The sequence below is a fragment of the Poecilia mexicana genome, unplaced genomic scaffold, assembly GCF_051168715.1.
Source record: "Poecilia mexicana isolate PSO_F unplaced genomic scaffold, ASM5116871v1 scaffold_10, whole genome shotgun sequence".
Classification (NCBI taxonomy): Eukaryota; Metazoa; Chordata; class Actinopteri; order Cyprinodontiformes; family Poeciliidae; genus Poecilia; species Poecilia mexicana.
This window is the reverse complement of record NW_028263379.1, coordinates 9435268-9566238: the sequence shown is the minus strand read 5'-3', so window position 1 is coordinate 9566238 and position 130971 is coordinate 9435268. Positions and strand designations below refer to the sequence as shown.

At 37.3% G+C, this 130971-nt stretch overlaps 1 protein-coding gene across 1 annotated transcript; it reads right to left on the bottom strand.

Moving 5' to 3' along the window:
• Positions 1 to 23066: 23066 nt before the first annotated feature.
• fat2 (FAT atypical cadherin 2) lies at positions 23067 to 117302 on the bottom strand. The gene is made up of 29 exons (XM_014997806.2): positions 117083 to 117302; positions 100892 to 104155; positions 98505 to 98816; positions 87313 to 87371; positions 86114 to 86425; positions 84673 to 84883; positions 76259 to 76398; positions 75664 to 75726; positions 74471 to 74683; positions 73828 to 74038; positions 69616 to 73283; positions 68712 to 69108; positions 67123 to 67322; positions 66133 to 66286; positions 65437 to 65670; positions 61347 to 61736; positions 53468 to 53679; positions 51608 to 51745; positions 51372 to 51515; positions 47489 to 47686; positions 44573 to 45173; positions 43654 to 43854; positions 40007 to 40164; positions 34332 to 34785; positions 30244 to 30397; positions 28248 to 28347; positions 28009 to 28157; positions 27244 to 27521; positions 23067 to 25869 (listed from the first exon to the last, which is right to left on the bottom strand). Exons 2-29 carry the CDS (start codon positions 104124 to 104126, stop codon positions 25373 to 25375), a joined length of 13083 nt encoding a protein of 4360 aa, XP_014853292.2. The 5' UTR covers positions 104127 to 104155; positions 117083 to 117302; the 3' UTR covers positions 23067 to 25372.
• Between the last annotated feature and the right edge of the window lie 13669 nt (positions 117303 to 130971).

Here is a 130971-nt window from a genome sequence, read left to right as displayed (position 1 = left end):
TTAGTTGATCATCATGTTGCTCCTGAATCAAAGGAAGGAATGCTTAAGGAGGATGTTATTAGCTTTCTTTATTCATGACAGCTGTTTTAGATAGGACGCTTTATTGTTTTCATGACACATCTCATTGTGGTTTCATCTTTCCCTTTCCAGACATCCGTAATGGTCTGATGGATTCTTCATCAGAGAACGTAGCTCTACCCCAGTTATCTGAAGTCCAATCCCAGTACATCCTGCAGGATGTCAGTCTGGTTGATTTGGGCTCAACCTTACTAGCAGGAATATAAAGCAATGATGGCAACACCATGTTTCCCTGGGGTGAACCACGGCTGATCAAGAAAGAACGAGTTTAAGCACCACTTCTTTTTAAAGCAACCATTCAGCTCTTCTGTTTCAATGACGCCAGCTTTCCTCTTTTTGTAAGAGTTTTTCTGAATTAACAATGAATTCAATGAAAAAGCCCTCATTTCTTGGCAAGGCTAAAAAGCAGTGCAAATGATGTTTCTCTGGCAGCAATTTTGATTGATCTTTTAATAATTTGTATTTCTTTTGATACAAGATTTAACCTTTGATCTCAGTTTGTTTTGATACCTCTGCAGGTCATCAGAGTGGGACTTCATTTTCCATGTTTGTCAATTTTATATTCTTAAGTTCACAGGATTTTGTTTCTCCCAACTGTAGTTGTAAACACAGTTTACGCTTTTATTTCTCTAACATATTTGTGAGGAGAAAATCAAAATCCAGACTTAAGCAGCAGAGTCTTTGAGTGCCTTTTGAGATTAAAAGTATCATACATTACAAATGCTGTTAACTCACAGCCAATTGCTTCACGCACACTGGGATGAGACATTTGTCTCTTGACAGTCAGGTACTAGATGTTGTTTTTCTTTTATTTAAAGCAATTCTTCACTTTAATTGTGTTTGAAGAAACCCCAAACTGTCTTTGTTTAGTTCAATTATCCCATCTTCACGTCACTTTTTCTATTCAGTTTTTGTGCTAAACATTTGGGCAACACTTTGACGTCTTTGATTTGGTTTACATTTGATGCTGCTTAGTTTCTGAAGGTGACGCTGTTTGATCATAATAACAGAATAAAATCTCCTTCCTGTGTTGTACAAAAAAAAAAAAAAAATAGCAGACTGAACATTTGTAAAGGGAAACTTTTATGTGCTGAATAGTTTGGGTCCCAAGCTGGGATTGTGGATTTAAATAAGAAAAGTGTAAAGAAAATGTAATAATACGCTTTGACTCCCTGAAGTAGAGCCAGTGACAACCAACTCTATTACTGCTGTAAACATTGGGAGTTTGGGATCTGTAGAAGTCCAAACGTTTATGTTTGTGTGCCAAAATATCATGCCCTGATGATGGATGGTTTCTTGTCAGATCTGTCACAAACTAACTTCAGTCTTTTGCGTTTCAAAACATTTAGGGAATTTTGGCACATATGTTATTTGAAAGAATCAACTGATGAATTAATAACCAGAGTTTTAAAAGAGGGGTTTATGGAGCCCTACAGCCTGGCTTCTTTTAGTGAAAATTCTTCAGTTAGTCAAGAAAATAATTAGTAAGTAAGTAACTAAGTAAGTAAGTAAGTATTGCTACTTGCTTTCAGAAACAGCTGATTATGTTTTGACACACCTGGAAGAGTTTGTCCAGAGGATGTGTGAAAACAAAGTGCAACTGTAACCCAACATGTTATAGAAGCAATTCTCACAATTTTCTTTTCTGAGTGACTTTCTCAGGCTTGGGCTCACATTTGACTCAATAATACTTTGATATGCAGAGGAGTTCATGGTTGACTTAATGGCATCAAGGGGAGCAGGTCTGCAGCTGCAAAACAAGCCTAGGTGGGAGATGGGTTTGGCTTTCTCCAAACATGATACCGTCCATTATGTGGCTTACTTTTACCTCGGATCTCCAAAGATTGTTGTTCTGAAAATCATAAGGTTCTACTTTGTAAACCTATGTGCTATACACAGTTATATAGTTTAGACAGACAAGAAGCTCCATCCTTCAACTACTGAAAACTCTTCAGTCCTTTTCTAATTAACTTATCATCCACTTTAACATTTAACTTGTTGACTGAAGCCTGCAGCAACTGAGAGCTTTTGAGATTTTTAAAAATTCTCTACGTTTTGCATGTTTTGACACTGGGTTCAATTTGCTGGTCCATCCACTCCTGGAAAGATTAGCAGCTGTTCTGGAAATGTAAGTTTTTATTTCCTAATGGCAGTGTACTAGATGGTCCAACTGTTGAGTTTGTGGATCTTCCCTGAAGTCTCCTGTTAGCAAGACACATCTGGTGCACATTGCCAGAAATCATTATGTTCAGACTCTCGGCTTCATCTTGCCAATCAGGTTATATTGTACCTAGTACCTCTGGAGGTGGGATCCCATAGTTTTTATAGGAGTCAAGGCCTTGATTATTAAGTCCTCATATGATTTTCCTGTTCTGAATTAGTCGTGCTTTTTCCTGTAGTCTTGCTGGAAGAGCTTTAAATCCCTCTTAGTCTGACCCGTCTCCTCAGACAGGATTATCTTGAGACACCTCACCAGGAGCTACAGCCCAGGAGATATAATCATTATGCTTTTATTTTTGATCTGATATAAGACACTGAAAGTAAAGGTGTTAGATTATTGTGTGCTTTAATTAGTTGTCTAATTCACCATTTGATCTAAATTCTAAAGTGTATCATTAATTTAAGTCTGATAGATGTGCGTGGAGTTATACGTTTTAAGTCCTGGTGTCTGTTTTCCATCATCTGAGCCGGCAGTTTGTGTAACCACTTCTTTTGTCTTTGTCTTGTTTTCCCATCAGGCTCGGAGCCATCTGCTTGGCAGCTCCATTGTGCACCTTACTTTACTTTCAAACTCATTCTATCCTTGTCACAGGAAACACGCCTCATCAGCCTGTAGACTCAGAAAAGTTACATGGTCACTGTAATATGTTGACTTAATTTAGCACCTCTAGGCCTAGCAGCTCTCTCCTGTGACTTCACGTTGATTTGCAAAGTGAGCCGCACAGGGTAAGTAATCTATAAAGATACATACAGTTTGATAGATTTTAACTTGAGCTGTCAGCCGCAACAACTTCTCAAGTCGGATAGTACAATGAGGTTGGTCAACTGATAAATCTGTTGTTTGTTGATAATTTCTTGTAACCTGTTATGTATTATCATCAGATCTTAAAAGACATTTTCAGTACATCTACTGTGTTTGTTGCACACGGTAGAGCTTACCAATAGAAATAAAGTTTTCTGAGCCTCAAACAACAGTTTCCGTCTTGCTGTGGTGCAGGATTACACCGGTATTATTATTTTTATCACATTAAGCTGCATCAAAGGTTATGTGTGAAGGTTGTCTTTGTACCAAGGGCTGTGCACCACTTAGTGTGACATCCTGTGAAAAATGTTAATCTTCAGGATCATTCTGTATGCATACTTAAGCAAGTAATCACTGATCCAATATCAAAAATCTGTGTATTCCTTGTCATTGTGAGCCCCAAGATGAGATGCTCTGCAGCTTGTAAGTTCACACAACTTACTGAGTTACATTATAAACTGATTATAAATCACATTTTGTTCCTGTCCAAAACACCTGATCATGAAATAAAATACTAAGATCTTTGACAGAAACTCACTTTGTCTTTCAGTCTCCTGGACACCATCAGCACTGTGGGTGTAGTTTGGAGGTGTGTGCACCTACCCAGCAGTGAACAGCATGGCAGCAGGGATCAGTGCATACAGGTTTCTATGAGCAAAAAACCTGAGATTGTGGGCAAGAACAGCACGAATTGTTCTTTGCACCTACGTAACGAGATTGCCTCAGTTGAGGGCAATCGGTTGCTGTATGGGATGCGAACAGTAGTCGTTGAACAAGTAGTGTTATAATGTCTTACCTGGAGTGCTATAGGGTTAATGTGGACAACATAACGTTTTAGCTTAATTACACAGCTGGCATGGGAAGTTTTGCTTCAATTATTTGATGACCGAGCGTAAACCAGACCCTAGAGTTAATATGCCTTCTCTGCTGCCATTTCAGTCGCCCATAATTCATCCAGGGTCACAGACTGCTGGACCAGGATGAAAATAAGCACCACAATGTCCGTAGTGTCGTTTTTTTTTATTTTTGGATGCTAAAACTACTCTGGAAACTTTCACACTCTAATTTTGTCAGAGTGATGAATGCCACAGGCAGCTTAGTGAAGGCCTTAATTGCATTGAGTTTCTTTTGGACTTGAGATGAAATGACAGAGGTTTTGGATGATAGATGGAAAATACATTTTTTGGCCTCGTACACCTGATTCTGATGAAGAAGCATTGCTGTTATGTTTAAGACGGAGCCTCGCACTCCCAAATGATACGTGTCTTTTTGTCCCATCACACAAGACTGAAACTTATTCCCACATATAATTATCTTGTGGACACAAAGTATAAATTATTCATCTTCTTGTACACAAAGGAGCTTCCACAGTTGGCTACGAATTTTGTTTGCGGTACAAACTGTGGCTCTTGGTTGGAAACATTCATTTGTGCCGTGGGGTGTTATGTTTGCTACAAGGTGAAATTACATTTTGAAGTCTCTCCTTTCCTTCTGTCATATCATTTTATACTCCCTATAAATACAAGAATATAACTCAAAATGCTAATGAGGACTATCTAATATCTGGACAAATCCATGTAAGATGCATGGCATGTATAAAATGTTTGCCAAGATTTTTGTTTTTGTTTTTATTGGGTTGTAAAATAATCAATATATGAGAAAGTGGTGGCGCTCCATACTCCACAGCAGGTTTTCAGTAGCAAGAATCACCCAGTCCTGCTAGAAAACCTTTTAAATACCACTCCTTAACCTTGATGGAGTGACTGTGGAAGTCGACAGGTTATTTTTAAGACAGTAAAAACACTGACGTTAGTTTTGTTGAATTGCTGCAGAGGTGACACAAAGGCTGAAATCATGTTGCTATGCTGCTTCTGTTATCAAGTCAGTGGAAAATTGCAGAGCTTTTCCATTAACAATATTAGCATCTTTTCCTCTTGGTACTGTTTAACATTTCCTCTCAGAAAGTGGCAAAATAAAGATTGAAAGATAAAGAAAAAATTATTTTTGTCATGACCCGTGTTTCTGTGTATTTATTTTAAGGTTTTTCTGTGTTCAGTTTCTGTCCTGTGAGTCTCTGTTTCTGCGTGTTCCCCGTTGATTGCTTCCCAGCTGTGTCTCATTCCTGTGATTATCCTCCCGGTGTATTTAGTCCCACCTGTTGTCTGTGTTCCTTGTCAGATCCTCGTAGTTTGTTGTACGTCTAATGTCTGTTGTCGTTCGTTGAAGCTCTCCAGTTGAACTGTGAAGTCCTGGTTTGCTTAGCTCTCGTTTCAGTCTTCAGTTATCAGTTGCTATCGGTATTAGCTGTTTACTAACTCTCTGCCATGCTGCCTGTTCTGGACCTTTGAGCATCTTCATTAAACTCATCATCATCATCTTTACCTGGGTCCTCAGCGTTCATTCTCACCACCACCAACCACACCTCATGACTATTTTGACATAAGCTCATTCAGAAGCTGTGGAAAAGATCCATCCATCTGTCTGTACATCTTGTACAGTTTCTCTTAGAAACATTGAGCGGAACGTTTGGCATAAAAGCAAACTCCACCAGAATAATTTGTTTATCAAGTATGAAGTTGATAACAGGTTATAAGTTAAAGAGGGATCAGATTTGTCTGGAGAGAGTTAATGAACTTATGATATTTTCAATCAATTCAAAGCTGGAGCAGCATCATCCTCTCCTGTCCCCCAGTCAAACCTTCCATCTGACACAGCAGCTTTCCTGTCACACCATAAGTGTTTTATTATCCACCAGCTGAAGGATGCCTCTACTCCTCCAGTGGACAGACAGACATTTAACTGAGAACCAAAGAGCCTCCTTATAGTTTCTGGGATACACCAAAGCATTTGCAAGCAAGTGAAGCTTTGTTTTTCATCCCTTCTGTAAAATCTACTGAAAGCTCCTCCCTGTAGGAGGCCCAACCACCTCAGCTGGCGTCTTTTCATCCTGGAAAGCAGTGACTCTGTTCTGAAGTCCTCCATAATATCCCACAATCTGTGCCAAAGGCAAGTCTGGTCACTGTGCAGCAGAAATTCAGTCTTTTGTATTTGTGACCTCATTTTTCTTGCCTTTGCCATCAGTTTATGACTTTAAGTGAAGTTTGGTGATGACCTGACACAATCGCCTTCTTCATCCCAGATCTGCACAGCAGACAACTCCAGTGCTCCTCATGATCTAAAGACCCAGACATACTTAAAACCCCTTCAGTCAAGGCAGCCGCTCGTTCCCAACCTGAAGGAGACAATCCTCCATTTTTTTTTCAAATAATCTTTAAAAAGCATTTTTAAAGGTGCCTACATATGGATGAGAAATTAACTGGATGTTTTTTTTTCTTTTTACCTTAATGAACAAAGTATTGCCATAATCTTTTCTTAGATATGACTTTTCTATTTTTGTCTTTTGCCCAAAATCATAAAATATCATCTTGCCTCGTATCATCTGATGTTTCAAGTCAAAGGCCTTCTTGTTAATGTGCTGCATATTTTCTTCCAAATATGTAGTTTTGGATAAAAGACTGAAACCATCATAAAAGTGACATCATCTCTTTTCCTCAACTGAACCACAAATAGAACAGGAGTTTGGGAGCCCTATAAATAACACCACTGCATCTGGGATAAACATGAAGGACTAAACAAGGAGATGGATCTGGATCACTGGCAAGGGTCCAATTCAAAAAGAAGGAGGAAGGTAGAAACTGGGTGTGGAAAGACGAGTCAGAGCCCAGAGAATCTGAATGATTCATTTCCACATCAAACACAACATTCACCAAGTCGCTGGATTTTTATCTAAGCAGACCAAGAGCTCTCGTCTTTCTCATCTGACATGCACTTTGTTGATGCTTGAATCGCTCAACTCTCATCTTTTAATAATGAGTTTCAGTGTGCATAAGCATCAACACACAATCACACTTTTAAACATTCAAGAAATTGAAATGCCACTGTTTTATGGAGAATCTGCACCAAACTGTGAACTTTAATCCTGAACGAAGAAGCACATTCCTACATGAGATCAGGATGCAAACATCCATATGAAAAAAGAAAGAAAGAGAAGCAGCCACAAACCAGTTATTTGGCATTAACATATTCCATCTCTCCATGCATCCTGCATAAATAACTCCATCACATATTTCACCACACGTTCACTGTCAGCGTGTGCCTGGAGGTTTATTTAGACCCTGAGGCACTCAGGCAAAAAAAAACAGCACAGAGATGAATCTGTGGATGTGAAACTGATGCATGATGACCAGCACTGTTTGACGTGTTTAGAAAAACCGACAACCGAAAAGGTCAGGCCATTCAAGTCAATCTTTTTATTTTTTGAGGTTTGTTTTAATTAGTGTTTGGAATTTATTGTCAATAAAATCAGAAATTAATTTCATTGCAATGTGTGTATAACTTGAGGGTGAGAACAATCATGTTTCATTTATTTTTCTAAAGAATCTTCAAGATACACCAGGTAGCCTTGAGCCCTCGCTCAAGCTCAGAAATCACTTTCATATCATCAATGGCTATCTTTCAAATTTTTAGAACATGCTTGCACTTCATGCAAAATTCTCCATCAACTTGCACCACCTACATCATGTAATTTCTTCAAATCTAAAGATAAAGGTGACTGTGAGATTCCCTTCACACGCAGCACTTTTGGATGAACTTTCATGCCAGTAAGGGACAAAAATCACGTTATTGTTTCCATATAGGGAGCATTACCAACATATTACCTTCTATATAATACACACACTTAACACCAGACACTTTTTATCATGAATGCTACCCCATCACCTGACTCCTGACCTGAATATGGAGAAGGACCTTGCAGACTCCTGGGGTCTTTAAGGGCTCAGTTGGCTCCTCATTATATGTGATAATGCAGAATAGTTGCACAGTTGTTTTGAGCATGCACCAAACATCCATTGAGAGGTTGTGGATTACTATCACGGGGTAAGCATATCTTGGTTCTGGATCCATTGTTTTCCATGCATTTGCATGACTTAGTTGGCCAGAATTTGAAGCAGGACCAACCATCCTGGTCAGGGAGCACTGGAGGCTCTTAATGTAAGTTATTGTAATAGTTCTGGTGGCACAGTTGCTTGTGGATCGCATATTGAAACACTCTTTAAACTATGCTTCATTTACTTTCTTATGCAATTCAAAAAGCCATCATTTTCATCATGGTAAGCAGTAGGAATGGTGAATGTGAAAATAGGAATGAGAAATGCACTCTGTGTGTAATAAAAGCCCAGACTGGAGCGGTTCACACTTAGAAATTGCTCTGTTATGTCTGAGTTTTTGCATGGAAAAGTGGACTGCTGTCTCCACAGCAGGGTCCCATCTTTGCCTTAAGCTTGGTGGATCTTGGTGTCTTGTTCTCGAGTGATGAAAAGCATGTGAAATGAAGAGAATGATCATTGCAGACATGTCTGCCTCAAAGCCCTCAAAGAAATAAAGGTATGCAAGATAATTTTATATACTTTTTTATAAAAGATACTGACAGCTCTGAGGTGGACACGCTGCACTTGTTGAAGAGTTATTATGGCACTTTTCACATTGCCAAACACTGACAAACCAAGTCAGCTCCAATGGATTCCCAGGTGCAACTTTTGTGCAATGACTTTCCATGGCACTTAGCTGAATTTAATGCAGTAAAAATAATTTGGAACTGTTTTTTAATCCATATGGATAGATCACTTATAAAAACTGAGGCGGAGCATATGCTGTAGAAATGCAGGATAATCAAGACAATGTGGATCGTGCAGTTTTCCTCATTCTTCTGTGAAACAATGATACTTTGTCTCTGCTTCCAAGCTGCTCAAATGCACAGAATGTTGTTCTCATGATAATGATAAACACCAGCAAGCAGAAGAAGACGTGCTAGAGCACACCTCATCAAACATTGTAAAACTTGTTACTAATTAACAAAAACAAAACCAAAAAAAAAACTATTCTAAGCATCATCACCCCACAAATGAAAAAAAGCAGAAAAAAACAAAATATGCATTTATTGTTATTGGGGAGGATTTAAGCAGAGCAACAAATGTTGGTTGAACATTGAATGAACTCTGTATTGAAAAGCTTTGAGTTGGTTTTGGGCATATGATGAGGAGGCCTGACGTTGAAGAAGAAGAAGAACCTCAAGGCAGACCCAGAACACACATTGTACTCCAGAATGAGCAACAAACCATCACCGGGGAAACGGATGTCTCCCTTCTCCATTCACCCCACCAACTGTATCCATTAAGAGGATGTTAAAATGCAACACTTTATCTTCTGGTTAAAAACAAAAGTTTAAATGCAAAAAAATTTTTCTCATATCATATCTGGGGAAAAAGAAACTGACATGAATTTAATAAGTCTAGCCACTGACATGCTCATCTATCCAGACAAGATTAGGATTCAGGTGTTCTGGTATTGAAGGAACAGGCTTGCATTGGTTTCCTCCAAGGACACCGAAGCATATGGAGAACTAATTGCAACACTGTTGCGCAGAAGCACATGGTGTAAAGCTTGGGAAATTCTTGTGATTTTCTCATTTGAATGAATGAGGAGCCACTTTTTAATCCAGTTCTCCTCGAATCCAGATGGCAGTTTGGGGACAAGGAGTCAGTGTGTAATCAAGGGCCAATGAGTCATTCATTTTTCAAACTTGCTTCATCTTGTTCAGGGTCACTGGAGCCCATCAGGGAGTTGCAGGGCCCCTGGATGGGCTCCAGTCTCCTCTGACTGTCCAAGATGCTGCCAGGTGAGCGCAGGGGTGCACAGACATGGACAACCATGCACACAAATGCTTTTGAAGAAATGCAGCTGAAATGGAAACCTTCTTGCTAAACTTGCACCCCCAAAAGCCGAGAAAGAAAGTTAGAGTTTAGAGGGCTGGCTGCAAAGTTATGAGTTTCTTGCATTAAGCTTCTGTAAATTGGCTCACTGCATAGTCTTATTGATAGTATATTTTATTTAAGTCTGGCCAGATTGCTGCAGTAAATCCCCTGCTGTTTCCATTGTCTTTAGTCCCATAGTGGCAGAACAATAAGTTGCATTTTTAGACCAAAATATTCTCAAATCCCTGCACTGCACATTGACGGGTACGGAGCAGTGAAACTCTTCTTTTTCCCTACCCTGATACTTCCCTCTTTCCTCTTGGGTCATTACTGCCCACAATCATGATTGTGCTGCACTAGAATATCTGGGTTGTTTCTAAAATCCCCAATAAAGCACCGGATTGTAGCTGGCGTTTCAAATACAGTCTGGCAAACAGGTATGTGTATGCAGATACGAGCGTACTCCCACACAGCCTCTGTGTAGCTGTGTGAATTAGATCAGTGCTCTTTGGTTCACAGCAGGGAATTCTCTGATATTCAGGAATCCGTACAGTACAAGTATGTCTGTGTATGATTGTTTTAGAACATCCAACAGAGAGAACACATTTGTTCTGAGGCAAGCAGTTCAAATCTGCATATTTATGAATTGTCGTGTCATAAATTATGTATCATGTCCCTAGAGAAGTGTATTATGTTTTTTTACCTTACACTGTACACATCAGACACATATTTATATGTACTCTTCTCTAATTGAATATAAAGAAAAACCTGAATAAATGAGTATAAATGACACAGAGTAATAAATAGTTTAAAGCATATAATTAGACTTCACATTTACCTGCTACTGCAGCTCTGTGGGCACAACAGTCATCTTGTGATAGGAAGGTTGTAGGTTCGATTTCAGCTTCCTCTTAAGTTAAGTGCCTGGGCAAGGCACTTATCAACAAGTTGCCTACCAATCTGCATATTGGTGTGTGACTGTAGTGTAAAGTGTTTCGAGTGGTCAAAAATGATTGGAAAAGCGACATATAAGTCCAGTCCACTTACCTTTCTGCTGTCTAAAAAAGGTTTTGTTCCAAAAAAGGACGATGTGAAGCATTCTATGTCTAAAACATCTAATTTTGAACCAAAATAATCAAAAATCTCTCAAACTATAAAAAACAAATAAATTATGATTGTCCATATCCTGATTTTTTTGGCCAGAAATGTAATTTCAAGACACCTTTCTTTTTTTAAAATATACTTTATTTTTTGTCATTTTAGCAATTTTAGAAACATACATAAAAAGTTATACCCCCTCTAACACAAACTACAGAGCATCTACCATCAAGAGCTTTGAGTAATGATCACCAAAAAAGAGGTAATTACATTACAGTTGGTGTGAAGCTCCGATGAATGTTCCATGTCATCCAGTATTTATTGTATTTATAAGTGGCAAGTCTTAATGAAAAAGTCAGTCTCTCCATTGTGTGAATTTCCTCAATTATACATGTTATTGCATGCAAGTATTTTCACGTTCCTTCCAACCATGACATGTGTGGCGTTAGCCCGAAGTGATTCTTTTTTGGCCAAACATCAATTTGTGACAAAACTGTTTGTATACAGCCTTGCAGCGTTTAATTTGTGCCTTTCTATGAAAACAATTCCCTGTTATTCAGAAGACAAAGTCCGACCAACAACATTTCAATAGCTGCACTACTCACTTAATCACTGAACTGTTGCTATACGATAGATGAAAGAGGCTGTTTTGGTGACGTAATTGTTCTGTGATTTTCAAGTGGTCATTTAAAATTATAGCAAATGACAGGCAGGCCAGGATCACCATAGAGTGCTTTAAACCCATGAAATGAGTGCTGGTTTGTTTTTTGCTGAATTGCTCCTCCCCACTAGTCAAATCCCAAAATAAGTCTTTATTTTATCAGCTCAAATTGTGGCTTTGCACCTTTGGTTTTAGTTTATTATTGTCTTATTTAATTATGCCTAGGTTTGGTGTTTCTTATGTAAGGCCTCACTCTTTAACAATTCTTAAGCAAAAATCGATTATGTATACTTGCACAGAATCATCCCCATAAAACCCACCATGCTTCATAATATTTTATGGAGGCTGGGGATTGTGGCAGCAATCGCTCTCCATACCTACCTCCTCCAGCTCATCTGAGCAGAAGCCAAGGAAGACCCAAGCCACCAATGAAACGTGCTCTCCCTTACAAACCCAGGACTGATTTCTCTTCCTGGTGGAGGCACCCCTACATCTAAAACATTTCCTCTGGAAGGCACCCCGGCATTAGGCCTCCCCACCACATGGTGAAAGCCAGCTGTACCCGCTGCCTTTTAAAGTGACGAAGAAGCATTAAGCTCTTCAAGGGCCCATTTGGCCTTTAAGCTCATTAACATTGCAGCCACATTCTTTCAGTCTTTGTTCACTGTTTATTATGACAGGTAAGGGGTTGTAGATTTCCCTCTCTGGATCGTTCCCCATTCTGCCTCCTGATCTTCATTCAGACTGAGAGATTCTAAAGCTCCTCCATCTGTGGCAGTATCTAATTCCCAACCCCTTTTCAAGTTATACCGACCATATGGTGGTTTGTCTTTAATCAAAATTAGATCGTAAACCTCATTTATTATGATATTCATTTCAGATTTCCGTTTCCCTGAAAAAAGCAAGCCCATATTTTTGGAGGACAACCTCTTTTCCGGCAGTCATAACAGATCACCATTCCTCCAGAGTCGTATATTGTCCATCTAAGAAATGTTGAGTCTATGATATTTATTCTCTTTTAAGCTTTATTTTGTTCCCCACAGAAAACACCTGGCTTGTCAGCTGAAAAACACACCTGTTCCTCTCTAACTTCGCCTACCTGCTGTTTGGTTGTAGGGAAGTAGTGTACAGAGGGCTTTCTTTAGGAGGTTTTCTTTGAAAACAACTCCTTGCTGTTGCTGGAAATGATGGGATGCGCCCTGAGAATGAATCTAAGGTGAGGCGGCGAGTGTGGTGCTGATAATCGAGCTGAAATGTGCTTTAAAGCTCCTTGAGAGCAGCGAACATTACAAGCAATTTATGCTTAAAACTCCCTTCTCCAAGGGTAATTTCTGACTTGCTGAAAACACAAATAAATAAATATTTTAACCAAGCACTCTATTTTATGTAATTAACATAACCATAGATAAAATTTACATTTTTAATTGTGTACTAAGAGTCCTTTGAAGTCTGGATTGCACTAACATCAAAGGGTTGGTTTTGTCCTTTGTGATGCTCAGCCAAGCCTGTTTGATCAGTTTGGGGTTAGGTGATTTACCTGGTCACTTCAGGATATCCTAATTGCTTTCAATTAAAATTCTATCAGTAAATTATGGTTGTGGATGTATAGCCCTCTCAAATCAGTTTACACTCAAGCCTACATTTCTTCTGGTTTCTGTAGCTTCATTAATAAAAACATGCATGTCTGGTAAATATTGTCTGTTGGCGTCACTTAGCCCCATTTCTATACGGTAGTAGACTAGAACTGGACTAAAGTGCATTACATACTATCACAATCCTAATTTGTAACCGATTCTGATTACATATATGTGATGAAAAATACTTTCCTTATATATCCTCTAAAAGCTGAGTGTCTGTGCTGCAGTCCGATTGTTTAAAGCGATTTTAGAATTATGTGGCAGCCAAAAACATAAGAAAAGAAACAGTCAGTGGTTGAATATTAATAAAAAGTGGTTCCTGTATTTAAGGATTAATGTCTCAGTTTTATGCTGTCTTATTTTCTACACAAATAAATGGAAGCTGAAGTCATTTCCATTAACAGATGAGAGATCTCAACCAGCTCTGGTCCACAATGGGCTGCCGTATTTACCTTGCACACCGGGGAGCATGAAGCGTTCCAGGTCTGGGGTCTCAGTGGAGGAAGCCATTATTTTCTTGTTTAGTGGAAAGGCCTGATATAATTCCTCTGTGCTGTGGGTTTCCACTGTTGTCTAGAAACTGTTTCACTTGGCAACATCTTCATTCACAAGCATAAATCCTGCTGCAGCAAACATGCAGACCAGCAGCACAGGTGGATATACCACTGAACTGATTCCCAGTTCAATTAACTTCTGCACAAAATTAAAGCTAACACTGACTACCAGTTAAAATATTCTATAACTCTCTGTGGAATGCCCTCTGTGAAATGGGATAAAGTGCTGTGCAAAAGTATTTATATTCCTGGAACTTTTCAAATTACTTTAGCAAACTTTTATGTATTTCATTAAGATTTCATGTGATATAATAAGGTAAAGAAGCACATAATTGATTAGGGAAGAAAAAAAAAGATATTTTAAAGCTTATGCATATGGAAATCTAAAAAAGTGTGGCGTGCATATGTAAGTCAGGACTCTTCATTTTAATACTCCAAAATGAAATGCAATGCTAGCGACTGTTATCAGAAGTCAACAAGTGAATAAAAATTTAAGCAGAGTTAGGTTATAAAACAATTACTCAAGATTTAAACACTTTAAAAACTGCTATTAAATACTTCTGACATAAATAAATAAAAAACAATGGGACAAAAGCAAAGCTAACATGACCATCGACCACCTCCACGGTCAAATCCAGTCCTCGAACTTACAGGTTAACATAACCTACAGGTTACATTTAACAGAATGAAGCTTTGTTTGTTTGGATCCCCATTAACCGTTGCCGTAACAACGGCTACTCTTCCTGGTGTCCACATCAACCCACATTTTGATTTTACAGAAAATCTGTAAGATCAAGGAGGAATCCTAGATTCCATGAATGTTACTTATTATGTCTGTATTGTACTAGAGCATAAACTTATATGTCAAGCGTCTCACAAAAGAGACACATAACTGTGAATTGTTAATTCCAGAAAGTACAAGGTCACAAGTTGCCTCATAAAAATACTGCTTCCTGAAACTAGCTTGTCAATTCATGGGGAGTGCTCCTTCAACTTACCTTGAATGTTTTATATGAAATAAATAAATAAAATCATATACATTGAATATAATGAATTGCTACAAGGGTTCTTTACATGTGAGCTGAATAAATGTATATTTAAAAAAAGTTTTAAAAAGATACATTTCCAAAGTCAAAACTTTGTGACTGATTAAAAGTTAATTAAGACAAAGTTTTATGTTGGTAATGACTTTAATAAAGTTTTTCAAAAGAAAAAAGTCTTAAGAGGTTTTGGTCACTTTTTGCATGAATAAACTCACATTTAAAAAAAAAAACGAACTCTCAGGGATGGTTATCTCTTATCTCTGTAGCAGAAGTGACATTGTTAACTCAACCCCCTGAACACACACACACACACACACACACACACGCACACGCACACCTACACACATACACACGCACACACACACACGCACACACACACTGTCACATACAGTGCTTGTTTTAAGTGGATAATGAGGACGATACCTGAGGTGCTGAAATAATTGAAGCTGTTTGATGTCGCATCAAATACCCTTCACACAGTTTGACATGCACTGCAACACACTCATGATAACCTTTCTCTGTAATTATAACGAACATTAAAACACACACAAACCAGCAGGACCACATCAGCCGTGCGGGATACGAATGATCTGCCTTGCTTTCCAGGGACATCCAGCAGACACAGATGTAATAAGGCCTGGCAGGGCTGCATGACAATCTGTCCCTGTGTTTTCATGAAATCAGAGACTTTACAACAAAAGTGGTAGGTCTCTGTTTTAACTTACACCTTTGAACTGAGTAGATGGGAGGCAAGCGTACATAATTGCTGCAGCTGTTTGGAATTTTATTTAAAACTCAAATGACACAAATTACAGCATATTTGGATCTAAAATTCATGTAAATTGTTAAAAAATGATGAAAACTCGATTGAAAGTTGATGCAGCCAATTCTCAGTTAGAATTATGACCAAGTTTGTTTGTTGTCTCTACGGTGTCTGTCGTTTTGTTTGCTGATCAACCTTCTTTTCCCCCAAACGTTCTCCAAATCTTCCTTCCAATTTTTCAAAACAAACTCTCTTCTGATTGCAATAAATAGGGAGTAAGTGCTGGAGTGTTATCAGGCCGATAGCACTGTCTGCTAACCTTCATGCAGATGTTGACAGCATTACAATAGACTTTTGAAAGGGTTTGTATGAGTCCAAGAGGATGTTATTTAATTGTACAGATGTAAGAAAAGACTGAGTCACCAAAAACATTAAATAACTATATGGAGACAAATTAAATTGGAAAGATTTATTGAATGCAAGTGACATTTACAGCTATGAATAACCCAAAGGTAAATTTCAGAAAGATACAATGTACTTGTTTGCACTGAAAAAATCCTGTGAGTTTGATAATGTCCTAAATAAAATTTACAGCTGTTGGGCATGCCTTACACATTGAGCTGTCAGTTAATTTTTTTTTTTTTTTTTACTCTATCCCAATGACTGGTAGGAGTTTTATAAAATATACTCCTTTTTTAGTTATTTCTTGACTTTGTTTTGCTTGAATCAAAGTGCGGTTGAAGGTAATGTCTTGAAAGGTATAACTTTATTTCAATTGGCAGATGTTTCCACGGCAAGCAAGTTTTTGCCCTCAATCCAACAAAATAAAACTCATTTAGAGCTCCAAATGCTACAAGGCCTTTGCAAAAAGACAACTTGGATATTTACTATAGAAACTTTGTGGTTTTATTTCTATTTTTAGGTTTTAACACAAAGAAAAACATAAAATATTTGCTTACTCAGAATACCCTTATTTACTTTATTGTTTAAGGCAGTGAATTAAAAGTATTCCCACCCCTTTGACTTTGTCATGTCATGTATGCTCTTTAAATTCCTCAATCTTGTATCTGTGTTATTAGGATTTTATGTGATAAACCAACACAAATTAGCAAATATCTGTGAAAGGGAACAAATTATGGTTTTCAAAATATTTTACAAATACTGTACCAGGAATGTTATTATAGCTCAGTCAGTTCCTACCACCTTTCTAGAAAGCACAGCTGGATAAAAATGCATGCTGTAATAAATACCTATGTGCCCAGGAACATACATGATGCCTATTTTAAGCACCTGTAATCCCCTCTGTATGTGAATCTGCTGCACACTGTACCTGACAGAAAGTGAGCGGACGCTACCAGAGGTCACGGCCAGTTCATGCCTAAGGTTCCTCTGACTGTGAAGTCAAAAAGTGAGAATATAAAAAGAAAATGACACACGTCAGTAACTACAGTACGTCTGCATGAGAAGAAGACCATCATCCTCCCCTCTTTCACGTACGACCACACTAACCTTTACATTATCACACTTCATCATCTGTTGGCATTTAAACTTCAGCTGTTTTAAGGTATTTGAAATACCAGCCATGCTGTTTGTCTCTTGAATTAATCTGAATCTGAGCAAGGATATTTCTATTCTGTCTAAGAGGTAAGTCCTCAGCAAACAATTTAGCAGCAGAAACATGCACATTTACAGCATGTAAATCAAAAGGCTGGCAGCAATTTGGATAAAACAACCATCCTCAGATCTCTTAATCATGCAGATTAAGATATTTTGGCAACCAGGTGGGAGCAATCAGAATGGCCAACAACATTGCAGATCTGCTGCTCTGACAGTGTGCATTTAGGAAAAGCCATCTTTTTTGACGTTTTACTATAAAAATCTATCAGCAAACTGAAACTGGCTTAGCTTCTCAGTGTAGCTTCTGATAATTCTTTAATACGTACAAATGATTTAAATATCAATATAGCCAGTCATTAAGAAGATTTAGAATAATTACAAAAATGAGAAACAGCAGAAGGGCTAAGGATCGATGCAGTTATCTTTTTTCTCTATTAAAATTCCCGTACAGTAACAAGCTGATGGCTCAAATTGCAAAGCAGTGATGCCAACTACACCCACTGAAGAAAGGCACCCAAGCATTAAGTGAAGCATCTGGAAGGAATAGTTCAATTTGGAAGAAATTTGGCCAACATGAAGACCAGTGATGGGGATGTAAATTATTCGATTTGCAAAAAGCTGAGTTGTTAGGAAAAATGACAAGAAAGTGGGCTGGCATGGAGCCAGGTGCACATCGTGTAATTACCTCAGATGTGGGGCATTACAAAATGAAGCAGGGAGGCACAATGTTTGCAGGTGAACCCATTGATACCCACACTCTGCCACTATTTTAGGACATGCAACCACAGGACCCCAAAACCAAAATGTGAACCTTATTTAAATCCAGTAAATACTATGTAAAGCTATGTAATGCAATAGATGCCATCTGTCTGCTGACCTGTTTTAAATGCTGTAAATGACTGACCACCACTTATTGCCTCTGTTTTCTGGATGCAAACATGGAAACTCTTTGTAAATCAAATTATTTACCATTTATTGTTAGTCTGTAAACAAGGTCCACTCCTCCTAGGTGACTTATTGTTTAGCTGTTTTTTTAGTTTGATTCTTTCTAACCCAAAGCAATGAAATTGCTAAGACAGTTGCTAAATATTCTTCACATTTTACACTCATTAGTGAATTATTACATTATGTTCACATTCACAGTACAATTTATTTGCATCCACAAGTACATTGTAATAAGTGAAACAAAAACGAAACTCACATTGTATGGATTCACAATGCAACATAATATATTTAGATTTTTTGTAGTTTAAAGATTCTGGCTAACAGCTAATGAAAACCCAAACTCATTTTCTTAGAAGATTTAAATTTTTGATGGATTTTTTTTACAGAAATGTTGTGTTACTGTCTCAAAAGTTCATTGCTAAATATGCTTGTTGTTCATTATGTTTTGTAAAGTCTAAAGCCAGAGAAGAAATTCACCAAGACATTTTAGAGCACTTAACACTTTTCTATGCAAAACAACTTCATAGGAATGGAAATTTTTTTATCCAGCATGACTTAGTGCCTCTTTACACTTCATTTTAATGCGACTCATTGACCATCAGATCAATCTGTTCTATATCCCCCCTCGAAAAATATGTCTGCTTTTTAAGACACATAAGACCAACTATGGAGACAAAGGAAGGTTGCCATTAAAGTAACTTTGGCTTCATTAACAGTTCAGCAGAGCCACAGGCTAATCACCTTTGAGCCATTCAGTAATTAATTCAAAATGACCTCAGAGAAAGTTTAGACTGCGTATATCAGACAGAATATGGGCTGATTTTCAATAGACTGATATCTGGACACAAATCATTTTGCTTGGTTTTATGCAATGCTCTAATTTTCTGAGAAAGAAAATGCGTACAGTGTCAAAAGCGTTTGATGCTGTGGAGACTCAAACTGAAATAAACCTTAAAAATCAGCCAACATTTTAATTTGAGGTTAAAATCCTGGAGTTGGGCATATTAAAATGTGATGCTTGATACTTGTACATGCTGTGAAGTTGTTGCTAAAAAGCAATCACATAAAATTCATTACAGGAGGACTACATTAAAGACTGCCAGTGACCTCCTCACCACCTCTTTCTGCAATGTGAGCAAACTGCAGTGGATCCAATTCTGTTTGAATTGCACTAAAAATGAGAGCTACAATCATTGAGGAATTTCAGTACTTTAATCTTGGACACAGAGAGTCACTGAAACCTGCAACAGACAAGTAACCTCATGGAATTGAGGGAACTTTACAGAGATGAAGGACTTTTTCTTCCCTTCTTCGCTCCCCAGCAGGGTGGAGAAACCTGTTTCTTATCAACACGGTACCTGATTCTCACACAGTAACAAAAAGGTTGAGGATATGAAAAAAGGCTTTTTGCCTGAGGCAAGCTACTCAATTTCATTCAGACATGAATGAGAGGGAAGAAAGAGGGGAAGTTTAAATGTGTTCAGACTAACAGCATAGCGCATAGCACATGCTTTGATCATATATGGAGACAGAGAGGGAAGAGAGAATGTGGCTCTTTATGTATTCACAGAATCCTGAAAGTGACCTTCGAGTAATGAGGATTTAAACCCTTATGTAGTTTTACTGACAACTACTCAAAGTTACATAAAGTTCTCACTCACCCTACCTTAGAGTATACAGTATAGATACAGTTTAGTTGAGCCCATACTTATTCATACTTCTAGCACATTTAGGTTGAAATGAATATTTCAGTTGTACCAACTTGGAAGTGACATTAAAATTTGGAGAAATGCAGCCAAACACTCAGACATCAAACCCAACAGAGAAACTCTGGAAGGAGATAAAAAAATATAAAGGAAAGAAGAAAATTCAACCTCAACAACTTGGAGCTTCTGAGCTTTTATCAGAGTTTGACTGATGTAATTTCAGTAAATAATTTTCTTTTGATTATTAGTTACAACTACGTTTTGATATACCCCTTTTAAAATAAAATGTAAATGATAACAGAAAACAATGTTACATTGGTTTATCTTTTTATAATATAACACCTTGGTTGGCTAAAAACAGTTTCAAAATTGAATAAAGATTTATACTATTAATGAAACCGTGTCACAACACTTCTAATTTAATTCCAAAAAACATACTCAACCTTGATTGTTTCCTGACTTGCAGAATCAAGAAATCACTTGAGTTGAATTGTCTGACAACACAAGGTAGGCTAAAAGATTTAGAAAAAGCAGCACATTATGCTGTGATGTAAAGAAAAAGTTAAAAATCTGAAGTTACCAACATGAAACAGATGTAGAAAATTGTGACTTTGTGTCTTCTGTCCTTGAAATTACAGAACCTAAAGTCCTTGTATATCAGACTAGATAGGAAATCTAACTCATTATTCTGTTAATGTTCAGGTGACTGCTTTGGTTGGACATCAGTAATTAGCCTTGACTAGGCCACTAACTGGAATGAAAAAATGAACACTAAAAATATTATTTGTATGTTTTCTTTACGATATTGTCACGAATCAAGGGAAAATCAATTTACAGTTTGCCAACAGAAAATCTCTCCCTGAGTGAAAGACACAGTTAGATGCAAAACCACAAGACTCAACGACAGTAATATCATTGAATCTACTGCCTGTTATGGCTTTTAATGACGTTGAAACTATCTCTTTTCACTTCCACTCACCCTAAAGTGTCTAAAGAAGAGTTTAACAGCATAGCTGGCAGAAAATTTATTGCACCATTACAAATAAAGTGCTTTATAAAGGGGTTATGTTACCACTGCAGAAACTTAAAGCCTAGGTCTGACTTATTTGGTGCATCAGGGTCCATATACATACTCTGCTTTTATATAGAGTTTGTGTGCAAATAACATAACAGAATATTACTTTCAGATCAGTCTGACCTTATCCTCTCAGAAAACATTTATCCTTTTCTTCAGGAGAAAAACTTCTTTGCCACTTTGTCATCACTTCCAGCAGGGCCAAGTACTATACCCAAGCCATGAACTCCCTATTGATGTTGCTAGACCATCAAAGGTTTTGTTTGAATTGTGTAGAAAATACAAGATGCCTTTCTGTGTTCATGGGACAGTTTTGCACAAGCTGTGGATGAGATATCTCCTCAAATAAAGTTCTGAGTCTACACCTCCTAAGCCTTCATCAGCGAGTCATCTGCTATCCTCATATTCTCTATCTGCTCAATCCCTTTCTTCAATAAACCTTTAAATCCAGTCTAAGTCGTCCAAGAAGTCCTCTAAGAAGCGCCTTCGAAAACAGTGTTGGTGTATATTATTTTGACAAAGGTTGAAACTGTTGAGTTGAAATTATTACCCTGGTTGCTGCTTTTTATCATCTAGAATGGATGTAGCTTTCAGCCCAGCAAATTCTATTTGATAGCATGCCTACGTTATATCTGAGTGTGTATAGTGTGAAATCCTCAATTACAGTAGTAGTTTGTAAACCACATGATGCCTGTCAAAAATGCCGTGTTGTTTCAGCGCTTCGTCTCCATCCTTCTCTGACTTTACCACCTGACCGGCAGACAGCTGTGCAGGCTCACAGGTGTTTTTAAGGGTTTTCACAGTCGTTGCAGCTTTATAAAAACAGGAATCTTTATAATAACATGCAAGATCTCCTCAACATCCAATCACCTGTGAGAGCACTCTGGTCAAACAGGAAGTTTCTGAGATCAAAGTTAAAACGTGGAGGTGATCGAGCCTTTGCTCTCACGGCCCAGACTGTGGAACGCCTCACCTCTCCTTTCAGTACGGCTCAGAGCACAAAGTCATTTAAATGTCTTTTAAAAACACATCTTGTTCCCCTGGCTTTTAACTGATTGAATATGAGACGCTATATAGTTCTTTGAAATCTTAACTCCTCTGTGTTTTATTTATTTTCCTTACAGTTTTATTATGTTTGATATTTTATAATTGATGGTGTAATTGTGAAGCACTTTGGTGAGATGCTGTTTTTAAATGGACTTAGTTTGCCGCTTTGTGTTGTTTAAATATTGTTCTCAAGATTTTTGCAGCAAGTCTTCAAGTGACATTTATTAACATCTTTAAGTAATGCTTTATTATTTAGTCAGTAAACACAAACTATGCCTGTGGGTATGGTTATTATTCCCTGAAAACCTCCAGAACTTTTTTTTATTTGATGAAAGCGATGAAGAGCTGCTTCAGACTATATATTTGCATAAAGTTTGGATCCTAAGTAATGTGTTACTGCTGATTTTTCCCTTCCAATATGTCCAAATTGAAAACAATGTTTACATTGAATAATTAAAAGAATATGAAATAATTGAATGATATTCAGCTTCACAGAAATACAAGATTAATGTGAATGTATTATTATTTCTCAGGTGAGTATTTTTTGTTGAAATTAGAAATTAACATCCACCTCCTGCAAGACTCATAAGTGATTAAATTTACCAGAGAGGAGGCACCCGGATTGCTGAATTTGTTTCTAACAAAGAAATAAATGAGCAGAAATTGTTCTTTGTTGTCTTAAGATTAATATCACAATCATGTGTGCTGGAATGGCCTTTGATGAAAAAATAAACCAGAGAGAAACTAAACCAATTAGGACTCCAAGCTATTTGCTTTTGGTCAGCATTAATACATTCATGGATGACTTTTAATCTAGTTTCAGAGCCAACCTTTTTTTGTTGGCTAAGTTTGTGGCGAGTACTGATACTTTGTTTGAAAGACTTGCATTTTAGACTGGCTTGGTTTTGCTCTCATTGGAGCATAGTTTCAAAAAATTCTCCTTAACTTCCATATTCATAGGTTGTGTGCTGACTTTGTGGGATTAAAAACAACTTGAAGTTGATATCGTAGTTTCTAGAAGTTGTCTTTTTATTCACCTTTGGAAACAAAAAAGAAGTAAAGCACATTTTAATAAAATCTCTCACAGAGAAATAACAGAAACATGGGGATGCCCACATTAATACAAAAATAAACTTTGTAAATGAATTAAAAAAGAACATATGTAACACACATTCAAGCAATTTGCTTCCTGCATAACACAAAATTTGTATTAAATGTACACGTCAGTAGTTGCTTCGTTAGTTGCTCTTAACTGAATTTATTCAACTAAACTACCAGTGAAAAATAGGATGCACATCATCCAGTGTGACCATGTTAAAATGTGAACAGGACCGGAAATTCATGTTGTAGAAAACTGACTGTTAGAGGAGAATAATGATTCAAAATTTGGTACCTGAAATGTGCATAAATGAGTGTTTTGGCTTTGTAACAAGATCAAGTTCTTCTTTGTGTTTAAAATTCATAGCAATGTCTATAGCGACACCTATAACAGCAAGTTAGAAGGCTGTAGAATTTTATTCAGCTGTTCAATACAATAAAAGTAAGCCGGAAGGGTCAGTTAATTTAAACACATGCATTTTGATTAGTCCAACATTTTACAAAGAAGAAATTACCCAAGAATCCATCAGATTACCCTTGTTGAATCATAAATTTGGAAAGAAAGTGAGATTTCAGTTAAAACTCAGAAACATTGATGTGCTATCATCAGTTATTGTGCACAGATTTGATAGAATCAAATATTCATTAACTTGAATATCTTCCTCCTTTATGTGCGTATTTTCTTAAAACTTACTGCCTACTTGTATGTTATGCAAGAAGCTTTCCTTTGTGAATAAACAATAGAAGTTAGCTGTGCGTATTTATTACACTTCATGAAGAGAGTTCTTCAGAATAATAGCAGAAGTGGGCAGACAATAACTCTGAGTCATTTACAATAGGGTAGGTTTTAGCTAAGGAGAACATTTTATTTGTTCAGAGTCACTGAAATGACTTCAAATTTCTCTCTTTTGGAATGGCTATAACTTTTTAAAATATGTAAACGTTTTTAACGGTAGTGTGCATCTTGGAAATTGGAATTTTTACTTTAGAACAATCAGTTCATGTTATTGCAATTTAGATTAAATATTAAATGTTGCAATTAAAAAAAAAGAAAAACTGAAGAATACTGTTTGCTGCTAGTAACATTAACTTTACATATCTACTTAAAAAATGTGCTGCATGCAGCAAAAGTAGTTTTTGACCGAAACAGGAATTTCATTAATCAGAGTGTTGTATTTTCCAACATTAAAAATGGCTGACCAGGAGTTTCTTTGCTGCTGCAAAACTTCCACATTAAGCGTTCCTGTAACATCAAGGGTAGAAACATTGCTGAGCAGTGGGTAATTCAAAACTTTGAACCGAAATCCATTCTGCACTCATTAAAATCCAGGAGGAAATGTTCAGAGACACTAAAGCTACTGAATCGTCCCAACACTGAGGACAGTGGAACACATTTAGAAATACGACATCACAAATAACATCACCAAATCACTCGTTTAAATGAGGATCCAGCCCCCATCGGAAGAGATGTGAACATGAGTAAACAAACATTGAAATGCTCATCCTGCATTTCAAGTTCTGAATGTCTTGTTTAACACATTTAAAGTTGTTTTATTTGTATCCTTGCAATTGGGAAATGACCAGAAGCATAAATTCACCTATGATTAAAGTATAACATGATCTACTTGTTCAGTGCAGGACAGGAAGCAGGCATTAACGAATCAGTTTTGTACAGAGTGGCTGTCTTATCAGAAATGTTGATGAAATGCTTGATATTTAGCGACGCATTTTTTCCAACAGTCTTTTCTGTTGAGAGGCAGAGTCTCTCCTGCTGGTTAAAAAAAGTAGTACTTTATCTCCTTTTTATTTCCAAAGAGTGCAGGATCAAGTCAGCAACACTGTTCATATTTTCTAGGGATGGCGCTCAGCAGTTTTTCTTGAATTAAAAGATGAACTTCTGCTGAACTACTTCCGAAGAGGTAATCGAGCAGCTTTGGACTGCCTCAGTCTGGTCTGACATGGGAAGACAACATTGCCTGTTGAAGTCAAATGAATCAGAGACACCTAAACTGACATTTGCAATCTTTCTTTGATGTCCATCAGGGTGGAAAGAAAAGGAGATTGGATTGAGGAGCTCAGCTGCAGTGGACCCCCAACCAAGATGTGTACTTGTACACAAAGCTGCCTTAAAGTGGAAGTGTGATAGTAGTTCATGTATGAAGCAATATAATCTTCAGGAAAGATAGAGATGTCTGCGTGAAATGATAGATTTTGTCCTAAAACATGACTTCTTCACAGCTTCCATAATCACTCTCCACCATACTCAATCCATCATAGCCGTGGTGGTTTTGCCCCGTGGGTCGTGTTTGAGGCTGGGCGGGGTTCGGGCCCGGTGGCGGGCTGGACTGTTCAGCGTAGGAAGGCATAGCCACACTTAAGCGCATGCTGAGTCTTTTATAGCCCGAAGAGACGTTGTCGAGGCTCCGCGTGTGCTGGGTGGGATAGTAGCTGATGGCAGTGTACTCGTTCGGGCACTGAGAGCTGGGAAGAGGAAGACCGTCTGGACCCAAAAAGTCGTCTAAGTTCTGATTGCTGTAACACGGAGGCAGCGGTGCCCGACGATCGCAGCGATCCAGTGGGAATGGGAAGCCCCCAAAACGGGAATTTCTTCGAGAGTCCACAGTCGAGGTGGAGTAGGTGTCCTCCACAATGTCAAACTGAGGGAACTCCCGGACTGTTGGCCGTCCGTAATAGTCTGGGTCTGCTGGGTAGACTGGAGACAAGAGAAGGAAAACGTCACGTTTTGTCTCAAAACAATCAAATACACTGTTTGCAACACTTTCTACAGAGAGCAGAGGCTAAATTTATTTAGCTTCTAGTTTCACATTCTTACTCCAGGCCAAAGACAAACAAAATGAACAAAGAGATGTAGAAGGACGTTATTGTTTGAAGCACTCCATAAATTAAAAGCTGATACACTTTGAATTATCACTTACTATCATTAATAGATTTGTACTATAAAACCACACACGTCATTGCATGTGGTCCACATAGGTTTGACAAAATCGGGGCTAAAATACGCATGTTAAATTGTTCAAGCACAGTTCCTACGATTGGCTTTGACAGGCAGAACGGGGAGAGGGAATGTATCTAAAGAGGACTCAGCATGAAGTCCCCACATTTTACCTAAAGGCAGGCTGAACAAAAAACCTTCTAAGAAAAGCACCTGGAGAATCCTTCTCATCTTCCTTCAACATTATTACAATTCAGCTGGAAACCTGAGCATAGACACCTTCAGCTTTTTATATGAATTTCTGTCTTTTTTGATGTGGACAGGCTTTACAGAAGTCACTGCAGGCCAAGTCCGTCACCAGGAGCAACATATTTTGGGATAAAGAAAAGTTTCAGCGCGCTCCTCCAGAATATACTGCCAGCAGCACAAGTTTGAAATTGTCTTTTTTTAAACAAGAGAAGGGAGAGCTGTGCTTGAATCATACTTTAGTTATTTCCACTAAATAACCTCTTGTAGCATACGTCGACATTTTCCTCAAACACCTGCTTGGTTTCCAAGCAAGTGTTTTTTTTATACTGTTAATATGTCTGAATCTTAAGTTTTCCATAACTGTTGCTGCAGTTTTTTTTGTTTTTTTTTTTACCTCAACATATTGAAAAATAGCGATCCTGACTGACCAGCTCAAAGCTCTCAAACCTCTACAGGTCTGATGCAATTTAGATTTTCAAATGATATTTTTGTTTTTGAAGGATTGAGCGTTTTAAATCAAAATGGTTAAGATAATTCAATTCTACTTTGTGTAAGAACTAAAAGTAAGAAATGTCGCCGTATCTTGGTTTTAAGAGAATAATTTAATCTCTTCTTTATTAAATAAATTAAACCATTTTGTTTACATGATTACCATAAAGCATTTAGCAAAAGAAAAATGGGTAATCTTATAAGTTAATGAACTCTAATACTATACTGACCACATTGAATAGACCTACCATTTTATTTTATTGTGCCATGATTTCTTCTATTTATTTACAGCTTTTTATTCCCTGACTGAATTTGCTCTAAGTTAAAACGTGATTTGTTGCCCTGTCATCCAAGCCTGCTGATCTGCATGAATATTTAAAACAAACTGCTACACACCTTCGTAGTCCATGTCCCAGTGGCCCTTCCTGATGGAGTCATTGTCGGAGCTTGACGGCGGCCTGACAGGAAGGTTGGGGGCCACGCTGCACACCACCGGCCGCTGCGCCTTTGGGGATCCGCCTCCTGCGGAACCAATTTGGCTGCGGGGCCTCAGGGATCTGAATGGTGTGTGGTGGTCCAGGTTGTTGGTGGCGTTGACCAGCGAGCTCATCTCGGTGGAGTTGACGTCTTGGCATTCTGCCTTCAGGCTCTTAGCCAGACTGGGCTGGAAGTAACTGTTGGGATGAACAAAGGTGGCTTTAGTTTGACACTGTTAGCAAGTAGTTCTGTGCTGATGATTAAACATGTATTTGTTTGATGCTGGTCAAGAATTCACTTGATGAACTTTTTATGATTTAGTTTCTCTTTGCTTGGAAAAAAAGGAACATCCCTCTCCTAAAAGTTCAGTAATGTGATTCAAAAAGTGAAACTCTTACACTGTGATATATTTCCAAAATTTCAGTTTACATCTTACGAAAATCAAAAATTAATTTTCTCAAATGATTACTGTATAGTATTTTAATTTAATTTAATGGGGTTGCTTTGCAGGGCATCATCTTGTGGCACCACTTCCCCAAAGCACTTGAACGGGGTTTTCATTAACAACCATGTCACGGATGTGCTTCTTTTTATGCCCATATTTTTTTTCTTGCTTAAATTATTTAAGCAAGTGTAATATGAAATAAATCCACACCTTTCTAAGGAAAAAAAAAATATTCTCACCCATTTGAGTCCTGGACACAAACAGGTTTTCTCTTCTTCTTCTGAACATAACGTCTCCTGACGCAAACAAAGACTCCAACTAGGAGGACTATTCCCAGGACAACAGCACAGATCTGTATGATTTCCAAATAGCCAATCTCTTGAGATACCTGACACAGGATGGGAGAGGATGAGTCAGACTTACAGAGGAGGAGAAATTACAATAATTGGTTCCAAAGTGCAGTTTCCATAAAACTGACCACTGGCAGCGGGGCACAGTAGATCAAACCATCGGTGACTTTACAGTCATAAGCTCCAGGACAGGAATTAGGCTGGCAGACCTCAACCTCGTTGTGGCATCTAAACCATGAAAGGAAGATAGATTCAGTAAAAAGCAGAGAGAGGAATACAGGTTTGTATGAATCTGGAGCATGTTTACTGTACTTGTTGTTCTACATAGTGGAATAAAAAGGCTTCTGAACTTTTTTAGGGTCAGTTGTATTCAATTTAAGCATTTAAATTTACCACAGATTAGAAGACTGAAGCAACGTTATGATTTATGCAGCACCTAAATACACAAATCCTTAAATAGTCCTTACAGTTTGACTCTCCATGATATTCAGTTAGAGACATTTGGAGCAACTCAAGTTTACTTTCTTGCTATATAGGGTATTCATAGCAGAAATTTGAATCACGTCAACATTAAGATTTTTTTTCTTTTAGAATATGAACGTAATAATATATCTAACCCTGTTCTGTTTTTTTTTTTTTTTATTATTGTGAAGTATAGTTAAAAACATAGCAGGCAAGTTAATGGACCAAGAATTATTTTAATTTGTTAGTTTGCTAATAAGAAATAGCCCAAAGGCTGTTTTTAAATAAGGAATTACTCTTTTAGAATTAAACACTTAAAAAATCCCTTGATAGTAACACTCTTGTATTTTGCAAGCTTTGTGGCCAAAAACCAAGTCTTTCCTCTTTAAACTGTTCAAATATTTTAATTAAATCCAACAGCCAGGGGCCAGTGTGGCTCTGAACAAGAATGTTAAAGCAAAGAGCAGCACAAAGACTGGCACCTTGGCCAGGGAGTAAAGGTTATCCTTGGCTAATGACACTAAAAGCTTTACTGCAGCCCTTCATCTTCCTGGTCCAGGCAAGAAATACACCCCAAGGACTGTCAGCGCTCTGACTGCTGAGTGTTACTGCCTTACTACATAAACCTATCGTGTTATTTTGCATAAAACAGCCTGGTGCTTGGTTTAACACACACATTTCCCAGATGGTAAATTTACTTGATGTGATACACTAAACTGTTTCTAAGCAACTCTTTAATTAAATAAAAAGAAAACATTTATTCAGTTTATCTGCAGAGAATTTGGTTTATAAACAGGGTTTTGACGCAGTTACAGCTAGGATTTTTGTCCCTTCGGACCTTACATGGATGGACATCTGTTGTCTGTAATTTATCTTCATGTGCTGCTGACTGAGTGACTATTATTATGACATGTACCGGGTGGAATAAAAACATCTTCACAGTCAAAAAAAACCTCTCAATTACAACCCACAGTCATTTTTCACTCGTTCAGTGGAAACGTTACCTGCAACGTGGATTGCTCTCAATAACCGTGAGGCGCAAAGCAATTCCACAGACGGTCTTAATGAAAGAAATAATATGCAAATGAATCAGTAATTTTGCTTGTCGTCCGCTGGTGATGCAAAAGGAATTCAAGTATCTAGTGATGAGTGGATGTTGTTTGTGTGTTCATCAAAATTTGGAAGTCCGATTTGAACACACATAAAAAGACAAACTTTGAAGCTGTTCTTGATGATGTGGTTTGTGGGCTTTTTTCTATTTCATTATTCTCTTGGCCTTGCTGGACCCAGGCGATTACCTCTGAGTATGTAATTACAATTTTGTGTGTGAATGCTCTCTGACCACAATTCATCTGGGAGTGATGGGATTGGTGGTAATTGGTTTTATTATTTCAGCTCCTCTTGTTTATTTGTTGAGTTGCAACTATTCGTAATATGTTTTACAATGGATAGACTAAAGCAAGGTCTTCTTGGTGTGCTTTAATCTTAATCTCCTCCCGAGAGGTTGCAAACATAATCATGTCTAAATGATGATTAGTGGGGATTGAATGATTGGCTTTTACTCTAAAGCATCTTCCAGCCCTTATGTAAAATCAAAACAGTACTAATAAGCAATGTTTTCAAATAGAGAAATAAAAAAAAAAATGTGACAAGTGTGTCTACCTTGCTTCGGTGTTGTCCAGAGAGCAGTTACATATGTAACCCGGAGCCTTTGGTATGCACACCCTGCCGTTGGTACACGGTTGCGAAATGCATGGATTGACGGCCAGCTCACAGCGGTCGCCGTGGAAAATTCCTGCACATGTGCAGTGGGGCTCTGCAGAATAAATAAAATGCACTTAGACAACTGAGACAAGAGCGACTGATCAAAGCCGCATCGAGCGTCCCCAACAGGCAGGAATTAATCACAGCAAAGGTCAACGTGATCCAGCCTGATAACGCAGAAGTGTGTTTGATATGTACAAGGGAAAACACAGTAAGTCACTGGCCATTAAAATGAGGAGTTCTAAATGTTCTCAATTACAAATATTAATAGGAATAAAAATATTATCAAGTATTTTTTTTATATACATGAAGAATCAACAAAAAATAGAGGAAAACTAGAAAGAAAATCTTTAATGCTTTGAAACTTATGTAAGTTAGGTAAACCAAAAGAAACTTTAAACACATAATTATAAATTGAAGGGGTGAACTAAACACAACATGAAATCTTATGAAAAACCAGTGAAACTTCAGGACCCAAAAATACTGACTGAAGTAAAAATGGTAGCAAAACCAATGAGTCAAATCTGTCTTTGTGGAAGACATTTCCACTGAAAAGAGCAGTTTGAAATGTGATATAGAAAATGTTATGTTGCTGTCTTTTCACAGTTTCTTTCTGTGGTGGTGTGACAATCCACCATGCTAAAACTATTATGTCTCATCAGTGTACACCAATGTTATATCAGTGTCGGATAATTACTTTATGTAGTATCAATATTGCAAAAGACTGCATGGAATTGAATAATTGTTGACTCTTCATGCCACTAATACTTTAGCATGTGGGAGAGAAGGGATGAGAATGCATTTTTATTGCACCTGTAGTCATCAGTGTAATATTTAAAAATGCTGAATTTTCATAATTTCCTGTCATTATGCTCATCTATTCTGGACTTTCCTCAGCAATCTTTGCATGAGGAGTGAGCCACTACATGTACAGGCCACCAGGCTATCTGGAGACCTTCCTGCGAGGCAACCGTATGATCCCATTACCTGCCATTATATCATTTTGAAGTATTTAGCAGCCACTTGGTAACTTGTGTTGTTTTCATAACCATGACCTAAAAATGGCCTGAAGTAGGGAAACATTGACAACAATCTAATCTGTCTTTTATTTTCTTCCCAGCTGTTTTACGCAAAGAAAGCTGCAGTAAAACAAAACAAACCTTGAAGTCTGCATTGTGTTTAACATCTGTCTGACGGCATTGCCCTTACCTCGAGGCATCTTTAGGGAAATAAACACAGTTTAAGATAGTGGTTGTTTCTTACTGCAGCTCTGCTTTAGTAACTGAAGCGTGACTAAAAGATGAGTTGACACGATGGTGAATACAATCCTGAGAAAACAGTAACCTTTCATCCAGTGTCCACAGAGGCCATTTGCATATTGTAAAAGAAAACAATAAAATATAATGTAGTCATGAGCCTTTAAAAGTAACTTAAGTAAAGAAATATTATTGTGGGCGGAAGATTATTGATAACAACTGTACAGGGTTTTTGTTCACATATTTTTTCTAAAGCAAAGAAACCTGCATCAATAACAACTTTATGTTCTGTTTCATATCTAAGCTGTATAAGAAAAACTAGATGTAATGCTACAGTTTCACAGTGAAGCTCATCGGAATAATTTTTAAAAGATCCTTTTATGCTAAGTTCACTTGTGCTTATCAGCTGCTGTTTGGATAAAGAATAAATCAAGCAGCTAGAAACAGGCTGTCAGAAATGCAACCTTTCTGAGATCGAATTTATTAGTATAATCTGCCTAATTAGTGATAACGTCACAAAAAAAAGATATGTTGTATTGCACACAACATTGCAATACATTGGAGTAGTCTCTTATGCTGACAGGACAATATCTCTGACTGTGTGAAGATCCATGCTCTTTCCAGCCTGTTGACACTGCACAGCTGCTAAACTACAGAATCACATCTGCACATGTGCTGGGGAACCCAGGGTTTCACATTCATTTTAAAATAAACATGAAATCTTTTGGAAAGAAACAACGTAACTGCTCTAAACACAGCCGTCTTTCATGAAGGATGTCTTCCAAAAGGACTACAAAGTTCACACAATTGCTTGACTGCAGAACTTTTTGTACACTATAACTTATTTTGACAACACAGACCTAAGGGAAGACGTGGTGGTTTAGCAATTTACATGAATGCAGCCAAGTCTATTGCTCATTGCTGACTTGTAGGTTATAGGGCTATGCATTACATTCTCCTTTGTAGTACAATTTCTTTTTTTAGATGTGACACAAAACCCTTTTACATTGTTTTTTCAAGACACATTTTATAGGCTTCATAAATAACGAACATTAAAAGATAAAAAAAGTGTGAATCATAAAACTTCTATGCAGGAAAAATAAAAGTTTCTCTGTATAAATCTGTGTTTTGTAGTTATTTTGTTTCCTGCTCATTTGTTGATGCTCCTGGAACAACATATAGAGGTGCAAGACAGACTTTCTCTGTGGCTACTTTCAATGTTAATATAAAGCAAAGTTAAGTTGAGTAAATACAGAAAGCACTTTTCAAATAATGATTTAATTTATCAAGAAAAAAAATAAATAAAAATCTTTATCTCATTTAAGATTAGTTTTTGCAATTCCTTGCAAAAGGGATATAAAGACTACTGAATCTCACAAAAATATCCCAATAATCTTCAAGATATTTTAGAAAAATATCCTGTGAACTCACAAGACAAACATGAAACTACCTGGAAGGTGTGTGTCCTGCTAAACTAACACGGCACTGAAGTTTCATTGAAATAAATCATAGAATAGTTATTGTTAATGAAAATGATGGGGAATGTGTGACTGTTAGTTTGTGAAATAAAAGTCAATCGCACTCATGTTATGCAGCAGGACAATAATCCAAAACATACAAGCAATTGTTTACCTAGCTGCAGCCAGAAAAAAATAATAAATAAATAAATACAAGTATTAGAGAGGCCTCATTAAACTCTGGCCTTCTATCCAATTAAGATGCTGTGACATGACTGAAAAATGATTTTTGTTCTACCTTATTCTAGGTCTTCTTGCTGATCTGAAATATTTAAATCAAAAAGCAAAAATCTAAAAAATCTATAAAGGTCTAATTCTTTCAATAGCACTGTACAATTTAGCATCCCTAACTTGTTTAAGCAAAACTATTTAATGGCTGCTGGATTGTGCTCCACAGCAATTGACTTCACATTTTGTACAAAGTCTAAAAAACTAGAATAAAATATGCAGTAAAATGACCTGAAAAATATTCCAAATTAGGGAGCTCTTTGATCTTTATTACAGGTCTGACCATGATCCAGTTTCTGATGTTTGAGAACTGTTTCTAATTTATTTTTTAATGAGTAGATAAGAGTCATAGTGTTCCTGAACCATATGGATCATAGAGTAAAACATCCCTCTTACCATCTGCTGATTTGACGTATAATCCAGCTGATTATCATGGTATAAAGACGGGAAACCCTATCATTATTTGCTCATTCTGTATGTTTAAGTATTCCACTACTTTGTCTCTCTGTGATCTTTAAACTCATATGCTCATCCTTACCCTCTAATGGACTGAATGTACTGATTTTAAAGGAGGATATTGAAAGCTCATGATAACAATCATATATTTGACCTGATTTACATAACTACTTTATTGAGTTATTATGCTGATCAAATGTTGTTCAGCAAGTTGCATTTAAATCTACTTGGAATGAAACATGGCTCACGACAATCATGACAACAAACTGAAACATCTAAGAAACTCGTTTAAGTTTTTAGTTGGAAAAATGTGTTTTTTTTGAAAAGCATGTCACACTTTTTGGAATTATCAAAATGCTGTGCATGCTATTCACTCTTTATCTGTGGTCCTATCAGTGAAGAGCTATATTTGGTAAAAAAAAAAAACAAACAAAAAAAAAACAAACAAACAACAAAACAACTTTTTAGCTTATGTGTGTGATATTTACCATGGAAGTGATTTTAGGGAAAGCCAGGTTCATTTACTCACCTCCAGCAGCGTTCTCCTGGCAGACGCCTCCATTCTTACATGGTTCACTGTTACAGCCTCCTGAGTTGTTGCAGCACTGATACACCCCGTACACCCTCCTGCTTCCTGGTCCTGTCAACTCTGCTGCATCACCCTGTACAATTGGTTCCTTATTGAGCTTCAGGCCCTCCAGACAGCCAGTGAAATGATGTGGGTCCAGGCCCAAATCTTGAGCGGAGTCCTGAGGTAGAGGAGCAAACAGCAAAGCGCCATGGGAGTGCATCATTCGGCACGGCTCTGCCAGGCTGATGGAAGCTGGGTGCTGCTGGTCTAGAGTCAGTTTCAGAGAGCTGGAGTTGACCTCCAGCAGGACGCTGTGCCAGCGGCCGTCCGACACCAGATGGGATCTGACCAGCAGTGTGCCGGGGGATTTGTTTCCACATCTGTATCTGAAGTGGAGTTCCCCTTTGGTCAGCTGGGGAAGTAAAACAAACAAACAAAAAACAAAAAAAACAAATAGGATAATTAAAATTCAGGCTTCAGAAATTCATGACATTTAATAAAGAATAAAAAAATGTAAATCAGAGTTTTAGGCACAGTTTGATTATCAAGAGCTGCTAATTTTCTGTCGTTTAATGATGTAATATGTCTTAAATCAGAGAATGAATCAAAGAAGTTCATTGCTGTTTCATAATTGATAAATATGTTATGTTTTTTTATTGTACAAAGCATTTTGGACTGACTTGTTGCTCAAATGTGTCATACAGATACACTTGACTTAACTTGACTTAATACATAACTTGAGTAAATATACAATTACATTTTTGAACAGTGATTTTATTTATTAAGAGAAGAAAAGATCCAGGTCAACCGGGCTATTTGTAAAATAAATAATCATGTCCTAAACGTAATAACTGTTAGTTCCAACTTGGGTGGCAAAAGCTGCCAACACACACCCTCAACAGGTCGTCTGTCCAATAAAAGACAAAAAGACACACAGGATAAACAACCAGGACCTTCCTTCTGCCAGGAAACAGGGCTACTAACTGTGCCATGTGCAGCAATGACAGTAGACTATAATGAGCAAACATCTCTGATTTTAAAAAATGTCAAAAACATCTACTTACTTAAAAATATGTAACATTTGCAAATAAAATAAAATAGAAAACGCTTAAACAATGTGTTTTCATATTTACCCAACTTTAGAACACTTTCTACTCTTCAGATGCAATTTGGGGAAACTCTTAAAAACAACTAAGCAGTGACTCATGTTTCTGTCTTTTTTGAGTAGTCTTTTGTGTTACAAAAATAATCTTTTGCTGATGCGCTGCTCAACTCCCCTCTACTTGACACACTGCACCTAGAGTCAAACAAATATGCTCAGCATTTTATCTCCATAAACCGTGGCCTCTTAACGTTTCTGCACGCTCAGCGCGCTCAAGAAATAACTAGCCAGCAGCTTTTCCACCTCCTTTTATCTGTTCATGTTTTCTTTATGCAACAGAATCATTTTCCACATCTTCTGTATTTGAAAAATGCTATCATACACGAGAGAAGACTGTGATGCATTATTGACACCAATGCAACCGACTCTCAAAACATTAATTATCCCAATATCTGTTTTTTTTAGATCTTTCTCATACCTTTATGCAGAGTGATGCTATTTTGCCTTCAGTGACCAAAATACAGTTCGTTTCATATCCAAAACAGTAATAGATTTCCTGAGCTGAACCTGCAGAATCCCTCACATGGATGAATAAGGAGGAAAATGAGGATTGCTCTATATTTAGCTAACCAAAGGAAGATGTTCTGACTGAGGGACAGCTTAAATATGTGTGAGTTCCCTTTTAATCTATTGCACAAGCTGAGTACAACTTATTTGTGACGAAATAATTAAATAGAGAGAGCAGTTTGATGCATCAGGGATCTTACTATAACAGAAGAGCCCATCTAACATGTGTAGCCTATAAAGCCAAACTCTACTGGGACTAAAGTTCTCCAGCTCTTCATAAATCACAGTCACAAATGCTGCAAGGCTCCTGCAAGCCGCTTTAATGCTGCAGGGTAAAATTTACCAGGCCGGCACAGCAGCAACGCTTATGTTTTCAGAATGATGGTTATGCGCACAAGCAGAGGTACCGCAGAGTGCTCAAAAAATATTTTCCCACTGACATATTTGTCCAGTTTTTGCTTTTTTATTATATTTAAATAAGGTGTGCATTATATATCAGCATTAAGGTCGGTATTGGTCCAATAACTAAAACTGGGCCGATATCAACAACCAATATTTATTTCCATCTTGTTTCTGTTTGTTTCTGTGGGTGGATGGGAGATGGTTGGTCATATTTGTTTGTTCATATGATGGTGACAGTGATGCAGCGCGTTTACTTGAAGCAGAAAAGCAATGTCAGTGCTGTGGTTATTTTTTTACAATGTCAAAAATATATTTAATATCGTAAATACCCCTGTCATCCATAACAGCAGTATTAATATAGGATATCGGTGTCTTCCTACATTTTTATGAACCTGCATCCCTAAATGAAGTTTCTCAGATTATGAAACTCATTTTACTATTGGACAGAGATAGCTTGAAGGATTATAAAAATTAATAATTTAAGTTGATGACACCTTAATGAGAACAGCTGTCATTTAGAATCAGCGATATCTCACAATGATTCTTTTTCGTCACGGTGGAGGAAATTTAGCGCATTGTCTTTTTTTTTTTTATTTCAGGGGCATTGAGCATGCATGACCTGTTAAAAGTCATAAAACAGCAACTCAGTCCAAATAAAATCCAGACTTAAAAAACAGGATTGTCCAAAACCTTCATGTTGTTCCACTGAACTATCCAGATTATTTCATACTTTGCTCAGCAGCAAGACCACAAACTGATGGCTGGACCTTCTCTTTTCAGATTCTTTGGTAGAGATCAGAATTATTATTTTTAATAATTACTGCAAGCTGCAATGCTTGCAGACCATCACACTACCACCAACATGTTTGATTACAATCACAAGGTTCTTTCTTTGAAATTCAGTTAGTTTTACATCAGATTTAACAGAACACAAAGGTTCCAGTTATCTTTGTCAGTCCCCTCATTAAGAAGGAGCTCAATAAGATGTTTAATTGGTAAATTTAATGTGAGCTTATGCACTTTTTTTGGTTAGTAAGTAGGTTAAGCCTTGAAACTCTCATACTCTAGCTATTTTCACTCTCTTTCTTTTTCTTGAATGGTGATTGAATGCTGATCTTAACGAAGGCAACTGAGGCTTTCAGTGCTTTCCATGATTCTAGTTTTGATAATCAAGTCACTTCTTTAAATGTCACAAGTGCTTGAGCAAGAAACTCTTCCTGCTCACTCGTCAACATAAATGCCTGAAATAAAACAAGCCAGCTTGTATAGCAGCAGTGAGTGAGTGTTGGTCCACTGACTCCACATCAGCACATATCCACCGCCTTGTTCACTGTCGAGTGTGCTAACTGCTCTGCTGTCAGGTCTAAAGTGACAAGTCACCTTCACTTGTTCTTCACAGTTTACTGCTGCTGCTTTTGATTGAAGCCGCCCCACTTTTCCTTTCAAAGGTGCCGAATTACTCTAGAGTAAACTGTGGGATTAAATAAAACAATTCAGCAGCAGTGAAACTTAAGTTTTAAAGTTAACTTAAACCCACACACTCAAGTCCAAGGTAGTGAGAGAAGTCGAGCATGAGTTCCTCACCTTGGTTAAAAACTCTGGCTTGTAAAGACTTCCAGGAATCAGAATAAAACATATTCAGCCAGAGAGCCTCAAGAGCCTGAGAGATATCTTGCCAATAAAAAAAAATCTACACAAGAAAATACCTTATAGAACTTCAGGGACTTTAAAAAATGCATTTTATCCATTTATGGAAACATGTTTCTTAAAGAACACAACAACTCATTATTCTCCTTCACTCTGCCCGTTTAGTTTTGTACAAAAGACTTTGCACTAGAGCACAAAAATGAATCTTCCCTTCCCTTCACTGTGCCACAAAAACATATTAATAAATCTTGATGACAGTAAAGTTTTTGTTGGGACTCCCAAAACACAGTCGGTTCTCTCAGTGGGAATTTAAAGGAAAAAGGGGCCAAATGGGACCAATGAGCTCCTACACCAGAATCGCTGACATCATAAAGTAATGTGGAGCTGGACATAAGTTTAGTTTGGTACTTAAAAGATATTCTAAAAAAAGTCCTTTCACAAATATAGAAATTAAAAGTGAAAAAGAGTTAGATATTGTACCTTTTCTCCTACATGAAAAGGTACATGACCTTTTGCTTCCTTCTGATTGACATTAAAACAGACTAAACCTTTCCATATCCACACTGGTTGGGATTTTCAAAGCCTTGTGGGAAGAGCTGAAAAAGTTTGAGAACAAACCTGACATCAGTTCTGCCAGGAGGAATTAACCAAAACTCCAACAAACTATTGTGTGAAACCTTTGGAAGAAAACTCAAAACGGTTGCCCCAAGTCATACCTCTTAAAAAGCCATTCTACTAAATAAACAGGCCTTCTGAGTCTGAAGAAGGTTGAAAAGCAAGTCCAAGATGTTTTTTTTTCTTTAGCAACTAGAAATAGGTTTTGAATTCCCAACTGGTACAACAAAAGAAAGTTCAATCTGAATTAATGTGAGAAAGTGGGATAGAAAAAAAAGTTTGTTTTTTCAGATATTGGATGTAAATATTTAATTACAACTGTAATGATCTTCATGTTTAACTGGAAGAGGAGCAGAAAGAAACTCTTGACAACAGCTTTGTTTTAAAGTCTTGAGGCACAGAAATGTCTCAACCTGGTTTCTTTTATATTAAAAGAAAAAAGTTTTTCTTAACTGTAAATGCTCCTTTAAATCAGGTTGTTATAGCTGGATGTGGTGCAATACTTGAATAAACTCTCAAGAGGATAAACAGGTTACATATAAAATATTTCAGAATTGAACTTATAACTGTGAACTGTGAACTTATATAATAAGAAAATATGAAATTAGGCCAGAATATGAGAAGCTGAAGTCAAGTATTTGGGATTCTGGGCTCAAAAAAATTTGAAATCAAGCAATCCCCCCTTACTGTCTGTGTTCCCTATGGAGAACTCCCTTTGATTAAATCAGCAGCTGCTCGATTTTATCTTCCGGCCCGTAAATTAGTGTCAAACAACAACATTACACTAACAGCATCTGAAAATTAGGAAGAGATTTAATCTCTCTGCGGTGGCAAAACTGGAAGAGCAGAATAAATTACCCCCCAGCTCAGGGGAGAGCACAACAAATACATTTCAAATGAATGCAAATAATGAGCCTCTGCCTCCTTTCACTGTAATTATATTGCTTCCAGAGTGTTTCTTTTTATTTTGTCTTATTCTGCTGTTGTGACATTTTCAAACTGAAGTGGACGTCTCTTGCAGCAATAATAAACATTGACATGTTACTTATAATTCCATGACTGACACTTTTAACAGTTTAACATGAATGTTGGTGCTTAGAAAAATGAACAGAAGTTGTTGGGAACCCAAGCAAACACTTTATTCTGAAATACCACTCTATGTCTTATCTTTAAAAGCTGCTGAAGTGATGATAGGATTCTAGATTCAATTACTTCATAATAACACTAGAAAATTCACAAAAATATGAAAAGTAAGTCCTGTTTTTTGACGTTCAGTTATAAACCACGTAAGGATAAATACCTGTAAAGCCCCCCAGTCGTTTGCACCTCTAGAGGTCATGATGAGGCCTTGCTCCTGGAAAGTATTAAACCTCAGCGAGAGTCTGAAATCCTGGCTGTCCTCATCCATCCTGTGGAGATACTTCAGGTAGGATGTACTGCCAAACTTCAGAGCTGACTCTGAAACAGAAAAAGGTGAATCCAGTGAGGAAAAACACAGCATGAGGAAAAACATAACTGCTGATGATAAACTAATTGTGAATAATTAGCTGTACTTTTACAAAGTTCATCTACATTTGTGCACATTTTTCTCATTTTTGTGCCTCATTTTTCTACTTTAAAACTTGTGTAATAACTGGTGGTTTTGGCTTGTATAGATTTGAACACATTTCAAATTAGCATCTTCAAATCTGAGCTGCTAATGACCAGAAGTCCCACAATATGATAATTGATCAAGGAAACATAATAAAGAATTTCTCCACTAAAAATAAGAATTATTTCATTGCTGCTGGCATAAATATCAGGGGAGAAAGTACCAGTTAGTCTTTATGAAATGTATGCCTTGTTTCCACAGAGCGGGAGAGCACAGGTCAGCGTGTTTTTCTGCAATTAATTTTATATTTATGTATGAAATACCTTACTTCTATAATTGCCAGAACAGAACAATCGCCAACACAAGATTTTAAACAGACTCTCAAACTAAATTTACGACTGAGTTTTGCGTCTGTGGAAGATTACGTAATCCTTCAACACAAATGCCTTTACTTTATAACATTTTGGTAATTACAATTAACCAGATAATTGATCAGTTATTCATTTTTGTTCATTTTAAGCAAAGGGATCAAAGATGGTTTTGGACAGAAAAACTGGGACATTAGCAGCTTACATTGTTTCTGAAAGGTCCCGATTTTAAGCTCACAAAAGGCCACAAGGTGATCATGTGACCAAACTTTCAACACGTTTTACTCGTAGAGCTGCGCATTGAGCCAGCTGAGTTCCCCACCAAACCTCTTTTGGTCCTGCTTCATTAATGAAAACGTATCAATTGGCGGAGGTGGATGACTCAGTGTGTGATTTACGAGCAGCCAGAGGCACCATAAACTGGGAATATCACAAACTTGCTATTTAAACGAGGCAACAGAAAGCTTTGCCTGCTGAACAGACACTCATGCTCAGAAGGTACTGGTGAACAAACAGGCTGCTGCTGCTGCTTGTTCACATCTGAACTGCTGCATTAATCATTCTCATAATCCGTTATTTGAAAAGCTAGTGGCATTTCAGCCAAAAACAATAAAAAAAAAACCCCACCAGATATGTAGACAGGAAAGTATTGAGTTTATAACATAATCTATTTATTTCTCATTTGAATCTGTTTGGATTGTGACATCCTAATATCAGACCTGTTAATTCTTAATCCTGATTAAGCACTACAGAGCACTTTGCTGAGAGACTGCTGAATAATGACAGGTGTAGCGATGTTACTGCTTCCTCATCAAAGGTAAACTAATTTAGCGGATTCAATTTTCTCTGTCTAACTGGGACTAATTAGTTTTCTAATCTGTGATCCATTAGATGTAATGATAACATTAGGAAGGTTAGAATGGGGACCATGCATTTTCTGTATTTGCCCCTGGAAGCACAAAAGTCTCAGATTGCAGAAACCCCATGGTTTTTCATCAACTAATATGATGTTCTAGTTTGCTCCTTGAGCAAATGTGTTTTAGAAAGATTATTTCAGCTGAAGACACATTTCCTCTTATTAAACTCAGCATTCCCACCTCACCTGCATAATTCCACTTATATGTTAAAATAAGATGTTTACATATATTTCATAAGCTTTTTTGACTTCCATCCATGTAAATTATTTTCTCTTTTAGATTAGTTTAACAAATTGAGTTTATTTGCTAATAGGGGTGCACCAATTCACTTTCTACTTCTGATTCCAATACAGGTATTTGAGGTTTAGTATCAGTCAATACTGATGCCATACAAAAAAACTGTGCTGAATCGACTTATTTTTTTTAAACACAGACATAAAGGTAGTGGATAATGAAATGATTAGATAACTCTGCACCAGTACAGCACACTTAAATACACCAATGTTTCACAAGCTAAAAGAACAACACTGGATCAGGCTCCAATACTGGAGCCCTGTATTTGCTAGGGTTAGCGACTACAACCAAACACAACAAATTGCTGAAATCTAAATACTTGAGACCCCTCTAGAAGCTCTTTTAGGCGCCAATTGTAATATTAAATATACCTTTTGGCCTGATATGCACAGTGAAAACATAACTGCAGTAATCCTATTTGACTTAAAACAAAAAAATATAGTCTAATTCAATGCCAGGCAGTGAGTAAAAATTGTCTTTGTATACAGTGCATATCAACATCAAGTTTCAACTATTCTGTACATAGGGAAAGGATCATGTAGGGCAGCGGTTGCTGAGGTTTTGCAGCAGCCATCAAATTGAAAGAAGTGGTTAGCATCCAAGCTTCGCGTCTATGGTTCTTGTGAGCCACACTCACACTTTATTGGTGTCTGAGTGTGTGTATAATAGAAGCACAGCGCAGGCTGTTAGATTCTGTGTCAACAGAGCGCTTTACTCTGGCAGGAAAGTGTTGGCAGGGTGCAGAGGAGAGATTTCTGCCAGCATTTCATCAAAATAAACCAGCACTGACACAGCAGCCTTTTGTGTGTGTGTTTGTGTGTGGATGTGAGGACAATATCTTGGCTCAATTTTCTGATAACGAAACAATCTCTCTCTCTCCATTACCTCTGTCTCACTCTAATATTTGTTTCCCATTGTTTTATCACCAAATAAAATACATTTATCAGCAAATGAAGCTGTCAAACCTTTAAACTTGTTACAGCTCAGTGTGACAGCCAAAGAGGCTGGCAGGGAATCTATCTGACACAGCAGTACGGTGAGTATAATCCCAATACGGACCTAATCAGGTCAAACAAGGGACCACTTAAATTAAACATCTTTTGGAGGGATGGGGATGGATCTGGCTGTCTGTAAATTATGTTCAGAGATGAGAAGTCCTGCAAAATGTCTGTGTGCTTTTCAGTTTACTAAGCCTAAAATCAACAGGCTTGTTATGTTATGTTATGTTATGTTTTTTCATCACTTTTTAAACTAATGTTAACATAGCGCTGAGTAATATGGCTTACAAATAAAATCTCTGATTTTTTCATACCAGAGACTGAGCAACTCTCAGTTTTATTTTCCTGCAGTTCTAGTTACTGATCATATAATTACTTGCTTTAAAAAAAAATCTTTTAAACATGTTGTTTAATGAAAGCAAAATAATGAAAGTATTTTTTTTCTCTGCTCCATTTTCTCCATCACATTTGGATGAGTCTGAAGCTAAAAACTCTGTGCTATATGAAATTGCTGAAGCTCATGTAGAGCTCATTCTGTTATGTATGTTTCCACTGTTTTAAACTGGAACGACTATAAAAGTTTATATGAACTTTGGGGTTGCACACCCAGATATTCAGAGCGATAGACGCTCTGAATAGTTTGTGTTAGCAAACTTTAGCGTTTCCATTCCAGAACCACAACTTTCTCTGCGGTTCACACGATCTCACATCAGCACCATCTCTGATGGCTGTCTCTCTGAAGCTCAGACACACACTGACAGAGAGACAGAGTGACGCACCGTTACAGGAGCAGACGCTCTCCCAGGTGTGCTGCGGTGTGATGTAACCAGCTCTGGCTGTGGTGAAATGGCTCAGCTTCGCTCCTGACAGCAGCACGGCGTTCCTGCAGCCTCTCGCCAGACAGCTGGCTTCCACGCATCCTTCATGGCTCACCTTGGGAATTTTGAGGCCCAGGGAGTCCTCCATCTCTGCTAAAACACCTAAATCAAAGTGTTCACATTCAGACTGTACGCACTGCCATGAACACAGGTCTTAGGCTATGTTCACTCAGCAGGCAAATGCGACCCAAATCTGCCTTTATTTTGCCCATTCGCAGCCGTCTAACGGGCCAATTCCAATCTTTTTAACCCCAAAAAACACTTCCATATGTGTTACTAATTCAGATGTGTATCCAATTGTTTACACAATGTCAGCAGTCTGAATGGTCACGTCGCAGTTTATCTGGCTTTTATGTCATTAACGAGGGAAATGTATCATAATTCTGCACCTGACTTGATAAGTTAGGATGTAAACAATGGCTGAAGTTTATGATTAAAAAATTATGAAAGACATCTGTGTCACTGAAGGGCATCACATCACAATCCCACCACTCCTGACTCTGACTACACATCCACACAGAGCCTTTGCTATTAGTTGTGCTTTCATTTTATTAGCTGACTTTTTCTTGTTGCAATCTCATGACAATACTATCGACTCCTATTGAGGAATAAACCTTAAAATTGATCCATAAATGGTTCGATCCGTTATTATTTCTGTAAACAGTGATGTCAAAGTTCTGCCCATTCTGTGCATGCTGGTCACTTTAAGGATGTAAACCATGCACAAGTCTCTTTGCAGCTGGGTTTAACTAGTAGTATGAATTAAAGACTTGCTGTGTGAATGTAGCCTTATAAAGAAGTAATTGTGCTGACAGCTCACCTTCGAGTTTGCTCCCTGACAGCGACTGAACGAGTCCTCCCTCAGGCCTGCGGACCAGCAGTACCTCCAGGGCCTTGGTGTCAGGCAGCTGCTGCAGGCTGGCCAGATAGAGCTCTTGTTTGGGAAGGCTAAGAGACTGCGCCATTTTGCGCTGGAGGCCTCTCCAGTGATCTCCCAGGAACTCCTCGGGTGACATCCCGACCAGCTGCAGCGTCAGGCCAGAGTCCAGCACTCTCTGATTGGCTGCCCACATGTGAACTTTGACCTCTGCCCAGACAGTAAACTTCCCGTCGCTCACGCTGATGTTCAGCGAATACGAGCCCACCTCCAGGTTTTCATCCGCCCAGATTTTACCGTCAGTCAGGTCCACGGAGAACCTTTGGCCCTCTGGCTTTTGTGAAACCATCTTGTAGGTCAAGATGTCCTGCAGGTCCTGATCCGACGCGTGGAGTTTGCCGATGACCCGATTTGCAAATAGCCCTCCAGTGGTAGTAATGAAGACCTCGAGGGGGACAACGGTGGGAGGATACTTGCTCTGCTCAGTGACGTTGATGTTGATCACACAGATAGAAGACAGCGGAGGGTGACCACTGTCTGTTACCTGAATAAAAAAAATGCAATGGTTTCACCCTTTCCTTCACACAATTGCATTTTTTTAAAGTATGGCACTTTTAACAGATATTGTTTTCCTGCTAAACTGATTTTGTTTATTATTTTTTCTTTCCTCAAACTAATACATCACTAAAAACTAAACTCTTGCATGAAAATGACTTAAGTCTAAAGTATTTCAAAGTTTTTAAAATAATCATTACATTATATTACAGGAACTAATTCCATTTTAGTAATTCAAATAGGGAGTTAAAATCAACTAAAAACACTTATGTTTCACATGTTAAAAATTCAATTTCTTAGCAAAATTGAGCACAAAACAAGGGCTACTCAATCATAGGGAAATCTCCTGACTTGACAGCTGTCCAGCAGACACTCACTGATACTTTTCACAAACTAGAAACCCACAAAAGAGTATGTCTAAAGAAACTGACTGCTCTCAAGCTGTTTTATCTAAGCAAATAAAATGTCTGCATGTGGAAGGGGGGTGAAAGTGTCAGAAAAGAGATGAAGAAACAGCAAAGGGGATAACCACAGCCTTAAGAGGATTGTAGAGCGAAGCTCTTTCAAGAGTTTCAAGGAAATTCACGAGGCATGAGCTGCAGCTGGAGTCTGTGCTGCATGAGTCACCACACATAAATATATCCAGGACATGAGCTACATCTGTTGCATTCCTTGTTATGTCGCTCCTGAATTAAAAGCATTTACTTTAGGCTTAGGGGAAAATGGACAGGACTGTTGCTTAGTGGTCCAAAGTCCTTTTTTAAGATGAAATGAGTAACTGGAAATCAAGGCCCCAGAGTCAGGATGAAGAGCTGAGAGGCGCAGAATCAAAGATGCTTAAGGGTTCAGTGTGAATTTTCAGTCAGTGATGATTTGGGGAATCAAGTCATTTCCTGGTATTGGCCTTCATATTCAGGTCAAAGTCAGCCCAGCTTCCTGGAACACTTCATTTGTCCTTTTCCTGACATCGTTGGCAGAAATGCTGATATCATTTTCCAGGAGAATTTGGTACCTTCCCACACTCACAACATTACCACCATCTTGTTTAAAGACCACAATAACACTGGGGTTGAAATGCCAAATGGTCTGATCTTAATCCAGAGAAACTGTGGAGTTTCTAAAAGACACTCAAGGCTCTCATCTTTCTCTTGATCAAACACAACACTACAAACACTGCTATCCAAGCAAGCTGGACTTCTTCAGCAGAACCACAGGATGATCGCCTTAATGTCACACAGTATTGGTGCTGTAATTTATGCAAAAGAAGTGTTTAAGGAAACCTTTCATTCACTGCAAGATAAGATTGCCAGAATTAACAGAAACAAAATTTTAATTTTAAAATTTTAATTAAATTTAAAATTTTAATTAAAAATTTGCCACATTTTCATATTTCTAATCAAGTCAGTTTATTTGATTTAATGAACACAAATTAGGTCATTGAATACAGATGGAAGATGTTTGTTTTTCCAGCAACAGTATGTAACTTTTAGGAAAAAATTGTTTTTTAAATATTTGTTAAAAATGTCACTGTTGTGTCTGTATAAGACAGATAATTTGTGAAAAAAATTATTTACCCAGTACTTCCAGTATCAACTTCAGAAATGCACTGGTTGGTCAGACACAACCAATCAGAAACAGGAGGAGGGTCTTTGCATTCTCAATCATTCTTGTGTATGCGCTGCTCACACTTTCTCCTTGTTCTCTGCTGTGCTACGGTTTGTTCCCAACAGCAGAGCCTGTTAGCTCAGGCTCGTTAGCAAGGCCACCAATTACAGGCAGAAGAGCTTTTCTGTAACAATGAGTTGTTTCTCCACCATTAGCAAAATTTACACAAAGTTGATTGACAGCACTAAGATCTTCTTCCTGGCTCTGATCGGTTGGTTTCGACTGAGAGTGATGCATTTTTGCAGATCGGAATAGTTTTTGTCACAGATTATCTGTCTCAAAAAATACTGTCACGGCAATGTGATGCTTTCAACAAATAAGTCAAAAACAGATTTTTAAGTTATGTTATAGCTTTAAGGTTTCCCAGAGCAAACTTTTAATTTTCTGACAGCAGCTGAGGCTACAAGGTAAACTCAGCAGATTTAAACAGTAGGATCACAATTTCTTCTTTTTTTGTGGTTTTACTGACAATGTGAAAACAGAAATTTCAATGTCAGAAGTGACATGAAGACTTTGACAGAAATTGCAGTGTATTTGTTTCCAGTCCACTGGGTAAAGAGGGAGAAAGCAGCTTAGTGGAAAGAGAGGCAACAGACAGAAGTGGAAGAGGAAAAACAGAAATGTAGTGGCCCTTCTTACCTGGATCTTCAGCTGATGGTAGGGTTTGTTCTTCTTCCTGAGAGGTGCAGAGAGAGACAACAGACCACCCTGGTCGACATGGAAACGGCGGTCACTGTTGCCACTGAGGATGTGGAAGGAGAAAGGCGGGCCGTTCTTTGGAGTGTCTTTATCCGTCACAACAAGCTGAAGGATGCTGCTGCCGATGGACTCGCCCTCCTACAAGAAATTTATTTTTTATTTCAGATTTTCATTCATCTTCCAAAAGTGTGTATTGAAAATCAACAGTGCATTTATAACAATTTCTGAAAAACTTGACCAAATTAAACAAGTTTATGGGTTTCATTTTAATAACAAGTTTGCCTTTTCAATTGAATTTAATATGTTGTGCTTCACAAAAGATGCTAAGCTTTACTGAAAGAGCTCAAAACATGTTTGCTGTGATGAATTACATATTCAGTTGGAGCTTCTTTTCATTGTGTCCTAATGCTATTAGAAACCAGTGGCCCCTTACAAAACAAAGCTATCAGTCTCAGAACAGCACTCTGCCGGAGATGGATGGCAGGAAAGGAACACAAAATGTGGAATTATTGGGCTAACACATGCACCAACCCATGTGCTGTGTTAGCAATTTAAATTAAAGCATGCGTCACATTATGAGTCAGGTCTGTTAAAAGAAAGCTGCAGCAGACTGTGACCAAAACGGTCGAATGTGTTGTAAATGTTGAAAGCTGGTCTTGTACCTCAGGCTTTGCTGAACACAAGAATTACAATGTTGACACAAAAGCCTAATTAACTTAAGATAAAACAAAGTGTCAAGCAGTTTGAGCCTTTCCTCTGTCTGCATATTTGTGGTTTTATGAAGCAGCGGAGTAACACATTTTATTACCTATATGACCACACCTGCTACAATTTGCTTATAGACCAAACAGATCCACATAAAATGCAGAAGGCTTTTGTGTTCCTATTTAGGATTAGAGAAACACAGATAGGTGAATTTCATTCAAAGACCACAGATAAGCCTTTAATATCATGTTTACATCCAGACAAATCTTGAATCCCCAGGAACAGACATCCAACCATCATCGCTTCTCTAATGTACTTGATCCTAAACTTCTTTGTAGGCGTCTCAGTAGGTGCAGCAGATTAAAAATGTCACCTGGTCCATTCTGTACCTTAATACTAGGCTCACCTACAGATGAGTGCCAGGGCCCCTGATCTGCAACTTTCAGACAACTCCACTATCATTTGACAAAGTGAGTCTTGAAATAAAGAACATTTTAAAGGTAAATGTGAAGATGCACTTTACTGATCCGACAAATAGTAAGATGTTATTTTTAAAATAGTTTGAAAAAGTTAGAGGTGAATCAGACTGAGGTTTTCATAAGATCTAAATTATTTTACAAAAAGGCATGTGCTTACCATTCTGGTACAAGCTGCTATAAAATAATAGTTCATGACCAACAAGTAGAACATGAAAGAACAAAAAACTTTAAGGTATTTATTGTACTGAAAATGTTTCTTATTCTTCCCCCCTCTTTTTTCACTCAAGCTGAGAAAAATTCAAACAGCTTTTATTTTGGCCTACATTTAAATACTTTCACTTCAGGACGGTCCATTAAGGACCTGAAGTAAAAAAAAATAATATTCATCCAAAACCCCGGGGCTTCACTGAAGTTAAAATCAGACTGCAATTGAACAAAATGTTTGTCTGCAAAAGTTACTCTCTAGGAAATTATTCAGAACGAGGAATGCACGCTGATACAGAGAAAGTGGTTTATGCAAAAAGACGTAAAATTCAATTGGGATTTTAGTAAACCATAGTCCAGAATTTACCCGACTCGGCTGAATCTGCAAATAGGCTCTAAGCAGAACAATTTAATCCTGGTATATTTGAAGGTCTTCAGATTGTTTTCACTGCTCAGTGGAGACAATCTTCCTCAGCAAAGTAGAATCTCTCTTGCTTTATATCTTCTGTGGCTTCCTCTGTGGGGGTTCTGGGAACCAAAATGAATCACTTGTCAAACTGCTGGCTTTAGTGAAGATTTCAAACTCAACTCCAGCCTATAGTGGCAGCTTCACTTCCCCACACAGATGTGCCTCTCGTAAAAGCAGACGTCTGAAGGTGACAAATAGTCAAACAAAGACTGTAATTAACTGCCAAAAAGGAAACCCAGGCCGCTGTCGATCTGCAGCACCTGGCTGTAAAAATTAACAACTCCTCAGACCGTCTGCAGCCGCATCCATCTGCTCACTGCAATCAGAGCGCCTTCATCAGGCGGAGCTGGCGTTAGCACATGAGAGCATTTCAAAGACTTTGGATTCATCCACAGACGACATTTGGCAAAGTTTGGTCTCACGACCAAGCTTTCCCGTGGCTGGATGGTGTGAAGAGAGCTGGCAAACCTGCAGCAGTCAAAGTGATGAAGAGCTGGCAGATAAAACACTGTCAATGAGCAACAACCACAGCTAGCCAGGAGCAGATTTATAAACAAACATACACAGCCATGTGGAAAACTGACACATTGTGAAATACATGCGTTCCCAGGAGCTAAGGTGTAGGTAAATTGCCCGTTAAAAGTCTTTTTCCACCTCAGCAGACGTGGCTGTGTAATAAAAGGTTTAAAGCAAAAAGGTTGAACACAGTGACAATCATGATAGCTGATCCCGCTGATGTTTGAATTCAAAGTCCAGAAACAAATCTGTGTGCTCTTGTTTTGGATCAAGTCAATGATCCAAAATAAACAAAATAAGTCATTTGTAATTTCTCTTTAATTATCACTGGCTACGGTATCTCTATGTAAGCATGTCAGGGAATATTTGGGAATACTGTCTGCCCCTTTTTCTCCGTGTAAACAAAGTGACCACAGCATGAGGCACTTTGCGGGAGGCATTGCATTTTTTGCTCATCCTCTTATTCCCATTGTGCCTTTTTTTACACAGAGTCGTCAAATATCACACATGAATGCAGCTGTAGCTCTTCAGGACACTGGTGTGTATATATATATATATATATATATATATATATATATATATATATATATATATATATATATATATATATATATATATATATGTATTTTTTTTTTTTTTTTTTTGTAGGAGGCGGCGGCTTATTCCTGTGTGTTCTTGCTGGAATTCTTTATTTGTCTCCTGATGTATTGGTTCATGACAGTTTGTCAAAGCTGTGCTTTGTGTGTGCAGCAGGGTGTGCAGCCATTTTTTGTTTTTTTAAGCGACAGACGTGAAAGATATCTCTGTGCACAAAACAGTGGCTGCAACGAATCAAAACACAGTGGCAAAACCTGTTCAAACGTGCATATGGTTCCTGAAAGGGTCAAATAAAAAAAAAGTACATGAAAGACAAGCTGCTTAAAAAAAAAAGACTTATTTCTCTTTCCTTTTCAGGCCTGGAAAAGGTACATCTAAAACACTAAAACAGGACAGCAGAAATCAAGGTCATTGGTGACTTAATGAGTTAAGATGATTTGCATCAACTTAATGTGCATAATATTTTTGTGTCTTTTTTATTTCAAGCCCTTATACTTCTATAAAGCACTTCATTACTTCTCAAAACAATCCTTTTGTAGGGGAGCGCTGAATGCAAAGCGTAGGAAGAACTTGTTCTTTCATGCCAGCAGCAAAGTGGATGCATCATTTGGACAAAATGTACAGCAGCCAATATGTGGTGGCCCACGCCGAAAACAACACACACACAAAAAATTTGGAAACTGTTTTTGAAAGCATGTGGATTACTATGACATGGATGATGGAATATCTGCACAGACATATCTTTCAGGATTCAGCAATTAGCTGGATTAACATCAAATGAGCCATGTTCCACCAAAAATGTCTGCCTGCTTTCTGTGAATACGCTTAACACAAAACATTCAGGTTGTCGTACCTGCAGCACTAGATTGTGGTTGACCTGAGAGAAGACTGGTGGATTGTCGTTGACATCCATGACAGTGATGGTGACGAGGACCGCCGATGACAGAGGGGGCCTGCCCTCGTCTGCTGCCTGCACCGTCAGAGAGTAATGAGGGATCTGCAAAGCAGAAATCAGGGTTTAACAAAACACTTTTTGTTTTCACATTATTCAATGTTTTTCTTTTTTTTTTGTATTTCACACACGCTGACCTCTTCTCTGTCCAGGGCTGTGCGGACAGAAATTTCACCGCTGCGAGGGTGGATGGAGAACTGCTGCTGCAGATCTCCACTAACGATTGAGTACCGAAGCAGATTATTGATTGGACCATCCAGGTCTGAAGCCGTTACCTGATAGGAATGAAAGAATACATAATAAACATCACAGTCAAAGCAAATGTTTTTTTAAATTTTTTTTTATATTATTATATATTATTTATATATTTTCTTTGTGATGGCAGGCACAAGCTTTTCTCCATGTCTTAGAGAAATAAAAACAAGAAAACTAAAATCCATCACTTGTATTATATTTTCTACAGTACGTCACACCTAAAGCATAACATTTAAGATTTTGTCGATCTGATTTTTTTTGTATTCACTGCTGAAAACATTTACAGGAACAATCAGTATAGGGTGCACATGATGGATTCTATAAGCTGATACATTCGATTGCTTTGTTGCAAACCATTAAATCCAATTGACTTTAATTATTAATATTTTGCTACTTAATGAAAGACTTAAACATGTTTTGTTAGGATATTTTTCAAGCTTCAAAGCATTACCTACCAACCTTTTGACCAACGTGGTTGATTGTTTCAGTCCTTTATATGTTCTATAATGACCCACACTTTAATGGAAGTTGCTTTTGTTGGAGTTTATTTTAAATAAATTAGATGCAAGTTTTCCTTTAATGTAATTTCTCTTCTAGATTCTATTAATCCCCGAAAAATATCTTGAAAAAATGTTTGGTCATAAAACAGACCCAGAAGATGAAGACTTAGTTTCACCCTTCAGTTTCTCTCTGAATTTAGTTCACTTAAAAAATTTAATCCAACTTTCTGTAGTTAATTAAACCAGTGGTCCCCAACATTTTTAATACCGCGGACTGGTCAAGACTTGGAAATTTTGCTGCGGCCTCGGGGGGTTGGGGGGTGGAGAATTGGTCCACGGACCGGTACCGGTCAACGGACCGGGGATTGGGGACCACTGAATTAAACAACTGAAACAGCTGGCCATGAGACAAAAACATTGACCTGTTAGATGACAGCGTTGTAACCAGTGAGTCGCTGAGTTGTGTTATTGCCATATTATCTGCTGCCGCCCTGATGAGACGTCTGACATGTGGCTTAATCTGGTTTCTGCACCTTTCTCACCTGAATCCCTGATCAATACATAAGTTCGAACTGTTGTCAGGACTCTCTGCTCGACTCATTCGTCACCTCCTGTCATGTTGTGTATTTGTGTGAGATCACATCTGCTTGCACTGCAATTAAACATTACCTGATGAAATGTTTTATTTGGCTCACAATTATCAGTTTTGTGTGTGTATACATGTCATAAATGATCAAATCTTTGCTTCATTAACTTTTCATTGTGCAACCTGGTTTTCTACACGCTTCAGCCAAAAATTCTTCCAGATTTCTTATATGAGGTCTTTGTACATGAATTTATTTTGTCTTTCACCTTCCGCGTCTTTTTAAAATTTTAACAAGGTTTTCTTGTGTGTTTAAGGAATTATAATATATTTTTTTGAATTACATTATCTATTACTAAATTGTAAAAATGTACATCTAATAAGCTTTGACTGAAAACAATGATTTCAGTGCTTCAAATCTTCATGAAGTTCACTGTGTACCTTAAGAAAGCATTAGATTTTTTTCATGTAAGTCCAGGATTTTGTCTACAAATGATAAAAGATAGATTAGAAATGTAAAAATAATGGTTTTAAAATGTCTTCAATTTAACATAGTATGAAGAAAGCTTGTTAAATTTAGTGATAAAGCACATATGTATAAAGACAAATTATGTTTCTCCAGTTTAATTACTTTGCAATATATTGTATTTATTCCTTACTTTCATAACCAGACTCCCGGGTGTCAGATCCTCCAGTATCTCAGCGCTGTAATCGCCCTGTCTGAACACTGGTGCGTTGTCGTTCATGTCCGTCACATTGATGATAACCGTTGTGATGTCACTGAGGGAAGACTTTCCACGACTTCCCTCCACGGACAGGTAGTACTCTCGGGACACCTCGAAGTCCAGCGGAGCCATGAGGGTGAGAAGGCCTGTAAGATGACGACATAAACACTAAGTTTGATATCAGTCACTTTGAACAGCAGAACAAAAATCTGATGTCTGCTTGATGGACTGACAGAGAGCTGTCTTGCACCCTTGATGACCGCAGTTCACACCTGACTGCTATCATAAGAACAAAGAAGTGCTTAAGGGTTTCCCACATCTGTTCTGCTTTTCCCTTAATGTGATGCAATGAAACTTTTAAAGTGCAGGCTCAAAAAGTGAACAACTGGGAGGACAAAGTAAACAGTGCAGAGAAGAAAACTTTCAATCTTTAGTCTACCTCTACTTTAGACGATCTCAGGATCTTTTTTTTTTATGTTAATACTGTCATTGTTACCACAACAGCACAAGAAAGTGTAGTCTGGTGCTATTGTATTTTCAAAAAAATGTTTTCATTTATGTTTTTTTTTTAGAGTATTAAGTGAGTTCTCCTATTTATATATTAAAACTTTAAACAGCTAAAGACCTCTGTGATGCCTTTTCTACAAGTGATAGGAATACATTCAGGATAGAAATCATTAATATAAAGACTAATTTGAACTGGAGGTTTACTTGCTATACATTGCACAATACTCACATGAGAACTGCTGCATAAAGTTATGAAGACATCAATTTATTTTACATCTTCAGATATCTCAGTGACTTTCATTTTATCCGTTTCCCAAGCATTTCCTTTGTGTTGCACATCTGAACTGTCATCACAACCTCCTATGTAAACCATGCTCTGCCTGACTACACATGAGGCTGAAATGCAGAGTCAATATTATATGGAGTGACAGGCATTTTATCATCTTTAAACGAGTGTTCTCGTCGTGAGGGGAATGTGGTTTGGACGGTGATATTTTCCATAAGTGAAACACATCCTGTGTGTGGAATCATGTGGTACATCTGAGCTCAGTAAAGATGTTAGTTTAACCTTTAAGGAGACATAAATCTCCCCATAAATGCCTGCTGTCTGTGTGTTTGCTGTCATCCTCATGTGAAGCCCAACATCAGTTTATGGAAACAGCTAAAGCAGTTAAGATGTGACCAATGTGTTTGGTTTGTTAAAGAGTCAGCATCTTTACCACTGACAGTTTGAAGCCTTTTTGCATCTGACCTGCTGAATATTTGCTCAATATAAATGTTTTGTCTGAGACAAAAGGAGAAAATACGTTTTTGTTGCTAAGAGAACAAGAGCAAACCATCCTTACATTGTCAATGAGCAGTCTATGTGCTGATTGCTGTCTTAGTTTTTTAGTTTCTAATAATGACTAATGTTTAATTGGTCGCTATTAAAAGCTCACAGAAAGAGGATAGATAGTTTTATGGCAACATCCTTGATGAAATCTAATTAATTTACACAGAAAAGTTCAATTAAAATGTTTCTATGGCTATTACACTTTTAAAAGACATAATTTAAAATACTTTACACAATAACTTTGACATAAAAGACAATACAAATTTTAAACATTGGTAGCTATGTTAGTAATAAAATTGTATTTTCAGAGATCATACCTGAAACGATATTTTACATTTCTGAACTGGCAACTGACTTCCTTCATTAGCAGAAAGTGCTAGTGGGGTTTTTTGCAACACAAACTATCAAACTAACATCACAGACAAGAACATCTAGTGGATTTAATGAGATTGTAATTTGAAGGATAAAGTCTTAGCACACAACAAACTCCTAAATTCCTTATCAGTTTTAGATTTTAGTATTTCTGTTCTGTTAAAACATCTTATTTTTCCCTTTTAACCAATATGCTGTTAATGGCTATGAGAGAGAATATGAAACATCCTTGGCAAAAAAATACACCTCTCATCTTCAGAAAATAAGCAAAACATGTTTGCCTTTCTTGGAGCAGTACCAATAAATACCCGTAATCCAAAACCATACAGAAAAAAAATAAATTACAGCCCGCAGCTCTAACTCCAGAACATCCTGATCCACTCATTACAGTCCAAACCACAGATGTAAACAAAAAAACTTAACTCTGTTTAACTTTTAGTGAGATCACACAAACTCACAGTGGTTTCAGTGTTTGGAGATGGGACATGCTACAACTGTGGAGGTTATTACCTTTTTTTGTTTTTGTTACACTGAGCAAGTGTGAAGCAACAGAACGTCTCATTGTGGGCATCTTATCCCACACAGACCCGGAGCGTACCTACCTGCTGCAGCTCGTCATATCTAGCAGAGTGTGGGTGAAACACACTCCCAGTTTTGGGCTGCCAGCCAGTCTGCCAAAAGACACCTTATTAAGAGAGAACAAAAATAGGCTCCAACAACACGAAACAACCATCCACCACTCTGCTAAAGTCGAATACCTCCATGTTTCAGAGAGTAAATTATTTGTGGCCCATACAAAGAACGGGGGTCTCATTTTATTGATTTTTCTGAGATAAAGGGATTTTCTGCAGCTAGTTTTAGTCAAAATGATCCAAGGCGTGTTATTTATTCATTCGTTGTTGTTTCGATTTACAATCCAACTGTGAAAATGCAGGCTGGGATTCTGTTTTCCCTTTTGTATCAATAAAACACATCTCTCTCTTTTTTGCAGAATTCCCACTGAGAGGTCTCTGCTTGTTTATAATTTGTACTATCCCAGGGTTCCTCCACTTCTTATTCTTAAACTAAAAATTATTGGAAGAAGTGAAAATCTGTTTTCATATGTGTAAGAGACCAACAGCAGTGACATCATATATATATATATATATATATATATATATATATATATATATATATATATATATATATATATATATATATATATATATATATATATATATATATATAAGCTGATTTGATAGAAATAATGACTTCTACTTTGAAATCACTTAACTCAGTGAGACAGTAAAAGTGTGTCCATCGAGCCAAATATATTACTGGCAAGCAGTTTGAATGCATGCCACCCGAAATACAATAGCCTTCCAGATACTTCATCCACACAGTCCTTAGCATTTGTGTACATATTGTAAATTCAGTGATGATCGTGACTGAATATATTGTGCAACTCCGAGCTAAAATGATGAGAAAGAGGTTACTAGATGAAAAACCTGTTGAAATACTGAACAAATAAACTACATCACTTTAAATTAAAACAAAAATGACTTAATTACAAATAGAAGACTACACAAATATCAACTTTCAAAACCAAGATAGAAAAATCAAACCTACACATGGCACAAAATACTTTCTATAGACCAAATTCTGCATAGAGAACAAACACACAAGAGCTCAGTTTAACAATAAATCCATACTCTTCTTTCACACTTTTCTACTTTATAGTAGAGAATATATTAACTTGTGACTGACTTTCTTTTTCACATATCACTCACAAAACTGTGCCTAAAATAAGAACAATCTTGAGTAAGAGAGTTTTTGATGTTGATTGATATCAGCAAATTCCACAGTGGTGTTAGGGCTGAACTGGAATCAAAAGAGTATCAAAAACAGAAGTGGACTTAAAGCACGGCCTTGGTGGCCTCCCATGTTGGTAACTGTAAAACGGTATATGCAGTTTTTTATATCTTCCTTCTGCTGAGGATCCAGTGGCCATTAGGTGGCACTAATCTCCAGTTCCTTGAGCGTTTTTTTTTTATTTTATTTTTTTATTAAATGCTGAGCTGTGATTTATCAACCATCAAACAGGGGTAATTGCTCTTCTATGATGTAATTTAAAATAAGTCTTTATTTTAAAACTTCCCACAAAGTGAAAGAAGGAGATTTGTACTTTTGTTTATTGTTTGAAATGGCAGCTTACTGGTAGCCTGTGGAGAAAGACCATAAATGATTCAGTGAAAGGATGAGGTTTTTACACATCTGGGCCAAACCACCAGATAACACATCGGTGTTAAACATTTTCTCTTTTCCAGTGAGCTTTAGGGATCAGACTGGAAGCCACAGTTTCACAGCATGTCTCTGGGGTTTTCATGGATCCCTCTCACCGTTATCGTGAGATGTTTGTGCACGTACAGTAATTATGCTAATGTTTTTGATTGCCTGTTATAACCCTGCACTGTAGTAAGCCTTTGATATAAACATACAGCAGCAGCTTTTTCTTCCTGCTGCCAGGTTTCTATCAGTGTGGACTTGTTTCACATTTTTGCTCCGAGCAGTCTGAGTTCATTCCACACAGCGTGAAGTGACTTCCCACAAAGTAACTGAGTGAGGATTGTTTGTCATTGTCAGCTTCTACGCTTCTACTTCTCACACATTTATTGTGAACACGCTTTGAGAAGCTACAGCAAAGGCTGTTAACACCCGTAAGAAGCTGCAGGGTATTAATTTGTTATTAACTACAAACAATAAAAACCAAGTCAGCTTACTTTGCTTTCCCTGGAACACAGAGCTCAAAAAAGATTAGTACAAATCTGTCTTACATTTTTTTTTTTTAATTTAAAAATAAAATCGTGTGCTGCCATAAACAGTTGAGGATTAAGTTGTTGAAGATTGTCTAGTTGTTACCTATTTCTGTGGCGATAGTGTGTAGGTGTCGCAATAAAACAAAACTCAGGATATTGTTTTATAAGCTAAGCCTGCTTTAAACTGATTCACCATTTCCTCTGTAACCTTTGTGGTGTGTTCTTTGGTCTTCATGATGCTTTTTGTTCTGTAATTTTCTCTTAACAAACCTCAGAAGTCTTCACAGAACAGCTGCGTCTATACTGAGATTACATTACTAATCAGTTCACTTCTGAAGGCAAATGGCTGCACTCAATTATGTGCAGTGGTGCCAGAGTAAAGGACTTGAATGCTAATGCGTACCACACACTGGGATTTTTACCTGTAGATGTGTGCCTTTATTTTCCTTTCACTTCACTGTTCTTCACAGTTCTCAGTGGTGGTCTATCACCAAATCACCCAGTAGAATAACACATGGAAGATATTGGCAGTTAAAAATGTGAAACACTTCAAATGCTAAGTCGCTTTTTGCAAGATGGTGTAAAAACAGCACAGTGGAGACATTAGAAAGTACAAATTTAGGTTCATTCAGCGAACATAATATTTCCTCATATTAATTTAGATTTTTAATTCTCAGTACAGCTAAGAACATGTGGTACATTCTCCTCTTTTTAGTCAAACAGTCCTTCAATTTGTTTTAAACCTATTCATGAATTTACTGAATGTACTTTAATTTTTTCACAATTTGTTGGTTGATCAAAGCCCAATCCAACTTTCAGGCATGAAACATTTGCTCTTCATGCTGAATTGAAACAATGAAGTATTTACCTCTGGAAAACTGCAGACACGCAGAACTTTGTTGAGTTATTTCTCCCTTACTCTGCTTTTGAAGATAAACTCACCTATTTGTCACATGATTAGTTTATCTTTCCTGATGATTCAGTGAAATATTAAGCTGCCATGAGGGTTAGACCCAATCCATCTGGCTCCTGTTTCAGACAAGACAAACTGCTTGCTGTCTAATATTGGAAAAACACCTCCTGATCCACAGCCAGTGTTAGATTTACTGACCACAGACATGTCCTTTAAAGACAACTTGGAGATGCTTGCTTATCAAGCGAAGGATCCATAGTTCATTCAAAAACCATATAAATTATCTAATGTATTCTTCACCAACCAGTGATGCTTTTTTGAATGATGTTTTATCAGTTCAGCAGCAGATATTACAGTTATTTTTAGGGTCCTTAACTGTTTTCACATCTAAAAACACCTGGGAGATTCAGGGGAAATGCAGGCTGTCTGAGCGTCTGCTGCTGTTCCTGCATGCCTTTCACAGCAGGAGATTCACGCTCACAGCTGGAAGTAACACGCAGTAATATCTGGGAGGAGCGCAGAGACTGCAGGAGATGATGGAAAAATGCTCCGTGGGACTCTCAGTTTTGTTTACAGCATGCTGGCAAATGAGTCCCATTGAAAAATATTTTAGTATTTATTATGTAACATATAACATTTTAATTAGAATGAATTATTGCTGAATACGTAACAAAGGAGTAAACCACATAGGTGGACAATAAGGCCTATAAACAATTTCACAATATCTGCAGAAAAAAGGGGTTTGAACATCTGTGTGCTCTGTAATTGGATACATTCTAATGACTTGGTGTGATCTCTGCTTGTTTTTAGATTAGATTTTAATAATTTGGAAACCTGGTAAACCAGCTCATGTTACAAAATTATTCTGTGATTGTGGGTTATGTGAATCACAGAAAATAAAATACATTTTTATCTACTGTTTTTCTATTTTTTCTTGTTTTGTTTTTGTGTGCAACTGTAAGAGAGCAAAAGTTTAGTTAAAATTTGGATTTATGTCCCTTTTATAATAACAAAACATATGGCCACAACTGTAGAAATTGCACAATGTTTGGAATATTGTGAGTATGAGACAAAGAGAGCAAAAATTAGGGATTTGCCGGTATTTAAATTATTCATACTATTCAACAAAGACAAAAATGTACTTTATGCAAAATATTAACTTTTGTTCTTCTAAATTAAAAGGTTACATATCATATACTGAATATACCTCATTCGGCTCTGCAAAGATCTGTTTGTTTTCTATCAATTGTTTTGAAAGAGATTAACTGGTGAAGCCAACAGATGACGGCTTCATTCCTTCTTTGTTTCAAACTGCAATAATTACATAAAGCATCACATCAAAGGGTAAACATTTTCTGCAATGTTTCCTGTAAACAAAATGTATTCATGATGCTTTAAATTCAATAGTCGGAAATCTTAAACTATATTTCGACTTAGATATCACAGAGGTAGTTCTACATTCTCAGGAGTCTCAACAAATGTGTTTTCTTCTGTCAGGCTTGCTTGTCCTTCCTATTTAAAACATGAGAAGGGTGAATGCAGGATGTCTTTCAGACAGCCTTGAAAAAAAAACAGACGTGTTTGAGTAAAACTTTGAATGTTTCTGACTTTTAATTATACATCAGACTTTTACATTACATACCTCATTCATAACTTCCCCCCAAAGCATTTCACTCTGTTGACATCGCAGGGGAATGTTACTTATTAATTTATTTGCTAAAAGTCCTAATTGCTATATTCCGTTGACAGTTTAGTAAAAAAATATAAATAAAAAAATGATGGTGCCTCCAGCCACCTTGAAGGAAATCAAATCAAAATCTTTTTTCTCTGGATCAAAAGTTTCAGCTCCCTGGTTTGTCTTTGTTGTGCTAATACAATGCAGATGAATTATCCACACAATGAACTGCTGGCACTCCATTCATCATGGCCACAGCATATTTCAAATATTAATACACTATGGAAGAAAGTTCTCACAGTAACAAATACGCTATTGTTCCTCTCATGAAATACTCTTTGAGTTTTACAGACCGGAAACTTTCTGATTCTTTTGCGTTTAATTACACATATTTTAAGCTTTTTTTCTATTGTTCTGTTTAGAGATATTTATGTGAAAAGCTGAAATGTGTGTATTTTAAAATGAATTGGTTTATTTTGTGAAATGTCAAATCTACTTATTCCTTTTGTTCCGTATCATATCTTCTACATTTTTACTTTAATTTTAGGCTTTTTTTTTTTAGATCATATTTCATTTGAAAGTTTATGAAAATTTTGAAGACATACACAGAACAGTCCTCACAACCCAGTGAAGATACATATTTTTTGAATTCACCTCAGAAAATTAATTCAGTTTTTAAATCTGTGGACAAAAAAAAACAACAAAAAAACCATTCTGACCTGTTTGTGAGTCTAGGTGGAAGCGGCCATCCTCGTTTCCTGAGATGATGCGGTACATGATGGGATCCGGACCACCCCCGTCTCTGGTGAGCGCCGACACGCTCAACACCTCAGACCCGACCACCAACGACTCTGGAAGCTGGGCGGTGTACTCCGAGCTCAGGAACACTGGTTGATAGTCGTCCAGGGAAACCACATCCACTGTAACCGTGGCAACAGAGTACAGGTGGCGAGGCAGGCCACGGTCGGCGGCTTTGACCTTCAACTCAAATGTTGGTGGGGTGTCAGAGGTCAGAGGTCGCTCCAGCCGCAGGACTCCAGAGAACTCATCCAGAGAGAAGAACCCACGGTCTCCTGCCAGCATGGAGTACTTCACCTCGGAGTTTATGCCTGAAAAACAGAAATTTTGATGTACTTTAGCTCAAACATGAAGAATAAACAGACAAGAGAAACTCAACTAAATTTGACCTGTGCAGAAATACGTTTTTATTTAAATATTTTTCAAAAACTTCTAAATGTTTAATAAAGAGCTTATATTTTAAAATGTATTTTAAACAGAAATAAAACAAAAGATCAATAGTTTTCTGGTTTATCTGATGAGAGTGCAAAATGACGTAAATTGTCCCTTAAAAGTCTAAAACATGGTGGAAGAGACAAACAAATTAACTACCATTGAAAGTATTATTGAAAATAAGCACAGAAATGGTTGAAAGCGGTATTTTAAGGAGTAAAATACCTCTAAACAATCGTTAATCCTCAGTCGTTTACTATTATTACTGAATCACATTTTAAAGACAACTCTCATCTTTATTCCGCAGTTGCTTAAAAGTAAAAGGGGCAGAGAGAGAAAGAGTAAAACAAGCAGTAAATGCCTCAAACTGGGATTTGAATAGGATTAACATTATGCAGCCTTCATAGATGGAGCGTCTTTTCCATTTATGTTTTCACAGATATCACCATCAGTCGGTTGCAAGTTTTGGATAAATGATTTCATGGACAAGCTCCAGCTATTGCTGCCCCTCAACCAATTCAGAATGCAAGAAATTATCTGAGATTATGTGGCAAGATAAAATGTGTTGCTATTTCATACAAAGCATGTCACTCTCTTATCTGCAGCAAACCAGATAATAGATAATAACTCAACAGATGGTGGCACCAAATCCCCTTTTCAATTCATGAAAAAAGCAACAGAAAACCTGTTTGTTCAGCGACTACTCATAAGGCCTCTGAAAAAACTGACAACAGCAGCATTCTTGTGAATTAACTTGATTTTCAAGTCCGTATTTTCATCAAGTAATTTCACATAAACATTCAAACTTAAGTCACACAAGGAAGTTTAGGTGTTCTGCAGATTAACTGGACTAAAGTTTGAAAGATGATGGTTAAGCTGTTTGTCTTTCTGTTGCCATGACAGAAACACACTTCAGTGTATTCCATTCAAAAACTAAGATTTGTTCTCAAAACCGTCTCGGTCTTTAAAAGCCAGCAGCTGGATTTGAAAAGTCTGCTGATGCTCACTCATTAAGAAAATAAATCAAATCACTGAAAAAGCAAACTGATGCACCAGTAGACAGAGTAAAGCCTCAAACAGGCTGATCTTTATGTTTCATCTGTGAGAAAGCTGTGAGAGCAGGTGAAGACAAGCTGCTGCACATCTAAAGGAGTGGCTGAGCTGCCAAAGTACGCTTTCCAAAAAAAAAGTCTGTACCAGCTGGTTTATGGGCAGACACTTTGATTACTTTCTTTATATTTGCCAGTGCGTCAAAGTTTGACCATAAACCTTTCAACACTCAAACTGCAAACAGACAAACGCATCTGTGCAGACTGGGCTCTGCTGCAAGTTTTTAAAGAAGAAAACTTTTTCCTTAGGTCCCCCTGCGGTATTAACTCTATATGTGCCAAAATGGTGTCAATTATTTTTTTAGAAGCAACATAAACTATGCACATAATTCATCATCATCAACAGGAAAAGCAACATTGAGTGGCCCCCACACCACTGCAGCATAAGAAAACCCTTGAGAACACACACTGAGAGGGTGAGAGGTTCTCCTGTAATATAATCTTGGAGGGAGAGAGAGAAAAAAAGAGAGAAAGAGAGAGAGGGAGAGAGAGAGAGGAAAAATCTAGAATAAACACTATTGGCTACTTCACCCACATGCTGTGAATTGCTTCCCAAATGTGTTACTGAATTGTGAAGAGATGGTGGCCTTCCCACATCTGGATGCTGCCATCAACTTTTTTTACCTTGGTACAAATAACTGACCGGTACATGCCTCTTGGCCACATACTACTGAGAGCTTTTATTTTTGCATTTTGACCATTTGAAACTGGATATGGAAACTAAATCTAAAAATGGAAAGAAGTCTCTTAATTTCATGCAAAATAAAGCAAAAGAAAACAAAATATTTTTTCCCAAAATAAAAATAAAAATTTCAAATGTGTGACACTAAATGTGTTGTAACCATTAAACTCCAGGATATAAGAATGCTTCGCTGTTTCAAAAAGAGAGAAATGAGACTCTTGGTTTTTCAACCACTCTTTCAACTGAAACGAAAAACTGAAACTTTCTTTCACTGTTGATTAAAAACAAGCTAGTAGGTATTCGAGGTCCTTAATGTGACTCAAGGGGGAGTTTCAGCAGTTATTTCCATGACCCTTACATAATCTCCTTATCTACTCATTGTCTGTCAAAGCACCTTACAGAAGAAAATATCCTGTGAATATCGTCTTCTGGATAAGAGTGGTGATTGCAGTTTTAACATATATATGAATGATTATATCCCTGCTTTCCACTTTGTAACAAACACAATCAGTTTACACTGATGTGAAGGGATCAACCCCTAGATATTTATTCTTCAGAAGACAGTTTCTCTTTACATGGCCATATTTAGTATTTAGAGTTTAGTATAAACTCTGATAAAGTATTACTAATAAACTAAACTAATAAACTACTAAAGTATTAAGCTTTATAGTCAAATCTTTTATGTTTTTTTACAATAGCTATTTGTACTGTTTACTATAAAATAAAAAGTAGTGGGGAGCTTTCCATTTGAATGAGGCTCAAAGTGAAATAACAGTCAGAGGTTTTTCTACCTAACTGAAGATATATCAACAGTGACATTTGGTGCAGTAGCAGATGCCAATTACCTAGAAAGCAGCTGCAAGTCCAACTAAACATTTCTTTTTGGTTGACTGTAGAGCTCAAGATTCCTCTTCAAGCTGCAAATCTCAAGTGATGATTTAAACTTGTTTGTATGTTGAATTTAGCACTCAAAACAAACTATCTACCTGCCTTAAAATAAACTATCTACATATCTGCATATCTCCCCAAGCCTCTCAAAAAAAAAAGAACACACACACACACACACACGCACACGCACACACACACACACACACACACGCACACACACACACAAAATTGGGTTTATCTATAAACAACCCATAAAACACTGTTATGCATCAATATGTTTGGTTGTTACACGGGATTAAAGAGGAGGCTACACTCAGCAAGTTATGATTTTACACAGACTGAGAGTTGGTACGGAAAACACAATGAAGTGCCAGCTGACAGAAGAACACTGTTAAAAACAAACAAGGATGTAAAAATTTGTATTAAGTGATGAACTGAATTTATACAACTCAAAGCACTTTATACTAAAGCCACAGTCATCCATTTAAACTCAATAATATGCACACATTCACGCACCGACACACATCAAGAGGCAACTTAAGTGCCCAGGGGCAAGTCGACATGTGGCAGAAGGACATTTGAAAGAAACTTATAATTTCCAGATTTTCAGCTCATGAGGTTAAGTGTTAAGAGAGTTAAATCTCTGTGCAGACAGCTAGAATGACAAAGTATCAAGGGGGAGTTTCGGAAGAATTAATTCTGTTGCAAATGGATTAGCATGTCATTATGTATGGGATCAGCAAAAACATGCTTATCCACATGCATATTCTAGACTTACAAAGCCAGGCTTGTGATACCAGGCCAAATGTTTTACCTCAGCATGTTGGGACCTGAGGCACACAATACATTGTTCTCACAGAGCTGAAAATCTCCCATTTCTTAACGTCAGCAGTTGCTCACCTGTGTCCGGGTCCTTGGCGTATATAACAGCGATCGGCGTGCGAACCGTAGTGTTGTCGAACACGGTGACCTCATAGTGACTGGAGGAGAAGAGGGGCGGGTTGTCGTTCATGTCCTGGATCATCAGCAGGATGTCGGCCTGACAGGATCGACCACCGCCGTCAGTCGCCTTCGTCACCAGGTTGAACTCCGAATGCGTCTCACGGTCCAAAACGGCCAGAGTGAACAGTTCACCTGAGGGCAGGTGGATTCAGAAATAGTTCATCACCAAACAACATTTTATATGTATGTAAAAAAATATTTTATTCTTACGGATATTGAAACATGTTTATCTACAGTGGAATTGGCATTTATCATTCCAAAAGTAGTGGAAAAAGTTTGGCAACACATTTTAAAATGTAAATTTGTGACCTCCAATACATTTTCTTATTATTTTACAGTGAAAGTGATGATTGTTCTCAGAAGGACATGACAAAATGAAAACCGTCTGGTTCATTTGTAAAATCAGTATGAATTTTAAGTGAGAATAAATGTTATGGCAGAATGAAAGGAAGTGATGTCAGTGATCTGCTGGACAATAACAATTGCTTTGGCTCCTGTTAGCTCATTACAGCCGCAGATTGTTGATGTTATCACTATCCCAGACACTCACAGAGCGAGAATGCCTATTTTCACCTCAAACAGGCACCATCATACCTGTTCTCGGATCCAGATGGAACTTGTCTGCGTCTGGACCATGCAGTGTGTACGAAATCTCGCCATTTGCTCCCACATCTGGATCCGAAGCTGAAACTTTGAGAACAAACTTCCTAGGTGGTGAGTTCTCCATCACCCCCTCTGTGTACACCAGCTAGAGACAGAGGATGAGAAAAATGATCAGGTGGCACTGAGATAATGACAGTGTTTACGAGCTTCGATCATTTCAGACGTTTTCAGCAGGCAGCTGAAAAGGGATTTTTTTCAATAAATTATTCTCAGATTAAAAGTATCCTTTAAAATAAAAACTGACATATATCTATGGGGTGATGATATATATATATATATATATATATATATATATATATATATATAAGCATGCCTGATGGCACAGCGGTCAAGCCAACCGCCGTGCCATCAGGACCGAAGCAACCAACCCCACCTGAACACCTTCACTTCACCCAGAAGCTTGCTCTGTCTATATCCATGTCCTGAAGGTGTTAGCATCTTTAGGCTTCTTTGTTTCTATTAATTTTGTTATTTTCTCTCATAATAATCCGCTTCTCCAGAAAGTACTGGAGACAAATAGATATATGTGTCTCCAGTACTTTCTAAAGCACTCTATGACAGCTATATAAATATTTTTTTCTCTTACTTTCCTGTATAAGAAGAGGAAATGTACCTCACCTTGTATGAGACGACATTAAATGTAAAACAAGACTTTTTAAACATCGTTTTAAAGACTAGTTTAACGTTCAACTTTTAAATTGTCCTTGACATCTTTTATGAACATTTCGTGCAATAGCGCAAGTACTGCTGTAAAAACAGCACTCCTCCTTTGTAATCCCTTGTGAAAGAAGATCCTAACAATAAATCTGGGACTGCCTAACCATTCAGTAGATCCTAGCAGTGAAGCAAATTTGCTGAGTGGCTCAACACAGAATCTACGAAGCAACAGCGTTCTGTCAGAGATGCCGCGAAACGACTCACCTGTTCACAAACTGGACTGTTGTCGTTGCTGTCCAAAACATGAACATCAACAGTAACTGGAGCCTCAAACTTCCCATCAGTGGCAGTCACAAGTAATGTGTATCGGCCTTTGGTCTCTCGGTCCAGGCTCTCCTTCACAATCAGACCCCACTGACCTTCGTCCTCCTGGACGATGGCAAACTGGCCCAATGGGTCTCCGTCTGAAAAAAAAAGAAGCCGCATGATGCTTTTGAATCTGACGACTCCATTGTCATTGCAGCTGAAAATTATTTGTGATTCTCCGATTGTTTCATATCTGCTACTGTCCTGTTAATGTTGTTTGAGATTGATTTTTTTTCTACATTACATTTGCAATCTTAGATTCTGTAACTGATTTTGTCTGTTGCCTTGTCGGACACACCTTGTCAGACAGGTGATGTGTGCTGGCTAACGCTGAACAAAAGGTTTCTTACAAAAACAAAATGTTTAACCTTAAGAAAGAAACTGTCTCGAGCTGCCATTCAGGTATTGCACTTAAATTTAATTAAACTGCTTAGCTGTACCACAGGTTTTCTTTGGCAGAGATAAAACATTAAGTGGATTATATTCCACAAACACCAACATTAATTGCCCCCGAGTTATAATTTATGCTGATTTTAATTTATAATGTTGACATAAGACTGGAAATACCACAAATTAAGTTGACATTCTCCCAGTTTTTACGGGAACATGCATTTAGCTTCCTTTTTTTTGTTACATTTTTATGTGAAAGTTGTGTTTCTACAGCAAAATGTAGAACGTTTATTTGCCGTTGAAGCCTTAACAACAATAAAAAAAAATCAGAGCTTTAATTTAGAAAAATATCTATGTACTGTCACTACCAGATTTCCAGTTTTACATATTTGTGGCTGTTGCATGTTTTTGTGTAAATTTTGTGTAATAGCTGTTAAAAGAATGAGAATATGAGTATACAATTCACTGTTTTTGTTATAACGTAAGACATTAAGTGTTAAGACATTAACAAAGAAAAAAGTTAACTCCTTTTAGTACTATTAGTAATATTGTCTTAAGACAAAACGAAAAAACATTTGCCCTGCAAACTGGAAATCAACAGTGAAAATAACAAATTCTTATTGATTTAGAATAAGACAAACCTTAAATAAATTAACACAGTATGTGGGCGGTTTTAATATATATATATATATTTTGTGACAACTGAGACTTTGCGTAAGCTGAGCCCTTCCATTGTAAATAATTCCAGCACAAACACTCATCTCTGTGTCAGAGCTCCTTCAGAGAAGTTTAACTGTCTTGGATTTGCATTAATTCAAGGCTGTGTTTGTGTTGTTAGCTGCAGGGCATCCAGTTGGTATTCCTGTGTTGTCACACTGCTCCACTTTGGGATTAATTGGAGGTGGAATAATGTGACTCAGTTGAGGGTGATTAACACAGATTTTCATTTTGCCTTATTAATGTCTTTATAAATCCCACAGTGCAGCAGATCTTCAGAGCAAAAATGTGATTTCACTGATGAAAACATGTATGCTTGCTTGAGCAGATAACCACATCCCACAGTGCAGTAAAGCAAACTGTGAGTCAGATATACAAACCTGTGATATAACATGTCACCAAGCGGTTCTCCAGGGACACGTCAGCATCTGTGGTCGTCATTGAAACAATTGGCTCAAATGGGGTGGTATTCTCCACCACTGACCCGTGGTATACATCTTCCGTGAATTTTGGCGCGTTGTCATTCTCATCTGTCACCATCACCTCCACGAGGACGCTGGACGATAGCTTGACATCTCCTCCATGATCTGTGGCAACCACATTGAACTTGTAGACTCTGAAAGTCTCGCAGTCTGTTTCTCGTAGAGTGGTGATCCAGCCGCTTTCTCCTTCAATGGCAAACACCTCATTGATGTCAACCTCAGTGTCATCAGGCAGCATCTCCAAGCTGTAGGTAACCATGCCATTGGTGTCTGTGTCTGGATCATTGGCTGTCACCTAGAGGTCAGAGACCCATTAGCATATTTTGTGCAGAAATCTATTGTGACATGGATGGTAAAACACTTAAGTGGAGGTTAAAGTAAGTGCTAAGACCTCTAGGTGCCAGATGCTGGCACAATAAACAAGAAAAAAGACAATAACTTTCAAAGATAGCTACATTGACGGGATATCTAAACATTTAAGTAAAACACCAGAACCTACTTGAATGTCTTTTTAAAAGTTTTTTCAGGGATGCAGTTGTTTTCTAGACCTTTATTCATACCCAGTTTTCTCAACATTCCTTACAGTCTATGCAGATATCTTATAAAGAAAAGGTATATCTATGTTCAGTCCATGTATAAGCAGTAGACATGCAAATGTCTCACTGTACTAGACACCATTTTACGCTTCTCTGTTCAACAAGAACTTTGGCATTTCCTTGAACTTCAGAGGACCCTGGTCTATTAAATGCATTCAATACATTGGAAGAAGTAAACCTATAAAAGAAAGCCTGGTTTGTCTCACCTGAATAACAGTGGTTCCAGCAGGCATATTTTCTGCCAGGAAGGCTCTGTATGGGCTGGCATCAAACATGGGCTGGTTATCGTTCACGTCCTGGACCTGGATGCTGACAGAGACCAGCGATGCAACGTCTGTCCCGTTATGGTTCCCCTGAGCGATCACATCTATCTGGTACCACTTTGTCTTTTCATGGTCTATGGTCTTCTGTAGTAGCAGAGTGCCACTTTCCTGGTCCAAGCTGAAAACTTTGTCTTTATTGCTTTCCACAGTATTCCCATTGACCAGACTGTAGATGAGAGGCATGTCAGAGTCGGCCCTCACTGAACCAATTTCCGACCCGATGGGAAAATCCTCTGCAGCAGAGAAGGTGTAGAGTGGTTCTGAGAATTTTGGCAGGGGAACCTCTGGAGGAACCACCTTCAGCTGAACAGGGACAGTGGAGTTATAAAAGGGGAGGCTGCCGTCACGAGCTTTCACTTTAAAGTTAAAGATCTTGTTCTCCATTCCAACCAGACTCTCCTTCACACTGACCACTCCTGTGAAAGGGTTGATTTCAATGATGTCTTCTACAACTTCCTCAGCTTCATCCACAGTGTAGGTCACATCTGCATTTTTACCGTCATCAGCATCATAAGCCATAATCTGAATGACAGGAGAGCCTTTATTTACAGTCGACTGAATTGAAACTTGGTATTCTGATGCTTTGAATTGAGGCACATTGTCATTCTCATCTGTGAGAATAATTTTGACTGTGCAAAAGGCCACTTTTCCACCACCATCCTTTGCCATCACTTTTATTGCTATCACTTTCTGGGTGGGGTTTTCTCTGTCAAGCGGTTGAGTTGTAACAATCTGACCATCTTCGAGGATGGCAAATTTCTCATCAGCAAGTTTGTTGATGATGGTGTAGTCCACACTTCCAAATGGCCCATCATCGGGATCGATAGCTGCCAGTCGGATAACACGAGTTCCCGCTTCTGCATTTTCAGCCAGCTCTGCCTCGTAGATGCTCTTTTTGAAGTAAGGACTGTGCCTGTTTCTGTTAATCATGTCAATACTAACTGGGGCAGTTTTCTGAAACACTCCATCGGATACAGCCACAGTCAGGTTGTAGTAAGGATCTAGATTCCTCTTGCAAACATTGGAAAAGGAGATGATCCCTGAGGATTCATTGATGTTGAAGTATCGATCCTTGTTACCTGAAATTATTTTGTACTTGAGATTATTGAGGTCTTCAGAGTCAGGATCTGAAGCTTGAATTTTAATAACAATGTGGCCACATTTGGTCATTTCATCTAAAGTAGCTTCATACTGAGAACTGACAAAATCAGGAGGATTGTCATTGACATCAGTGACATTTACAAAAACCATCACCTCGCTACTAAGAGGAACAGTCCCATTGTCAGTGGCTTTGATTTTCAAATTAAACTGTTCAATGTCTTCATGATCCAGGACCTGTTTTGTGATAATCAATCCAGTTTTAGGATTGATCTCAAAGAAATCAGTTTCGTTTCCCTCAGTTTTAACGATCCGGTAGGTCAAATCTTTATTTCTGCCAGAGTCTTTGTCCGTCGCATTGAGTTGGATCACAGAGGTGCTGATTGGAAGCCCTTCGGCAATGCTCACACTGTAAGTCAGCTGTGGGAAAAGTGGTGGATTATCATTCACATCCTCCACTACAATTTCAATAGACGCCTCTGAGAACGCTCCGGTAACAGAGTCAGTAGCTCGAACTGTCAAGAAATGCATTGTCTGGCTCTCATAGTCCAGAGGATTGGTTACGGTCAGAACTCCAGTCTTAAAATCAATGTGAAAATGCTTTGAAGCATTTTCCTCCTCAAGATTGTAGATGAGCCGATATCCCTCAGGGTTTCTGGCCTGAACATGCAGAATGGTGGTGAATGGGGGAACATTTTCAGGAACTCTCAGTGGATAAAGAAGAGTCTGAAAAACTGGATTGGTTCTGTTCCTTACTTGAATAGTGAGCTGAGCAGTGGTGCTATGATTTGGCAGGCCATCATCTGACGCCACAACAGTCAACATGTATTTATTCAGGGCTTCAAAATCAAGAAGTCTTTGAAGGGATACATCACCCACATCTGGATCTATCCTGAAGAGGTCAAAATCCTCCTCCAGTGAATACATGATTGATCCATTTTCATCCAGATCTTTATCAATGGCAGTTGCTTGGTACAAAACATCTCCTGGCTCGGAGTCTTCAGAAATCATCATTGAAAAAGGCAAATTTAGAAACTGTGGAGAATTGTCATTAACATCATCTATAAAAACTTTGACTTGAGCTGTTGCTGTTCGGGGTGGGGTTCTGGTGTCTTCAACTTTTACCACTACGTTATAAATATCTTGTTCCTCTCTGTCAAAAGGAATGCCGGTGGTTTCAAGAACCCCTGACATTTGGGAAATAGTAAACCTTCCCATGGGGTTGATGACTGAATATAAAAGAGGCTCATTCAGGTAGCATCCTGAGACTTTTAGTGCTGCCAAAGTTTTCACTGTATTTAGGTTTTCTGCAATGCTTGCTGAGTAAATTTTATGCTGAAATTCTAGATCACTTGGCATCAGCTCAGTTACATTTATGTTGACAGTGGCTGAATCTTTAAAGAGGCCATCTGAAGCTCTGACAGTCAGCTGGTAAAATGACCTGAACTCGGACACGTTGCTCACAGTTATGACTCCCGCATTGGGATCAATCGAGAAGGCATTGTGAAGATTTCCCTCAGAGATGCTGTATGAGACTGCTGAATCTCCATCATGGGCCGTGACACGTACAACCTCAGTATCTCTGACGGCTGGGACAATGATAGATGACTCATACACAGAGGCGGTGAATTGTGGCGCGCAGTCATTAAGGTCCAGGACACGTACAGTGACCTTGGCAGGCTCTGCTGCATACAGTGATGGTTCCCCTGAGTCCTTCACCTGTACTGTGAGGTGATATTCAGCTTTGGCTTCAAAGTCAACTGGTGAAATTAAAGAGATGGTACCCATACTTGGGTCAATCTTGAAAACTTTCTGCGCTTCCGGTTCAAGGATCAGATATGTCAGCAGAGAATTTGAATCTCGATCTGCATCAAATGCCTGAACTACCAGCGGTGCACTTCTTTTCCCCGTCACTATGCTGTTTACAGGAGCTGATTCACTGATTTGACCCAAGTACTCCTTCTGCTGAAATACAGGAGCATTATCATTCTCATCCATCACATAGATATGGACCAGAGTCTTGGACATGGCTCCAGCTGTTGTGGAAGCTGTAACTTTGAGCTTGTAGGACTCCCTGGTTTCAAAATCAAGATATCTTTTGGTGGAAATCAAGCCAGTGTAGGGGTTGATATGAAATGTGTCATTTAAGTTTCCACTCTCTATACCATAATGCACTGCAGATGGGCTGGAGGCAGAGATGGTGACCACTGGTGTGCCGGGAGCTCTTAGTTCACTGACCTCTGTTAAATATTCATCCGCGGGGAAGATGGGTGGTGTTTGATCAGAAATGCGGATGTGGATGTGGACAGAACAGAGGTCAGAACGTTGAGGGAAACCCTGATCATTGGCTTTTACTGTTAAGTGGAATTGGTCCTGAGGCTGAAGGTCCAGGGGTTTGGAAACGCTGATGGAGCCCAGCTCAGGATCAATGGAGAAGATGTTGTCAATGTTACCTGCAGGAAGGTAAGACATACTATGTTATACATAAAAAACCTTCCTAATTTTAGTTTTTGATGATTAAGTCATTTTTATATAAAAATAGGTACAGAAAAAAAACTATTTATTTTTCACGGTGTTCAGTGATAACAGTATTATCTCATTGATTCTTCTGTTGTCTCTTAAACTTTAAAAACTGTTCTGGGAGCAGTGACATTTATCTCACACCAGTGGTCATTTTTAACTTCACAAGCATGAATCTGAGATAAGACAATTACAAAGATGGATGTCGTTTGCTGTATAAAACACTAAATCAACAATGTGTTTGATTGCAGCAGCTGGCATTGAAGCATCATTCTCTGTCTCACACATTCCCAGGATCTTTGATTACCCGTGATCCGCCATAATCCCAAACAACCCAGTGTGAAAGATTTAAAGACTGCAGATACAACGGAGACATCTCCCAGGAGCAGGTTTGTATAGCTAAATGAATGTGAAGCAGCGTTCAGGTGAAAAGAAGCAAGCGCAGATAAAATATAAAAATAAGCCTGGGCAACTCACCAGAGTGCAGCGAGTAGCTGATGTCTGCATTGCTCCCCATGTCCTTGTCTAGGGCCTTGACTCGGACAACCTCAGAGCCCGCAGGGGCCAGATTAGAGATGCTAGCTTCATAACGGGGGCTGAGGAAAGCTGGAGAGTGGTCGTTACAGTCCTCCACATGAATCACCACTTTTGCAAAATTCTTCTTCATTGGAATCTCCTGGTCACGCACCTGAAGAAGAGAGTTAATATTGCAGCGCGTGAAGAGGTAAAAGGCCTCTACATTCCCAAACCAAACACTGTAGCAAGGTTTTATTTAAAAAACAAAATAAAATTAAGAGGTTGTCATTTATTATAGCAGAAATAAAATCTTTGTTTTGCTATTTGTTTTATATTTTTATTAAGTTACATATTTTTTCAACCAAAACCTTTAGTGTTTAAATATTTCTATTTTTTTAATACCTGATATATTTTATCAAACATAAGTGTTATTTTAACAACAAACAGTTGTTGTTTTGCAACAAATATAGAAAATTTAATTATAAAAACTAAATATTAACATAATCATACATTTTACCAATTAAATCCCACCAGTCTATCATCAGTGCAAAATTCAAAAAGTCTTATTTTTAAAACTTTTTATCATTAGATAATAAATGGTTACCATAATGATGAGTGTATGAATAGAGATCTTCTCAAAGTCCAGCTTCTCCGTTATCACCAGAATGCCATTCTTTGGATCCAGGTGAAAGAACTTGGTGCTGTCCGGATGAAGGCTGCTGTGGATGGAGAACAGCAGGTTGCTGTTGGTGTCATCGTCCTTAGCGCTGATCTGCAGGATGTCCTTCCACAGGGACGTGTCTTCAGGAACCCTCACCTTAAGGACAAGAGCAGATGATCACAAAGCAGTCTGGAAACACTTACTGTGTTTTGATTCTTGATGGTTCTTATAAAGAAGTAAGGTAAGAAGGGAGTAGAGCTGAAGAGGAATATCAAGCTAAAAGAGTCAGCTCATCTGCAGACAGAGAAATAAAAGTGTTGTAAAGTTGTCAGAAAACATAGAACGTAGCTTTTTAAAATCTTTCCTTGCTGTCTCAAAGACATACCCAGGTTATTCATATTTGTTCATCTCAAATTCAAGAACCAAATGCTTTATAAGGCCTCAGTTTTCCAAATTTTGTTAAGCAATGGATGAAAGAGCACAGAAAGAAAACCTTTCTTCTTTTTCACGTGACAAAATATGGATGACAAACTGCATGACAAAAGCAGCAAATTATACACATTTAGCAAATCATGAAATATCCACAAAACATCTTTCTATGGAAGTCTAACAGGAACCTATTCAGTTTTTATACAGATGTTAGGCGAAAAGCTGCTGTACTGAATCTGCCTCTTTTTTATTTTCTGTATCAATTTTTTTTTAACCTGGAGTAAAGCATGTCTTAAACAGTGATCTATTTCAGTTGTTTATCTCTTTCTGGATCTATCCACAAAGATCCTGTACTTAAGGGCACAACTGAGAATCTAACACATTTCAGATTTCTGTAAGGAAATCCAGCAAGGCAGGTCATAGCCTTTCTGGATGAAATGTAGACAGGAATTTCAGCTAAAAATAACACTATTTACATTGAGCTTTTGAAAGAATAACACATCGTAAATCTTGGTTTTCTTTAATGTTTGCTTTTACTTATATTCTTTAGAAGTCATTTCAACATCAATGGCTGTCTAAACTTGTATTATATTCAATTTCTGCTGACGCGTCTCTGCTGGTGCTTTACATCTCAACATCCCCATTATAAGCACTCATGCATGACCTTTGGAGGATCATTCTCTGTATGATTAAATATCAACTCTCACCTCATACAGCGGTTTCAGGAAGACAGGTCGGTGTTCATTCATGTCCAACACACGGATGTTGGCCTGCAGATTGGACACAGGATTGAAAAATGAAAGAAGAAAAATCATGAAAGATCCATCACCTGCAGCACCTGATCAGCTGCTAAAGATTAATTAAATTAAGGTATCTAGACAAATTCAGCCTTTGTTTGTTAGTTTACACCACCATAACTTTAAAAATAGAGGAAAAAAACGACCTTATAAGTCATGAAAAAATGTCTCATTTGATCAAACAGACATGTCAGTTCAACTGTCTTCTGGTTACAGATGTAAGAGGAGAACGGAAAAGTTTCTGCTATGGCTTAAAACAGGCAGAGCAGACAATATAGAAAATTTCAGTTTTCATATAATACCATGCTTCAGATGTCTTTGATCCGGGCACATCAAAGCACAAAACAAAGTAAAAGTTAAAGGTTTTTTTATGGCTGCAGCTGAGAATAATAGGAACTTTCAGAGTTTTTAATTTATGTTCTGGAAATGTGTTTTTGTTTGTTTTATGTGTTAGCATTGCTTCTTGTGGTTTGCTTTATATTTTTATTGTTTTATATTTTCTAACCTGTGTGGTGGCGCTACGGTGGCCATCTGTGACTTCTATCGTCAGGTTGTAGTTGGAGCGGCGAGCAGCATTGAGTTTTCTGGCGATTGAGATCGTCCCTACGTTCCTTTGGATGTCAAAGTCTTTCTCTTCATCACCACCTAAGAAACAAGGAGAAACAACAAAACTTCAAGGCAGAGCTATCGATCCGTCCATCTGTTGGTATAAGAATGGCCATGGTTTCGTAGTGAAACACTGCTGTTCTGATGCAGGTGTTAATTTGGTCTCCGCCATGGTTTAGGCATTGGCAAGCACAACAACAGACATAAAAATGACACTGGAAGAGATATGAGATATTTTGCAGATGTAGATGCTAAATCAAGAGCAGACATGATTAAAGACAACCTCAAGACATAATATCTGACAGACTGCAGGAATAAAGCATGTCTTATCGTCCTTTAGGATCTGACAAATTGCACCATCCTCTGCAAGAGCCGTAATTAATACTGTATCTCTGTCCTTAATTTTTAAACTGCTATAACTCCTCCAACCTGAGTCTGAGTGAGTACAAACATTTAGGGATGATGCTACTGGGTTTAATTCATCTTGCAACACTGACTCATGTCAGTCGGTGGTAGTTAATAATTGTAGCCCATATTTTACTGACAGTCTTGTCCAGGTTCAGCTCCCTCTTCCCCCCAAAAAACCTGCTTAATGAGAAAGTCTCAGCAGCTGGTTTATCTTAAATACATATGTTTGAAGAAACAGAGCTGATTGACACTTTTCTACCTTTTTCTTTGCATCCTGAGGTGAAAAAACTGAAAAAAGCAACATATGCCTCACATGACTTATTACTGGTCTGCTGTTCACTTGTAAAAATTGAGTTTCATAAATGATGCATGATATTCAGAAAAGTCAGATAGTTAAAGATGCTCTGCTGTTATTTGAGGTTATGCAATTGAGTAAAGTTTTAATATCACACAAGTTAATATGATTTAGACATCTTCTCTGACGTCTAAAACTGAATTTACTCAACTTTTGGCTGAAACTTAAGACAGATGTTATGAAGAGTTCCCAGAATTAATAGTGAAACAGCTCTGACTTAAAGCAGAACTGGCTCAGACATGAGAAATAATCCAGATAGTCTAGTTTATGCACAGATTAAAGTTTATCAGATGCCTAAGCAGTCTCAAACGGTTGATATGCTTTATCTTATCTGCTGAAGCATGTGTGAGTAAAAGCATGCTAAATGAGGGATCTGTTTGAACACGGAAACAGTTTGTCTCGTCTTTGCAGTTTCTGCAAGCCATAAAAACCTAATCACATAATAAACACTTAAATACGTGTTCAGACATATTACAAGCAGTTCTACTTCGGTGAAAAGGGATTTGAATGCAGCTGTTTTTAGTCTCAGCTTAACAATGTTGCTGCATTATGTATTATTTTGAGGTTAACAAATATTAATTTGATAAACAACCTTCAAGGTTTATTCAGCAAGTTTAAGAGTAATAATCCCTGCAGGTTTGTAGCTGCAGGGACTGTCGTGATGTGAGTTTGAGGTTGTACCAGTATTATATTAAAAAATGTTTAATGAAAAAATTATAGGGAAAAAAATAGAAAAATCACAAGCAGCACAATAGGTCAGAGCAGAACCATAAAAAATAATCACAGGAACCAGGCACCACAGGGAAGTAACAGGATTATACAGGAGGAACCAGGAAGGAGGAACTGAGAATGAGTTGTATATAACAGGGCAACACAGAGACACAGGACCAACAATGATGCAAATACTCACAACTAAAGACAATTTAGACAGACCAGTTATCCTAACAGTCATGATTTTGGAATGTGGGAGGAAGCCAGAGTATCCAGAGAGGCCCACTCAAAATATTATTACTCTTAAACTTGCTACCATCTAACTGAACACTCACAGTCTAGTGGTAGTGTACAGTATAGTGTCCTTTTTAAATCAATGGCAAAATTACATCTCTATAGGTCAATTTGTGCTTTTAAAGCATTAAAGTGCTGATCAAATTGTAACACCATGTGGAATTGAAATAAATTCTTGTCTGGTAGTTTTGGTTGAACTGACCAAGGTAAAACAATGCTTTAGAAACCCAAATCGAAATTTTTTTGTTGACAAAAAATTATGCAATGCGGTGTAAATCAAAAATCTTCTCTTTGTTTATTGCCTGGCTTAGAAAAGTTTGATCCTCCCTTGTTTCCACCACTTTAATCTCCATCATGTGTATAAATGTGTTATTTTTGTAATTTGCATCACAGTATTCACAGTTTACTTTTAATCCCGGATGTATCCTGATTTATCTGCGAGTTGGCTTGTTTTCTTTGTCACAAATCTCTTAATAATCTAACATACTGTGATTTTAATCTCCAGTTTTTCTGACTCACTCCCACCATCTGCTTTCATCTCTCATTCTCTTACTTTTCTCCATCACTTCTCTACCACTCTTCTTTTTAATACTGAATATTTCCCTTTTTATCCTGCACCCCCCCTTGATTTGTCTTGCTTCACGTCTTTCTCTCTCTCAGCATGTTGTGTGCACATACATGAGAGAGGTAAACCTAACGGCTGCTCAGCCAGATGGTGTTTATTATCAACCCTTGCAATTTATATCTAGCGGGTATAAAGACAACAATTATTTCAGATTTCTTTTTATCTTTATTTTCTCAACTTTTATTGTGCACACTTGGTCAAAGTATTGTTTGAAACAGACGCAAAAATAATCGGACCACAGCGAGGAGTATTTCTCAGTTACAACTCAATGATCAAACTGAAATGTCTAGAACCAGAAACCAGACTGACTGTTTGGTATGTGGTAGTGGTTTAAATTTGGAAGCCGTTCAAGACTGGACACACTTTCGCACATCATGACCTGTAGTCTCAGCAGACAGAGAAGAAAATGTTCTGTGGGGACCATTTTTCACGTTGCTGATCATCTCTAGCCAAAAATGATGTCACTGCCACGGTTGGAGGATCCTTTGCTCCTGGAACCAGCCAAGCAAAAAGCATCTTTCATTCTTGTTATTCTGTGGGCTTCAAGGATGATACACTGGGAGGGAAAATGTGCAGACCAGGATTTTATCCATCTATCCTTCCATATATCCTCTAAATGTTTATCTGGGTCAAAGCCCCCGGAGCAACAAGGCAAGCTGAGCAGCTTCAAGCCCATCAGTCATTTCCAAGACAATTCTTGGCTTTACTCCAGCAGATTGGAACAAAGATAGAAGATAATGAAGACCACACATATCTCATACCAGGACAAAAAGTTAATTTACATATTAGTAGAAAACAAATGTTTCTTGCTCTCTGACCAGAAGATAAAAGCTCTTTCTTTTGATGTTATTAAAATGTCTCTTAACAGAAAAAGTGGATTAGAGAAGCCTGTCTTACTTTCTGAGTGAGGACGAATCCTTAAAAGTAATTGCAAAAACGTGTCAGATTTTAAATATTTTTTTATATCAAACTCTGCCCTTCAAATGAATTATACTCCCAAACATTATCCGTATTTTGAATTGTCACAGCCATAAAAACTGTATTGTACTTTCTTGGGTTTTAATGCAGCAGACCAACTCAAAGTTACATGTAAGTGTGAAATGGAATGGAAAAAAGATGCATAATTTTAAAAAATATTCTTAAAAGAAAATCTGAAGTGTGGACTGCATTTGTGTTAGTCTATAACCAACCAGCTAAGTCACTGCAAGTCACTGCAAAGGTTTAGATGCAATAACGCAAAGGACAGTGAGGACAGCAGAAAAGCTGTTTGACAATACAAGAGATTCCATAAACATATCCAGATCCAATATATCCTAAACATCGTCTGTTGTTTCTGCTGATCTCTGGAATCTGGCAGTAAAATTTTTGAAGCAGAATAGTGTACAAAATGCCCTTAAAGTTCATTGGCTAAACAAAGATTAAATCCTTTTATGAAAGTTTAGTTCTTCATTTGTGCTTCAGTAGGGTCAATGTAAAAATCACATCTATTAGTTATTATAGACTTTAAAAAAACAATATTGTAGATCATGAATTAGCTACAAGATGCTCTTAAGCACTTCTAAAAGGAGTCAAAACAGCTCCACTGAACAGCTGAGTTTGCATCAGGTGATCCCTGGAGGGTAAGTTGAGGAGGGTGAGCCAAAATAACCAGAAGACAAACAACCTTTTCAACCGCATCTTCCTCCAGTAATTCCTCCGTGACAGAATGTCGGGAACTTTAATTTCTAAACCTGTCATCCATATGCTTCAGGGTCTGCTCTAGGATTACTGACCTGCCTGAACCATTCGGCACAAGAGAGGAGGGGGAACATCCTCATGTTACCCTCAATCCGAACACAGGGAATCACATCGGCCCTCCTGCTGATAAAACATCCTTTTCTCTCATTGGATGAGAGAATAAGCCTGGAGTCCTGGTGAGTGTCAGAAGCGAAGATCGATCAGTTTTTGTTTTTTTTATTAAAAGTCTTCTAAAGTCATAAAGGACTAAAGCTGCTTCAAAGGTGAGGTCATCAACGTCTCTTTTCCTTTTCTGACAGTACAGATTAAGTAAATTTATAGCAGACAAAGTTCTTAGTCGAATTTTAATAAATTAGGTTTAGTAAAAAATAAATAAAAAAAGGAATATGCAGGTGACAGTTGTAGCTCTGATTCACATTGAATTTAAAAACAGGTTTTTGTTAAGAGTTTCTGACTTACTGCTCTTTAAACTGATCAAAACCCATCTCACACATAATCTTCAAGGTTGTTGGTCTTTATTCAGAAAGCACTTCAAGAAGAGTCACTCCCCCCCCCTGTCCTTGTTAATTTTTCATTTTCTTTAAAGGTGAAACAACGTGTGCAGCACAATTAGAAACAAATTAAAGAGAAATGTCTTTTTCCTTTCTATCATCTTAAACATCTAACAACCCCAATAGAAGCAACATCTGCAGAAGATGTCAGGGTCAGGAGTGAAAATGTGATAAATTATTTTTAGCTTGAGTCTGGCTATAAACACCTGATCCCAGACTTCATCTCCAATTTATTTCTCTGGATGTTTCTCCAGTAACTGCACAGGAATGTGGCTGAAAAACACTTAAAAACATAATGTCACAAAATGATTTTTACTTTATGGTTGTGACCTCCACCCCTAGAGCGTCTGTCAACATTAAATTAATCCTCCTGTCTTTGCAGGTCGTGACCCTCATATTGACCACAACAAACCCAGCAGGTACCCCGGTCCAGAAGCCCACATCCGTCCACAAACAGTCACGTCACCATCCATGCTTGCAATCCCACTTTGTGTCGCAGACCTATTGTTTTTACACATTCACAGGTAGTCTCTGAGTTATTTTGACAGCTAAGAAAGCTCTGTGAGTTATCATGCTGCCAAAAAACAACGATAGGAATCAGTGTTCTGCTGTTGGAGAGGAGGAAGGCAAAATAGGGCTATAAATACAGGATCATATCAGCCTGGGAGAGGAATCCTGTGACACAACAGCCCCTCGTATGCCAACGCAGAGATGAAGGTCGGAGATACATGACCACAGAGCAATCAGAACGCAGTGAAATAAAACAGAAACATGACAGCCTGTCCTATCATGTTGTGATAGCGGCACAAAAGTAAATTAAAGAGGAGGGGGGGCAAAGAAGGTGGCCTGATTGAAGTGACGGGTGACAGGGCAGAAATGATCATTTCAGAGGTAATAACGAGATACAGCAGAAATATCCTGCAACACAACAAACACTTTAGCTCCGACTTTTACAACCAACCAATCACAGCAGTTGCAGTCCCTGGCCAGCGAAATACAAAAAAAAGTTTTTATCTTTTAGCATCTCATTACTACTCTCATGTTACAAAATCAACAAATTAACACACACAAATAAATCCCACCTTCCTTTTGGAGTATTTTTCTTTCAATGTATGTAGACGTTAAGAGCAGAAAAAGAGAGTTAAACTCCATCTATTGAGGGGAATTCAGAAAGCTTGGATTTTTGTTGCAATTTTATGGTTAATTCAGCTGTAAAACTTAGATCAATTGTTGACTCCACAAAACTCCCAAAGTACTTAAGTATAGCAGCATGTGCCAAATTATATATTTTTTATGTTTGTTTGTTAAAATGACTTTACTTATGTTAATATTGCTGAGTGATACTGACTATCAGTATCACTCAGGATGATTAGGACGCCTTCTTCTCTTTGTGACATACTAAATGTCAGCAGCTCGGAGGCAGCAGAGTGTCCTCTGTGGGATGCACTGAGTCTTTGTTGTGATCTGCTGAGTTCTGGCACCGGTCAAGCTTTGCACAGAAAACCGAACAGGAGGAGCTTTCGGCCTTTTCTAGTCACACGCTGCCCTGCTTGGCAGGAAAAATGAAAACGTCTTCTTGTGAGGCTCAAAGAGAGCGGCTCTCACAAGCACTTCCGGAGACATCCGGAGGGCTCATTTCCACTTTAGCTGGGAAGGTTTTCACACCTTTCATTTTCTGAGAGGGTGTGTGTGACAGTAATGTTCAGGGCAGAGCGGAGAAAGAGGCAAAGGAAGGCGAGAAGAAGGAGGGCAGATCGCAAATCTTTCCCCTATAGTGACTTGGCAGCTGATGAGACGAGGATTACTGCTGATTTTCTCTCACAGAGAGAAACTACCTGGTGATACAGCTGGAAACAAGGCCCCGCTGTTTCTCCTCTTTACCTATGCATCGGTCTATTCCACCATCATGAGCCAATGTTCAAGGAAATTTAATTAAAGTGCTCAATGAATGAACCTTCCTCTGAAAACAATAAACAAAATGGCAACTCCGTCAAAACCTTTTAAAGGCAATATTCTGTAATTTTCACCTATTTATGGTCCAGTGTTTGTTCCTAAATGTCTTGTCAAAGAATGTTCTCAGCTTGGGGGCAGAACATGCCAGCAACAGAGTGCAATTAGACACACTGTTTGGATGAAGTGCTTTAACTTCTGAGAAAAAAATAAATAAAAAATGACGTTTTATAAATCTGCTTTTTAAGTACTGTTTCCAGTGAAAGGCCCATGTTTTTAACAGCAGACAAACAGCTGAAATCACTCTGACCCGATTCTGTCAGACAGCACACAGAGGCAGCAGGATGTTAAGCCAACAAGCAAAAACCACAATTAAAAAAGAAACAAACAAAAGAATTACAATAATAGATGTACCTGCAGGGCAGTTCTGTAAACCGGAAAATGGCTTTTAAAAACAAACTCATGCACTGACACTATTATGAAGAGCTGGGTGGTTGGTGGCTAATGATGGCCGTCAGAGTCTTTTCACTGGACTAAAATCAATCAAGACTAAACCTTGCAAGAAGAAAAGTTATAAAAGCTAGTAAACTAAGCCAGAAGATTAACGTCCTTTGAAGCACAGAACAGCAGGAAGAGGAGAGAAGACATAAATTACAAATGTATACTTGCAGTTTAAAAACCTTGGCTGTCTTTACATATAAAATGAATAATTCATGTTAGTATAATCTCAAAACATGCATTATACTAACCTATATTAATTTCACAGAAGTATCAAAAAGTTTTAAAAAGCTTTAGTATGTATACCTATTAAAGACATGCAAAAATACTGTTATTGCACTACCATAATCTTGCACCAAAGAATAAAAAACTCAATCTTACTTTGAGCACATTTATTTGGTGGGAAAAAAGCTAATTATTACCACCCCTGCTGTTAATACTTTCTACAACCTACTTTCCCATTCACAAAGCACCTAGTTTTCTCCAACAATATTATTCAAGGCTGGATAGTAATTAGAGGAAGGATTCCATAGTACATTCTCCTCATGAAGAATATTTTCTGTTCACAGCTCTAAAAATCCCACAAGTTTTAAACTTCAAATTAAATACAAAAAACAAGTACAAGTACCACAATAACTCCTGGAAGCAGTGAAGTAAAAGTTGATTTTCTTCCTTCCACTCTTAGGGTTCCAACATTACTTAGCATTGCAGCCCTTTGCTGACCTTTAGAAAATATCCTACATCACATTATAAGGCTGTTCATAAAGATGGATGATGATTGTGAGCTGTTTGTTTTCTGCAGCCCAAACCACAGCTCCCACAGTCAGCACTCTAGTGGAAGTTGCAATACACTGAATGTCAAATATAATTTCCCTCCAGTCGCTGGAGTTTAATGTCACACAGAGCCAGAGTCGGAGAGACTCGCTGTGATCTATGAGGAGCCATTACTCGGTGATCAGTGCATGCTCGTTTCTGGAGCTTCATGCAGTTTGTTTTCTATTCTTTCTTGTCAAATTTAGAAGCCTATAGAAATAAATATTAATAGTATTTTAAAACCTTGTTTTCTTTTAGCCTCGTTTCTGAGATGCTTACTCTTCATTAGGACTCGAAGTTCATTCTGCTTCTCTCATCAGTTCTGCTGCTTTGATCGATACTCTGCTGAGAATCTAAGTCTGTCCACTCACCTACAATGTTGTACTGCAGGAAGTCGAGATGTGTGTCTATCGCGATGATGCCCACCATCTGAGTGACAGATTCTGTTTCTATGACAGCGAAGTTGAAGTGAGGCTCTTCGAATGTGATTGGTTTGCTGGACGGTGGTGGACGGCGGACCCACTCAATATCGAGTCGAGTTTTGGATGAGAGAGGAGGGATGCCCTGATCGGTGGCTTCGATCTAGAAAGGTACAGAAAAAGTTTTTTCATACTAAAAATTGACTTAATCTCATTGTGTGTGGACCAGAAAAATAAAGAAAGAATATTTGGATGATAAACAGGATTGGATTTTAATTAACTGCACAAAACTGAGAATTCTGAGGAGTTCTGAGAAACAATTATGTTCTTGTGGAGACATATGGAGATAATTATACAAATTATGTTGTTATTGAAAATGTGCTCATTGTAACGTTAAATTACAGGAGCCTATTATCTCGACAAAATTTGCATTGATAATTAGAAATAAAGCAATTCTTTATATTTTTTGTTTCTGTAAGTAACGAAGTGTAAATCATGGGTCTCTATTACATTACCATACTTATATAAACTTTAAAAGAAATTCTCACTGCTACTGAACATCTAGAGGGAATATTGCAAGATAGTAGATTTGCTGCTGTTTCACATAAAACACTTAAAACTCTGAAAATGTAAAAATGAGAAGTTTTTCATTGGTTATGTAAGTGAAAAGACAACAACTTTCTGATGTTTAACGCTAACCATCAATGTAAGCAATGTTGCTGACTTGATGACACAAAGCTTTTAAGGCTTTTATGCTGTGTAATTATGCATGTTCTTACTCAATATTCTAAAACTTCTGACTTCAGTGTCAGAATAATCAACTAAAAAAATCCTCCTACTTGTGACAGTTTGCATCTCATAACATCTCTTGCTCAGACTTTAATCTTTGTTGGATAAATTGTTGCTACAGAGTTTGAATGCATAAAAAGTAAAGAAATGCATAGACCTTTGTTGATAGTGTTAACAGATAATAGTTTGAAAATGACCCTGGTTTTCTAACCTGGATCTCATATTGAAGTGGAAGAAAATAATGCTTAACCAAAATGAATAAAATCAGATTTGTAAATTTTGTGACTTCTGCAATAAAAGGTATTTAGTGGTATCGAAGTAAATGTGGTTAAATTGCTCTCCAATGTCAAGTTGGAGACCTTCACACTTTTATTTACAAAGCATTTGACAGCCATGTGTCATTGTGTGTCCACTTCCCAAATAAGCACTACTTTCTGTTGGCCTGCTGCATAAAGTCACAGTAGAAAACATCCATGTTGTTTTGGTTGCAACATAGCAAAATTTGAAAAAGTTCCCTTTTTTAAGGCATTGTACTCTGAAAGTCAGACTCATACAGCTAAAAGCTGTGAAATTCCTAACAATGCAAACAACATGGGACACCTACTGTGAGGATGCTGTAGTTCCCTGGCCAGAAATCCCCCTGTGATGTCACCACTCCAGTCAGCGGGTTGATGTGAAACCGCTCATCGGTGCCATCCTGAAGCTTGTAGGTGATGGCAGCATTCAAGCCCTCGTCATCGTCTCGTGCGACTATCCTGCAGACTTCCTGTTTACCGTCATGATTGCGCTGTTCCAGCACTTTGACTTGGAAAAGTTTGTCTGTGAACGTCGGCCTTTCGTCATTGGTGTCCAGGACCTGGATGACAACCGTGGCAGTAGACTGCAAAGGTGGAGATCCGTTGTCTGATACAATTACCTAAAAGAGAAGAAAAGCAAGGTTTAATGTTTTGATATTTGTTCACATTTTAAACCTAAATTACTAAATTAGAAACATTTTTTTCATGTTTTTGGTTCTTTGGTTATTTAGATTTTTTTATATGCTCTTTTATTTGTTTTTGTATTTGTAGTATAATTATGCTAATGTGTAATTTGATAAAAAAAAAAAAAAACTAAGGATTGTGCAAATCATCAATTAAACAAGAAGGTGTGAACATTTACCACACATTTGGATATTAAACCTGGTAATTACTGGTACCAACATAGATTAATTTAGGCATCTCCTTATTTGTGTAGCATTAAACCTCATTCAATATTCTTTGGTTCTCATTAATCTGCTGTGTAAACTCAATCAAGTTACAAAAAAAGTAGGATGTCTTATTTCAGAGCCAAAACATTGATATAGAGAATTAATCAGTCACTGATTTCCAACTCAGAAGCTCAAGATCAATACTAAAAGTAAAGATATTTCCAATCGAGAAAAGTTAGCTTGAACACCTGCTGCTCCTGTGAGTAGAAATGGTCTACTCTGATAGATTTCAGAGTGTGTTGCTGAATATTGAGTGAGTTTAAAAGGACACCTCGATGAATTCAAACAGTGATCTCTTGCTGCTATCACACCTCCCTACAGCTGATTAAAACATTCCAACTGGATGCCATGTTTTCTGCACACAAGCCTGCTGCTTTTCTGTAGAAGTGGGATTAAAAACAGGAGGTTAAACAGGCAGCAGCTTGCCTTTAACAGTCTGCAGAACGTAGCGTGTCATGGATTTATTGATACTGTGGTAAGTCAATGCATTACAGAGTAGCAGGATTTTAGTTTTAGTGTAGGTTTGAAGATACTGAAAATGTTCATGGGAGTCTGACCTCGATGCTGTGCTCGGGTTTTTCTTCGCGGTCCAGAGCAGCGTGTGTGCTGATAACACCTGTGAATACAGACACAATCAGCGTGGTTAGTGTTAGTCCAGAAGAGTGAGAGTGGACATTACACCTAAACAAACAAAGACAGGTGAAAGTTATATGTGCACATTTGTGTCTCGTCTGGGGCAGAAAAACAGAGCCGATCACACCTGAGTAAACACAGTTTATTTTATGTTTACTGTGTTTTCTTATGCAATACATTCATGTTTGCTTGCTTTAAAGTTTGTTCATGTGTGGAATAAGAATATGTTTAGGTTTAAAGGTCATGTTTGTATTTTAGAGAAGAGAAAATTAAAGCTAAGCACCATTTTAAGACACAAAAGGAAACATCTGAGTAACACTAATAAAACCAGATACTTCCACACATAGATGATTAAATAGCATTTGTACCCACAATATCTGGAAAATATTGCAAAACAAAAACACATGTTTTATTTATTTATGTATTTACAGTTTCAAAATAATCCTTGTATAAAATGCAGAGAACTAAAACATGTCAGGACATTTCCATTTTAGATTGAGCCCAAAAGCATTTTGTATCAGTTTATAGGAGCCTCCCTCTATTCAATAGATGTTCTCAGTCTCTATTATATAAATATTATAAACAACAAAAGAAAGGTTTCCTTGACAAGAAAAGCTTTTTTAATTCGAATATGTCAAATAAGGCCCCCCTTCAATAGGGGAACTTTTATTTTTTTGCCCCCCTATTTGAGTTAAAAAATAAATCGACGTAGCATTTTCAAAGCAGGAAACATGGATGAAGTAAACACAAACAACAGAAAAAAGGGGATTTCTTTTTGCCAACTAAAACCAGTTCCTCCTGTAACAAACTTCTTGTGCCCTGGGATTGTGAAACAATCAGAAACTTGGTTTACCAATATGATAGAAAAAGACAAACCACGGCCAGTCAGTACAAATAACTTGGGCAAGGATTCAGCAGCAGGTATTGTGAGCATAAAGAAAATGTATTCTTTTATTAGGATTTTTTTCTTATCTGATGTCCAAAGATGCTATTAAATCAGTAGCTACTCTCTGTAAGCAATCTTCCTGCGTCGTTACCAGGAATACTTCGCTAAGGCAGCTAATTACTGTTAGCTACGTTTCCAAATCTAATAACCAAAATGACTTTATGATGAAACATTTTTTTGATTCAAGACTGCAGTGTGCCTGACAAAAAAAGTATCTTTGGAAAATTTAATTTCTTGAAAATGTTAGTAAAAAAGTCTCTTTCTTAAAGAAGGACATGAACCAAACAAGTGGCTTCGTTTTCACCATTTCTCTGCATATGAGGTGTTTAGTAAATCAACTAATAAGAGACAGCAAGCAGACAGAAAATGTGAAATAGTTGCAGGGACGCTGCCCAGATGGCTTTGGCAGGAAACACAATGAGAACTTTAATCCATCAACAAAATGTATCTGAACTGCTTCAGAAATTGTCTTCCCCATTACATTTTCTGAGGTTAGAGGAGTCAGTCTCACAATTTCCGCTACTTACTCCCCGACTGATAATCCAACAGACGGAGACAGAGGCGGGGTTTGAACTTTGCTCCCACTCTCAGAACAATTTTTAGGAGAACAATAGCGATCACTGTTGGAATGTTTACCACTTCTGTTCTCTCTCTAAACAAGTATGACATACACAATAAGTTATGGATAATTAAAGCTGTTTAATCTCAGATTTTAGTTTTACATGTAATCTATTTTTTGTGTTTTCTTTCTTACCTTTATTTTTCATCACAATAATTTACATACCAGGTTTTTAATCTGTCTTTTCCCACATTTTTGTGCACTGAACTAAACTAATTGCATGGAAATGTCAAAATTTGTACAAAAGCAAAGATAGAATTCTAAATAACCTATTTAGACAGTTCATAACCAACAAAAAATATATATATTTGGGGGTTAGTTTCACTTTAAAGATGTTCAAACCTTGAAATATTGATATATATTGTAACCTTGCTGTGAACTCCTCTCTAAAATGTCTCCAAGACCTGGCAGGGGTGTTCCTTGGTCTTTATTTTGCTATTTGTTCACTAATATTCTCTTACAAATCTCAGCTGCCTTTTAAGAGCAGAGGTAAGGAATTCTAAAAAAAATTGATGATTGGAATGACATACATTGTTAAAATGTTAGAGAAGTATTCAAACTGTATACACAGGGAAAACAACCTTGACATCTTTGCAGCACTCGGCTGTTTGAATTGCAAATGCAAACAGACGAAATGTCAGGATCAACAGCTGCCCTTAGAGAGTCCCCCAAAGTGTTTGGTCAGGCAGCGCCAAATGAGGTGCAGGCGTTGTTATGTGGAGGGACGTCTAAGGGGTCAAAAGTGGAGTGAAAGGCCCTGTAGAGAGTCGTTCTGTCCTTTTACGACGGTGCAAACAAGCCCAGCTGAGAGGACAACAACAAGACAGGTGGGCCACATGAGAAAGCGTGTTTCTCTCAGCAGGAAAGACATGGGAATTGGGGTAAAGCTTTATCTCTCCCACATTGCCTGTTTTCACTCAGCAGCACTGAAGGCCTGTCAGAACCACGTGAAGATAAACAGCGCTGATCTGAAGCTCCAAAACTGTCGCTTCTCTTCTTTGTAATACCTGTATATATATTCACTGAGCTTCATAAAATTCTATTTTATGTTTCTGAGCATGTTAGGATGATCAGTGAGTCGTTTCGGTGATTTAAGACTGCAGAGCAGGTGTCTAAATCCACTGTTTCAGGCTTGAAAAGGGAAACTCTATGTTAAGCTGAGAATGCAGAAATCCCTCAATAACAAATGTATGCAAATCCAGTCATGCGGGTAAACAAGTGCCTGAAAAGAGATGAGGCAAGAATTGTCGCTGCCTGCAGGAAAGAGCGATTTAAAAAGAACAATGCTGAGCTGCCATCCCTGAGCAAAAAAACATTCACAGCTTGACTGTTATCTGATCTAAAGCAGAACACCCTATTCCTCATGATTTAATGCAGAATTTGTACATTTACTGCAATAATTTTCAACACACAGACTGTTTCAAGGTTAATTCACAAACACAACGTGGACTTTATGTAGTTTTTGCCGTGTCTAAATCTCAGAACTATACATGCAATATATCACCTGGAAAATTGTTCTCAACTTTCAAACATGGCCAGTGGTAAAATGCCCAATTGGTGACCATGAGGAAGTATTGCCAAACAAGGTGATCAGAAGCATCTGACACCAACTGCTTATGCAAAATGATAATAAAATCTTCAGTTCAGTAGAAGCACTGAGGAACTGTTCCCCTTAAGGTACAAAACTATCCAGACAATCTTGATGTAAGGTCTAATTCAGACAGACCCACAACAGTGAAAAAAAAAAAAAACTTTAGTAGATCAAATAACAATTTGAATATTCTCATAGTATAATCTGAGAAGCACACTGCCGCTCTGTGAAGTATTAGTGGGAGTTTCAAAAGCAATGACATACTGTTTCTAACTTGTAATAGAGTCTTTGTTTGTATCTTGGCCTTCATCTGAGCTGATAGCCACATTTCTTCAGAGATTTCTGGATGTCATCCAGAACAGAAAGACACTACATTGTGTCTCCATTTTATTTTACCTGAGAATTTTCACAAGACATTGCTGCACATAAAAAATATCTAAGAAAATAAAGTTAATACATGTTTTTAAAAAGACATTAGACATATGGCAAACTGTTATTGGTCTCTGGAGAGTCTTGAGGACGTCTTTTGGTGCATGTTAAAGGTAGAGTGGGCTCCCCATTAAACATGATATCCTATGAGAGTTTCAAGAGGTTCAAGAGTACGGCTTGTGGCAACTGGCGGAGCACATTTGTTCTGCGAGAACTAATCGACCCAGGCTGGTTTGGTCATATCACAGGTGTCATCTCATGTCTACACCAGACAAGATGAACTATTGTGACTTTAACAGTCTTCCCAGATTTCAAAAGGACTTTGATTTTACAATAACTAATCGAGCAGATTTTTTTTTCCATTACTGAAAAGCCTGGGATTTATTTCATCTCCAGAACAGTAAATAGGCCATTAAAACATGCTGAGTTCATCCCACAAGATTTCGTACATTTTATCATAAGCTTTAATATTAGATTTATTAGAAATGTCATTATTGCTATCTTAAGCAGACAATGGTATAATTCTTTGACAAGATAGCACGTAAAATGTATTAATAATAATAGCAGATTTTCCGATTGGAATTAAATGATTACTAATTTGGAAATATTGGTTATTAAAATTAAGCTGCTTTATTCTTTCAATATATAAATTATTAAAACTTTTCAAATTAAATTTTCAATTAACTTTAAAGTTTAATATTTAAACTTATTTAAACTCTTTCTTTATTATTTACTGTTTAAGTATTAAATATCTGAGTGATTTTTTTCTTGTTTACCCATTTTTCCTCTATCATTCTATCAGTTAGTTGATAGTTTCACTATCAACTAACTATACCGACTTGTGTTATTATAAAGCTGTCAAAAACAATGTTTTCAAAGAAATTCTGGATTTCAATTGCTTGTTTACTCCACATTGCTAATATTGTAGTCAAGACCACCTAACCCGAGACCAAGTCAAGACCAAGACCAGAGAGTATCGAGACCAAGACAAGACCAAGACTTTTAGGGTCCAAGACCAAATCGAGATCAAGACCGAGAGAGGTCTGGACCGAGTCAAGACCAAGAGCAGTGCTCCGCGATACATGACACAATAAAATGTGAAATACGATCAAAATTGTTTCTTAAATTGATCTGAAAGATTCACATTACCATAAAACCACCTAGTTATTAAACACTTAGAGCTGAAATAAATTTAACCAGTATCATTATCAATTCAAACTCTTTGTTTTGTTTTGCTTCCATCTCTGGAAGCAAAGCCGCAGCGGTTTCGTGCCACTCCTAAAAAGATAACGACCTAGTCAATTGCCCGTATTGCCAATGTCAGAAACCACCACTGTCTGCGCCAACGTAAACACTCAACTATGAAGACTGACCAATGAAGCAAGAAGTAAAGAAGCACGATTGTTCTCACCCTCTCTCCTGCTGTAACATCTGACACAATGACTGGTGACGAAAAAAATCAAAGAGCAACGAACATGCTGTGCTCTTCTGTTCTTATGTTTTGTTTATTCACTGATTAAATAAATACCAATTTATATTTAATTAAGTAGAATAATAAGAGCTACTGCAGTGTATACAGAGCATTACAAGAACAAAAGCTCTCAATGAGGTTCCAATTATATCCTCTTAAGTAAAGAGCAGTTCAAAAGAATCAGATCGTTTGTGAATGCCACATCACTATAAAACAGACTTTGGTCACTGCGTTGCCCCATATATGCAGCACCTCCGCACAATAATTCAGCACAGTGAGTGACAGCATTTTTTCTTATTAAATCAGTGATTTCTGAGAGGAGGGACAAAATGGGTTTCAATTTTCTCCATCAAAAAATGTAATCATGCCTCAAGCTTATGTAATAATGTTTTGGAAATGTAAAGATGCTAAAGTGCAGGCTCACAGTTGGAACATTTTTTTTTGAAAATTAAATTTTAATGGACCTTACCCAGAACTTTGTCAACACCATCTGACAAAAATAAATATAAAATTATTTTTTTAAATACCCTATTAGTGATATTTTTACTGAGTTTTACAGACAACTGCTTCTCAAGAAACAAAAGAAATACACTTTAAAACAAAAATTAACATAAAGTCATCTGACAGCTAGCTTAGCTAACATCACGTCCACAGAGCCTACCTTTCGTTGAGCTTCTTTTAAGTGACGATAAAAACTAGACATAGTCCCAAGGGTCTGTGAAAACGAAGTGCTGCTGAATTTACACGTCGCCATCAGATTTCTTATGATTTATGCAGCGAGATACTACTAACGATTAGACAGACATCTGCCGCTCAGAGAAAACCACTGCGCATGTCTTGGAGCGCCGCGTGCGAGTGAAAGGGGAGGCGATGTGTGACAGCTGTAACAGAAACACGTAAAACGTCACGTTATTGCTTGGATTTTAATCAGTATGTTTTGCATCCAGCGAAAACAAATATGTTAATATGCTGGCAATTTAGTGATAAAACCTCGGGTCCTCAATGTCCGAGACCGAGACAAGACCGAGATCAAATGCGGTCGAGTCCGAGACCGAGACCATCAAAAAGTGGTCCCGAGACCAAGACCGGTCTGGAGTACTACAACAATACACATTGCACCCACTAAGCCATGTTTCCAGAGTGTGTACAGATAGTTCTTTATTTGGGAAAACCCCCAACATTTTTATGTGTAATTTCTTGTAACTGATAAAATGCTGATGGCATTTTCCATTCCGCTTAAAGCTGAAAGTGACGAAGGCACAGAAACCTCCCATATGAGGACATTTCTTACAAAAAAGCATCCATATTCAGCAGTAGCAGAATCACCATGATATGGTGGCCAGGACAGGAAGCATATCTGCTTGAAAGTATTCAATTTTTCAAGTATCAATAAACAATGAGCATTTTGATTGCCTTGCCTTTCTCTGAAAAATGGGTGTAAACATGGATCACATGTTATATTGAGATGTTTATGGTGTTTCACGTTATTGGTTAATATGTCCTGTCATGTTAACACTCATTTTGAGGGAAGAGCTTCTCACATTTTGACTTTGAAGTTCATGGATGTTGTGGCAATAACATTATCTCATCAGAAATCAATGATGGAAACAAAAAAGGAGCTATTTAATTGTTTCATTTAAAATACAAACTACTGAATTAAAATATAAGCTGCTTTTCATTTTTGTAGTTAAAATGAGCAGACATTTAAAAGTGGCTTAAGTTTCTAAAAACTTAAAAATTGTATTTAATAGCAAAATTATTAACAAAAGATATTTAAAGATAATCTAATCTCATCTTCAGCAAGCAATGTATGCATCCCCCAATAATGTCCCTATGAAAATGTGATGAATTAAAACAGATATTTTTGTTTGTTGAAACCTATTTTTGATACCTATTTCATTTACTTGTCGATCTGTATTTGATTTGTGGTGAAAAATAAACCAGAGGTGCATAGTAGAAGTTTTTATTGTACACCCTTTAGGACTTTGTAGCCATCCCGAGAAAGTAATAATTATTGTTCTTAGAAAACTCCACCAGAAAAGGATATTTATTATTTTTAGTATTCAGTAGCTTATTACACATCTGTTGACAAAGTTATGTGGCAACAGAAATAAGAATATGAGCTGAAATACCACTAAGTTGGAGTCTATATTTAAAGTACAGCAATATGTTGCTTGTAAATTGACCTAAACGGTTTTTGGACCATGAAGCTACAGTTGGTAATATGCTATGGTTTCTTTTCATGGGGTTACTGACAACAAGAAAGCACAGGATGAGAGATTCACCTTTATGCGGGCTTAAGTATCAAATGTCAGATACAAAAACGCATCAAAATTCACCCCTTATCAGTAAATGGACCATAAACTTTCTTTAAAAGTTTGACAAATATGCCGTTTCAAAATGTTAATGAAATGGGTACATTCCATACTTGTCTGGCCTTGCCAGTGCACAACTGCTTTATCAAATAATGAAACCTATACCTTTACCAAAGCAGTTAAATTATGAAGCAGCAGCTTTGATTATTAAAACTTAATGTGGGATAATTGTCTTTTTTTTTTTTTTTTTTTTTCAAAGCAGAACTCATTCCTGCCTGACACTAAAAGTAATTCTTGGCTGAAACCAACAGACAATGCTGCTGCATAAAATATGCTTCTTAGTCAAAAGCATTAGATGTGAGTCATTTTTATCCTGTCAGAACATGAGAGGTTTCTGCACAACTCACCCCACGCATTAGTAATAGGTGGTTTATCTGTGAAAATAAGACAAGGTGGATCATGTTCCAAAGATCCCGTTTCAACAGAACATTTATTTCACTCACAGTGACTGTACCTGCCTAAATTCATGTGGTTTATTCACATTTGTGGATGTAATAAGAAGGTGTTAATTACTTTCAGTTTTAGCTATCTTTTGATGCCAGAAAACATAGTTTTGATGGCAACTGAGCAGATGAGAGTAGTCACACAATTAAATTTAATTATGTTTTTTCTGAAACCAACTAATATAAACTTATTTTCTACTGCAAACATGTATATCCTGTTCAATGTAGAATTTCAACAAGTTAATTTGATTTCCAAGACATGATTTAATGACATAAGGGACACATAGTAGTTTTTTTTTTATCCTAATTTTCCATTGACCCAGTTTTACAAAATGATGCTGCCACCAGCATGTTTTACCATAGGGATGGTCAGTATTTGTAGGATTGGAGTCGTGTCACACTCTCTCCAATTTAAAGTTAACAGATTGAACAGAGTCCTCCCTGTGAGATGTTTAAAGCTCATTTTATTGTCCTATAACCCAACAGTTCTTTAAATGTCTTCTTAACTTTCTGAACTGACCTCTCTGCTGTGTTCTTTGGTGTCTGTTATGCTCTCTAATCACCAATGTTTTCCAACAAACTTCTTTCTGTCCTTTACAGAACAGCTGTATTTCCACTTAATTTAAATGTCACATATTTGACTCTATCTGCTAATTAGATGACATCTGAAGGCAGGCGTTGCTAGTGCGATCAGTATAAGGCTGAAACAGAAATGCATGTTATAAGTTTTAGATTTGAAAAAAAAAAACAAGGTCCTGTATTACATAAATACATAGGTCTGTCATTTTGCAGATACATTAGTTGTGACATGATAAAATACCCAAACATTCAAGGAGTATGTATTTTTTAAAGGCATTGATAAGGGTAAAATTAAAAGTAGGTTTGTTTTTACTCTACAAAAACCTTGCATTTTAACAAAGCTGTTTACACTTTAGACAGCATTTTATAAGACTTCTACTCAGAAGTTAGAGTGAAAGTTTTAGTTTTGTAGCTTTTCTGCAGAGATTCTGGTTCAGATCCAATTAAATGATCTCAGACCAGACTTGACGTTAGGAAATCCTCAGGATACAGAAATACACAGGAACACAATGAAGGCTTTCAACCAAAAACACTCTATTCTGTTCTCATATCTGCAAGTAAATGAATATCAAATACAGCTGCGCTCAGACAAGAAAAGGCCTTTCCTGGTATGACACAGCGGGGCTGTTTCGACACCTACAACTTGTCCTGTCTCCTTCTCAACACAACTGGCCTTCTCTTTCTGTAATCCCTCAGTCTATTAGCCTTAGGGTGTGGACAAACAGCACAGCAGATAATAGGAGGAGGACAGTACTTGTAGCAGCTTGTAATGCCAGTGCTCATGGTGCTCTCCTTCACCTGAACATCAAAGTCCTCACCACGTAATTGGGTTGTAACTGTCAAGAGTTTGTACAGATACTAAGGGTTTAGTGCTACTTTTTTATAAAGATTTACTTCTCCATCAAAATCATGAAGCAGTAAGTTTAGCAGTGACTGCTACTTTACTTGCTTCCAAGTTTTAATTTCAGCTTTGCTCTCTGTGACACGCCTACCTGCGCTGCTCAGACTTGTACAAACAGAAACTTTTCAACAGACCTTGTGAATAATACAACTCCTGCCAGCCTTTACAGCTCCTTGTAAAGACTGTAACCCCTGAATCAAAATGTGAAACTTGCCTTGGGGATGTGCTGAAACTATGAGAGATGTCTTTTGAACACAAAGCATATTTTAGTAAAGGTGTAAATTATTCATAGGAGAACAGGAGGCCTATATTTTTGCTTAAACTGCATGTGCAATACATATATAGCAAATTGAAATATGATCCATTTACACCCATCATACCACAGTGGAGGTAAACTTGCATGTTAACTTAAAAATATGTATTTTAGAAGAATAATTTTGCTTTATAATGTGAAAATAAACCATACCTATTTACCCATCTATCTATTTATAATTACCTATATCTAAGAGACCAAACAATAAAAAATAAAGTTTGAGTCAACCCTAAACCAACAACATTTTGATTTACAATGTAATACAAAAAGGCAGTATGCAAATATTTTTGTTAATGGAAATAATGATTTCCTTGAAACTCATTTTCTTTTTGTAGGAAAACATTTGTGCAAGAACATATTCAGAGCTGAAAATAAATGTATTGTACAAGAACAGAAAGAAAGAACAAAATCTTTTAAATCTAGTGTGTACTTCAGGATACACCAGGACAATAAAAAGACCTCAGCTAGACTAAAACACACCACAGATTGCAACATTACCAACATTATTAAGAAAAGGAAAACCAAACTGGAAATTTATATGAGAAACTAACTGCACCCTAGCTGTTGTCATAGAGAAGTAGCAGCCAGATGCTGCAAAGTAAATGCTATTGATTTACAAGTCATCATCAGTGGAACCACCTCAATTTCTTGCTCTGGACCAAGCAGGTGTGTGTTAACACCAGGCTAAACTGGGAAGGCCGCATTGTCTTCATTATGGGAAAAGTTAAATGCCCTTTCCAAACAAAGTAAATTTGATTCTGCAGTTTATTATTCTATATGCCAGCTGTTGGTCTCCATAGGATTGAATTTCCTAGCAAATTCAACCCACGGCCGGACCAATGACTACAATGCACAAAGAAACAACAAAAAAGTTCAAGACCTCTTAGAATGGTCCAGTTTTCTGGCAGGCAAACTGGAAATGAGGGTATAAGAGCAACTTGTTTAAAATAGATAAAGGTAAAGCATATTCTCTCTAATAGCATGTCAACATGACGTAGGTTTGTTGCATTTGAATGAATCACACCACATTAGGAACAATCTTCTTTGGACAGGAAAGACCAAATTAAAAGAGTATCTCAGCACAAACACTTTTTTCACCCCAATATCCAATGTGATAAAGGGTTGATGATATGGTCTTTTATTGTCTTAAATGACTTGGACACCAAGGAGCTAACCATAAGCTACCAACTATGACAATTAATTGTGGAATTAAGCATAAAACTATCTATTCGACAATTAAAACATGGCTTAAACATGGGCAATGAACCCAGACACAGCAGGTGAAGAATGCTTGGTTTTCTGCTTGAAAAAGAAAAAAAAATAGTTGCATTGGCCTGGTCAAGTCTAAACCTTAACATACCTGTGGAGAAGACCTGCTATCTAATAAGATCATAGAGAAAACAATGACTCTATAAGATGCTGCATATGTTTTCTTTGAACTGTTTTTACCTGTTTTCGGATCCACGTCAAAATACGTCTTGTGAGATTCCTGCATCTGATAGGAAAGCTTCCCCTCAGAGGACATGTCCAAATCTGTGGCCAACACCTGGATGACTGAGGTCACTTTATCCACCTTTTCCTGGACAGATGCAAAATACACTGGCAGGGAAAGCTCTGGAGCATTGTCGTTAACGTCCAGAATCTCCAGAAATACGTGAGTCCAGGAGATCAGAGGCTCAGTTCCCAGATCTGTGGCGTAGACAGAGAGCCAGTAATGCTGTACCGTCTCTCGGTCCAGCGCTTCTGCTGTACGAATAACACCTGAAGAGCACAAAAAGATTCAAAACATTATAATCTGTTTTACAATAAATATTCTTTTTTTGTCGTTCTTTTGGGAATAGGAGGGGAAGAGAACTTTTACCATTCTGAGCTAACTAATTTGGGCAAAACTGTTTACATAAAAATACTTTATTGAAACCTCAGTCCATCAAAAGACATATGAAGAAATGTCAGTTTAAACTTTAAAATGACTCCACACAGGGTGAGAACTCAAAAGATAAAAAAAGAAGAAAGAAAACAGGTAATAATTCAGCACTGTTCCACCATGACAGAGAACTCTATTTACCCTGATTTTATCTGAACCCTAAGTGCAGCAGCAGGCTAATGGAATGCAGGGCTGATATGCTGCAGGGTCACCAGGTATCTTCCACACTGATGGAAAAATACCTGAGGAAGCACTGCCCTGTATGACAAGTTTATCAAAAACTCAGAAACAGCATCAGGAAATGGATTGATGTAAAGATCCACTGTGTTTATAAACTTGCTATATTGTACTGGCAATAATATGCAAATGGGATTTCATGTTTGTGGTTATACCTGACTTTGACCTTCAGCCTAGTTGGTAGCAAATGCTGATAAATGTGTCTGTGTTTCTCTGCTACATCAACTGTCACTAAAACATTCTCTCTGCAAGTTCTATTAAGATTCTCTTTAGAGATTTCAATCACATCACTTGAACCTTGTCAGGACAAGCAGCAACCTGGAGCTCAGCTTGCAGGTGGACTGTCTAATAATTTCACACCTTTAAGTGATTTGTGCAGTCTGATGATTTTTGAATGTGTAAAAATTACATATAACATGATAATGAATGGACAGGTGACGTTAACACAATGTGAATCACTGAGCGTGGCAGGCTCTCTTTCTGAGAATTTTCAACCAGTTATTAAATTTCATTGAAATGAGTCTCTAACATTATTTCAGTAGCTGCCACATAAAGTACAAAATATTTGAATATGAATACATGTAAGTACTAATTAGTTTTATGCCACAGAATAAATAAAAACTGCCCCAAGTTGTATAGTGCTATGGAGACCATACAATTAATAGGGACCTGACTGCACGGATTTTACTTGATTGATAGGATTAGTTTTCATCATCTTTTTACAACCAAAATAGTAAAAACAATATTTAACATTTTCTAATGTTCTTGCTCTCCACTGAAGAGGTTGTTGTTGTTGTTAACCGTTAAACTGATCTTCACTACAAAGAAGAAAACCTGACAAAATTAATATAAAATTACCAGATAAAATTGATAGGTCAACAAAGCACTTCAAAAATACTCTTCCATCTCACTGTATTAAGGTGACACAGTTGTATTGTGTACATCATAAACACAGCTGCTAAATGATCAACTGCCTGGGGAAACAATAGATGCTGGCTCAACTTCTCATAGTTGAAGAAAAAAAGCATTATAATTATTGAAGATGAAAACATTGGAAGACTGTAGATGGGTTTGATTCTAATCATACAGTGACCGAAAGGCTTAATTTAACTGACAAGCCAATCTCTAAATATTTTTAATGTACATGCATATGCCAGTTGTGATGTTTATGTTGCACTTTCTCATTGCTTTTAAATAGTTTTTCTTTTATCCTGTCTTGCAGACATGGATTACACTGAAGCTTTATGTGGCATCAAACTGCAGCACTTATGTCTGATTTAGTGTTATTAACTAACTTTAAATATCCTCACCTTTATAAAATAATGACCTAAGTCATTTTTTGCCTCAAGTGATTTTGGCAAAAAGTAAATAAATAAAAATGCCTTTTGGGAAAAAAATGACTTAGGCCATTGTTATAGGAAGGTGACGGTGCAGATAACATTTGACTAAAGAAACTATTCATAAATATATTGGATTTTCTTATCAATGTGATCTTTGTAAGGTATTCATAGTATAAATGCTTCATGCCATTGCATTTTCAATTGATGCTAAAAACTAACTTGACAAAACTAAAGTGTTTCTGGTTACTCTGTCATACAGTTTAACCCCAAACTCAAAATGTATTTAAAATTGCAACATATTATTGAAACAGTGGAAGAAAGCTCAATTTATTTACCTGTTTCTTCATCAATAGAGAAAACTCCAAGCCCAGAGCCATCGCTGATATGGTATCTGACCACTGCATCTCGACCCAGATCTTTGTCCGAAGCTGAGACCATTACCACGGATGTCCCCACTGCTGCATCCTCCATCACTGCCGCTTCATACACAAACTCTGTGAACACTGGCTTGTGGAGGTTTTCATTGACATCCAGAACCTCAATTTCCACAAAACAGGACGATGACAAGGAACGAGGGAGGCCGTGGTCCACGGCTTGAACTGTGAGATTATAAGATGGTCGCCTCTCAAAGTCCAGCTCACGTTCCAGGGTCAAAGTTCCAGTAGAGGAGTCAAGATGAAAGATCCCACCCTCTGTGCTCATTAGTCTGTATGTGACAAGACCTCCACTACCTAGGTCTAGGTCTACGGTCTCCACCCAGACGAGCAGAGTTCCCACAGGAACATCTTCTGCAACTTTTATATGATAGACTTTTGGCACAAATTTAGGTGGGTTGTCATTTATGTCCTCCAAAATCACCACCAGGTTAGTGGTAGAGAACAACTGAGGACCAAGTCTGGCTTGATCTGTGGCTCTGATCCAGAGATCATGTCTGGGAGAGTTCTCTCGATCCAATGGACCCGTCACAATCACCTCTCCAGTCAGTTCATCAACTCTGAACGTGTCAGTCGGAGTCAGAAAGGAGTATAGGACATTTCCATTCAAATCTGTGTCAACGTCCACTGCTCTGGCTCTGAAGATAACAGAGTTTTTCTCAGCGTTTTCAGGTACTTGAATCACATATCTGGGCTGATCAAAAACAGGAGGGTTGTCGTTGATATCTATTACGTTTACAGCGAGAAATTTCCAGGCAGATGTTTGTGGTGTTCCCAAGTCGTAAACTGTAATGTTCAGAATGTAAAACTCTTTGGATTCTCTATCCAGGGGGCAAGCTAAACGAAGTTCTCCAGAAAACGTGTCAATAGCAAAACACCCATCTTCATTTCCTGTTGATATTGCATACACCAGCATGCTGTTATAGCCAGAGTCCATGTCTGTGGCCTTGAATTGGAGAATGGTCGAATTAAGTGTGTAGTTCTCAGGAACATCAATAGAACTGGGAATGCTCTTAGCAATTTTGGGAGAATGTCTGTTAGTGATGTGGATATCCGAGAAAGACTCTTCTTCTTGGTTGATTAAAACTGGCTTTATTGACTCTATTAGTTTATCAGTCATCTTTTTAAAAATGCCTGTTTCCAAGCAGCTCACTGTTGCATTCTCACCTTTGTTTGTGACAGTTATTCTTACAACTGAGACTTCAGAGTGATGCTTTCCATCTGTAGCAACAACTTTCAGGGTAAATGAGCCCTCGTGTGGGGGAATTTGCTTTTTAAGAAAGACTGAACCAGAAATGGAATCAATGCCAAAGATTTGGGCTTCGTTTCCTGACTCTATTATGTACTGGAGCTGCTGCAACTCATCTAAATCAATGGCTGAAATATCAGCAAGTATGTGCCCCACTTTTAAATCAAGCGGTATCGTGATGTTGCAGCCGACTCTTTCAAACAGAGGGATGTTATCATTCAAGTTGTTCAGGGTTATTGTCACGGGGCATTCGCTGACCTGACTGAAGGGACTGCCACTGTCCGAAGCCCAGACTCTTAGGTGATACCGCCGTTTCATAAGTTCATAGTCTAGGTGTTCAGAGGTGGAGATAATGCCTGTAAATGAATCTATTGTGAAAGGTAAAGGTCCAGAGCTCGCAATAGAGTAGGTAACAAAGCCATTTTTACCTGCATCAATATCGAAAGCAGTGACTTTTAGAACGCTGCTGCCAACAGGCATGTTTTCATCCACTGTAGCCTGATATGATGTTTGTCTGAACTGCGGATTGTTATCATTCTCATCAGAAATCTTGACCACAATATGAGTCTCTGCTTCACCATGATTGGCCACCACATCAAATTCATATCGATTTTTCCTCTCGTAGTCAAATTTCTCTGCTGTTATGATAATCCCAGTTTTGGGATGGATTTTAAAATTCAAGCTGTCTGGATTGCTTTTGATGCTGAATGTAACATTTTGATCAAATGAAGTGACAGAAACTTTAGTCACATGAGTTTTAGGAGGGCAAAATTCACTTAAGGTGACAGTATAGGTGTCCTCTAGAAATGTTAAAGGCCAATGAGGACCTGCTGGAATGTGAATTCTTGTAATTGGAGACAGAAAGCTTGGAGAGCTCCTATCTTTAGCTTGAAGGGACAAATTCAACCCAAAAGGACTTTGAGACCAAACAATCCTCTTTGTTGAAATCACTTGGAAGTCCATGTTTTGCACACCTGAAGGGATTATCTCAAAACACTGGTGAGGATCCCCATTTACAATATGAAGAGATTCCACGGGCTTGACTCCTGCTTCAACATGGATGCTGATATCTACCTCTCCATCTGCAGATACTTTGGGTTTTGGGGGAGGGGTGATGACTGGAAACTCCTTTGGCATCTTTTGTATGTTGACTGTGACGCGAGCAGTGTTTCCAAATTTTTGGATGCCTGATATCTTTTTCGTTCTGTCCTCTGCTAAAACTGTGAGGTCATACCTCTGCATCCGAGTGTGATTGAGCTTCTTGACAAGGGTGACCACGCCTGTGAATGGATCGACAGAAAATGGATGAGCTCTGCTTGTGAAGGAGTAAAAAAATTCAGCATTGGTTCCAATGTCAGCATCTGTTGCGCTGACTTTGACCACACTCGTCTTGAGTGGAGTGCCTTCCATTATATCCACATTGTACGACGCGGGATAGAAAAGTGGCTTTAAGTCGTTAGTGTCGAGCACTTGAATAAACACCTTTGTCTTAGCCTGTAATTCAAAAGTGCTTTCTGTTGCTTCCACTGTGAGAGTGTAGCTGTCTCTGACCTCCCTGTTCAGCAGAGCTGAGTTACTGCTGCGAGTTTTGATCCTAAGGAAGCAGAAATCCCCCACTGATAGAGCCTCTGCTTGGAAGAAGTCTTCATCATCACCTGCAACGATGTTATATTTGATGTCCCACAATTGGTCTGTCAGCGGAATACCCATCTTCACAGGGATCTCAACATATATCCGCGGGGCAGAATTTTCATTGATAGTGGCATTGTAAAGATGGTGTGTGAAGCTTAACAGAGAGGTGTCTTTTCCTTTTCCCATTACTCCACGACACTTTGCTACAAGGAGAAATGTCACTAAAGTGAAGAGTGTTGTTCTTGATATTGCCATCTTCAGTACCTCGTTGTCTGACCTCAGACCTGTGAGAAGGAAAAACAGGAGTATTAAAGGATGTATTAAACTTTAAATGAGGAACAAAAGACGCTTTGAAGCTAAAACAATGGAGTCCTTTGCTCATGTTTGTATCGACTTGTTCATCTGCACATAATACACTTGTAGTCATAACTAATACCCAGGTTATTATGTATACATGGTACAGAGCCACACAACAGCAGAGAGGAGGCCTGTGGCGTGTTTGACTCGTCCTAACTTGCCCATACAGAAAAACTGTAAAACAAGTAAAACAGAGCAGTGTTTCAGGGCCTTCAAGCTGTTTCAGACAGGTGGCTTCTAGATCCCTTCCTCATAATTGTTCCTTTGAAGAACGAGAACTAGGAAAAAAATAATTGACTTGATTCTCTCTAAGCTTCTTCTTTGGCAGAAGGATTTATTGTTTGATGACTTGGTGTCTTGCAGATGACATCAGAGGGTTAAGCAGGGATCTTAATTTAAATGGCTGTACCAGTAACAGCTGACGTGAATCACCAAACTGCTGCATTCATATCATATTCGACGCAAGACTCTGAAATGTTAGACAAAGACGACTATCAGAACAGTTTATATTGACCCCACTGCATAGTGCTTAATTATTTCTTCAAGACTGTGCTTCTTTTTAATTATTGTTCATAAAGCCAATGATGACTTATAAATGATTATAAATATAAATATCGTTTGTCCGTACAAACGACAAACGTTACAGTAACAGTTAAGTAACTTATTGAAAGAACATTTCCCTGAGCTGAAATTGTAACTTTAAAATATCTCAAGATAAATGAATAAAATGATAAAACTGAAAAATGTCTAAGTTATCATCTTTCCCTTTTCTGATGATCTGGTTACTCCGGCCTGAAACCAAAAGGCAGCAGGTAGAGGAGACATTAAGGCACAGCGTTTATTGCATTGTGCTTTGAGACTGTTTCATTGACAAGTACTGGTGAATAATCAAAGGACTACCTCCAAAATCTGAATCTTGAAATGTCCCACAGCATTAAACAAATATAAACCTTCAATAATGGTCTTCTGAAAACACCAAACTAAATCAAAATTTAAAAAAAATATATGGACTAAACTCTGAGGCCAGGTTGGTGCCACAAAATCCAAAGCTTTATGAAATGAAATGACATCAGACTTTTAAAGTGCTTCTGAGGACAGTGAGAGACACTTTACATAAAATCAGTCATCCCCATTCATGCACACGTTTATATGCCTTAAATCAACTCTTCCAGTTTTCCCAAGAAGAGGAGTCACATATCCAACCAGACTTGCTTTAGGTTTTGAAAAAGCATGTGATAAAAAATAAAATTCAATTGAGGGAAGTTTAATCAAATATCATTAGAGTTAAATATTTTCGTATTCAGTCACCTTGAAAAAAGAATGAGTCCAACAAGTAACATGAAGCCAAAAAATAAAAATTAAAGTTTTATGCTCATGATGAGTTTATGTGCAGGTTCCAGTGCTTTGCTTTTACTTTCAACCTCTTCATGTCTAATGGTGAGAAAATTAATTCTGACATTTTGCCGTTGTAACTTATCTGTAAAAAAAATCTATGTTTTTCATACCATGATGTTGTTGAAACAATTGCGTAACCGATGCTATCAAAAATCACTGGAACTACGATTAACTTAGATCCAAATGAGATTTTAACATTCCATGGTTGGGTTAATGTTTTTCTTCAGTGCAGGTGCTGCATTTTCTTTAACCACAAAGATATATAAAAAAAAATAAAAATCAACACTTGTTTCATGAAGCTAAATGTTAACTCATATTAGGATGTCTCGTTTTACTGTATGCACTTTATTTATGAACAGCATTGTGGACCCTAATCCACCAATGATTTTACTGTATATAACCACAAAATGCCAATGTTAAGATTTATAGATTTTTAAAATTGTATTGTAATTAACTACTATGACATATTAAGGTTGTTACAGAATCTACTTTTTTGAACACCACATGAGCAGGAAGAAGGTCAGCTGTCAAAACATAAATTTTGTGAATCTACAAGGTTCTTTTTTCCTATTATTTGCACAGAATCAGTTAAAAAGCAGAACAATACTTAGAGCAGATCAAAGATTTACTGACATCAGAGGAATGAAACACAACTCCATGCATAGTATTCATGGTTAAAGAAAAAGCTACCTGACACCACTCTGATATCGCTGGAGCACCCAGTTATATGAATAAATGTGACAGAAGTAAGCAAAGAATGCTTACAAAAACCTGTGTCATATTTTAAACCCATAATCCATGTGGGATCCGAAAACACTGCTCCGGTACACAATATGCTGAACATGCAGGTGTTTGACTGGCGCTGGTGGTTTCAGTAATGGATTCCAGGTATGTGGGATTTTATCTCGAATCATTCGGTGACAGGTATTCAGATTATAACCGTCATGGTGCCACTTGGATTTCAGCTTCTATCAAGAGAATCTTGTAAGCTTAGGGAAAATAAGGCATTTCAGATCTACAGCATGGAACTTTTTTCCAGATATTTTGTCTTTTACCACCACTAAGTGTCTTACTTGTACTTTACAATGTTTGCTTTTACATATGACCTTGTGCTCCATTTCAATGATATAGATTAATGGCATAAATATTCTATGTCATTAAATACACATTGAGACTATAGGTAACAAATTTTGATGTATATAGTGATGGAAAGCATATTAATTAAGGAAAATTTACTGTATTTGGTAATAAACAGCACCATATTTGACAGTAAACTAAACCCGATTCAAAACAAGTCTTGTAAAACCGGAATACATTATAAAATACTAAAGGTAGTTTTAATATTCATCTTTTTGACTTTTGACGTACAAGTAATGACCAATGGTCCTATACATCTTGTAATTTAACTTGCCTGATGACAATGCAGACCATTGAATGCTCTTTAGCAACACAATATCACACAGCAGAAATACAAATATTTGTTCAGCTAAAGGTAAATCCTTTAATGAGCAACCAGAGGAGGGTGATTTAAGAAGGAGATGAAGATGGATTACTGTCTGACTACAAACACCGTTCTGTTCAAGTATAATATACCTTATATCAAACACGTAATGAATCCAACAAATCAGCCCTGTTTGCTTTGTCATCCCTGGCTAATAGATGTTTGCTCTCATAAACTGCAAAGGGGTTAGGTGTGTGGAAGCCGCCTAGACTGTTCAGAGTCTTTCAAACCACGTAGCTTGACAAAAACAAAACTACTGACTTTCTGTTCTCCTAGTTTTGAGCTTGTCAGTGACTTTCACATCTTTTCATGTTTATTCCTAAAACCTTTCATCAAAAGATACAGCTCTGCAGGGCAGAGGCCTCAGGATGTTACTGTTGGTTCAACTCACAAACAAACTAACACCTCCCTCCTTCTGTGTGCTCCAGCAATCGACCTGCAGCCACATGTTCGGCTCCAGCTTGCTGGGTCACATTTCGACATCACCCCACATGCCTCCCAGCATAGAAGGGGAACTGTTTTTGCAGCTTTTCTTCACCCCATCAACGATCTCTGTCTGTCAGTGAGAGCATGATCAGCTTGTACTTTCTGCTGTGTTGAAACCTACAACAAACTCACACACTGTTAAACACAATGCAGGCAAGTTCTTTGAAGTTTAAAAGCACTTGTTCGGCCAAATATTTTTGACATAGTGGATTACCACCAGCAGGTTCAATATTTTTAATTTTATCTTTCATATCATGTATAGAAAAAGATTAATGATACGCACACGTATGCTGGTAGATCTTGCAATCGACCTCTATTTCTATGCAGCTTTTGAAAATAAGGTATATTACGTAATTCTCAATTTTTCGGTTAAACATGATTTCACTGCAAATTCAGCTTTCATAACATACTGGATGTTATAAGAAGAAGCATCAACAGCTCTGGAGATGATACTCATCTCTGATGTGAAATAAAAACACTCAAACAGTTAAAGAAGCATGTATCACAATTTAAAATGCTGAAAGCAGATTAATATTCTGCTTCTAAATTCTGAGGTAGCCGTGAACTAGACATTAGGACATTAATCATGGGGTTTCCATTTTATCTGTTATTTATGTGCGTGTTTTCGGTGGGAAGGATGGATACCTATGTAATGCAAGTACACAAAAGATGTATCCTGAAGCATATGGACCTACGTTGTTACACATTTTTATTTTCTATTCTTTTGTTGACTTAATGTCTCTTTAAATTTTGATGTATTGTTTTACTGGTTGTAACACTGGAAACTTCTATATACTTTTAAATCTTAATCCTGGAAGACTACACATGGACACAGGTTGCAAATTAAATATTGCTAGAAATCTGTGTACATTGGATCAATTTTTTTAAGAGGTAATTTTGCATTTATTTGTCCTTGTTAGATGAACAAAAATAATGAAAATAATGGAATAAGACACATTGTCCCGGGCTATATTGCATTGCTTTAAACATTCATTGATTTGTTTTTGACTAGTCCATGTCTTAACTTGGGATTTTTTTTATCTGCATAAATGAGGAAATTTCTGTTCCTTAGTTAAATTAATCAATGCACTTTTTCATTTCAAAAGTTGGGTTTTGTCTTGAGTGAATATTAGAATTCAAATTGATCTTGATGCATACGAAATGTTTAATGGTTAAGCCTCATCACCTGCATTAGAGTTCATAAAATTGCAGACTTAATCTTATCAGGTCCTTGTTAGAGAGCACTGGAACATCACATCACTGTGTGGCCACCAGGGCAGGTGTTAGCCATTCAGATTATAGTTTGCTCCTGTCGTGTCAGTCAAAATTAATTATACTTATGAATTCTGAATTGTCATTACCTCTAAAACTAAAACTTATTTGACTATTTAGTACATAAACACAAACTTTTCATATTGATGATATTAACCATTTCACTGACATAAATATGTGCTTTTAAGGAATGAACTATCCTCAAAAGCACATTCTCAGAACATCTAGTCCCTCCAGGAAGCTTTGAGTCTCCCCTTGTTCTCCAGTTTGGACTTGGAAAGAAATCCTGATTAAAGTCAGAATTCTAAGAAAAACATCAAAATTCTAATCTCAGAATTCTGAGGTTTTTCTCAGAATTAGGAGATTAAAATCAGAACTCTTCGTTATCCTTATCTTCTTATCCTCTTCCGTACTGATCTGTCTACATTACTCTTACTACAACTAGTGGATAAAACACCAAGAGCCCTCAAGTGGTTCACTCTAGGCAGATGTTCATGGAGGAGGACTGGTAGGATAAACAATTGATGCCACTCTACAAGTAATCTAATACAGAAAAATAGTTGTTCAGTCTGAAGTGAATACTTCCATTTCATTTTCATTAAATGTGTAAACATTGTACATTTGATATGAACGTTTAGTGCTTGGCAAAAGCACATTTATTGCTTTCTTTTTTTGAGAATACTTTATAATATCAAGACTTATGATATTTGCCAGATGTTTAGATGAGTTACAAAAAAAGGCACCTGCCTCAGTGTAAAAACTCATTTTTTGTAGAAATAACTTATTTGAATGTCAACGAAATACACCCGGACTGAACTTTTGTCCTTTGTGTGGCTTACTTTTATTCTGATTATGATTACTGTTCTGAACCATTTAAGCATCTTACTATGCTAAAGATGAATTGTTCTTGGACAGTAGCTGTCTGAGAAGCTTGACCTCTTTATACAACTCCAAAGGACATTTGTTTTGTACTGTGGTCCAAAACCTAATGTTTCGGACAGTAATCTTATTTTATTTTCAGTATTAAATAAAAAAAACAAACTTGTGTGGCATTTTGGAGTAGAATATATTCAGAAAACAGGTCATCAATGCAAGCTTGTTCTCTCCAGCACAGAGCATTCATTGAAAAGGTATCCATTTCCTGTGTGATGAATCAAGCATCTGCCTGCCTGCAAGTCTGCCACTGAATACCCAGAACTTTATGACAAAACTATAAGACGAGAGTAAAGGGTTTGCACCGTACAGCTATCATTATCTCTGTCTGTGTTCTGATGTGTTGAAATAGTTGATGAATAAAAAACGTCATGGTCTTCTTTTTGTCTCTGAAAATGATACAGCTTTATGTGCCTTTTGCCGCTGCCTGTGCAATTGTGTTCATCACATGAAGTGTGTTCCTGATTTTTTGTAAAAAAACAAAAACAAAAAAAGGAACAAAGTGAAGACGACTTGTTTCGAACACAATATATCAGTAATCACATCAAGAAGCTGCTTTGGATCTGGGTGTTTCAAAAAACGGGGAAGAAAAAACAGATCTGGTGCGCATTTCTATAAAGTCAAATTAAGATTCATCTTTATATCTTATTTCAGTAAAACTTATCTCAATTTCTCAACTAAAAATATAATATATACAATAACTCTATTGTTTGTTTTTTTATATAACACTATAGTTTGCATAGAAATGTGGTATTAGAAACTCCACTGATTTCATGCTAACTTTGTGTGGAAAAGTACAGGATATATGCGCACAGCTAAGATACAAGGTTGACTGAATAAGATTTTATCATAGCAGTTTCTTTTTCCTTATTTGCATGCCAGGTGTTTTCCAAATTTGCATGGCAGTTATCAAACAAGGATGAGTTACATTTTCACTACTGGTTGAAGATCATGCAAAGCAGAGCAAAGATGAAGAAGAAGGTGCTTTGGTCAGATGAGTGCCTACAAAATCACCCGCAACGCTCCATCCCCACTATCAAACTTAGTAGTAGCTGAATATGAGCAAATGCCACAGTTTCATATTTTTATTTGTAAAAAGATTAACTGCTTAGAGTGGATTTTTTTTTACGTGCTAGGAATTACTTTCTGTTTTCCTCTTTAGAAAATGACAGATTTGTTTTTATATGTTATCCCTCATTGTTTTAGTGCAGTCATTAATGCGTCCTCTTCTGTATTTGCATGATTGTCAAGTTCAATTTCCTTTGTATCTATTATGAAAACAACACCTTTAGGCTTTACACTGGTACAATCTGTGACAGTAATGAGTTTGTGATAGAATATTAGGCCACGAGGGACGAGGAGCATTCACCTGGTCTCAGTCTATTAACTATTCACTTTTTTATCAAGATGAAAGAATAAAGCAACATTTTCTTTTGAATACAAAAGATGGGCAATGCTTTTCATCTCTGCTGGGAATCACAGAGAAAAATGACCCCAAACTGTCATTGTAGACAATTAGACGTTACAGTGAGAATTAATGGCAGGCGGTTCCAATCAAATTAGAAATTGTTACAAAAAACAACAACAACAAAAAATCATGCAGATCATCAACATTACAGGCCATGTTCAAGTTCCCTTGTGTCTGAAAAAGTGACACAAGGGAAGAGTGGTTAAGCTACAGCAAACATTAATGATACAAGGAACAATTTCTAATCAAATTTTTAAATTATTGTTCATTAAATATGTTGCTGATTTGGATCAAAAATATACAAATGTTCCAGTGTTATATACATATAAAAAAAGACTTTTCTTCAGCTGAAAAGAACCTGTCATGATTTCTCTGAATTCCTACATGTAGGTTTAGATGCAAATGATCAGGGGCTGGTTAAACTCACTGCTTTCTTTGGAATAGAGTGGATCATTCTCAGCTGTGTGGGAGAGCCTGATTTAAATCTAACTGCAGGAACTCATATTATGCAACGTACTGTGCCATGAAAAAGTATTTTTCCCATTATAAATTTCATTTTCCTTTTTGCTTAAATGGTTGCCAAAAAAGTTAAACATTGGACAAAGATAACAATAGTAAATCTATGAAGAGCCTTCCAAATAATAGGTTTATAAAAGAGCTATAAAGAAGCCTGACCCTCTGGAAATATGATCACTCCCCTTGGTAAATCATGAATCAGCTGAATGGCCCCATTTTTCCTCTGACAGCTATGTTCAACTTCATTAGCCAGGCCCAGGCCTGACTTCTGGTAAAACTGTACAATCAAGAACTCAGATGAACAGAATCTACTTGGCGACAAGAAGTAGAACATGAAAAATTTAGATATATAAAAAAAAAACATCTAAAGAAGCTCAAGAACAGGTCAAAAGCAAAGTGATTGACATTTGTCTCACTGGAAAATAAAACAAAGCTATTTCAAAGACTGCTTATATAGCTCATTTTATGTGAAAACATACAAGGTATTAGAACAAGGTAATAACATTTACCCACACACATCCACAAGCTATAAATGCATACATGCACACCAAGACATGCATGTATTGGTATGCAAGACATGCAAGGCATGTATTTCATTCCATCCAAAGACAAATGCAAATCACAGCTTACCCTGATTTGGACAAAAAAAAAAAAACATGCAACTAAATTATCATTGCTTATGGATAGTAATAATTTTATAGATGGATACCAAATTAGCATATCTCTTGTATAATGAGGAGCAAGCGATTTAATGCTTTGAGCACAAGTAAAGGATTTTAAATTTAATTCTGGTTTCTACAGGTTGCAAGTCCAAAGTTTTATGTATTATGCTTTGACCTTTCAGTGCCTGTGTTTTATAATAACTGTAACGCTGAATTTAAAAGGCAGGTGAAGAGGCCGTAACAATAATCCAGGGGCACTTGTGACAAATGCCTGATTTATTCTTTACTCTTGCTTATAAATAACTTTTAGCTTCCTTTTTTGTCTGACAAAAGGCAGATTTAGTAATAAAACTTATATGAATTTTGACATTTAGATTATTACACCCAAGTGTCTTGTATCAACAGGAATGCAGAATAACATCTAAAGCATCATAGGCTTCAATTTTCTCTCTTAAAATCACTGTTCAGGATTAAACAATAAGCAAGAAACAATGTAAAATTTGAGAATATCAGGGACAAAACCACTTCCTTTGTTTCTCACATTTGCCAACAGTCACAATTATGGTAGTTCTGTGATAGTTTGAAGACTTTTTTCTGCTTCAGGAAGATTCACCGCCATTGATGGCACCATGGATTCTTCACTAGAAATGGTTGGTTACAGTCAGCAGTTCACAACCTCAGTCTTGAACACATTTGGGTTATGCAAAATGAGTGATGTGGTGCTTCATTGTCTGTGACCTTGAAAAAGCCAATCATTGTTAAAAACCTTGCAATGTTGCTAAATCAAAAAGATTCTCACAAAGAAGAGTGGGCCAGAGATCCTCCACAAGGAATTTAAAGACTGATTGCTAGTTATTGCCAACAGTTGAAAACAGTCGTTGGCGCCAAGAGTTGCACAACCAGTTATTAGGTAAAGGGGGCAATTACTTTATGACACCAGGCCAAGAAATGAAATGATCAATTGAAAACTTTTTTTTTTATTTACTCAGACTGGCAAGATCTGATACTAAAAAAAACTTATAAAAATTATTGTAAATGAGCTAAAAGTAATTCAACAGTAGTGATGATCCTAAACTGGTTGATTCAAGTAAATATTGGGATTATCCAGATTTTGTCCAACATTCATGTTTTACTTCAGAAAGTTGATGTTTCAGCATATCATTTTCGCTTTTTCAATTGTTTGGGTTACATTAAATACTGTTCACAGCCATCGTAGTGTGACTAAGTTGGTTCAGCTGAGTGTGTGGTGTAATTATTGTAATTATTGTAATTTTTGTGTTCCTAACGACTGCGTCGTTACTCCTGGTTGTACAATAATTTGCCCATCAAGCATAAGATAATTGAAGGTACTGATGATTCTGTAAAAACAAACATGCAATGTGCCTGATTATATAAGCACATAAAGAGGTCTTCCTTCTTTTAACCAACAAATAAGTCTTTGGGTGATATTTGGGGGTTAGGGCTGGACAAGTCTCTCTGTCTTGTTATTTGAAAGAAATGTCTTCAAGCACTTTGTTCTCACTTTATTACTTTTTCCTGAATGATTCTTATCAGTTCACAGCTCTGACCTCTGACTTCTGAGCTAATGACTCCAGTTGGCAGTAAGATTTATTCTCCTGTTGACTTTATCAAAAAGATGACATTACAACCACTCTGAAGGTACAATCTTAACCCGTTTAATCCCGTTTTTTGCCCAGCATTACAGGCAGGAAGTAAAGAGGTCTGGTCATGTGACCTTTCACACTCCATGAAATTGATATTGCTTAGAGTAGACACTCTATTATTTGATTTAAAAACTTAAATTAGTTGCTAAAAGTCAAAACAATTATTTTAGAGGTTCAGAAGCTAGAAAAAATGTCTGGCAACAATTGTTGCCGGTGGGATTAAATGGTCAATTTTCCATGTCTGTTTTCCTTCAATTAAGGAAATTTGGGTCACGTTTTAACAAAGCAAAATATGTTTTCTGTCTCCACAACCATAAAAACTTAACCATATTGGATAACCTCAAAAGTACCAACACTTTTTTCTCTGTTTTATTTTACTTTCACAGTCAATGCCATTGTTGGAGTTCACTGAGATCAGACTTCTTGGATTAAGTTAGGGCGAGGTTATGATGCTAACCCCTGTCTGGAATTAGAGAGGGGCGTGGTGTTCACTTTACCTCTCTCACACCCACAGTAAGTAAGGCTTTAACTTAATCTTTGAGGTTGTCCTGTAATAAGTCCCTGCTTTACTGGTCCAAAAGCAGTTAACCAACAGCAGGAGTTTAAGGCATCCAATCAACTCCTGAGCATCTTTACTACTCAATTTAATGTATTTGGTTTTCATATAAATGTTTTTGTTTTTTTTAGGTTTGGATGACTCTTATTTTGGACTTCAGTGCCTTCGATTTTCTTCTGCTCTGATAAGCTCTGCATAAAGGAGCAGCAGAATGTTACTGTCGACACAATATCTTATGAACTGTGAAATTGAAAATTTCAGGAAAATAGTCCAGGTAGGAAAAGCCTGTCAGGTGCTTCATCATGCTATCTGGATGGCTCAATAAAGTTTTGCAGGTCATACATCAAATCTGAGTCAAAGAACCTGTGCAGAAACAAATATGACAGGTTTTAGCATTAACTCTGCTCTTTTATATGAAGCCTTAAGCATATCCTATCAATACAAACTCCAAAGATTAAATGTTTTGAGGACTAGAATAGTTATATTAAGCTCCTGGGTACACACAGTTTTATGAAAGCCAACCAAATGATTCTGATTTCTCAGAATTATGATATGGAATGACTCTCTTTTAGCAATAAGTTAACAAAGAGTTACATTGTCTCTGAAATTCACCACACGCACAAGCAGTGGAACAAACCACATAATTTATATAACATTAAGTTTATAAAAATAGAGGACTCTTGTGGGCTCCCTTGTTTGGTTTTGGGCACTAGATTAAAAATAATAAAAATAGTGATGAAATCATGAGTCAGTAGAAGTCTATCTGGTGATTGCATTATGTTTTCTTAACACTGCCATCCTACACACAGTGAAGAGCTGTTAGTCCACCGGAAGCAATAAGGTAAGCATGTCAAAAACAACTTAAGATTTCAACCTCGTCCTGAACCAGTTACCTTGATCCCAAAGTGGTGTCAGAGATGGATCAGTTTCAGTTTGTAAGAGTGGACACCAAAATGGCTGGTCTGCAGGTTTGTGACGTTTCTATCACGTTTGACGGCCCAAACTAGAGCAGCATATATAGTTGGTATCCTTTCCGACGATACAATTTTATCTCTGTGTGAAACAGACTGCTGTCTACAGGGTTAGGTCATGCCAAGTGAAGGGTGAGGGGTTGAGTGGAAGGGTCGAGGATGTTCCTTTGAGTTAAACGGACCCCACACACAAATAAGCACCCACGCCCAGTCTTACAACGAAGGCCATAATTACAGAAAGGGTCAAGAAATGCCTCTGCAGGATTCCTAGTTCGCTTCCCTGCCATTCATTCAGACAATTCTGACAACAGGAGTAGAGCTGGAGTGGACAGGGTAGACAGGTCTAGTTTTAAAATACAGAGGTTTTCACTTGGTTGATTAAATATCTCCAATTTAGACAGAAACACACCTCAAAAGTCCAGCAGGTTCATCTGATGGCGAATCGCTCATTTTACTGCTGGCAGCTTTGTTCATTCTTTTTCTCAAAAAATCCTATCAAACATATTATCAGCCATCAACCAGTTTTAGTTTTCCCTTAAAATCACCTGTGAGGGTAGTAGAAAACTCTTTGTAAACACGCAGTGGTCTGAGCAAGTTAGTTGTAATATTTCAACAATTATTAAAAAATAATGTAAAATTCCATAAGTCAGACAATAACCATGGGCAAGTAATCTAAACTAAATGAAAACTGTGATTTACCTTTATTCTTCAAAAGGCTAAACAAAGCAACACCTGGAATTTCTTACAAAAGATGTTTGGACAAAAAGAGCAGTTTGCATTAGGAACATTATTTGTCGTTATTAAAGTACTGAGTTGACCATATTTGGAGGTCATCTGAGTGTCCATTCATCACACACACACACACACCTCCTTCAATGTGTGAATGCAGTGCAAGCAGACCTTGCAGGAAAGTGACAGAAGCCAGAGGGTACACTTTCACCTCAAGACCAAACCAACTTCTGAATTGAAAAAAAGGTTCATCTTGTCCTGTCGCTGCAAAAGATTTGTGCACATGCTCCAATCTGACTGAGCAATTCGTTTTCTCACAAAGTGAACCAGGTGAAAGTTGAAAATCGAAAAGCAAGGAGGAAGACGTTTTAGATGAGTGGAACTGCATGCGCTGACATGCATAAAGCATGTCAGAGCTCTTTACTGTTCTCATGCAAATGTCAGGTTTAAAATTCCAAGGAAACATATAGTTCTTGGAGTCACCCAAACATGCCAGATAATTCACTGTGATTTTAAAAAAGCATCTTGAAGAGAAACCAACATGTTCGGTTGAGTAACATTTAAAAGGTTTTGCTCCAGTTGTAGAGCAACTTTACTGTTTATACCTCCTCCAGAACAGTGTTTAGTTTTACATTACAACTAAATAGCGGAGGCTCTCTTCATAATAAACAGTGTGAATTGGAGTGTAGCAGTAAACTTGCCTGAGGTCCAGTTAGGCGACTCTTCCAGGAATACTTTCTCCCTTGCAAACGCTTCAGGAACTTAAAGAAAACTCTGACGGCATGGTGACAACCAGCATACTCCCACAGAGCTGTAGTGTGCAGTCCATTGAGAAAAAGAAATACACTCATGTGAAGTTGTTCAAGTTGGTGTTAGCTCCTTCAAAGTTGCTGCAATAGAGAGCTACTGAGACATCTCAAAACCTCCCTCAGGATCTCCATCCACTCCACCCACTTTTGACTGTCCCTCCTCTCACACCCTCACACACACGCACACACGCACACGCTCCCTCCATGTGCCCAGATTGTGGGCCTCCCGCTTTTCTTGCCTGTGGGCTCAGGCCTTTGGACCAAAGCCAAATTTGTCTTGCTTCTGTGGATGTGTACATACTAGCGCCCGTGCGTGTGTGTGAGTTTATGTCTTTTAGCATTTCTCACCTTGTAATTCCCCTTTTTCCGACAATTAATGCGTGTGTGTAATAGTTTATTTACAAGAGGCCCACTGTATTGCATTATTGCATAATGTGAAAGCGCACTGACCTTGTGTGTGTCTTTACAAGGTTTTTTGTGTGGTTTTGGGAACTGACGGTCTGACGAGATGCCTCCATCCTTGCATTCCCTCTGTCCAACCATGATATTTGCAGCACTTTGCGCTAAGACCATGGGAGTATTAAAATGTTATTTTCCACTGAAATGAAAATAAAATAATACAAAAAAATATATATATGTCTTCTTTCCTCTTGTTTTCATTATTTTTTGTACTTGTGTTAAGATAATAGGGATGGGGACGTGTGTGCGTTTGTTTTTATGTGACTTACATAAAACATTAGCCTCATCAAAACATTAGCCTTTAGCTTGAAGAAACGAGTAGCTTGAACGGATCACTTTCTAAGTTGTTCAGTACGACGGTTGTGATGGAAGAGGTTTTGTTCAATTCAGCAAGAATGAATTGTGTGATCTGGTGAACGGGTCCTTTTAAAATACTAATTCTAGAAATTCAGTACACTCAAATTATCTGCCGTTCCCATCACTAGTTTGCAAACAACTTGGTACATTACTGCCACCTTCTGGTTGTGAGTTTAAAAATGTGTTATTGGCAGGTGAGAAGAGAAAAACAATGATTATAACAATGTATTTACCAGTTAAAAGTATTTTCTTATTGAGAAATAGATTTGCAGCCTGTACACACATAAAATCATACCAAGACATCAATCCATTATCAAAACAATAGTCTACTTTGTAGCAATTAACTATTTGAATACACTGTACCTTTTGATAAGCAGTCTTAATTGTAAATAATTTAACTGAGAAATAAATTAGGCAAAATGGTTAAGTACTGGGCTGCAAAACAACTAAATTAATTCACTAAAGTATTTTCCTTTCAGCTTATAAACACAAAATATTGAAAAACCCACCTTCCGTTGTTGAGTCACTGCTTTGCCAGGCAAAAGAAACTCTTTTTATTCGAAGAAGCGGTTCTGAAAATTGTGCTTTTTGTTCACAAAAGTAAACTTTTAATGGAGGCCACACACAGAGTAATCTTTTCTGAACTGATGATTATGGGTGTTACTATGATTAAAACCTAATAAAGATGGGGGTTATTCACTGTTTGTCTGTGTTTGCAACAGACTCATCAGGCTTTTGTGTTGCTGTTGTGTAAACCCTGCAGGTAAGCAGTTTACACAGCTCTGTAAGTCCTAGCTCAGGGCCATTAATGGTTAGGAATGAGGGGGGAGAACAATGGATTTTGTGGGAGGTGTATCTTATGTGTTTATCATGTCAGGCTCAAGAAACATTAAGTAATTTTGTTCAGATGAAGACCTGAAAACCTGAATATCCGCTAACAATTACCTAACAATGACCACTGATTACGTTCTCTAGGTCATCAAAATAAATTAGGGCTTATGAACAAGAAAAAATATTTTAGACCTTTTGTGATTCACAGAAAAAAAAATTCTTGTGACTAATAGACTAATTACGTGTATAATACTCATTGCATCAATGGACTAAAAATTAAATACTTTTTTTATATAGAAGGTTTCCTCTACAACAAGTGTAAACAGTGTGAATGTATGACGTGACCTCAAAAAAGTTGCTATGATTTTCAGTTTTCAGCACTAAAGAACTGTCCAATTTTCTGTGACATCTAAAAAACAATTTAGAGTAATTTCAAAAAATTCAAAGTAAAACAAATTAGATAAAATATAGTAATCAGTTCTTGGTCCTAAATAATAATGAAAAAAGGAATAAGACACTTCTTTTCACAGTGTTATGCTGCAAGATGCAAAAAGACAGCCAATTCTGTGTTAACTAATCAAAGGCAGAAAAGACAAACATGAAAATCTTTTTATCTTCACGCTCTCCATGTAGACGTTTTCTACATAAAGAGGTTTAAAACAACTAAAAATAGAATCAGCTAACCAAGTTCATCACAGTTTCAAAAGTCTTGTCCTTCAACTTTCCTGGACTAAAAAAATTAAAGATAGACAGTGTAGATTTTTGTGATTTGAAGCTAAATATTGATGCAATTCTCGATACCCTGAAAAGAACATATAATACAATCTCTATAAACGAAGAAGTTCACGATCAAGAAAATGTAGAAAAATCACCTTCAAGTTTAACTACAAGATGAGATGAGGTGAGAAAGGAGATAATGTTCAGTCATCAGTAACTGTTTGCTTTATGAAGGACTTAAAGTTGTATTTTAGGATTTGTTGACAGATTTTTAACATGAACTTTTAGCAAGTACAGTGGAGCTAAAACTGAAGTAAATCAGTATATTTTCTACACTGCTTTGCATCTATTTAGCATAGCTTAAACGACATTGATGTTATTTGTTAAGATAGAGAAAAACTATTATATGAATGTATGCTTGTGTTCCTTCATTGGTTTAAGCAATTTGGAGTCAACTTCTTCTCGAATGATATGGAGCAGTCAAAACTAAATTCATGCCATTTGTTAACAGAGATGATGATTATTTCTTTGTTTTGTCTGTGTGGAATAAAATTGGAATCAATACTCAGCTTATATCAAGAAACCAATTGACTAAAGTGTCACATAATTTGTTTCAGTGGGGAAATATATAAAGTAAGCATAAAATAGGGTTTGAGGAGCCTTGAGGTTCCATTTTGAGTTTTCATTTTCATATTCATGGCCCATCTCACCCCAGTGGCTTTAAACAGTGTTTTATTTCACAGAGAGTTGGCTTCAGAGCAAGATTTACCCTTTCAATGCAGAAATCAAAATGTTTTGCCAGCACAGGATGTGGATGAAAGCGGCTCTCCCATCTCGAACCTCATCAGTGGGCAACTGTCACCAAAACAAAAGCTCAACTATTTTACATAGCTGAGGAGAAAAAATAGCCCTAAAAAAAGTAAAAATGCTGAATAAATGTCTTTACATTCCTAACAAGGTCAATTGATTCAACACTCCCCAATGACAATACCTATGAACTATCTGGTGAAGATTAACATTTAACGTGAAATAATGCTAAACTATAGGGTTACTTTTAAACCTCTGTAATCCAAAGAAAATCTTTGGAAATAATGAGACACAGGTCTATAAAGTAGGAAGAAAAAATTAATAAATAAAAATTAAATGTAACTTAATCACAGATCTGGAGAGCAACTAAAGAAGAGCAGAAATCTCAGGGGAGACTGAGAATGACAAACAGTTTGTGAATTACAAGCTGATGAAGAAAGAATGGCAATGAGAGATGGAGTGGGGATAAACAAAAACAAAATGGGAAACAGAGGAGAGCAGGCACTGATAAGAATAAGAGGTAAAATCAAGCCGATTGAAGATTGAAAATGTGGGTTACAAAGAGGTGGACATTGAGGTAGAGAGGATGATAAAGGAGAAGAGAGGAAGACAGATGATCGGGGGAAAACAAGGGAGGAGGCGTGATCTAGAAATAAACACCAACAGAAGGTGGGCACGAAGCCACTGGCAGCAGGTGAACCTGAGCCGAGAGCAGGAGAGCCTGGAGGAAATGAAGGCTCAAATCCACCTTATGCAGCCTGCTGCTGCTACATCATGCTGCTGACTCCATACTGCACAACATTTGCATCTACAGTGGGGGTCGCTCAGCTGATTATTATGTTCTTCTGACTGACTTACAGTTGGGTAAAATGTCACCAATGTCCCTTAACACCAAGTAAATGTCTGATTTATGCCTCATAACTACAGTTTCACAATGACAATCCAATGACTGAACAGAACCAAAGTCTGTGATATACATGAAAACATTTATTTGACATGTTTGAAGGGAATCATGCTTTCCTTTTAATTCTTTGTGTATGCTTGCTGTGGAATACATTCTTTTCTTACGCTAAATGTAGAAGTAAAAAGTAATTTGAATTTATTAACGATGCGATTGAATTCAGACATATTTTAAATGTCGATAAACAATACTGTAAAACTCTAGAGGTTTTAATGCCACCCAACCACAATGCTACTACCGCAGTTATTTAATTGGTGACTGTTTGTAATTGAAGTGCAGAGCTTTAGTCTTGATATCTTACGTTAAATGTTAAGAAATACAATGTTGTTTAACCACAATATTGGACAAATATATAAACAAACAAAATTATTAAAAACAAAATGTTTATCTTTAACACAACACAATTTTTTCAAGCCTTAAATAGCCCAAGAATCCCAGGTTAAGTCCTTTCAACGCTTTGCCAAAATGGCTGCAGTCCCCAATTTATGCTTCAGGGTCTTTAATTCTGAAATTTCATCTTCAAGATTTATTTTTTGTACACTGCATTTTATTTTATTTGTTCAACTGTAAAGAGATCTTGGAAAAGTGACTTTTTACCAGTTTGCTGTCTTAAAAAGCTGAAGAGGAATATTAGTATACACTTAATTTGGAAATACTGATCATATTTTGGTTAAATGTTTGTACTTACATTTTTCCTACATAAGTCTTCCAAAAATATATATTTACTGTAGATGAATGCATGCATATTTTATAAGATGTTTGGTGTAACAAACAACAAAATCAACTTCAGGTGTATCACTCTGCAACTAAAATTAGTTTCTGACAGGCAAGACTCAAAAACATATTGGGAAAGCTGATCAGATATTAGTTATTTTCCTGTATAAATATGGATGCTGGTGGCAGTAGGTCGTAATTTAGGATTCAGATAAACAATGTGACTAGATTCAAAAGCCACTGTTTTTACTCAGGTGTCCACAGAGACCTCTACACAGCTGCATGCAGTGTTCATAGTTTGGAGTTCCAAAATAATTTGAATAATTACAACTTTTGCTCCATAATTTAAAATCCTAAATGATAGAGCAACGAGCTCCTGAAATAATTGAAAGGAGTAACTTTTTTGTTGACTAATTTGTTTTCATTTTCTCATAATTCAACTCAAATAATGTTTTAAATCATATTTGTAAAATAACTCATGAAGCATAATTCCTGCTTTAAAATGTTATTTCTGAATGTGAGTATTCTATTGCATCAGATAACAAGAACAATCAGGAATCATAGCTGGTGAGCAAGTCTTTTGCAGGTCAAAGTTCATGTTTAATTACCAAATCACCACAACATCCAGATAAAACTGTCTTTTGAGCTGTAGAGCAAACAGAACAAACCCGTCTTTTGTTGCTCCGTGATAACACTCTAATTTAGTTATCAAAAGATCTAAGTTAGATCCTTTTGATAACTAATATTCATTATGAACATATCTGCAGTTCCATATGAAAACCACACAAATACCTACAATTATTTTTCTGTCCATCACAATTTGACTGCAGGCACACTATCTGAAATCCTTAAGCTTGCCAGTTTTTCTGCTTGCAGCACATGATCTTCAAAGACAAAATGTTCACTTATTGCTCAACATATCCAACTGACTGCCAGCAACCTCTGTAATAAGAAAATCAATGTTTTTTTGTTGTTGTTTTTTTTGTCTATTTCGCCTGTCAGTAGTTTATTATGCTTGGGGCGCTATGGTGTCAGATTATGCTAAACTACACCTGCAGTGAGGAAAAAAATAAATAAATAAATATTACTACCAAAGGACTGTTGCAAACTCTCGTGAGCAGAAACAAAACGTCTCTACCTTGATTTGCAGAGACCACCAATCAGATTGTGTAAAAGCCAACGTTATTTGCAGGGTGGAACAAATCATGTTCAGAGATGCACAGGCAGGTTCTCTACTTGCTAATATGTCAGGGCTGTCAGAGGTCTTCAGTGCGAGTGAAGGTAACACAGAGCCATGAATGTTTTCTCTGTGTTTGGGTCAAATTTTGAACAAGAGACATAAGTGTAAGGAGCTCTAGCAAATCAAACCAGTTGAAAATGACAGAATCTGCCAAAAAACAGACAAATTCAAATGTCAAGTATTATAATCTCACGGGCAATGAAGTCTGAAAATGAACATCATTTTAGTGGAAATAAGTTTTCTGCTGTGACGCAACGATAACTGGTTCAAATTGGAACTGTGATATGATGTGCAGATAGAAGCAGTTGTTTCTTTGGACTGTAAAAGTAAATTGCTTCTTTAAATCCATTATTATAGAAAATGGCAAAACAACAATTAAACTCCACCTTAATCTTGTCACCAACATGCACTGGCCAGAACTTGTTATCTGAGACTAAACTGTTGATACCGCAATAGTAAAATCTAGGCATGATTCAGATTTTGCAACATTTAGTTAGAATTTTTTCGATGTGAAGTAAAATACCCTAATGTGCAGTTCACCTCATACTATTAAAGAATACTGATACAACAAGTAAAAACCACCCACTTTTACTGTTTATGAGACAATAAACAGTAGAACTGTTTACCTCTTGATTTTCAATTTTTTTTGCAAACATAAGAAAAGCAACCATGTTTTTCTAGTGGTGACAAAAAGTAATAAATCCTGAAATCTATAATATAAACATTTTTTGGTCATAAAATTACCAAATGTAGTCATTGGTCATTTTTGCTAGTGTCAAAAAAATTTAACATTGTTACTTTTTTTGTTGTTGTTTTTCTTTCAAAAATAGGATGCAATTTAGACTTAGCAGCTAACTTTTGGGTTAAGTTTCAAATGAAGACCATAGAACAATAAAAAAGACCTTAAGTGATTTTATTAGAGAATTTAAGAAAATACCTGGAGTTAATGTTGAGCTTTTGTCACGACTAGTTCACCGGGGGAAGCAAGTTTTCATTTAAGCTGATATCTGTGTAAACGTTCGAGTCCTTCAGTTCAGCCGTGTCCTCCTCTTGTTCCACTCTGTCACATTCAGATTGATGTTTAGTGAAAGGATGACTGTCGCCACAAGTCATCCCCACAAGTCTGCAGGTGAATTAATGGACAGAGGGTGCAGAGTTTTGAATAGACCCCAGCTGACCTTTTTTTCAAAGCATGTCAGAGTGTCTGTCAACAAGTTCACCTCTTTGCACTCTTACCTGTCACAAGTGACAAGGAATTCAGGAATTTAGGGTCTGAACAGTGTTAGGGGCCAATGAGGAACAAAATGGAGGTTTAATTCGATGTTTTTGTCAGAACCAAAGGGGCCAGTGATTTATTCCCTGGCCATTAACTGTTGTCTTTTCTTAACCTGAGACATTTCTCAATGAATTCAATTTATTTAACCATCTTGACAAGCTGTCATGTTCTTCCCATTTAAGCTTCAGTGGATGTTGATGTAGTCAGGCACATAATGTTTTTGATCCTTGTGGCAGTTCAACTGTAAACTCCCATGAGATCTAGAGAGATAAACATCAGAAAAAATTTAGCCTGAATTCCTCCAGACAACAGCGTGACATTGATGGTAATGTGGTGTCTTTTCGTGTTTTAGAATCTCTTTCACCGTGCAAACAATCAGTGATAAAACCAACGATAAAAACTCAACAAAGCTGTAAATCTGATGTATCCCATGGTCGTGAATCTAAAATATACAATGTGCTTACATAAAAACAATGTATGAGCCAAAGCAGGCAAGCAATATGTAGGGATGTTTCTTTTCTGAACTAAAACTTCTGTCTTTGAGTCATCTCTGTAGTTTTTATATCTTCCACGCTTCTCTTATTCTGTAAAAGATGTGAAATTATCAGACCTTGCAGGAGTACCTTTGATTTGTAGTTGCCCCCACCTCACCTGATGCCTACCCAGACAGCCTGATAAGAATCATGCAAGCAGCAGCAGGACTCAATGGTCCTGTTCATCGAATAAGAACAGAAAGTATTCTGGGAAACAAGACCAAGTTCTGGTCACTGTTTAAGAGGTCCCTAATTGGGGGCAATAGCACAGGTTCAAAGACTCTAGAGATCAACTTGATTAATGGATTTTCCATTTTGTGCTAACTTCAAAGACTTACCTAATTCCTCCAGAAACAACATTTGACTTTAAATTATCTCCAATTTATTGCTAAAGCTACATTTTTATGCACTTTTGACTACTTCTGCCTCATCAATTGAAAAGAAATCTGGGGTAAGAGGTGCTACAAGGCTAGAAAAATCACAATAACCTTTATATAATTTCACATAAGCTGCAAAAGAAGAAATGATAACATTAGAGCAGAGCTTTGATTGATGGTACTCCCTAACTCTGCCTTTATCTTGCCCCATCCTGACCTATCTCTGCATTTATGCAGCATGGGTTTAGGCTGCTGGAGGACAAACTGACCACTTTTTCTCACTCTACTACTTTCTCTTTTGGCTCCTATTATCTGCTGTTATTTAAACTATTAACTTTAAGTTTTCTATCAGTGTTTTTTTTTTCTCTCCATATAAGTTACATCTGGTCTGGCATTCTGTACCTAAGTCCCAAAAGCTATTGTTCCTCTGTTTAAAGTTTTTGTAACAAAAAGAATAATTTGGTTTCACATTGATGATCAATGGTGTAATATGCCTTTAATATTGATTTTTCTCTCCAGTAATAAGAAATATATTTCCCTCTTTATTTTGTATGATTTTTTCTTCTTCTTTTTGCTGTGGTTGTTTTTGAAGTGTTGTTAAGGACATGGTATTTAGTTTCTCTGAGGTTATTAATCATGTCAGTGTGGGATACTACAAGGATCACATCTGAATGATAACAATATCAACCAGAACCACAAATATTTACACACCAGCAACTGTGGGGTTTGGATATACAGGTTCTTGCACAAGACAGTATGACATGGATACATACTAAAGGTAACCTGATCGAGGTTTTTACTTGACATTTGTATGAGCTGTCCTGAAAGATCACAATCTTTCTGCCTCTGGCTCTGAGGGATAGGGGGCAACAGAGGATGAAATTGAAGCAAGAGGAAATAAATGTTTGTAAAAAATGGCAAAAAGGTGCAATTTCTAACTATTGCAAACCAAGAAGCAATCAAAGATTAAATGTCTTTGCTAAAGTGTTGGATTTTTCACGGATCATTTAAAAACAGGAATGTTGTGAATTTGGAGGTCCTTAAAATCTCCTCAGTTCCTCTTTGGTAAACATCCATAGCCAAATGAATGAAAGCAAAGTCTACATCAAACAAAACTACTACACTGAATTATGTGTAGGGCAGATGAAATAACATCACAGCAAATTTCAAAAACATAAAAACATCAATGTTAGAGCTACCTTTTCCAATTCACAGTCAGGGTTTTTTTTTTAAATGTTTTTTAAGACACTGCTTTTCATTTTCTGACAAACCTTTACAAATCAAGTTTGACACCTTCAGAGATCTTGTATTTCTTCACTATCGTCCTCCCTGCTGTCTGTGCAGCATCAAACAAAGGCTCTCTTTCAGGTGTTATCTTGTCCTGGCTATGGCCTTGTGCTCCTCCACCAAAAACAAACAAAAAAAAACTTTTTTTCTTCCTTTTCTGCCTATAGCCAGCCTGTGCCTGAGCAACCTGAGTATGGGATCTTACATTTCACAAGAAAGTGCATTAAAAAAAACATCCTGTCTGATACACTGGAATGTAAAATCCCCTCCCTCCTGAAGCACTACTGACTCTTAAAGATGGTGCTGATTCTTGCTCATACCTGAAACATTGTTGGACTATGTGGACACCAGACTTACGTTACTGGTATGTTGAAGGGTTTTATGATGCATTAGGAGTTGGCCAGTATGAGATTCTCATTCTCTAAAATTGTAAAAATAACACTAAGATTTAATATTACAGTATTAGCACTAACATTTTAAATGAAAACTATAACATAAAGAAATATCCTTTGAATAAAACAGGGAATCAAAAATTCTTTGTATACTGCAGCCAAACTTCTTTAGCAGACTGAATATTACAGTTATATAATGCTACGTAGAATTTTTTTTGCATTTGTATAAGTACACATAAATAAAAATTAGGAATAAACAACCTTAAGATTTAGTCCATAAATGCATATTTTTGTTGTTCTGCTCTTTGTTCTGCTCCATGTAACAACACTATTCATTTTCCCTGCTGCTGATTGGCTGGACCCACAAGAGCAGAGGTAAGGAAGAATGTGGATGTTATCTACTGCAGTAGTCCCAAGGCAGACTAGACATTAGTGCATATTATGGTGTTTGAAATATTAAAAAAGGCAGTAATAATTCAAATATTGACTTAACATTAAGGCCTGCCTCGTTCACTTGGGCATTTCTCTCTTCACAGTGGGGGAGAATAGTTTACAGCGCACGCAATTTTCGTTAAGCTTCATAGCATCGAACTGGCGCATTACATATGTCACGTCCAAATGTTAGCGATTGGGTAAAGTTTAAAATTTCAACAGCGTCCACACCTCCAGCAAGCAAGCATTTCTCCACAGGCCAAGGGTCCAGACCTTCTGTGTGAAGCAAATATAAAAAAGAGTAGCTTTTTACCAGGCTATCCACAGACAGTTGCACAATGCCTCATGCAAACCCAAAACATAAACATTAATAAAGTTTTTAATTGCTGGTAATGCTATCTCTGGTATCTACAAGGGATCCTCTGTGTCTAGTGACCTTCATTCACCATTTTGACTGTAAAAGATATTTACCTCATTGTTTTTTTGTCAATAACAATACATTTCTGCTTGGGGTTCACTTGCTGAGAGGTAAAGCCATTAGTGTTCCACCTGGCACTCACACAGAATGGGACCCATAAATATTGTCTAGATACTCCTGCAGGACCTCTCCAGGAGAAAACAGACATCTGTCTTAGGGTGGAACGTAAATTGTGGTTGACTGACAACATTAGTCTTTTCTGAAGCCCTGAAAATGCTTTTTTAACTGCCGCTCTGACGTGTAGCTATATAGAAAGAGAGACAGACAGATGGATGAATGGACAGTGTGTCATGTGTGTCAGTGAAGCAGAACTGCTGAGAATTTGCTCCTTGTTTCCTGGAACCTGCTGTGTTCACACACATGGACACTTCAACCATAAGGTGTACACTGACACAGACATTTATACTCACACACACATAAACCTAGGAGTTTTGGGCAGTCCTGTACCTCCTGCTTCAGCACCATCTGCCCACTTGATTTATGGGCATACCAACACAAGACCCCACTCACACACACTGTTATTTTATGGATATTCATAAACAAACATTAAATCTGTTTCACGTCACAGTGAATCCTGCTTCTTAAACTAAATCTGCAGATTGCAAATGTTTGGTTTTGCCAACTCACAATTGATTTTAAGCTTAATTGTGACATTAGCAGATAGTCTGGTACAAATAAAAAAAAACATGATTTGTGAAGAAAATCTTAGGTCCTGAGTTTTGAACAACTGCTGCACAAAAAGGCAAACACAAAAAAGTATAAATCTAACCTAAAATGTCAAATATCAATACAAATGACCAAATATTCCATTTAGGTCTCTGGAGTACAGACTGGCATTTAAAATTAACTTTTATCACATTTTTGTACTTTTATTGAGGATTCTACTGCTTTTAGACATAGTCCAAAAGCTAAAAATAACATCCAGCTGTAATATTCTAATCTAAGACATTCAATATCATGTCATCAGCATCAGGAGTGTATATGTAAAATGTACTTTCTTGAGAATTTATCTTATGTTATAATGTCATTCCCTCATCAAAAACAGAGATTTGCTTTGAGCCATTCACTCATGTTTGAGGAGTACTTGAGTCTTCTGTGGCAGCCATTCGTGGTTAATGCCTTCTCAAACAATGTGCCAACTATTTACCCAAAGCTCTACCTTGGAGCTTCAGTCTGAGCAGCGACAGTAGCTCCCAAAATTCAGATAAGTGGAAATAATTTGCACTATTGTAGGCATTTTCAACAGAACACCTGCATCACACTGACAGACATTTAATTTTATGTTCTAATCATAGATGAGGACAAAAAAAATGACATTTTTGTTCATTTCTTCTTTTACTATGACAGCTCAGGCACTGTTTTACAATAGAAGAAGCCACAAACCATCAGTCCAGCTTCAACTCATCCACTTGAGCCAATAACTGAGCCATGACATGGATTTTCATTATTCATGTATTACTGTATAGATTTATAGATCAGTCTTTCTCTACCAACTGCAGTTTCTCACAGAGTAGAATAGGATGCTCCCTCCTATCTTTATTTGTACTACAGTTATGTAACTGAAGCAGTCAAGACCATCAGTGTGATGGAAAATATCTGCAAACATTCGTGTTATGTGAGAGTTGTGCCTAAATTGTGTCAGAAAGCAGCAATTGAAGTGAATGTGATAGCTCTAAAAGCCTGTCTTGGACCAAGCTTGCTGCCTGGCATGGGCTCAGTGCCCTTTATCTCACAGTGCTTACTGTGGAAGACATTGACATTTTCTTCAAGTGAAGCAAAGCAGTTTTTAACCATTTTTTAAAGGTCAAAGAGAGTATGAACGTTACAAAAGGGTCTGTAAGAGTGATCATTACATTTATTAAGATTTGCTTTGATCAAGGCTTTCAAATCCTGCAAAAGTAGGATAAAGCTACATAGGTCACTGGAGGGCTTATTCCAGAGCCAACACAGTACAGGGGTGGGTAATAAAAGACCCATATCTGGATAATTTGTTTCACTTAGACATAGCATTTAAGATACCTGCCCTTGAGGGAATATTTACTCTGGTGAGTATATATCTAAATATCTATTAATATAGATGGAGTAATGTTGGTACATCAGCCATGCCTGGGGAAGATTACCCACTGTTTCATGTTTTCTCCCCCTGTGGATAACAGCTCTCATTGTGGCTCAAAAGACCTTGGAAGAGGTTTTGATAGTTTCCCTACTAACAGATGTCAATCATTTTGTTTCTCGCTGATTGCTGAATTTCATTCACTGATCATGGTTTGTTAGTTTTTGGGATGTTTTATTCTACTTCATGTTTTCTTACAGGTTCTAAGTGATTTTCTGTTGTTTTTTTTGTTTTTTTTTACAGATCTGTTTATACGAGGAATCTCATGCCACTCTGGTTCGTGATGCATACATTTCTGTGCTTGGAGGGTCAGATCGGTTTGTTGTTTGGTTCTGTTTTCTTTTTCTCACATCAATTAGCTCTCTATGACATAAACATGAGGAATAGTATGCTTTCAAGGTTTTCCTTCTTTTCATTTTAAATTGAAGGCTTTGGCTGTTGCACCCACCACTCTTTAGATGTCAAGGCATATTTTCTCTTTTCATTCTCTTTAATTGTTAAATACCTTCTTTGAACTGCCAGCTGTGCGATTTGTATTAATGACAACACACTTATAGCCCAATAAGTGCTTTTCTCCCTCAACATGAATCTGTGACACATGGCTGCATGAAAAAACATGTTTTTGAGTAGATAGAGGAAGGTTTTACAGATATACTGACTTATCAGATGTCTAACACTGTTTTAAGTGATATGAATCTATGTGTACATAAAAGTTATCTTCTTCCTAGTGTATATATGATGAGGAAAAGTCACATCAGTTGCAGGAATCACTTTTATATTGTGTGGATGCAACTTTTCCTAAACCAA

What these genes read in the sequence shown, in the direction of transcription:
- fat2 (XM_014997806.2), bottom strand. Translation starts at nt 104,126, where the DNA reads ATGGCAATATCAAGAACAACACTCTTCACTTTAGTGACATTTCTCCTT. An exon ending in ACCGTAGCGCCACCACACAG is followed by an intron (nt 75,727 to 76,258) that starts GTTAGAAAATAT and finishes TCCAATCTGCAG; the next exon opens with GCCAACATCCGTGTGTTGGA. An exon ending in ACCACAATCTAGTGCTGCAG is followed by an intron (nt 47,687 to 51,371) that starts GTACGACAACCT and finishes AATTTCTTGTAG; the next exon opens with GAGGGCGAGTCCATCGGCAG.